Here is a 142,989-nt window from a genome sequence, read left to right on the forward strand (position 1 = left end):
CTGTGAATGCTTCTAAGAACAGAGCATCAAGATACATGAGGTAAAAACTGATAGAACTGCAAGGAGAAATAGACAAATCCACTATTATAGTTGAGACTTTAATACCATTTTACCAGTAATTGATCCAGCAGGCAGAAAATCAGTAAGGACATAGTTGAACATCATTAATCAACTGGATCTAATTGACATCTTAGACTACTTCATCAAGCTACAGGAGAATATACATTCTTCTCAAGCTCACATAGAACATTCACCAAGATAGACCACGTTCTGAGCCACAAAACACACCTGACCAAATTTAAAAGAACAGAAATCATATAAAGTATACTCTCAGGCTACAGCAGATTAAAATAGAAGCCAATAACAGAGATAGCTAGAAAATGACAAAATATTTGCAAATTAAAAAACACACTTCTACATAACACATGGGTCAAAAAAAAAGAATTCTCAAGAGAAATTTTAAAATATTTTGAATTAAATGAAAATGAAAAAAAAACACCTTATCAAAATGCATGGGATGCTGTAAAATCAGTGCTTAAAGGGAAATTTATAACATTAAATGCATATATTAGAGAAGAATAAAGATCTAAAATCAATAATCTAAGCTTCCATCTTAAAAAACTAGAGAAAGAAAAGCAATATAAACCTAAAGCAAGTAAAAGAAAAGGAGTAATAAAAATTAGAGCAGAATTCAATGAGACTGGAAACAGTAAAGCAATAGAGAAAAATGACAAAACCAAAACCTTGTTCTTTAAAAAGATCAATAAAATTGATACATCTCTAGCCAGCCTAACTAAGAAAAAAAGAATAAAAGAAACAAATTACTAATATTCTGAATGAAAGAGGGACCATCACTACCAACCCCATGGACATTAAAAGGGTAATAAAGGAATGTTATGAATCACTCTATGCTCACAAATTTGGTAACTTAGATGAAATGGACAAATGCCTTAAAAAACACAATCTACCAAAACTCACACTAAGTGAGATAATCTGAATAGGCTCTTTCTATTAAAGAAATTGAGTCAATAATTAATAACCCTCCAAAACAGAAAGCACCAGGCCCAAATGGTTTCCCTGGCAAATTCCACCAAATATTTAAAGAAGAAATGACATCAATTCTCTATCATCTCTTTGGGAAAATAGAAGCAGAGGGAATACTTCCTAATTCATTCAGCGAGGTCATCATTACCCTAATACCCAAACCAAATAAAAACATTACAATAAAAGAAAACTATAGACCAATGTCTCTCATAAACATACATGCTAATATCCTCAACAAAATATTAGCAAATTGAATCCAGGAAAGAATTATACACCATGACCAAGTAGGATTTATGTCAGGTATGTAAGGCTGGTTCAGTATTTGAAAATCAATTAATGTAATTCATCACATCAACAGCCTAAGAGGAAAAATCATATAACCATATTGCTAGATGCAGAAAAAGCATTTGACAAAACCCAACACTCTTTCATGATAAAAGCTCCCAGCAGGATAGGAACAGAGGGGTATTTCTTCAACTTGATAAAGAACATCTACAAAAACCTACAGATAACATCATACTTAAGAGTGAGAAACTAGAACTTTCCCATTAAGATCAAGAACAAGGCAAGGATGTCCCCTCTCACTACTCCTTTTCAACTTTGTACAGGAAGTCCTAGCTAATGCAGTAAGGAAAGGAAGTAAAAGTTATACTGATTGGGAAAAATGAAATAAACTCTTTGTTCACAGATGACATGATTGTCTATATAGAAAATCCCAAAGAATCAACAAAAAAACCCTGGAACTCATAAGCAGTTAAACAAGGTCACAGAATATAAAATTAATGTATAAAAGTCAATTGCTTTTCTATGTACCAGAAATGAACAATTGGTATTTGAAATTAGAAACACAATACCATTTACATTAACATAAAAAAATACTTAGGCATAAACCTAACAATATACAGACAGAATGTACATGAGGAAAAGTACAAAACTCTGATGAAAAAATCGAAGAAAATATAAATAGATGAAGAGATATTCTGTGTTCATAGATTGGAAGAATCAATGTTGTTAAGATGTCAATTCTCTGCAACTTGATTTATAGATTCAACACAATCTTAATCAAAATCCCTGCAAGTTATTTTGTGGAAATTGACAAACTGATTCTAAAGTTTATATGGAGAGGCAAAAGACTCAGAATAGCCAACACAGTACTGAAGAAGAACAAAGTCAAAGACTGACTCCCAAACTTTAAGACTTAATATAAAGCTACATTAATTAAGATAGTGTGGTATCAGTGAAAGCATAGGCAAATTGGTCAATGGAACAGAATGGATAGAGATCCCAGAAGTAAACCCATACAAATATAGTCAATTGATCTTTGGAAAAGGAATAAAGGCAATTCAACAGAGAAAGGATAGTCTTTGCAACAAATGGTGCTGGAACAATTGGACATCAAAAAGAAAAAAAAATCTAGATACAGTCCTTATGCCTTTCACAAAAATTAACTCAAAATGGATCTTAGACCTAAGGGTAAAACGCAAAACTATAAAACCTCTAGAAGATAACATGGGAGAAAAATCTAAGTGACCTTGGGCCTAGCAGTGAGTTTTAAAATATAATACCGAAAGCACAATCCATGAGAGAAAAAATGGGGGACTTCCCTGGTAGTCCAGTGGGTAAGACTCCGCACTCCCAATGCAGGATGCCCGGGTTTGATCCCTGGTCAGGGAACTAGATCCCACATGCATGCCACAACTAAGAAGCCCACATGCCACAACTAAAGATACCATGTGCCACAACGAAGACCGGGCACAGCCAAAAATAAATAAATAAATAAATAATAAAATATTTTAAAAAAGAAAGAAAAAATCGTTGTTGGGCTTCATTAAAATTTAAAACTTCTGCTCTGCAAAAGACACTGTTAAGAGAATGAAGAGACAAGCCACAGACTCAGAGAAAATATTTACAAAACACATATCTGATAAAAGACTTGTATCTAAAATATACTAACAACTCTTAAACCTCAACAATAAGAAAACAAACACCTCAGTTAAAAATGGGCAAAATATCTGAGCAGAATAAAGAACAAAGAAAATACATAGTTGACAAATAAGCATATGAGAAGATACTCAACATCATATGTTATCAGGGAACTGCAAATTAAAACAATAGTGAGACACCACTACATACTTATTAGAATGGCTAAAATCCAGAAACTGACACCATCAAATACTGGTGAGAATGCAGAACAACAGGAATGCTCATTCATTGCTAGTGGGAATGCAAAATGGTGCCACTTTGGAAGATAAACATAGATTTACCATACTACCCAATTGAGTTGAAAACTTATGTCCACGCACAAAAAAACCTGCACGTGGATGTTTTTAGCATCTGTATTCATAACTGCCAAAAACTAAAAGGAATCAAACTGTCTTTCTATAGGTGAATAGGCAAACAAACTGTAGTACATTCATATAATAGAATATGATTCAGTGATAAGAAGAACTGAGCTATTAAGCCATGAAAAGACATAGATGAATTTTAAACACACATTGCCAAGTGAAAGAAGCCAGTCTGAAAGGCTACATACTGTATGATTCCCAGTATGTGATATTTTGGAAAAGGCAAAACTACTATAGAGACAATAAAAGATCAGTGGTTGCCTAGGGTTCGGGGTAAGGGAGGAAAGGGATAAATAGGTGACACATGGGGATTTTTAGGGTGGTGAAATTATCAAGTATGATGCTATAATGCTAGATACATATCAGTATGCGTTTGTCAAAACCCATAAAGTTATATAATACAAAGAGTGAACCTTAATGTAAGCTATAACTTTTAGTTATACTTATGTGTCAATGTTGATTTATTACTTGTAACAAATGTACCACATTAATGCAAGATGTTAGTAATAGGGGAAACTTGTACCAGTGCCAGGAGGGATGTGGAGGCCATGGGTATATGAAACTCCATGCTCAACCATTCTGTAAATTTAAAACTAATTTTTTAAAAGTAAAAAACCTGTAGTTGGTCATTATGAAGTTTATTTGACAAGATTGGAAGAGACATGTTTATTTAAATTTTTAGTTTGATTTATAACTTTTAAATATATATATATTCATATATATGTATATATATGAATATATATATGTGTGTGTGTATGTATGTGTGTGTGTGTGTGTGTGTGTGTGTGTGTGTGTGTGTATATATATATATATATATATATATATATATATATATATACATTCTTGCTTTAGGACCTGCTGGAGGTGGGCTTAGATTGTGTAGATGATCTTTTTGAAGAAAAGCAAGTTTGGAAGACTTGTTCCACCAGATGTCAGAATGTATATAAATTAGGGCGCTGTGGTAATAGTGCAGGGATAGGCAAGCAAATAAATGAAGTTGAATGGAAAGTATAGCAGTATGTCCAATACAGACCCTTGACCTATGATCAAGGTGTTATTACAGAGCAATGCGGAAGGTAGGCCTTTTCAATAAGTGGCTCTGGGCCAATTGTGTATCTACGTGGAAAAAGGCTGAAATTGTTTCCCTATTTCACACTATCCACTAAGCATTAACTAGCAGGGCATTATAGTTAAATAAGAAAGGCAGAACTATAAATCCTTTAATAGATAAGATACGGGGATAGCTTCATGACTTGGTGGTAAGGAATTTCTTTTTAAACAAAAACTTCAAATCACAAAACTTAAATGAAAAGTGTGATTTATTTTACTCTATTAAATTAATAAATTTGTTCATCAAATTATACTATAATTAAAATAAAGAGACAAGCCACAGAATGGGAGAAAGTATTTGTAACATAGCTATGAAAGTTCTCTTATCCAGAAGGTGAAAAGGGTTTTTGCAAATCAATGTAAAAATGGGCAACCCAACAGAAAAGGGTCTATACAAGCAACTCATAATTGAGGAAATTCAGATGGTATATAAACATATGAAAAAGGGTTCTATTTTACTAGTAGTAGGGAAATTGCCAATTAAAACCACAATAAGATGTTACTAAACACCCAACAGATTGTCAAGCATTTTAAAGTGTGATGGAACTGTAAAAGGCGCACATTTATAGGAAACAGCTTGGCATTATCTAATGACATTAAGGATATGTACTCTCTATGACACAGAGGTGCAAATACATGTCTGTCTGAACCATCCCTCAGGATAGGCTGGCTGCAGTTTAATCCATGCCAGTGCAGAGATTTCCCTAAATGGTTCAGTTGGTGTATATATCCTGAACCTCAGTAATCTGACCATTGAAAGCACATTTTTAACATTCACAAGCTAATAACAAGCACTAATTTTGCAATTGAAAAGACATTTAAAATGTTCATTACACAAATTAGTGAAGCTTCAAGTGTTGATCAGAGATAATATAGATGAACAACCAGAGTGAGCCCTTTCCGAACAAATGCTAGCTCACTGTCCTTGCTGTGGGAATTCTCAGTTAGAACAACTTGTTGTCTTAGGTGTCAATTAAAATCAACCCACCTATGTTGGTCAAAAGGTACATACTTATAGTTATGAATAAACTCTGAGAATCTAATGAACAGCATGGTGACTATGTTAATAATACTGTATTATATACTTGAAATTTCCTAAGAGAGTAAATCTTAAATATTCTCACTATTTTAAAAAAAAATGCCAACTCTGTGAGGTGATACATGTGTTAAATAGCTTAGTTGTGGTAATCATTTTGTAATGTATAGGTATATCGAATCATCAGGTTGTACATCTTAAATACATATAATTTTTATTTTGTCCATTAAGTTAGGGGAGAAAAAACCAACCCACCAATGGTAGACACTCTGATGTGGTACCTAGATCCCCCTTCAAGCAAGGACTTGTGGACCCAGCTGCTGGGAGCACTGGGAGCGCAGTCCTCAGCCATCAGTCCCTTCAGAGAGCCTCCTTGCACAAGGCCATGCTCTCCCAGGGTGGTCCCCACCCAGTCATTGACCAATGTGGGATGGGGATGGGGTTGGGGGCATAAAGGCCTGGCTACCTTCAGCCCAGCTTGGGAAATCTCTGATGGGCCAACCTATCTCCAGAGCTTTCCTGTGTGATCAGCCAAGGCTATCCTAGGGACTGCATGTAACAACTCCACGTGTCCCTCTGTCCAGTCTGGCCTCTCCACCTCCCCTCCACATGCACCGATACCAAGAACATTCCAGAACAAACAGTCTGAACACTAAACTCCATCGTGGGGTCTGCTTGTTAGAGAGCCCCACCTGCAATACCACCTTCCTATCTTGCTGCCTATGCTGTCAGGTTTTAAAGGAAATGACAAACATTGCAACTACCAGATCACATGGATGTCTTTGGCTTCAAGGTATATGGTTTCAACAAACTTCTGTATATAACATAGTTAATATTATATAGCTAGAATACACCTCAAGTTGCAAAGCTTTGGCCTACTGTGAAACGTGTGCATTTTGAAGATATAAATGGAAAAAAATCCTTTAACTCAGCTTAGATTTCAACTAGTTTGTACGAATACTAAGGCACTCAGATTCTTGGATTAAACCTGAAAACCTGCCCATTAATTGGAAAAAAAAATAGAAGAAGAAGAAGAAAGAAAGAAAAAGAAAAGAAAAAAACTGGTGATCTAGAAATGTAAGAACTTTATCTGAATTAAAACTTCATATTGAGGATGAAATGTTTTTTACCATCTTAGCCTTTTTTGTTTCTTATACTTTAGTGTGACATAAATTTTAAGATTAATCTGAACAGAAATATTTGAACTCAGAGCAAAATATTTGCATCTTTTTACAATCTTGTGTTAGTTTCAGATGTATAGCAAAGTGATTCAGTTATATATATATACATATATATGTATATATATACACACATATATTCATATATATATTCTTTTTCAGATTCTTTTCCATTATAGGTTATTACAAGATACAGAATATAGTTCCCTGTGCTATACAGTAGGTCCTTGTTTATTTTATATATAGTAGTGTGTATCTGTTGATCCCAAACCCTTAATTTATACCTCCCCGCCCTGCATCTTTTTGATATAGAAATTTTTAGTGCAGTATAAATGACTAAGTCCCTGTTGAAATCTTTCAACAGTGCCACTAGAGGGCCTGCACCTTAGGAAACACTTGGTATAGTAGAGGTTGCTAGGTTTAGCAATTGCTCGTTTTAAGAGCCTTAAAAACTTTAAGATAGAAAATAACTTGCGTGAAGAAAATGAGAAAGAGGGAGACAGAGAGAGAGAGGTAGACAGTGACAACAAAGCATTAGGTGTTGATGGGTTACAGGAAGAATCTTAGATGTCCTAGGGCTTAACAGTGCCAATACTGCTCTTCAGAATTAAGAAGTACCATTTCTCATGGGAGCCTGAACTTTTAAAGAAAAAAGGTTAAAAGAAACTCACCCTTCTGTGGCATTCTTAAAAGCTTTGGCACCGTTTTTAGCATCAATTAAATTTCTTCTGGTATTACAATGCAAATTACATTGTTTTAGGAGCAAGATTGGGAATAAAGGAGTGGACAGAGGTTTAGAGAGCTAGGCTAGGCCCTGCTGGGAAGGGTGGGTCTAGGCCCTCTCATTCTGTCCCTGGTAATTTTAGCCCCCTCATCCTTAGGACCAGGGAGGGAAGAAAGGGAGTCTGATTCTACTTACTTATTCCAACTTCATGTTTACCAGCCTCTGCCTAAATTGTCTCAACCTTTGGGCACCTCACTCTACATTAATGCCTTAAGACATCTCTTTTTCCTTTTGCATTGGAAGAGGTTTCGCATGAGACAGAATGACCTTTAGACTGGAAAGTTAGGCATTATCTATAAAATTGTAAAGATTTTCAAGTGAGTGTGCATTTCTGAATGCCAAGAATTGTTATTTTTCAGTGATTTCTCAAGGGAACGCTGATAAGAAGATGTTTTGAATATTTTCCTTCCATGCCCTTTGCTAACATCATCTTTGCTCACATAGTTGTTGAGAATGTGAAACTGAGACAAAAATGTTGTGTAATCTAGAGGAAAGAAATGTTCCCAGATCCTTATCCTTGAACGAGAAATACAGTGTATTTAGCTTCTGGAGTTGCCATAACAAAATACCACAGACTGGGTGGCTTAAACAACAGAAATTTAATTCTCACAGTTCTGGAGGCTGGAAGTCCAAGATCAAGCTGCTCCCAAAGTAAATTTAATTCTGAGACCTCTTCTCCTGATTTGTAGGTGGCTGCCATCTCACTGTGTGCTCACATGACCTCTTCTTTGTGAAGGGGAGGGGAGGGAGAAGAAGAGAGGGAGGAAGGAAGGGAAAGAGGGAGAGATAAGAGAGAGAGGGGGATAGAGAGAAAGAGAGAGAGGGAGATGGAGAGAGGGAGAGAGAAAGCACTTTTTGATGTCTCTTCTTTAAAGGACACTAATCCATCACATCAGGGCTCCACCCTTATGACCTCACTTAACTGTAATTACTTCCTTAGAGCCACATCTCTAAATATAGCCACACATGTGAATTTTGAGGGGACACAACATTCACTCCATAACATATGGTGAAGATGCCTTCATTCTCTTCCATAAATAACAAGCTGAATATACTGGATGTACTTGTTCCCTATAAATATATTGGTAAAATCTCTTTAAATATTAAAGCTAAAGATGGAATTCCACAGCATAGTAAAATTTTTTCAGAAGGCTCAGAGAATATTCTCTCTATGCCTGAAGGTATTTATGTTTCCTATAAAATATCTGATTGACAGAAATATTGTGCTGAAGCATATTGTATACCTAGACTATTTCTATATTAAGCATTTAACTGCTAACCTAGAATTAAACCCAGGAATAACAGACAGGCCTTTACAAGAGGAAGGATGCTGTGTGTAGCAAAACTTCTCCTGCCACTGTGAAAAAAACCCCCAAACCCAAAAGTTTCAGGGAAACAGCAGCTTTTAAAGAGACTTTAGCCAGAGTTATATCATTATTTTGGAAAAAGCACCCAAGGTCTTGGTTTGGGGGATTGCATGGAGTCATTAAGAAAAGGAGCAGGCACTTCTGCTTCCAGCCAAGATGAAGTAACAGGTAACAGATATAACCTCCCATCTGAAAGAACCAAAATAAATGAATCAATATAAATGACAGTGGACAATATAAATGAAACAATGTTTTTTTAAGACACTGGATATCAGGCAATGAAGGACAATGATCCCTGGGATATGGAACATAAACAAGATGAGACCTGTGATTGCCCCAGCTTACTGCCTTGAGAGAGTTTCCGTGCCCAGCAAAGCGTCAGAGAATGAGATGAAGCCCAGTAGACTCCTTGAGTTGAGAAGATCTCCTGGTTGTGATAGTGTACTACAGTTTTGCAAGATGTTACCATTGGGGGAAATTTGGAAAAGGGTACATGGACTTCTCTGTATTATTTCCTACAGCTGCATGTGAATCTACAATTATGTCAAGATGAAGTTTTAAAAAATCTTAACTTTAAAAATAAGAGAGGGCTTCCCTGGTGGCACAGTGGTTGGGAGTCCGCCTGCCGATGCAGGGGACGCGGGTTCGTGCCCCTGTCCGGGAAGATCCCACGTGCCGCGGAGAGGCTGGGCCCGTGAGCCATGGCCGCTGAGCCTGTGCGTCCGGAGCCTGTGCTCTGCAACAGGAGAGGCCACAACAGTGAGAGGCCTGCGTACCACAGGAAAAAAAAAGGGTAAAAATAAGAGAAATAAAGGTGCTTTCAGATATAGAAAATCTGAAAGAATTAATCACTAGTAGACCTGCAGCATGAGAAATATTAAAGCATGTCCTTCAGGCAGAAAGCAAATGATAACAGATGGAAATCAGGACCTACACAAAGGAATGATGAGGGACTTCCCTGGTGGTCCAGTGGTTAAGAGTCTGCCTTCCAATGCAGGGGATGCCGGTTCGATCCCTGGTTGGGGAATTAAGATGCCACATGCCATGGGGCAACTAGGCCCTCATGCCACAACTACTGAGCCCACATGCCATAACTAGAGAGAAGCCTGCACACAGCAATGAAAGATTCCACGTGCTGCAACTAAGACCCGACACAGCCAATAAATAAATAAATAAATAGATAGATAAATAAATGAATAAATAAAATATTTAAAAAACCCCAGAGGAATGATGAACACTGGCCTTGGAAACTACATATGTAAATATATAAGATTTTGTATATTCAAATCTCTTTAAAGAAAATTGCCTGTTTAAACAAAAATAATAATAATGCATTATGGGATTTATAACATGTAAAAATATAATGCATGACAACAATAGTATAAATTTCAGGAGGGTAGAAATGGAAGTATGCTATTGTAGGGTTCTTATACTATATATGAAGTGGTATATTGTAACTTGAATGTAGACTATGATAAGTTAAATATGCTTACTATGAAACCTAAAGCAACCACTAAAATAACAGTTATAGCTCATAAGTCCACAAAGGAGATAACATGGAATCATCATAAAAATATCAATCCAAAAGATGGTAGAGAAAGAGATAAAAGGGCACAAAGAACAGACGGGACAAACAGAAAATGAATAGCAGGATGATAGGCTCAAACCTAACCATATCAATAATCACACTGAACATATGGTCAAACATCCAAATTAAAAGGCACAGATTGTCAGATTGGATAAAAAGGCAAGACACTACTATATGCTTCCTACAAGAAACGCTTTAAATATAAAACCAGAAATAGGTTAAAAGTAAAAGAGTGGGAACAGATACACCGTGCTAATACTAGTGAACACTAGTGGAGTGACTATATAAATATCACACAATGTTGATTCCAGAGCAAAGACCATATCACAGAAAAGGTCATTTCATAATGATAAAGTAGCCCATTAATCAAGGAGACATAACAACCCTAAACATTTATGCACCTAATAACAGTGGATCAAGATACATGAAGCAAAAACTGATTGGACTGCAAGAAGAAATAGAGATTTCAATACCCTTCTTTCAAAAGCTGATGGAACAAGTAGGCAGAAAATTAACAGGGATATAATAGATGTGAACAACACTGTATTATTCTGTTCAGGCTGCCATAACAAAAAAGACTGGGTGGCTTAAACAACAGAAATTTATTTTCTTACAGTCCTGGGAGCTGGAAGTCTAAGATCAAGGTGTTGGCAGATTTGGTTTCTCCTGAGGCCTCTCTCCTTGGCTGCAGATGGCCACCTACTCACTGTGTCCTGACATGGTTTTTTCTCTGTGTGTGTGTGTGCTCCTGGTGACTCTCCCTCTTCTTAAAAGGACATCAGTCATACTGGATTAAGACCAACCCTTATGACCTCATTGAACTTTAATTACCTCTTTAAAGGCCCTGTCACCAGATATAGTCACGTTGGGGGTTAGGGCTTCAACATATGATTGTGGGGGAATACAATTCAGTTTATAACAACACTACTAACCAGCTTGACCAGACTGACACTTATAGAACAATCCACCCAATAATAGCAGAATATATTCTTCTCAAGTGCACATGGAACATTTACCAATATAGACCATATTTGGGGCCATAAAACAAGTTTCAGTAAATTTATAAAGATTAAAGTCATACAAAGTATGTACTCTGACCAAAATGAAATTGAATTAGAAATCAATAACAGATGAATCCACTATCATAGTTGGAGTCTTCAACACCTTTCTCTTATAAATGGACAGATGCAGCAGGCAGAAACCAATAACAAAAAGATCCTTGGAAAATCCCCAAGTATTTGGAAACTAAATAACCCATGGATCAAAGAGAAATCAAGAGAAAAAATTTAAAAATCTTAGAATTTGTGGGATGCTGCTAAAGCAGTATTTAGGAGGAAATACCTATATTAGGAAAGAAGATCTCAAATCGATGAGCTTAGCTTCCACATTAAGGAACTAGAAAAAGAGGGGAAAATTAAATCCGAAGTAAGCAGATGGAAGGAACTAATAAAAATCAAAGCAAAACTCAATGAAACAGAAAACTGAAAAACAATAGAGAAAATCAATGAAATCAAAAGCTGTCTTTTTGAGATCAATAAAATTGGTAAACCTCTAGATAGACTGATGAGAAAAAAAAAAGGCACCACTTACCAAAATCACGAATGAAAGAGGTGACATGACTACAGATTCTACAGACATTAAGAAAGATAATTAGGAGAGCTTCCCTGGTGGCGCAGTGGTTGAGAGTCCGCCTGCCAATGCAGGGGACACAGGTTCGTGCCCCGGTCCGGGAAGATCCCACATGCCGCGGAGCGGCTGGGCCCGTGAGCCATGGCCGCTGAGCCTGCGTGTCCGGAGCCTGTGCTCCGCAACGGGAGAGGCCACAACAGTGAAAGCCCCACGTACCGCAAAAAAAAAAAAAAAAAAAAAAAAAAAAAGATAATTAGGGAATATTACAAACCACTTTATGGTAATAAATTTGACAACATGGATGAACTGGGCAAATTCCTTGAAAGACACAAATTACCAAGGCTCACTCCAGAAGATAATCTGATTAGCCTTAAAGAAATTGAAATTGTAGTTTAAAATGTTTCTACAGAAAAACAAAAAACAAAAAACTCCAGGCTGTGGCTTTACTGGTGAATCTACCAAATATTAAGGAGGAAATAATAACAATTCTACACAAACTCTTCCCCAAAATTGGAGAGGTGGCAATACCTCCCAACTCATCCTATGAGGCCAGCATTATCCTCATACCAAAATCAGACAATAACATTACCAGAAAAGAAAACTACAGACCAACATCCCTCAGTAATATAGGTAAAAAATTTCTAAACAAAATTTTGGCAAATCGAATTCCATAATATATTAAAATGATAATACATTGTGACCAAGTGGGATTTATCCCAGGAATGCAGAATTGGTTTAACATTTGAAAAGCAATTAATATGATTCACCACAATTACCACAATGACAAAGTAAAAAAGAAAACCATATGATCATCTAAATAGATGCAGAAAAGCATTTCACAAAATCTGATACTCACTTTGACAAAAACCCCCAGAAAATTAGGATAGCAGGGAACTTCATAGGGTATCTGGGAAAAGGAAAGGAAGGGGAAAAAAAAAGAGGAGAGCTCCTCAAGGCCATAGCCCTGGCTGGCGAAGCTGGGTACCTGCAGGCCACCAGGATTGCTAAAACATCTGTCAATGCTGGGAATGAGCCTTCTGAAATGAAACTAGCCTTCGTATTGGATTCTTTGAGATGTTTAATCTCTCGTAATCCTGTCAGTGTCCTTGAACTTGGATCATACATCAAGTTCTGCCAAGGGACATAGATCTTTGCTTTGATACTTTATTAATATCAGTGGTGATGATAGTGATAATAGGAATAGCTAACAGTTACTGCACAGCTACTATGCATCAGGCACTGTGTAAAGTTTGATATAGATTAGTTCACAGAATCTTACAACCACCCTATGATGGAAGTATTTAAAAATATATATATTAAAGATAAGGAAACCGAGACACGGAGAAAGGAAACAATTCGTCCAAGGTCACACAGTTACATAGCAGGACATGGGGATACTCACCCACTCTAACTAGACAAAAGGTCAACTCTTAAGACATTCTGGGTAACTTCAGAATTTCTCATACTACATGATGGTACACAACATGTATATGGGCGACCCAAAAACTATGAGGAATTCTTATATATACAAAGCACTAAATATAATACATATATAATATCAAGAATGATATAGCAAAGACCACATGTGGGTCATTTATCCAGAAATAATGAAAATTTATTTGGGGCATATTTGTCTGAAATCTCATTTACAATGGTTTTACAAATTGAATAAAAATTTATTGAATATGTGTGAAGTAAACCAACAGATATTAAACTTTTTTTTTCACCTTTGATGGACCTGTGGGTCAGTGTACATGTGCTTGGAATAGATATGCTAACCTTGAGAAATTTTTTACCAAATGCGTTTCTGATCAAAACCAAAAGCAAACATTTCAGAATCACTTCCTTTGGGGAAATTGCTTTTTGTTTGTTTAATTAAAACTTTAAAAATAATTGCTGAACATATTGAATTGCAATCCCTACCAAAGGAGCTACCAGGGAGGGCCAGAGGTGTGTGTCACTGTTCATGGCATTTCAAAGATGGTTCCACTGATCAGTTTGTAGGTTTATATTGATCCCTTTGTTTGACTATTAAATATTTTCATATTCGAGTTTTGCTTTATTTCTAAGAAATAAACATAGCCACCGAAGGATTTCCTCATCAGAGTAAACTTTAATAACAGAATTACAGGACCTGTTATTTGGTTTAATTATTTTTTTCTTTTTTCCCCCAGCTTTATTGAGAAATAGTTGACTTTTTCTTTTTTTTTAACTCATCTGGTCTTTGAGTTTGGAAACTGAAAATATACAAAACCGCACGTTTTATGAAAACATGGAAGTATCATATTTAACATATAAGGAACTTTTTAAAAAATTAATTTAAAACAAAAGAACCCTGTCTGTTGGTTTAATGGTATGTTTCTCATCCATTTAGATCACAGGGATAGCAAATTCAAATTACCACCCAATGCATCTTGTAGGACAGACTTTTTAATAAGGAATATTAATGTTACAGGTAGTGTTTCGGTTCACTTGCAAATTTCCCACACTTCTGACCCCTGGGTTGTATATTAAAAATGTCTTCAAGAAATATTCAGAAATGGAAACTTCCACACTCTGCTTTAGATGGAACAATTACAGTTGCACTGGCACTCATCTAAGAGCAACATTAAAGCTGGTTTGCAGCAAGTCTCAGGCCCGCACCACCTCTCATTGGCTGGGACGGCCCAAAGACCACCTGGGCTCAGAGTGACTCCCTGCAGACCACTGCAGTGGCCTAGAGGAGCCGATAATTGAGGGCGCTGAGCCAGGACTGTGGGACTCCCGGCTAAGTCTTGGTTTGTCACTCAGCAAAACGTGTATACGCAGTCCCCTCCCACAGTCATCTCTCCTGTAATGGGTTGCTGAGCGGGAGGCAGGGTGATGGGGTTTCAGAGGTGGCGTTAACCTGGCTGCCACAGGGGCGAGCAGTGGCCTTGGGAAATGGGAGTGGCAGGTTTCAGAGGGGAGCCTCAGGCACGCAGGGCTACTGGGGTAGATCCAAGATTCCTTAAGGAGGTGCCCCTGGCTTGCACCCTTGTTCAACATATTTTTGTTAACCAAACGTTTATTCCTGGGGCTCCCTCACCTCTGTCCAGTAAGGGCAGCCTGAACCTCAATTTGCTCAGCTGTAAAATGGGTAGCCTTACAACAGCAGTCGGTGAATACTTCAGGTTTTGAATGTTTCTCAGAATTTAAAATCAACACTAACAAAAATCAACAACGAGTTTAAAATCTTTTAAAAGTTTTAGGTGAATAATTTCGAGGGCGATGTCAGAAAACCATAATCAGCTAGTTTGGGTTTTAATTTTTGTTTTAATACATGGTGCTTCTGATGATTTTAATGTGATGATGATTAAAAACCCAAATCCCTTTAATGGCCTTCATGGCTTGTCAGGTACCTGTGAGGTACATGGCTGAAGTCGTGTTAGTTGGGATGGGTTTTGAGTGAGTCTATGAGTCTTTGGAGAGAACGGATTGCCTTTGAGTGAGCCTCGCCCCGCCCAATCCCCCATCCCCCACCCCATCCTTCCTCTTCCCCACACAGCACTGTGCAGTGAGCTTACCCTGGGATTTTGCTCATCTTTTTATAAACGTTGTGCAAAGGAGTCAGAAATCTGTCTTCAAATACTGCCTAGAAATTAAAGTTTTTAATCAAATTAAATAACATTTAAATGAATTGAAATTTAAAATGCACTCTCCCCATCCATGAAATTATTGTTTCTCCTGGTGAGCATTTTGGAGCCCCTCACTGAGCTCCAGCTGGAGTTGTTCCTTACCCCACGTGGCGCTAAGGTGGCCGTCAGGGCTCCTGCACTGGGAGACAGGCATGCCTGGTCCAGGGACCCAACTTCAGAACAGAGAATTTGTTTTTAAATCCTCTAATCAATAAGAATTCATAAGAAATCAAATGTTTAGAATTACGTTTGAAGCCATTTTTTGCCATGCATTTTAAAAATCAAGGTATATTTTACATACAATAAAATATGCCCATTTTCAGTATAGAGTTCAATGAATCTTGACAAATGCATAGAGAACGGCCCAATCAACCTCCAAAATTCCTTCATGCTCATCCCAGTCATTCTCCCCCAAGACAACAACTAGTTTGATTTCCTTCACTACAGATTATTTTTCCTGGCTTAGAATTTCATACAAATGGAATAATTACAGTATTTCTATTTTGTGTCTGGCTTCTTTCACTAAACCTTGTGCTTATGAACTTCACAGACATATGAAGTAGTTTGTCCCTTTCATTTGCTAAGTAGTATTCCATGATCCCATTGTTGTGTTTCTTTGTCAATTCTTATGTTGTTGGACTCCTGGGATGTTTCCAGTTTTTTTGCTATCATGAAGAACGCTAATGTGAACATTTGAGCACAAGTTTTTTGTGTGGACATATTGCGGTAACATGCTGTGGCGGGCTCACCAGAGCCAATTTTGCAAATCTCTTCTCAACTCTGGTTCTGTGACGTCATATTAGTACACAGTTTGAAATAAGCCATGATGGGAGTATTTACACCATAGTTGACAATCGCTACAAATTAGAGCTTTTTCCCCCCGGAGAGCTGGTTGGTAAACATTTACCAGCACACCATTGGACATACGTTTTCTTTTTTTTTTTTTGGAGTAAATACCTAGGAGTGAGATTGCTGGATTGCATGGTATGTCTGTTTTACTTTATATGAAGCCGCCAAACTGTTTTCAAAGTGGTGTAACATTTTACACTCCCAATAGCAACATATGAAAGTTCCAGTTGCTCCACATTCTCATGAATACGTGGTATTGTCAGTCTTTTTAATTTTAGCCATTGAAAGAAGATCTGAATAGAAGAGGGGTGATGGGAAATGGGGGTTATATGGCAGCCCAGTAAGCTGTACATTTGTCTCTCTCCTTATAGACAGAGAAAGTCCTCAGTAAATCCAAGTTGAAGCATGTTGAGATCCCCTCACATAATGCCCTTTCCCTGATCCTTCCCATTTTATCGCAGAGGAATGCTGAGGCTCCTAATGGGAGAAGGTAGTCACTTCAAACACAACAGGCTGCGTTCATACTGTTGGGGAATAATTAAAAATAAAATCTTGTGCCAACCCAGTGAATTCGCTCCACAAAGGTAAAAAAGAATGAAATAGTTTTATTGTCGAATAAGCATTAAACCAGCTCGTGATGTGCATCACAAGCAATTCACTGAAGAGATTTCAGAGAAGGAAAGAAACCTCATCCTTTTATATAGCCAGGCAGAAACAACCCATTGCATACATGTTCTTAAGACAGATGATAACTTGCCCTCAAGAGAACTTGACAGCACCTTTTACTACACACAGGTCATCTCAAATTCCCTGGTAATCGGTGTAGCCATCTGCCTTTAGGCAAAGGAAGAATAAAACACATATCTCTTTGACAAGCAGGTGACGACTTGGAGCCAGCCGCCTAGGTCAAATTCCTAGGGTCATGGAGATAGGGCACTATCTCCGCTGACGTTTACATTTCAAAGAGATGGCTCCCAGGCCCTCAAGAACAACATTCCTGAGTTGTAAAACTGGCAGGAGGCCTATTTAGATTTTTTAAAGAGTTACATATATCTTGAAGGTATGGAGAAAAAAATTAGACGTTTTCTGAAGGAAATACTCCAAGAAAAGGGAGGATGGAAAGTCTCTTTCACTTGTGACATCAGGAAAAATTCAACTTTTAAAAACTTTGTGTCTACCCTACGATACTTCCACACTCTTCCCTGCGTTATGGCCTACTCCAGGTCCACAATTTCCCCTGACCTTCTACTATTAGTCTTTCAAAATCCTTATCAACTCCATTCCTAAAGGAAGCCTCCCCAAACAGCAGGCCGCCACTCCTAGAGCCACAGCCACGGCCACACTAGAGACTCGCTGTTATCAAAGGCTATGACTACAGTCTCTTAGAATTGGAAAACTTTGCAGATATTTGGTCTGATTCTAACCCATTTCAAAGACGGTAAAACTGAGACATAGGAAAATCCCAAATGGGTACTTAGGGCGCTGGGTCACACTGGAGCAAAAAGGACGCTTAAGGATCCCCCGCCCAAATTCGGGGATCCCTAAAGTCAGCCCCAGGTGACCAAAAAAAAAAAAAAAAAAAACACCCTGCTTGATTCCACTACGGCACGATTGGGGTTAAAGCCCATGGAACGCAGGTCTCCCGACTGCGCCTGCGTGAGTCAGGACGTGCGAATTTGCCCTGGACCCTGACGTTTCAGGTAGCCCCTCCTAATGCGGAACACGACCCACATTCCGCCGGTCCTGCCTTGACAGGCGTGACCCTAATCCAGTAAGAATGGAGGGCTGAGTCCTCTGGAGCCAATAGCCAAAGCCCAAGGGGCGGTGGAGGCGGACTCTGTAAGGAAACAAGAAGACAGGCCCAAGATGGAGGCGGCGGCGGCTGTAGCGGCGTGACAGGTGAGGGCGGGCCCGGCAGGGTTAGGTTTCTGGAGCGACCGCTGGGCTCGGGTAGGGAGCCGGGACCGAAAGCTCAGCTCCAGGATGGCTGCGCCTGGGCCCCAATGCCCCCCGCCCGGAACCGGAGGAGTGGTTTGACCCGGGGTGAGACCATCGTCGACAACGCGGGGGGGGTGTAGCCTGGAATAGGGGTGCAAGGCTGCGGGGGATGGTTTCGCCCGTCGCGTGTGGCAGCGCGCCTGCGCAGAGCTGGAAGGCCCTCGGTGGGCGGGGCCGGGCCGAATGGGGCTTGCGTTGTGGTGTCTTGTCATGTGCAGTCCCTCTTAACCTCCTTAAGGTATCTGATGACCCTTGCTTACCGACAACGGGGAATGCGTGAAGACGTAGCTCACTTCTCTCTTTCCTTATTCTGGATCAGTGTCTAGCCCACTAGGAGAATGTTTGAGGATTCCCCCATTCCTCCTCTTTAACCCTCCCCAGCCTCCTTCCATTATCACCAGTAATATGACTGCAACCCTTTCATTAGTTGTCAGGGAGAATTTTGGAGCGCCCTCCGCCCCACCCGCGCTTTACCCCCATTTATCTCACCTCAACCATGTCTGGTGATGCTCCATTACCCTCCTTTCTCCCATGACAGTGTCTGGTGACACCCGTTATCCACTCTTCTTCCCATTACAGTCCCTAGTGACCCCTATTACATCTCCCCTCAGCGTAGTGTCTGCTGAGCCTCTATGAACTCCCCATCACAGTCTGGTGACTCCCATTAGCCACCTAACACGGTATCCATGAACCTACCATCATTACAGTTCAGGGCTTTGGGATGCCCACAGTGCCCTTATGAACACTGTTTGGTGCAATTCCCATTTCCCTCAAACTAAGGGCAGTATCTGATGATCCTCTGTTAGTTCCCCATCACCCTGTCTGTGACTCACCCCACACCACAGCATACGAACCGCCTTCTCCATTAGAAAGCCAGGGCAGCCTGTTCATGTCTATTATGTACCTGACAGGCCCCAGTGCAGTGCGTGCTGACTTCCCCGTTAGTCCCTAGCACGGAGACTTATGTGCTCCTGTGCCCTCCGGGACAGTGTGTGTACCTCTCACTATGTCCTACCCCCCACCCCACCCCGCCCTACGCAGTGAATCCGAGACCTTGGCACTTAAGTGTGAGACAGACAACAGGAGTGGCTGAGCAGAGGAGGAACTGGATCCCTTGGGCTGTGTGGAAATTAGGCTACAAGGAGTGACGTGGAGCTGGGAGACTGAATTTTTGACCCCTGCCACTTTGCTTCCAGACCATCATTATGGGACCTCTGAATTTTCCCTCTGTCTTCTAGGAGCCCCATGGCACCTGCTCAGCCCCACCTTAGCCCGTCTTGACAAAGTCCTAGGCTCCATGGAGCCACCACGGGGCCCCCCTGCCAACGGGGCCGAGCCGTCCCGGGCAGTGGGCACCGTCAAAGTGTACCTGCCCAACAAGCAACGCACGGTGGTGAGTCTGACGGGAGCAAAACTGGCAAGGGGTGGGCGTGGACCCGGTTTTAAATCTTGGATCAGAAAGGTGACAAGGGCTGGGAGAGTCAGCTGGGGACCCCACTGAGTGCTGACTCCTCACATCTACACACACACAGGTGACTGTCCGGGATGGCATGAGTGTCTATGACTCTCTAGACAAGGCCCTCAAGGTGCGGGGACTCAATCAGGATTGCTGTGTGGTCTACCGGCTCATCAAGGGGTAAGTGTGGCACCGCCACCTCCAACTGGGTGCGCAGCCTTCCAGCCCCTCCTCAGAGTCATGCGACTCTCCACTCTGCTGTGCAGTCTCCGTTAGTCTTCCCTTCATTCAGTGAATCCGTGAGTGCATCCAGCTTTTGTCTTATTACTTCATTAGTTTATTGGCCTGTAAGGGCAGCAACTCATTTCCTTCTTGCACCCCAAATCCTCACCGTGCTCCGTCATGTCCTCCCGGAATTCATCTATTTCATCTTTCACTGTTTTATCAATTTGTCAGCCCTCTCCTTCCTCCGTTTCCTTGTTCTCTGTCTGCTGTGTGGGCCTCGCTGACCTTCCATTTATTCCTCCGTTTTAGAGTTCCTTAACTTTTTTGTATTCAATTCACGCATTGCTTTTTATTTGTTATTTCAGTGCCTCACCAGCTGCTTTGTCGGGGGCTTGCTCAGGACTTCTAAGATTTAGTTGTTTCTTCAGTCTCATTTGCTCCTCGTCTTGTGGCTAAGAGCATGGACTCTTCGCACTGTCCTGCCACTCACAATCCCTTGTGGCTCTGGACAAGTCATTTCATCCCCCTGAGCCTCAGTTTCCCCATACATAAAGTGGGGGCAAGGATAGTACTAGTTCCTAGAGTTGCTGTACTGAGAATGAAGCATGTCATCTATTATTGCATGGATGGCAGGCTTGGAGGGACTTTTGGGGGGTTCCCTTCTTCCCCATGGCCCCGTCCACCCTCCCACTCACTCCCTTCCATGCCTTCTGCAGGCGAAAGACAGTCACCGCCTGGGACACAGCCATTGCCCCCCTGGATGGCGAGGAGCTCATTGTGGAGGTCCTCGAAGACGTCCCCCTGACCATGCACAATTTTGTGAGTGCAGGGTAGAAAGTGGGGGCAGACCGTGGGTGTGGCGGGAGGGTCCCTGACCAGGCCTCAATCTTCTCTACTCTGTGACAGCAGGTACGGAAGACGTTCTTCAGCCTGGCCTTTTGTGACTTCTGCCTTAAGTTTCTGTTCCATGGCTTCCGCTGCCAAACCTGTGGATACAAGTTCCACCAGCATTGTTCCTCCAAGGTCCCCACAGTCTGTGTCGACATGAGTACCAACCGCCAACAGTGAGCCTGGCCTGGGGTGGGCAGGGGGATGGGGAGGACAGAGGCCCAGCCACAAGGCTCTTACAGACAGCTGACCCATGTTCCCTTGCTTTACACCCTGAATGCCCTCAAGGTTCTACCACAGTGTCCAAGATTTGTCCGGAGGCTCCAGACAGCATGAGGCTCCCTCGAACCGCCCCCTGAATGAGCCACTCACCCCTCAGGGTCCCAGGTAGGGAACGCCTTAGCTGAAGCGCCGCTGTCAGAAGAAAAAGATCTGGAGGCCTCCGTAGAGTACAAGCCATACTTAATTCATTTGTTTACTCCATGAACATTTATTTAGCACCTACAAGTGTGAGTAAGGGCATGGAGCTCTGGGGCCTTGGGTGAGTCCCCTAATCTCTCTGGGCCTTAGTTTTCTCATCTGTAAAGAGCAGATAATGACCACATAGGGTTCTGGTGAGGATTAAATGAGTTAAGACGTGTCCAATGCTTAGAACAAGATCTGGTATAAGATAAGTTCTTATTAATTATAATATATATCTATATATATGCATCTAACTACTTAGTTAATTCTTCCAGTATAACCACGCTCAAGCCTTTCCACTTTGAAATACATATTATTTTATCATAAATTCCCTTTCACTTCTCCTTTATGTTAAGTATTATAATACTATAGTATTTCAATGTTGAAATATATTATTGCTCTAATATATCGTGTTCATATGATATGCATTTTATATATCTATATTTTATAATGTCAATATTTATATGATATATTTATGCTATTATGTGTTATGTTGATAATATTTTTATATAATGTAGAACATCAAACATTTTTATGTAATGTATGAAATAGTAAAGTTAGAGCATTATGTTATTTTTAATTATGGGTATATGTGAATAAATTATCTATGAATTGCATTTCAGGATAGTGAAGGGACCGTTAAGAAATATTTTTGTAACATTATAATATATTTAGTATATATCATGTATAACAGATGTGTATGTGTAACATATAACATTATTATACGATGTGTAAAGCATCGTAATGTTAATATAGATAACATACTGTATGTTATATAATACATAATATATTTGAATAGTACATATAATTATACAATATTATATATTGCTCTTCCCCCACTATCTGCATGGCTTGCTGTCCTTCCTTTAAGTCTTTGCTCAAATGTCACTTGCTCAGAGAAGCCTTTCCTGACATCACCAGGGACACTTCCTGTCTCCTTATGTTGCTTTAGTTTTTGCTTTATTGCACCTATCACCATTGGACATATTAAATATTCTTTGTTTTTTATTCCTCTTTTTTCCTGCTGCAGTCAGCCCCATGAGGGCAAGAACCTTTATTTGTTTTTTGTTTCTTTGTGTTTTTTTTATTTTAAAATTTTAGTACAGTTCAAATCAGCATGCGTGTAGAACCTTTATTTGTTTCATTCACAGTTTTATTTCCACTACCTAGAATGGTATCTGGCACATGGCAGGCACTCAGTCAACGCTTCTTGAACAAATGCATAATAGTAATGACAGTGGACGTTTACTCTGTGTGAGCTAAACACACACTTAGGACGGGACGGGGCGGGGCGTGGGCGGTGGTGGCAGCTCTACTGGTTTTCTCATTCACTCGACAGTGATTTCACAGCCTTTCCCCTGCCAGCTCCTGCACCCAGCACCGCGACCCCAAGCACTTCCCCTTCCCTGCCCCGGCCAACGCCCCCCTGCAGCGCATCCGCTCCACATCCACCCCCAACGTCCACATGGTCAGCACCACGGCCCCCATGGACTCCGGCCTCATCCAGGTTGGTGTCGAGGTGGGAGGTCACGGGGGAGCACCGGGCAGAGGGGAGGGCCATTCCTGTTGTCTTCCATGTCCTCTCTCTGACGCCCAGCCCTCTTCTTCCAGCTCCCTGCCCAGAGTTTCAACACTGACGGTGAGCCCCCCGCTACCTGCACCCTGAGTCCCCCACCCCACCCCACCCCACCCGGCTCCACTCACATCCTCTCCGCAACTGCAGCTGCCGGGAATAGAGGTGGTGGCGATGGAACCCCCCGGGGGAGCCCCAGCCCAGCCAGCGTGTCCTCGGGGAGGAAGTCCCCACATTCCAAGTCCCCGTCAGAGCAGCGGGAGCGGAAGTCCTTGGCCGATGACAAGAAGAAAGTGGTGAGCTCCAAGGGGCACCTTTGGTGGGGGCACCGCAGGCCGAGTGATGAGGGGTGTGGGCAGGCCCCTGAGATGCCGCCCTTGTGGCCCGCAGAAGAATCTGGGGTACCGGGACTCGGGCTATTACTGGGAGGTGCCACCCAGTGAGGTGCAGCTGCTGAAGAGGATCGGGACGGGCTCGTTTGGGACCGTGTTTCGTGGGCGGTGGCACGGCGATGTGGCCGTGAAGGTGCTCAAGGTGGCCCAACCCACAGCTGAGCAGGCCCAGGCCTTCAAGAACGAGATGCAGGTGCTCAGGTGAGATGGCTCGCGCGCAGGGATGGGGGCAGGGGCGGTGGGCACCGCCTTGGTGCCTCTCTGGGGAAAGGCCATACTGAAGGCACTTCCTGCACATCCCCTGTGTTTGTGTGGTGTTACAACCATAATGGTAAGTTTCTTCTCTATCAGAGAAGCCCCTTTCCCCTCTGGGAAAGGGGTATGTTTAGAGGACCTCTGGTCACATTGGTGTTTGCGTTTGTGTAAATACTGATATTAATTAATGGCTCTGCCTCCAAAATGTGGGTCTTTTCATTTGTCTGCTGTGAAATGGGTATCACTAATGTTACTGTGGTACTTATATCAATAGCATAATGTGAGTTCACTGCATCGCCAGGCAGCCTGGCGTCCTTCCCTCTCCTCTGCTTGTTCTGCATCATTAGTATATGTTTATTGTGTTGCCTTGTTATTAATTATAACAATACCATACTTTAAAGAACAGTATTAGAACTATAAACAGAACCATAACTTAATCATTGTTTGATTAATGATTGTGGTTGCTCTACCTAATATATCATTCATACTATATTAACTCATTTGTGCTAAGAAACCCTGGCGCTCCGTTTTTGCCACCCTAGTTCCTACCACTCCTGGGGTTGCCAGTGTGGGCTTTCCCCTCTGACAAGTGGGCACAACTGTGTTGCAGAGTTGACATTATCGTAATTCCTTGTGCTATTTTAATACTCATCCTCATAATGGATGCCACAGTAAGGAAATTTTCAGTCTCTGCTCCTCTCTATGAAATGGCAATGATTTGAGCAGGCTGTGAATTTACGTTGTGTTCGTATTGAAACTATAACCTAACTGCTGTGAAGAATACTAATGCGCTGTGAGCAAAATTGCAGAAGCGTTGTTGATGTTATTTGCGTGTAAGTTACCATTGTAACTGCAGTTAATACTTCTATAAGGAATGAAAGTTTTCTTCTAAATGAGGGTGGCTCCATTCATACAGGACAGAGTTTCTGTCAGGTAACCTAGGTACCCAGTAGCGATAACAGCAAGGACAGTGATGTTTTCAGAGTGCTTGCTTGTGTTCAGCTGTTCTCATAAGCACCTTATAGGTTATTTACTCACACATTCCTCCCAACACCCCTGTCAGGTAGCTCACAGAATTATCACAGTTTTTCAGTTGAGGAAAATGAGGCACAGAGAAGTTAAGTGTCTTCCCTGAGATTGTACAGTGAGTACCCAGGGAAGCCTGGATTGGAACTTAGGATCTAATTTGAGTCCAAATCCCAAGCTCTTTACCTCTAAGCCTCTCATGGTTAACAGGATATAGTCACACATCACTGATATTTTTACCCAGCATTTATCAATATTATGTTGATATATCACTGATGAAGGTTGGCATTCCACTTTCTCATCTCAAATGGTCACAGGCTCAGGTCATGGTCAGGGTCAGAGGTATGGCAGGTATTGATGATTAAGACACTCCTGGTCAGTAGGGGGTGAGGGGTGATCCCTCCCTCCTGCTTTTGTTGGGAGACTTGGATGAGGAAGCCCAGGACGTAAGCGCCCAGCGTGGAATCATAGCCCAGCAAACATATCTCACAACTTCATTGAATCTGGCCATAGTCTGGCCCTGAGCCTCCTGAAAGCCAGGGTGGGGATGATGGCAGAAGGCAGCAGTGAACAGCGCCATTCCCAATGCTCAGAAAGTTGCTGTTTACCCTCCCTGCCCTGATACCTTCTGCCCTGCCTGCAGGAAGACACGTCACGTCAACATCTTGCTATTCATGGGCTTCATGACCCGGCCGGGATTTGCTATCATCACACAGTGGTGCGAGGGCTCTAGTCTCTACCGCCACCTGCACGTGGCCGACACACGCTTCGACATGGTCCAGCTCATTGATGTGGCCCGGCAGACTGCCCAGGGCATGGAGTGAGCGTCCTGGCCCGGGGACTAGGGAGGGGCCTGGGGGATCCGGGGGTGGGGAGATGAGGTAGCCCCCAGACAATCTGACACCTGCTTGTACTCCCAACAGCTACCTCCATGCCAAGAACATCATCCACCGAGATCTCAAGTCTAACAGTATCTACATGTTCCTCTAAGGGCTGGGCTGGGGTGGGGGGCATCAAACAGGCTTAGAGGGATGGCTCTTGTGGGAGGCTTTCTGGGGGCAAACAGGGAGGGGCACATGTGGCATTTCCCTTTGCCAGGTGCCAGAGCTGTGGCTGGTGAGGGGCCTTTAATGGGAGTCTCTTGGTCAGGAGTCAGGATTTTGGCTGGTTCAGGTGCTCTTCTTCGGGACTCTGGTCAGGGTCTGAGGAACGGCAGCTGTGGAGGGCGTTAGGGGGAGCTCCTGACCAGTGTCACAGGCATGGTGAGTGTGGGTGCCATTAGAGGAGCTTCCTAGTCAGGAGTCACAGGAGGGCCAAGTGTAGGGGGCATTAATTGGAGCTCCCCACCCAAGTCAAGGTTGTGGCTAGTTTGTGTGACATTGCGGGGCTTCTGGTCAGGGTTAGAGGCATGACTGGTGTGGAGGTGTCAACGAGAGCCTCCCAGTCAGGGCGAGAAGCCTGGCTACTGGGAGTCCCTGTAGTGGCCCTTGACCCTGGCGGACATCTTCCTACACGAGGGGCTCACGGTGAAGATCGGGGACTTCGGCCTGGCCACAGTGAAGACGCGGTGGAGTGGGGCCCAGCCTTTGGAGCAGCCCTCGGGCTCTGTGCTATGGATGGTGAGTTGGGCCAGGCTGGACTGGGGGCATATAGGGACATGGGCTGCTGGGCTAGGATGTGGGAGGCCAAGTGGGGCCGGGGATGCCTGTACCCCGAGGTGTGGGTGTCTGGACTGCTCATGCTTCACCCCGTGTGGGTGGCTCTGAGTTACACCCAGTGTGGCTGGTGGGCCCTGGGCCTATGGGCCAGTCATTTGCTGACCTCCACATTCCTCCTGCCCGGTCTGGCCTATTGAAGGCAGCTGAGGTGATCCGTATGCAGGACCCGAACCCCTACAGCTTCCAGTCGGATGTCTACGCCTATGGGGTTGTGCTCTACGAGCTCATGACCGGCTCGCTGCCTTACAGCCACATTGGCAGCCGTGACCAGGTGAGCCCCATGCCTTACCTGCTATCTCCCAGGCCAAGGGATCCCCTCAGCCTCCAAACCTCTGATCTCCACCTTTGCACAGACCAAGAACACCACACTTCCCCCAGAAACCCCAAGTTTTCTGAGCTGAGGATTCCCAGATTCCTCTGGGTCTTCCGTACCCAGAATTCCCTCCTTCACCCACATCTACTCCTCTGGGTCCTCAAAGTCCAGAATCTCCTGAATACCTTATACCCAGAATCCCCCTAGGCCCCCAAAAGCCCAGAAGCCCTCTGGACCCCTGGACACACACAGTCCTCTGGCCTGGGTACTCAAACTCTCCAAAGTCCCCAAAGCCCGGAATCCCATTTCTCCCAGAAACAATCCCTTTGTACTTCTGGAATCCTCACAGATACCTACAACCATTCAGGCCTTAGGTATCTGTCAGACTTCAGGGCCCTTGAATCCACAGTACTCTAGGCCCCAGACATTTCTCCAGGTTCAAGGCCTGGAATCTCCCAGACCCTCAGAAACCCAGGATCCTGTAGGCTTCACGTACCAATAGTCTTTGGGTCTTGAGCACTCACAGTCGTACAGACCACGTGGACCCATAGTCCTGTAGGCCCCAGACCTCTACAGAAATACAAACTACTGAGGGCTAGAATCCTTTAGCTTCCTCCAGACCCAGAACTTCATGTTTCCCCCAGACTCAGTACTTTCTAGGCCTCTAAGCCCCCTAGAAACCTGTGGACCCATAATCATCTGGGCCCCGGATACCTACAGTCCTTGACTTCCCCCAAGCTTAAATCCTTCTGTTCTGTAAGCAGAGAATCCTAAGTCCTCAGAGACCCAGACTCTTTAGATCCACAAGATACCCACAATCCTCTGGGCCCCAATACCCAGAATACCCCAGTTCTCCTAAAAGGAGCCCTCCAGGTCCCTCAAGACTCAGAATTCCCTGGGCTTCCCAGCCCAGACCCCCAGATCACCCTATTCCTGTCCCCCTCCCAGATTATCTTTATGGTGGGCCGTGGCTATCTGTCCCCGGACCTCAGCAAAATCTCCAGCAACTGCCCCAAGGCCATGAGGCGCCTGCTGTCTGACTGCCTCAAGTTCCAGCGGGAGGAGCGGCCCCTCTTCCCCCAGGTGGGCCGAGGAGGAGGGCTGGACACCCTGGGGTGGGAGCCTCTGAGGAGAAGGACTCTGAGGTGTGAATGTGAACTGTGTTGTGTTCAAGGCTCCGAGGTGTACAATGTGTGTGAGTGTGTGCTTCCCATTAGGCTGGGGTCTGGGGGTGTCGGGGTGCCCACGCGGCTCTGGACACCCCTCCTCACCCGCCCCTGCCCCCAGATCCTGGCCACGATTGAGCTGCTGCAGCGGTCACTCCCCAAGATTGAGCGGAGTGCCTCCGAACCCTCCTTGCACCGTACCCAGGCTGATGAGTTGCCTGCCTGCCTACTCAGCGCAGCCCGCCTTGTGCCTTAAGCCCTACCCCCAGCCACCAGGGAGCCAATGTCAACCTGCCACGCCAAGGAGCCCTGTCCACCAACCAATCAATGTTCTGTCTCTGCCCCGTTACTGCCTCAGGATCCCCCATCCCTGCCCTGGGAGATGAGGGGGTGCCCATGTACTTTTCAAGTTCTTCTGGAATTGGGGGACCCTCGAAGACCGAGACCCCTGCCGCCTCCATAATTCGGTTTCCTCTTGGCTTTGGCGATACTTCTAAATTCAGGAGCTCCTCCATCTCCAACGGCTGGGATTTGTGGCAGGGATTCCACTCAGAACCTCTCTGGAATTTGTGCCTGATGTGCCTTCCACTGGATTTTGGGGTCCCCAGCACCCCATGTGTATTTTGGGGGTCCCCTCTGTCTCCCACCATTCAAGGACTCCCCTCTTTCTTCACCAAGAAGCACAGAATTCTGCTGGGCCTTTGCTTGTTTATTTTTCTTCCCGACTCTTCTCATGGGGTTCAGAGCCGCTGAGGGGTGAGGGTGAGTCCAGGCAAGGGTTGGAGGTGGGGGGTAGGTGCGGACCACACAGACAGCACCACTGCACGCATCACCACAGGCGGCACGATGAACGAGGACCACATATGCCAAGCACGGCACGGGAGGAGGCCACGTCAGTCACAGACACAGACATCGCTGCAAAGGTGGGGAAGTGGGGGACCACTGGCCTTCTGTGTGCAAAGGATTCTGGGAGGATGGGTGGAGTTTGCATATTTAAAGACAGCTGTCAGAGGCAAGAGAGTGGGGCAGGGGTCCCTGGGGAACTGAGGGGTCCTAGCAGTGGGAGGAGCTCCCAGTGTGTTGAGTGGGGTTGGTTGGTGGGGGGGGTGTGTGTGTGAAGGGAAATCCTTGGGGAGCTGGGTGGGGGCAGTTGAAAGGTGGATCTCCAGAGATGGGAGATCCATAGAAAGGGTCTCAAAGGTAGGGGTTTCTTACGGATTTGGGAAATTTTGATGGGGAACAAGGTGAGCTTGAGAGATCTGGTACCAGGAGTGGGGTTTTCCAGGAATTTCAGGGCTCCGGGAGTTGCCTGGTGTTTGGGAGAGCTTCCAGAAAGGAAAATGCACTCTGAGGGCACCAGGAGTGGAGGTCTTCGGGGATTTGGAGGTTCTAAAACTGAGAAGTAGGTCTCAGTTTTTGAAAGGCCTTGGGAATTCTAAACATGAGAACTGGGTTTAGGACCAGGAGTGAGGTTTCCCCAGGGACTTGGGCATTCTGAGGAGTGAGAAGAGGGATCTTGGCGATCCAGGAGAGGGCTTCTCAAGGGATGAGATTCCAAAAGTGAGAAATAGATTCAGGGCCCAGACAGGGGTCGCCCAGGGATTTGGGGGCTCTCGGGGTGGGGTGTCAGTCGGAGAAGAGGCTGGCGAAAGACTTCCTCAGGCTGCGGATGGTCTCAGCTTTCACCTCGTCCTGGCTAAGGCTGGGCCTGGGCGGGGCTGGCTCTGGAAGGTTGAAGGCATTGGTCAGAGACTGGGATTTGCTAGAGAGAAACAAGGTGGAGGCGTGGGAGGAAGGGGGGGAGAGGAAGGGAGGAGGGGGAGAGAAACACAACGTTACCCCAGGCCCGGCCCCAGCCCTGCCCCTCTGGTTCTGGGGCTGTGCCTGTGACCCTCCCACCCCCCAGCACGGGCCTGGACCCTGAGGGATTCTCAGGACGGATGGAGGAGCCCTGGGCCAGGCTGGGAGGACTTGGATCCAAGGTGAAGAAGCCTGGGGTTGATGGGAAGAGTTCTGGGCTGAATCTTCTCTTATAATTCTAGGCTAGATTGGGAGGAGTGTGATATAAAGGTGATGATGGGCAGGGAGGTTTCCAGCCTAAGGGTGAGGAGTCCAGAAAAGGGGTGGTGGTTCTTGGACTAAGGACAGGCTGGAAGGGGCAAATCTAAGGGGGAGCAGTTGGGTGGGGCAGGGAGGACTTCTGAGCTAAGAGAGGAGGTCTGGAATGGACCAGAAGAGGCAGAGAGGATGGTGTGATTTGGGAGGAGACTGAGATGGGCTAGAAGGGAGCCTAGACTGTAGGAAAAGCATGAGGACGACTGGGAAGAGTGAAGTAACATAGGAGGACTGTGGATTGGGCCAGGAGGAGTTTGCGGGTTCGGCTGGGGGGAGTCAGGTGGGGCACGAAGAGGATGGGTTTGGCAGGGAAGTACTGAAGGAGGGTCAGCAAGGCGCCTGGGGTGGGCCGAGAGGAGCTGGGCTGGGGGGCTTTCCCAGGGCCTATTGGGAGGATTCTGCACTTCAAAGGGGGTTTCTCTAGGATGGAGGGCAGGAGCCTCTGTGAAATGGGAGGGGTCTGGCCCAGACTGGAACTGGAGAGAGAGCTCTTAGGAGCCCTGTACAGGACCTGGGTCTGAGGAACCTGGGAGCTGGGGCTGCCCTCCAGGTGCAGGAGCGCATTCTGTGAGCAGCAAGGCGAGGGCTGCTGTGGGGTCCCCTTACTTGAGCTGGGGGTGTGGGGGTCCCCCGGCAGCGGCGGTGGCAGGTGGTGGCACGTCCTGGCTGGGTTTCTGGGCCAGCTGTGGCTTGGTGGGACGTCCAGCGGGGCCCGAGCCACTGGGTCGCGGCTGCTGCGTGGTGGGTGGCCCAGTGCGGGGCATGGGACCCGCCTGGCTGGCCTGGCGTGTGGGGCCGGCAGGGCCTGGGGGTTTCTGGGGTGGGCCCTGGCGCTGCTGACCACCCGGTGGAGCCCCTGAGGCCTTTGGCGGAGCCTGACCAGCGGCCGATGTCTGACGAGTAGCCTGTGGGGGGCCTGCCTGGCGCTGGGGAGAGGGGGAGGCGGGCGGGCGGGCTGCTGGAGGTGCCCCGGGGCCTCCCGCCACTGGCCGGGATTGGCGGCCTTGACCCTGGGGCAGCGGTGTGGCCTGGGACGCAGGCTGCTGGGGCGCTGATGTGGGACTCGGTAGGCGCTGGGGCAGGGGGCTGCCAGCTGGGGGTCCAAGGCCCGAAAGGTGCTGCTGACCCTGCGGGGTCGGGCGCTGCTGCAACGGGGGTCCCTGGCGTTGGGGGCCTGGGCCCGGCTGTGGAGGGCCGCCTGAGGGACAGAGAGAAAGTGCACACGTGAGAGCGAGCAAGTGAGAGGTGGGGGGCTGCCGGCAGGGTCCGGGCCCAGGAAGCTGGCCCCTCACTTACCCTGTGGCGGGGGTCGTTGCTGAGCTGGGGGCCCCGCAGGCTGCTGGGAGGTCTGGCGGCCCAAGGGCAGGGCCCCTGGGGATGGAGTCTGCGGCAGAGGAGTGGAGCAGGAGAGGTTAAAAATAGTTACCAGCCGGTGGAGCATCAGCCAATCAGAATGACATGGGTTCCCTGTGTGCTGGGTGTTGCCGCATTTGTGGCTGAGCTGAGAGGATGGCAGGTTGTGGGGTGCGGGACTCATTCCCAGGGGAGGGGTCAGGAGGCACTCAGGGAAGTCAGGGTAGCAGCTATTTATCATTTTTTAAAATAGTTGGTAACTGCTGCAACACGGGTGTGTCATGGCGATGCCCTTAGCCTGCTGATTATCAGCTCTGTGACACAGTATGACCAAGGGCTGGCCTGCCCACCACTAGCCTCCAAGGGCCAGAGCCAGGGGCCTGACCTGGCTGTGGGAGCCCCTGCCGGGAGATGCATCCCGCTGCCGCTGCCGGGGCAAGGCCTGGGCCATCTTGTTGACCACAAGCTCTACGATGAGTTGCTTGTCTTCATCCTGGTGGTCACCGATGAGCGGCATGGAGGAGCCCACCACCTGGGGGAGGAGAAGGGATCCAGTGAGGAGAGAAGCAGGAAGTGCATGGGAGGGTGACGATGACGAAGTGCTGTAACTTGGGAAAAGGCATGACTGGCGGCTGCCCAGGAAACCAACTTCAGTATGGGAAGCACCAATTACGCAGTGTGGGGAAGGCTTGTCTTTTACAAGATACCTTACAGCTTAGGACATACTAGCAAGGGTGAGCTAACGAGGGCCTACCGGCCAAATCCGGCCCAGCACCTGTTTCTGTGCAGCCCCAGGCCCCGGAGCTAAGGATGGGTTGTACATATTTTAATGATTGAAAAAAAACCCCAAAAGATTTCATGACGTGAAAATTATATGAAATTTAAATTTCATTGTCCACAAAGCAAGTTTCATGGGAACACAGCCACCCTTACTTTCTTGCCATATTGTCTGTGGCTGCTCTTGCAGATTGAGGAGCTGTGGTAGAGACTGTATGGCCCACAAAGCCTAAAATACGCACCATCTGGCCTCGACAGAAAACGTTTGCCAATCCCTGCTTTATAGTTTACTAGGTGCTCTGTGTTTTACAAAGAACTCTGTGGTTTACATGGTACTTCACAGTTTACAAAGCTCCTTGCCCTTTACAAAGGACTGTTACACGTATGGTGTGTTTAGACTTTGGAAAGTGCTTTGCAAAGGGCACCACTGTTTACAAGATGCTTTACCATGTATAAAGCGCTACCGTTTACCATGCACTCAGAAGTTTCAAGGTATTTTACAGTTTGCAAATTGCTTTACTGTTTACCGGGGACACTGCTGCTTATAAAGAGCTTTAGGATTTTGAAAGTGCTTTGCTTCAATAACGAGGATTTTCCGGTTTACAGAGCTCCTCTTTAAAATAATTTTATAAAGCACTTTGCTGTTCACCAAGCAGTACCTTCCTAAGGTACTTTACAGTTTACAGAATGCTTTAGTATCAGCCACCACTCTCTATAAAGTTCCTTATAGCTTACAAAGTACTTTGCTGTTGGTCCAGTACAAATTCACAGAACACTAAAGGTTACTAAGTGCTTGGTCATTCACCAGAATGTCTCAGTTCACAGAGGAGGTTATAGCTTCACAAGTGTTTTGCTCTTCACTAAACATGTCCAAGTTCACAGAGCCGTTTAGAATTTAGTATTTTGCCATTTGCCAGGGATGTCCCGGTTCACAAGGCACTTTACAGTTTTACATCTTGCCATTCGCTGAGGGCTCTCTAGGCCCTGGCGTGCTTCACAGTGTTGCTGCCCTGCACCTGCTCCCCCGTCTGTGCCCCCACCAAATTCTGGGGTGCTCCTACCTCAATGATGTGATCCCTTCCGTCCTTGCCATGCAGCGCTTCCACCGCGCAGATGTCCAGTCCCCCGAAGATCTCTGAGCACGTGTCCACCCACAGCTTGTACCTGCCAAGACACAAGGCAAGGCAGCCCGTCAGTGCCTGGTCTGGGCGGCCACACTTCTACCTCCCACCCCCGAGTTCAGGCCGCCCACCTGTCAGACATGGCGATCTGCTCGAGCATCGCAGAGCCGGTGTTGGTCTTCCAGTTTCCTGACACTGACGTCCTCCTGGAGAGTAAGAAGAGACAGGAGAGAGGCTTGGGGGGCCTGGGCTGCACGAGGCAGGGCAGGGTACCCCTACCCAGGCCTTGGTCTCCTTCCTCACATGTAGGCCTTGTAGTTCTGCCCGATCTTCTGGACGCGCACGTCGTATTTGGCATCAATGAAGGGCTCGGCAGTGGCATATGTCTTGGTCAGTGCCACGACACTTGCGATGTCCTGGAAGTCGTGCTGGTTGTCCACCTTGACCTGTGGGAGTGGGGTGGGGAGCAGGGCCCGGTCAGGAGGGGGCGGCAGTCGGGGTGCCTTAGGGCAAATGACACAGGTGAGGTGAGTGCACAGAAATTCGGTGGACACCCCAAGGCACTCAAGCATGCATTAATTCTGGGTCTCCTGGTTTTTACATGTACACACAGACACTAAATTGGGTGTCTACAACTCTGTGAACACACAAAACCCGATCTTTAGACTTGTTTACTTTAAATGGTTAAGTTGTATGGTATGTGAATTATATCTCAATAAAGCTGTGGGAAAATTGTGTGTATATACAGTACATGCATGTGGGCACCCAGACAAAATCAATTGTACACACAATATATAAACATACAGAAGCATGGACACACTCAAACATACAAATTACAAGTCTGCTTTTTATGGACACACAGACAAAATCGGATGGACAGCATACAGGACCCCAAGACCCTCGAATGTAAAAGATGATGTAGTGTGTGTTCAACACAGAGGCCTGCCTATATACAGACACAGTGCTGGATACACTAACAACAGGACACACAAAACTGGCTGAACGCATGATAGAAAATTGGGCCACCAAAATGTAAGAATATGAGGAAAAATACAAATAGATAAAGGACACACAATTATACAGAATTATTGTGTGCACTGAATACACAATATACTTCTAACAGGCATACCTTCTCGGAGATACTGTGGGTTCAGTTCCGGACCACCGCAATAAAGCGAAGGTCACAATAAAGCAAGTCACACAATTTTTGCACACAATTTTTTTGGTTTCCCAGTGCATATAAAAGTTATGCTTATACTGTAATCTGTTAAGTGTGCAATACATCTAAGTGTCTAAGAAAAACAATGTACATACCTTAATTAAAAAATACTTTATCGCTAAAAGATGCTAACCATCATCTGACAACGCAGGGTTGTCACGAACCTTCAATTTGTAAAAAAAATGTAGTATCTGTGAAGCGCAATAAAGCGAAGTGCAATATAACGAGGTATGCCTGTACTTATATCCGCATGATGCCAGGAACATGCATCTTTTACAAGCACGCACGTACAAAGCCCACCCGGGGACTTACCTTACCCATCCCAGAGTGTGCATGCCCCATCTTCACAACCACAGGGTACGTTGTGCTGCTGAGCTGGTAGGGTGGAAAGGGAGAGCATGGTCAGGGCAGGAGGGCTGACAGCCATGGCTGGGGGCGGTGCTGAGGGGAGCCCATCCAGCGGGAGCCACACTGAGAGCGATTTTCCCAGAAGAGGTAGGTCAGAGACAGCCAGCCACCAGCTTGGGGTCACACAGTACCTCGGAGCCCAGAATTGAACCCAGAGCCCTGCCTTCCTGTCCCTCCCTCCACCACCCCCAAGTCCCAGACTTCCCGCCTCTGCTTTCCTGGGCAGAGGCATGGGATAAGGGTGGGGGATTTTCCGGAAAAGGGAAAGTTTGTTTTTACAGTGAATGGATGATAGAGAAGTGAGTGTGTGCATGTGCATGCGTGGGGGTGTAGTGGCGAGCATGTAGCAACTGGACCCCTCAGCCAGGCCTTGTGTGTGTCTCCTCCACACACATACACAACCCAGAGACACACAAACCCTCAGAACTCAGATCGACACAGCCAAACCCAGAGCTTCCCACACATGCTGAGACCCACGCAGTGGAAAGATCCACCACCAACACTGGTTCCGGAGCATGCCTTACTGTGTGGCTGCACGGAGACCCTCACAGCCAGCCAGCCAGCCCAGCAGCACACACTCAACACTCGTAGACACGCAGTCAACACTTTGGGGCAGAGACATACACACAGCCCTCCTCCTCTCACCCAAATCCATGTAACAGAGGGACACGCAACACGAAGGTTATCCATGCAACACAGAGATGAACAACCCTCAGAGGCACAGCCACAGAATGCAGAGGCACACACAACTCTGACAGGCACACAAAACAGAACTGGGCACATATTCAACACTGACAGATACACATGCAATGCTCCTAGGCATATGCACAACAAACAGAAGGACCCACACCACATGGACAGGTATACACACTTCCAGGTATTCACACTTCTAGGTATTCACAGAACCACCGAGACCCACAACACAGAGACTCATACTCCTGGGCACATGCAAAGTGTATGCAGGGACGCACACACAAAAAACGTGCCTTGCTATATATACAGATGGAGAGGCATGCACACGACCAGAGACACCCACAGCCTCCTAAGTACATGGACAACACCCTGGGGTGTGTACATGCACAAACACATTCAGGCGTGCGGATACCTCAAGTCTCCCCCAACCCTGGGTGGGGTAGAGGGGATGAACATGCAGGGCTTCACCCTCCCTCCTCTGTGCGGACAGGGGTGACAGGGTAGAGGATGGCATTCCCGGAGGGGCTGCTGGGGGCGGTGGTGGTTCCCAGTTCCCGACAGGCACAGGAAGCCCGCAGGGTCAGGGTGACCAACTGGCCTTCAGGCCTCACCCTCCCTCTGCACGCCCCCCCCCACCTTCCTCATTTCCCAAATGACTGGCGTCAGTATGGGGCGCTGAGAGGCACTGAGTTGTTACTGGGATACTCTGATTAGCATTCCAAGGAAACCAGGCTGAAATGGCAGGTGACGTAACACAGGCACACACGCAGCTCACAGAGGTGACAGCACGTCCTCAATTCCATTCGCAACCCAGACCTGTTTTACAGGGGCAGGCACAACTCCAGAAGCAGCACAAAACATACTGGGCTCGGGACTTCCCTGGTGCCGCAGTGGTTAGTCATCCGCCTGCCAATGCAGAGGACACGGGTTCGAGCCCTGTTCCAGGAAGATCCCACAGGCCATGGAGCAACTAAGCCCCGTGCGCCACAACTAGTGAGCCCACGTGCCACAACTACTGAGCCTGCGTGCCACAACTACTGAAGCCCGTGCGCCTAGAGCCCATGCTCCGCAACGAGACGCTACCACAATGAGAAGCCCCATGCACTGCAACGAAGAGTAGCCCCCGCTCACCGCAACTAGAGAAAGCCCGCACACAGCAGCGAAGACCCAATGCAGCCAAAAATAATAAATAAATAATACAATTAAAAAAAAAACACTAACAAAAAACCATACCGGGCTCAGGTACACTCAAGTACACACACACACACACACACACACACAACACAGAGGGGCACACATCACCTAAAGGCACGCCCGCAACCCTCAGAGGCAGAGACACAGCAGGAAACTGTGTGCAAGCACACACGCACACCGCCCCCTGCCCCGAGGTTTTTAGGCTCTTTTCATAAACCTTCCTTGTTTTCTCTGGACCTAAGCCTGAACACAACACTGTGTATATGTGTATGCATGTGCCCACACATGTGTGCATGCAGGGAGCTCTGAACACTGGGATTCCCTGGCCAACCCAAGGTTTGAATCTTGGCCTCTCCTCTTCCTAAGGCCATGTTCAACCCCAGGCAGGTCACTTAACCCTCTCTGGGCCTCAGTTTCCTGATCTGTATAAAGGGTACAATCAGGCCCAAGCACTTGGTGTGTGTGGGGACTGCCAGGTGTCTGCTGTGCACACCCAGCTGGACCCCACGCCCCCCACACCCATCCAGCTCACCAGGAGGCCATACAGCCGGGCACCCATCCATGAAACGCCACCAGTTTCAAAACCTGCACAATAACCCGGGTCCACACAACCCCTCACCTGTAGACAGTGGGCAAAACTCTGTGCTGACTCAGGTTTCAAAGTCATGATGCTGCAGCAGGACTTCCCCTGCCCTAACTTCTCCCTTTGCACCCACCACTGACTTAGCCCCCGTCTCATTCACTCTCATTCACCACTTTCACCATCAGCTTCTCCAGATTCCTGGTTTACTTCTCTTCCCCCTTACCTGGTCCTGCCCGCCCCGCCCCCCCCCCCCCCCCCCCGCAACAGAGTCACTTCTTCACTCTCCTTCCTGGGCAGATCACTTGACCCCTTTGTGTATCTCATTTTCCTCATTGGTATAATGAGCACATGAACAGTCTCTAACTCACAGATGTTGTGAGGAACACATTAGTTATTTCGGGCACAGTATCTGGCACACAGGAAGCCTCCATCCTCAAAAGGTGTTGGGCACTATTATTATTATTGGTTTAATATCCCTAGGTTAGCCAATATTAATTAACAAGGAGGTAATCGGGATTGACTGATAGATAAAGTCCTTCCAAAGATTTTAGAGCCGTGTTTGATACATAGTAATAGTAAGCACTTCGTAGTGCTGGCGGTAGTTTCTGTTGTGGTGGCAGTATTGGTGGTGATGGTTGTGCTAACCACTCTGAGTTAATCAAGCTTAATTAGCAAGGGGGTAATGGGGATTGGATGAGAGAACTACACAAAGGCTTCAGGGCACAGTACACAGTAAGCGCTCCGTAAGTGGCTCCTATCATCACTACCATCATCATTATTATTATTGGCTGGTCCTCCTTGACCTAACCAAGGATGTTAATCGGCTCTCAGAGCCCTTTCCCAGGACCCCAGGGAAGATTCAGGCAGCATCTGGAAGTTGGTGGACAGAGATTGCCTCACGCTGACCCCCACCAGGGGCGTGGGAGGGTTGGTGGGGAAGGGGCAGGGCAGGATGGGAGGGGATCAGTTTCCTACTGACTCACTGGCCTCTTTCACCACCATTCAATTCCCCCCACCCCAATGCTCATTCATTCACCAGCGACCTCCCCGCTTGCCAGGACTGTGCCCAGCCTGGGTTAAGATCCTGGTGCCAGTTAGCCTAGGTTCAAATCCCAGCCATGCCCTGTGGTCCTGGGAAAGTTCTTCAATTCCTCTATGCCTTGTCTGGGAAATGGGAATAATACTGATAACCATCTCAGAGGCTTATCGTAAGCTTTAAGTGAGATAAATTATGCCGAGTGCTGCCCCGTACACAGTTGGTGCTATATAAATGCTGACTATTTGCCTGTGTTTTTTTTTTTTTTGAGAAGGGGTAAGACCCAGGCTCTGGCTCCATCCAGGTCTCCTGAGTTCCAATCCCAGTTCTGCCACTTATTAACTGTGACCTTGGATAAATCACTTAACCTCTCCGTGCCTCAGTTTCCCCACTTTGTATCCTTCCTCCATTCACCTGCCCTATCTCCCTCCACTGCTTCTACTTGTTTGCTCTCTGCCGCTCACCGCCCCCCCCACAACAGTAGGTGCACAAGAAATGCTTATTGAAGGAATGAACTAATTTGGACTTTAGCCATGGGGATTTTCGGGAATGTGGGTGATCGGATAGATTTTGGAGACTTTAGGGAATTGCACTGGGTGGAATCCGGCCTGTAAGCCCTCCATGAGACCGCCTGGAGGGACTGGTGCCTGACGTGGAGATGGGGGAGGGGGATGGTCAGGGAGAGGCTCAGGGGGAGGGAGAGGAGGAGGGTGCATCTCCTTTTCGGCAGCCCAGGGCCCGCCCCTTGGCCTCCACGGATGGTGGGCGGATGAGTAATGCATCCAGGAAGCCTGGAGGCCTGTGGTTTCCTACCAGCTGCCACCCCGCCCCTCGCTTGGATATTTATCCTCCGCTGCTCCGGCCCTGCCGCCATCGCCGAAGACCCAGCGCCCAGAGAGGCTACACCAGAGGTAGGCAGGGGCTTGGGCGGCCCGCAGGGCCTGGAACTGGGCTGGAGCTTTCCTGCCTGATGATACTCGGCTGCTCAGCCTGGCCAGCGGGTACCGGGAGCCTAGGCTGGTCCAGGGGAAGAGGGTGGGGGGCTGGAACTGCTTCCCTCAATCCCGACACTCCAAATTCCTTTGAACCCCTGACATCCATCCTCAGCTCCCCGAAAGCCATGAGCCCCTAATGTCAGATGCCTCCCAAGCTGCCAACTCCTCTAAATTCCCTCCCTGTCCCCCAGCAACCCAAACCCCTGATGCTCCCTAAACTCCCCCAGCCTCCCAATCCCCAGCCTCCCAAATCTCTAAACTCAAAGCTTCCTCTGAAGCCAAATCCCTCAGGCACTCCCACCCCCTTAAGCCCCCAAACTCCATCAACTCCTTAAATCCCCAACCTCCTCCAAATTCCTCAACTTCCCTCAACTCCCCCACCTCTTCCACCTCTCAATATGCGCAACCCCCAAACTCCCAGCCTCCCCGAAAACTCCTCCAGCTCCTCAAAGCCCAAATTCCTCAGCCCCCCACTTTCCGACTTCTTCAACACTCTTAAATTCTCAAACTCCCCAGCCCCCTTATTCCCCAAATGCTACAGCCCCATAACTCCCCCACTCACCTAGTCCCCGAAATCCCTCAAACTCCACAACTCCTAAACTCTCCTGACTCCCTACCCCCCTAGACTCCCCTGGGCTCTCAAATCCCCAAGCCCCTTAAAATCCCCAAACTCCCCAACCCGGTGTGTGTGCAGGGTAGAATGGGGTGGGAGGCCTGCCCAGGTACATGGATTGGCTGAGCTGGGGGCTCTCTGAACCCTCCTCCCCACCCCCACAGAACGCACCATGGCCCCCTTTGCACCCCTGGCCTCTGGCATCCTGTTGCTGCTGTGGCTGACAGCCCCCAGCCGAGCCTGTACCTGCGTCCCACCCCATCCACAGACGGCCTTCTGCAGCTCCGACCTCGGTGAGTGTATCCGCCCTGCCCACACACTCTGGGCTTTGGTTTCCCTCTCAGTCCAGTGGGGTTCACGATGATGCCTACCTCTAGAACAATTCCACTCAGCCCCACACTGACTCTGCTTTAGCCGCTCTGCCATCCTCACACTTTCTTGATTACTCAAGGCCCAATCCCACCTCAGGGCCTTTGTACTGTCTACTTCCTCTGCCTGGTATACCCGTCTCCCCAGGTATCCACACGGGGGGACGGGTATACCAAATGTCACCTTCTCAGGGTGGCCTTCCCTGACCACCCTGTTCAAAACTTGAGCCCCTGTCCCCTACTATTCCTGATCCCGCTCACCCAGCTCTGAAGTTCCCCATCACACTTAATACTGTCTAACTTCCTATACACTTAATTATTTTGCTTGTGTTTAGTCTCTCTTCTCCTGGCTAGAATGTGAGCTTCACAAGGAACGGATTTCTGTGTTTTGTTCACTGTTATGTCCCTGACGCCAAGAACAGTGCCTGGCACAGAGAAGGCGCTCCAAAATATTTGTTGAGTGAACGAACACATGATGAATATGTGAAAAAGGCTTGAAGCAGTGCTTGGCTAAGAGTAGGCACCAACATACAGATGAAGCAATTAACAAATGCATAAATAGCTAGGGTGCTGTATGGCATTCAGCAATCCCTATTTAAGTATGTGCTTTGCTAGTATTATTATTGTGATTATTTTTATTGGCTCATGCAGTCCCTTTTACTCGTTTTTTCCCCCTGTTCTCCTGCAGTCATCAGGGCCAAGTTTGTGGGGACTGCAGAAGTCAACCAGACCACCTTTTACCAGCGTTACGAGATCAAGATGACCAAGGTATCCCTCCTGCCCCTTCCCCCAGCAGTTCCTAAAATCTTCCTCCCTGTCGAAACAAAAGCCTTTGGCCACTGGTTTGGCGAGGAAATTAGCTGTGATATCAGAGTGCTATACGACTTCAGGGAAGAATGTGGAGTGGGAGGAATATGTCAGTAAAAGATTCTTCCCCTCATCCGTTGACAGATGTTCAAAGGGTTCAGTGCTTTGGGGGATGCCTCTGACATCCGGTTCATCTACACCGCCGCCATGGAGAGCGTCTGCGGATACTTCCACAGGTCCCAGAACCGCAGTGAGGAGTTTCTCATAGCTGGTGAGGCCCCACCCCATCGCCCTGTGCCACGCCACCCCTCCGCTGCTGCCTGGCAACTGCAAGGGAGGGAGGGGAGGCTCTGTGGGAATGGTCCCAGTTGAAATGGGGACCGCCCCAATTTCAGCCTATCAGAAGGCTGGGGCTTTGCCCAGCGGGGTCTGTGGTCCTGGGATACCAATCTGGCCCCACTCTGTCCCTGGCCCAGCCAATCAGAATCCGCCTGTTGACCCCCCCCCGCCCCCTCCCGCAGGACAACTGTCGAACGGGAACCTGTACATCACCACCTGCAGTTTCGTGGCTCCTTGGAACAGTCTGAGCTCCGCTCAGCGCCGGGGCTTCACCAAGACCTATGCTGCTGGCTGTGAGGAATGCACAGTGAGTGCCTGGACATTGCCCGCCACCTGGGGAGCAGTCCTTGGGCTCTTCCCCAAACCATGGCTTGTTTCTGGTTCCCTCTGACTATTCCTTGTCCCTATGGCTGCTTCCCAAACCCTAGGGATGTCCCTGATCTCTCTTGCTGTTCCCTCAAATCTGAGACTGTTCCCCTGGACATTCTGCTTGTTCCTTTGCCCTGTGTCTGATACCTGGGAATTCACTGTTTCCTGGACTTTCTGGCTGCTTCCTGGCCCTCTGACTCCCCCTTGTGACTGCTCGGCCACTCTGACTGTTCCAAGACTGCTCCCTGATGGCCCTGAATGTCCTCTGACCCCAGTGACTATCTCTGAGCCCCACATCTCCTTATGCTTAAGTTTCCTGCCCACCGGTTGTTCCCTGCTACCGCCAGCTGTTCCCTATCCAATGGGACAGGTCCCCAGGAGACCTGCCTGACTGTTCCCCCATCACCATTCCGGGAAGCTGATCCTTTCCCTGGATAGCTGTCACCTCCTCAAGCCCAATGACTGTTCCCCACAATGGGAGGGAGTGTTCTTGAGTCTGTACCCAGGTGGGGTGACGCCAGGTCTCCCCAGCAGCTCCAAGTTAAAAGCTGAGGAGCAGAAAGTTCTCCTCTGGAGGGGAGGTAGGGGCAGGAGGAGAAGCCCTCAGAGATGTGTTTCCCTCCCCTCCTCCAGGTGTTTCCCTGTTCATCCATCCCCTGCAAACTGCAGAGTGACACTCATTGCTTGTGGACGGACCAGCTCCTCACAGGCTCTGACAAGGGCTTCCAGAGCCGCCACCTTGCCTGCCTGCCCCGGGAGCCAGGGATGTGCACCTGGCAGTCCTTGCGGCCCCAGATGGCCTGAATCCTGCCCCCAGCAGAAGCTGAAGCCTGCACAGTGTTCACCCCCATTCCCACTCCCGCCTTTCTTTCTCCAAGACAATGAAATAAAGAACTACCACTCAGCAGGCAGTGTCCCTGTGTAGTGTCTGGGAACAAACCTATGTCAGATGACTTGGTGGGAGCAACCTGGGACCAACGCTGAGGGGGTGTGGCATGGGGTCCAGCTCCATGGGTAGCCTGGGGGCTGGCCCTACCCTCACCCAACCTTCAGTACTTCTCCCTGAAAAATGGGTCTCACAGTCCCTACCCAGAATCCTTCCGAGGTCTGTGCTAGGGTTGGAGGATGATTAATGAATGGGTGCATTCATTCATTGGGTATTTTTTTGGGGGGGTCAAAACACATGAAACTCTCATAACAATAACTTCCTGTGTAAGATTACTAACAGTGATTTTAATTTCTAGACTGGCAGTGTAGTGAGGTGGTTAAGAGCCTAAACACTAGAGCCAGGTCATTTGCAGTCAAATCCTGCCCCTTCCATGTACTAGCTCTGAGACCTTGGGGAGATCACATTACCTCTTTATGCCTCAGTTTCCACATCTGTAAAATTCGTATAAAACGAATGCCTAACTCCTAGGGACAATGTAACTTTATGTGTAAAGTGCCTGGAACTGTGTTAGGCACATAGCACTTACAAGTATTAGTTAGTAGTAGTAAGATAAATGTAATTTAATGTATAACTTTAGTAGTGATCATTCTTCTCACTAATGATTATTTACAATATTGAAAATCACATTTAATGTCAGGAATGATAATTTACAATATTGGAAATAATGTATAATATCAGTAGTAATAATTGAATGCACCCTGGAAACTTAGTTTAACTCGTGATCCTGATAATCTCCCCCACAGATGTTACAAATATTTAATATGCTCATTTGTTTTTTCTTATTACTATGATACTTCTACACTGCTTCCCAGTGTGCAAATCACCCCACTTAAAAGTACCAACATTAAAAAGACTTCTGAGGACAACCCCTCTCCCCACTGATAACGTTCCCCACTATGAAGTCCTCACTGTGGACAAATCACCACATTTATAAATCTCTATTGTTGCCAAAACTACAGGTGACAAATCTCTAAGCCCTTGGTAAATGTTTCCTTTGAAAAGTCCCCTCTCTTCACCGTACAAATACCTCTTTCACAAATACCGCACTAACAAATATCTCTGTTGAGCTACCCTCTTTATTCATAAATATCCCATTGACATATCTCCATTGAAGACCCCCCCCATTGACAAATATCCCCATTCACAAATACCCAGCAGTAATCTATCACCCACTCATGGACCCCAGTGACAAATATCTCTCTTCATAATTACCTAATCCGTTGGCATATCTCCTATGACCACTCAGTTGACAAATCTCTCTATTCATAAATACCTTTCTATGACATAATTCTCATTGACAACCTCTACTGACAAATCTTCCCATGTATTCTACTGGCATATCTCCCCATTCAGACATACCCATCAAGATGCTCTCATTGTCAATCTTCCTATTCAGAAATACCCACCATTGATATCTACCTCATTGATAAGCCCACTTTAAAATCTTTCCATTCATAAAACCCCATCCATCCATCCATATAGCCCCTCTTGATTGACTCCCCCCATTGACACATTTCCCCATCCTTAGATATCTCTAGTTGGAAAATCTCCCTGCTGGAACAGCTCCCAATATATTACCCTATATGTTGAAACATCTCTCCACACCCCCCAATGACAGATGAAGAGGCAGATTTCTATATGAACAACCCTTCCTTTTTATCAATACTGACACCTATATCTCACTCTCCAGCCTTGGACACTTCCTATGCCAGTAGTGGTGAAATCTGATGACCAACCCCAGTTATACTGTAGAGCGCCCACCAAAGGAAGTGATTAGGGCACAAGTTCTCTCTGGATGTAGGGCTGAAGGTGGAGTTTAAAAAAGAGATTAGTTGAAAGTCTGCATGAGAAGCTGTGAGAACCCCAGACAAGCCCCAAATACCAATCCCCACTCCAATAGAAGGCTGTAGACATGATCTCTTCTAAGAGTAAAACAGAGGGTTCAAATGCACAGGAGTGCCCAGGCCGCACCTCCCTGTTGTTGACTATTTATCCACCACTGAGCTTGGGCCTCCTGCTGAACCTCTGTGGAGAGCTACAGCTCTGATGAATGGAGGTGGGGCCGTTGGTACCAGAGGCCCAGTCTCAGTGTCCTTTCCCCCCACCACACCATGGGGTCCTCCCCTGACCCCAGGCCCCTGGAAAGTAGTAGTGTTAATTAAATGTTCCCTGAATCTTCTCTTGATTGGGGGTGAGCTGGGCCAGGGAAAAGTCATGCTTCAACTCCCCCCACCCCCACTGTGTCTACAGGTCCTTGCCATGAGTACCGACTTCCTGCTGGTCCCTGCTTTGCTCCTGGCTCTGCCCCTGACCACCCTTGGGCTGGCTCTCATACTGTTTATTGTAACTCAGACATGGGTAAGTCTGGGTAGACCTCAGAGAAGCCTCCGATGCAGGGACTCACAGTGAGGTTCCAGAAGGGTGGATAAAGCCCCTTGAGGTGGTTGAACCTGGATGGTAGCTGCTCTGCAAACCCTTTTTTCCCAAGAGTCTTGGGGACGGGGAAAATCTTGAATGTTTGAACCCCAAGGGGTCCCCTGACACATTTCTCCCACCCTTAGTCCTTGTGGCTTAATTCCTGGGTCTTCTCACTGAGATCATGAGTTCAAGTAACCAGGGCACCCTGCTCACCTCTTCCCTGTACCCACCTCCCCACCAAAATACAAGCCCCTACCTTGCTCTGACTGAAGGAATAGGGTGGGTCTTTGAGATCCAAAAGCTAATGATGCGATACTAAGACCCAGCCACTCACCCCATAAATGCTCCTCAGTCCCAGTGTCCCTCTCTCTTCCCCCCCCCCACAGACAATCAACGTTCTGAAAGGGGTCCTGAAACTCTGGGTCATGAAAGTACCCAAATATAAAGAGCAATGCGGTTGTATCTATCTACACACCCACCAAGAACAGTGGTGGTGACATCCATGGGGAGAAGTTTTCTTCTATCTCAGGTCAGCCAGCCTGTCCCCACCCTGCATGGACTCCTCATCCTCAGACTTCCGGCTCCGTCCCAGCCCTGGAACAAAGTGCCCCTCCCTGGGGCATTCTTCCACCAAATACTCCCAACCTCAGGATACTGTGCTCCTCATTTCAGCCAACCACAGCAAATTCTGTCCCTGACCCATAATGCCCTGGATCTTTGGGACTGACCACCTGGGGATCACAATCTGTCCCAGCCAAATGACACTTTACTGACCATCAGGACATGGCATCCATCCCCTCTAGGCTCTTTGAGGGTTGGGAACCTGCACTGAGTTGTGTAGCCTTGGAAGGGGCTCGGGGAGGAGTATATCAGGAAGGTATCTTGAATGTCTACGTGTAAGGATGCTAGGCCTTGAGTGTGCCCCTCAGGTATGCCTGCAGCCACAGCTCCAGCTCCTCTCTGTTCTTTCTGCTCCCTGTTCCTGTTTGCTCGTCCCTACTTCCTCTCCTGATCCCCTGCCCCAGCTCCTTCTCTGTGTTCTATCCCTCCCCCCGCTGCTGCGCCCTCTCCTCGCTCTCTTCTTTCCTCTCTGCTCCCCACTCCTCTTTGTTTCCTCACTGTTTGCTCTTCCCTTTCATGGGTCCCTGGCTCCCCTGCCTATCCTTAGCGTCTGTGGCCCTTCTCTTCCAGGAGCAGAAGCTATGAGGAGAAGCGAGTGGAGGAGTGCCCTGCCCAACCACCCCCAGGTGCCTCCCTGCCACCCCTGCAAAGCCACATACCTGAGTCCCAACCTTGCACAGTGTCCATGGAGGGACCTCTGTTTATCTGAGCACTGGCAAGAAGAACATGGAGCCATGAACTTGGCTGTCTTCCCCGGTGACCTGATATCTTTTATTGAATCTTCCTGTACAACAGCCTCTGGCCTTGGACCCAGACTTCTCTTCAGCCACAGTGGGCTGGGGACACTTCACCTCCTTCAACATCACAAACTAATCTAAGCCCATCAACCTCCCCCCACCACCCCCTCAAGCCTCCCAAAGACCACCAGCTTCTAACTGTGCTAGGGATCTATCTGGTTTGTGTTGTGTTTCTTGATCTGGGTGCAGAAGACAGGGTTTCTTGATCTGGGTGCAGAAGACAGGAGTGTGTTCACTTTGTGAAAATTCAATGAGCTGTACACTTATGATATGCCCCCTTTTCCAAACTTGTTATACCTCAATGAAATTGGCCCCTCAAAACGAAACCCCATAAGCTACAAGAATATACTGTACAGCACAGAGAATATAGCCAATATTTTATAATAACTGTAAATGGAGTATAATCAATAAAAATCGTGAATCACTATGTTGCACACCTAAAACTAATATAATACTTTAAGTCAACTATACTTCAATAAAAAAATAATAAGTTAAAAAAAAGAAAGGGAAGAAAAAGAAACCCCCACCCTCTTGAAATATCTCCCTCTCTCTTTACTTCAATTGCTCCCTCACTCCTGCTCTCTCTCTTTTCACACAATCCCCACATCCCTGACCCTGTTGATTCTCACCGCAAAGCACCCTCTCTTTCCTCATAGCACAGGGACCATGAATCCTGGGCTCAGAGAGGGGACTGGATCCAGAGAGACCTTGGTGTTGGACTCCACCCGTCACACCATGAACCCTCTGCAAATATTTGCTGAGCCACAAATCACCTGGAGTGCAGGTAGCAAGGGAAGGGAAGTCCTTATTCCCATAGCACCCCACCCTCTATGTCTGCATGACCAAGTTGATGTAAGTAGATCACCAGGCTAGGGAAGTCGGGGTGAAAAGAAGTCAAACTGTGCTTCACAAGATCTTCCCTGTGCCCCACCCCTGACCGGTGACTATTTAGACACATTGAGTTGAGTATCCCTGAAGATTCCTGGTGGTCTCCAAACTGGATGGGAGTAGATGGGGTAGGGGGGCCAGAGTCCTGATATGTGTCTTCCAGCTTCAAAGTACGGGGTCGCGCAAGACTGCTCCCACAAACCCAGGCCTAGCTTTTGCCCCTCCATTCTGCACAGTAGGGTTGGGGACAACAGAGGAAATAGGGGAGGCAAGCTGGCCTGTGGGAAGTCTAAAGCTTCTGCCACCACTCGCCACCATTACCCACCATTAACTTTGTCTTCTTCCTGGCCTCTGAAGTCCTGTTCTTTCTGTCCCTTGACAAAAATAGCCTCTGCACAGCTACAGACAGCCAGGAGGTGCGTCTGCCCTACTAGATATCAGGAATTAATGAGAAAATATAGTTATTAAGACAGTACTGCACTGGAACAGGTATAGAGAAAGTGACCGACGGAGTAGAACAGAGAGTCCTGAGCTTGCCCCACACATATATAGGATTTTAGGATATGACGGAGGTGGCATACCAGATCAGTGGGGAAAAAAGTGTCGCCTATAAGGAAGAAGATGAAACTGGATCCCTACCTATCTCACACTGTATATGAAAATCAATTTCAAGGAACACACGTAAGAAAGATGTTTGGAAAAGTGCTACTTGATTGCTACACTGAGAACAGCATAATGTAAGTGAATGGATGTGACGACCCCTCTGTAATGCATGTAGAAAAGCATTAAAGAAAACATGTAATAAAGATGTTTGTAAGAATGCTAAAAAAAAACAGAAAAAGAAAATCAACTTCAGATGGATGAAGAACTTAAATGTCAAAAACAAAGCTTGCCACTTTTATCATCTACTAAATTTCCATATGTACATGGATCTAAATCTAGGTTTTTAATTTTTCTTCTTTTAGTCTGTTAATCTATCTATTCATGTGTCAGCATCATATTGTTTAAATTAGAAAAGCTTCATAAAATGTTTGCTGGCAAACGCATTAAACTCCTTGTAGGCTGGTAGGGCTAGTCCCCTCTCATAGCTCTTCTTTTTCAGGGTTTTCCTAGCTGTTCCTGCATGTTTGCTTTTCCATATGAACTCTACTATCAACTTGTCCAGCTCCAGATAACAGCTTATAGGTATATTTTGGGGGTCACATTATATTTATAAATTAAAAATAGAGACCTAAGAAGGGGAACTGACATCTTTATGATGTTAATTAATCCTATCCACAAATAAGGAATGCCTTTCCAGTTGTGTAAGTCTACCTTTGAGTCTTTCAGGAGTGTTTTAAACTTTTCCTCATATAAGTTTGCACACCTCTTGGCTAAATTTATCCTGACATACTTTATCTTCTTTGTTGTTACCTTAAATGGGGTTTTCTCTTCTATCTGGTTGTTTGTGTATATGAAAACTACTGATTTCTGTATGTTGATTTTATATTCTGCTATGTTATTAAATTATTTTATTGTTTGAATTTGTTATTGGTTCTCTGGAGGATTTCCAGATATACTCTCATATCATCTATTAATAGAGATATTTTTACATCCTCTTTACCCATTCTTGCATCTATAATTGCTTTGCCTAGTCTAACTGCATTGGTCTAATACCTCTAAGTATTGTACAATGTTGAAAAGGAATGGAGACAGTGGGCACCTTGCTTTGTTCCTGACCTTAGTGGAAATGCTTTCAATGTTGTCCTATTAAGTTGACAATAACTTTCAGATTGAGGTATACAAATCTGATTATGTTAAGAAGGCATGAGTTGATTTCTGTTTTTGAATGATTTTATCATAATGGGTGCTGAACTTTGTTAAAGGCTTTTAAAATATCTATGGAAATGATCATATGACTTTATCCTCAGATCTATTAATATGTTATATTATATCAATACGTTACCTATAACAAACCATCCTCACATTCCAAGAAGGAAATTTACTTACACAGTTATGCTATCTTATTTTCTTAATTTAGTTCTGGGTTTGTTTGCTAATATTTTATTTAGGATTTTTGCATTGATATTTATGATTGAAAATGGTCTATGCTTTTCTTTTTGTGTTATCAATGTTATAATTGCTTTAGAAAAATAATGTGGAAGTTTCTCTTCATTTTCTGTTCTTTGTAACAATTTATGTGGCATTGGGATTAACTGGTCTCTAACAGTTTGGCAGAATTCCCCTGTGAAACCATCTGGGCCTGATGCTTTTTTAGGGGGTAGTTCCTTAATAACTTTGTTTCTTTTATGGAAATTGGTCTGTTAAGCTCAAATGGGGTCGATTTTGGTAAACTGTGTTTCCCTAGAAAATTATCCATTTCCTGTAGGTTTAAAATTTTATCTGTGTATGCCTTTTTATATTTTAACTTTTGGAATCATGCTTACATATTACATTTAAATGCATAAAATTAAGTCAGTATAGATGGGAAAAAACCTAACATTTAATATAAAGGGAAACAAACTATATTTGAAATAACATGAATAATATAACCATGTTGAATGACAAAATGAACTAGACCATGTAACATTTGAATACAGTACTTTGTATATCCTCATCTAAAGACATAAAAAGGGCAAACAAATCTCAAGCTATACCTTACTACAGTTGTTTTTCACAGTGGTACGGATGTTGAAATTCTAAAAATACTTTCTGTGTATTGTAGGATTGAGCAAATGAGTAAATATATTGATGATGTTGGAAGCTAGGGTTCTCAATGTTAGAGAAGAGAAATATAAATATAGAAAGGGGGAGGGGAAGGCTAGAAGGAACCCTATGTTGTGTTGGGATTAGAATTGAAAGTATCGGGGATCCCAGCTCAAAGAGAAGAAACTTCTCCCAATTCCCTGGTCCAACTGATTGCTGATCACCAGGATCCTGTGAGCTTCTGCCCAGAATGAAAAAAACCGTTTTCATCAGATACACCACACTAATACTGGTAGGAATGTTTCCCTCCTGCTGTTCCAGTGACTTGCTGATCTGTACCCTTTCTCCTTCAGTGGAGCCAGCCTGCACAGTGAGACAATGTGGTGAGGCACCTCCTGTGGGTAAAAGGCGTGTAAATCCAGACCCTTCTCCCTCCATTTTCCTGCGTGTGATCTTGAACCAGTCAAGGGCGACCCTCTCTCCATGGCCTCTGTTCCTCTCAGGCTCACATCCCCCCTTCTCCCAGAGATGCAGGAAGGAGGAAAGTGTGTGAAGTAAACTCTGAAGAAGCCCCAGATGAAGTGACACAGCCAGGAAATTTCAGACTAACAAAACTCTGGGGGAATTTCATGACATTGAAAACACAAAGGATCCAATGTGGAAGGCTGATCCAAACTTGGCAAGGAGGATGACAATTTACAAAGCATAGAAATAATGTTGGCTCCCTGTAATCAGGTATGCCATGAAAAGAAGGCAGTCACTGCTCACGCTACTGTTGATAAGTTTATTATAAAGAAATAAAACAATTTAATTCTAAAAAAAAAATAGAAAGTATCAGGGGAATTCCCTGGCAGTTCAGTGGTTAGGACTTGGCGCTTTCACTGCTGGGGGCCCAGGTTTGATCCCTGGTTGGGGAGCTAAGATCCCACAAGCCGTATGGTATAGCCAAAAAAAAAACCCCAAAAAGTATCAGTATGAACACATTTCATATAATTTCATATATATGTATATATAAAATTTCATAGGTATATATTTCATATATATATAATGAAATTTCCTAAGCTCTGCACAATGAGAAGTTCTAGAAGCAAGGACATTCCAGTAGCAAGGAGTACATCTAGCTCCCAGATCCTGGCTTTGAAATACCATTATCCTAGGGTTGTGAAAGAACAAGATATGCCTGGAGGTGATGTTGACAGAAATGCCAAGTAAGGGCCTATAAAAATCCTCTCCTCCATAAAAGCAATGAGAATATTGGTAAAAATTGTCACAATCAATTTTATCAGAACTCTGGAAACTGACCAGAGGTTTACAATAATTCAGGAAGCATTTATTGAAGAAAAAGGCTGAATCTCACTAAGAACAGTAAGTTTCGTGGCATTTGAACTTTTCCTGTTCCCATTCTCTTCTTCCCACTTCCACAAGAGATTTTAAAATCAACACCCTTGCAATTCTGATGAAAACACAGCAGGCTGGCTAGCAGCCAATGGAGGAAACAGAACAGGGTAGGAGTTCCTCCAAAGCCCCATTCCCAGAAACTATCTTTATTTGACCTGTATGGCACTTCCCCAGAAAATTCCATTCACAGGACGTGTCTATTTGACCTGACTCAGAATTCACCTGGTGTGAACAGTTTTTCTTGGGGGTGCTTTTCAAAAATAATCAGCGGGCCTCCCTGGTGGCGCAGTGGTTGAGAGTCCGCCTGCCGATGCAGGGGATACGGGTTCATGCCCCGGTCTGGGAGGATCCCATGTGCCGCGGAGCGGCTGGGCCCGTGAGCCATGGCCGCTGGGCCTGCGCATCCGGAGCCTGTGCTCCGCAACGGGAGAGGCCACAACAGTGAGAGGCCCGCATACCGCAAAAAGAAAAAAAAAAAAAAAAAAAAAATCAGCAGCAATTGTTAAACACAGCAGCTGTTTGAGGCAACGATTACAGTTAAGACAATCAACAAGCTGACCAAAACCTAACAGAAAAATCTGAGTAATAAAACATTCATAGGAGGCTTTGAAAGTTCTGACATATTCCTAGGAATCTAGAAAGCCATAAATATGCATAATGCTGTGTGGATGCCTAGGATCTCTGGCTGACCTTGAGGTTCTGCACAGGCAGGAAGTAAAGGCTAAGGCAAAGTTGTAAATAGCCTGCCTGAACATTGAAGGCATGCCCCCAACATGCCCTCAGAGCTCATCAGCAAAGGCTAGGAGACTTACTATATCCAAGTGTTTAAAGAAATATCTGTCCAATCATTAGTTGACCACTAAGCTAATAAAGCAGAGACTTCAATGACCATATATGACAAAGAATACAGACTTTACAGAGTTAGTTCAGGAAAGTCCCTAAAAAACCCCCCAAAGAACAACAAAAGCAAACCCTGGGGAGGAGGGGGAATCTGATTTCCAGAGTTGTCACATTATATAATTTAAGATATTCAGTTTTCAACTAAAATTTATAAGACATGCGAAGAAACAATAAAGTATGACCCAAACACAGAAAAATAAAGCAGTCAGTAGACACTGTCCCTGGGGAAGTCCAGATGTTGGAATTAATAGACTATAAATCAACTACTTGGAATATTTTCAAAGAACTAAAGGAAACCATGTCTAAAGAACTAAATGAAAGTATAAGAATGGTGTTTTAACAAATAGAAACTATCAATAAAGAGATAGTAATAGAAATTCTGGAATTGAAAAACACAATAACTGAAATGAAAAATTCATTACAGGGGCTCAACAGTAGATTTGAGCTGTCAGAGGAAAGAATCAGCGAATTTGAAGATAGGTCGACTGGGATTATCCAATCTGAGAAGCAGAAAGAAAACAATAAACAAAATGACTGGAGCCCCAGAGGCCTGTGAAACACCACAAGCATGTCAACACACACATATTGGGAGTCCTAAAAGGAGAGAGAAAAAAGTGAAATAAAGAATATTTGAAGGAATAATGGCTGAAAACCTCCCAAATCTGATGAAAAAGATTAATCTGTACATCCAAGAAGCTCACTGAACTTCAAATAGGATAAATCATAGAGATCTACATCTAGGCGCATCATAAACAAACCTATAAAAGTGAGAGACAAAGAGAGAATCTTGAAAGTAGTAAGAGAGAAGTGACTTTTCACGTACAAAGGATCTTCAGTAGGACTGACGGCTGATTTCTCATCAGAAACCTTGGAGGCCAGAAGGCAGTGGTAGAACATATTCAAAGCACTGAAAGAAAAAGACTGTCAACTAAGAATTCTATATCCTTCAAAACTATATTTCAAAAATGAAGGAAAAGCTAAGACATTCACAGATAAGCAAAAACTTAGATAATTTGTCACTAGCACACTTCTCCTACAAGAAATACTAAGAGAATCCTTCAGGCTGAAGTGAAATGACACTAAACAGCAACTCACATTCACATGAAGAAATAAAGAGCACCTGTAAAGGTAACTACATAGATAAATATAAAAGACAGTGTGAATGCATTTTTTATTTGTAATGCTTTTTTCCTCCTGTCTGATTTAAAAGATAACTGCATCAAGCAATAATTATAAGTCTATACTCATGGGCATATGATGTGTAAAGATGTAATTTGTATGACAATAATAGCACAAAGGCAGAGTGAGGGAATAAAGCTATAAAAAGGCAAAGTTTTTTTTAATACTATTGAAATTAAATTGGTTTTAATTAAAATGAGAGTGGTATAAATTAAAATGTTAATTGTAATCCCCAGGGAAACTACAAAGAAAATAATTTTTTAAAAAACATGGAAAAAGAAACAAGAGAATTAAAATGGCACACAGGAAAAGATTTAACACAAAAGTATGCATTAATGGAGGAATACAGGAACACAAAAGGCATAAGAAATATAGAAAACAAATAGCAAAATTACGAGCATAAATTCTACCTTATCAGTAATTACATTAAATGTAAATTAATTAAACACTCCAATTAAAAGGCAAAATAGGTGAAAAACATGACATAATTATATGCTGTCTATAGGAGACACACTTTAGATTCAAAGATACAATTAACTTGAAGGTAAATGAATGGAAAAAATTTTACCATGCAAATTGTAACACAAAGAGAGCTGGAATGGCTATACTAGCCTCAGATAAAATAGACTTTAAAACAAAAATTGTTACTAGAGATAAAAAAGGACATTTTATACTGATAAAAGGGTCATTCCATCAAGAAGATATAACAATTATCAACATATATGCTAACAACAGAGCCCCAAATACATGAAACAAAAAAACAGGCAGAACTGAAGGGAAGAAACAGACAATTCAATAATAATTGTTGGGACTTCCCTGGTGGCACAGTGGTTAAGAATCTGCCTGCCAATACAGGGAACACAGGTTCAATCCCTGGTCCAGGAAGGTCCCACGTGCCGTGGAACAACTAAGCTCGTGCACCACAACTACTGAGCCTGTGCTCTAGAGCCCGTGAGCCACAACTACTAAGCACACGCACTGCAACCACTGAAGCCCGTGTGCCTAGAGCCCGTGTTCTGCAACAAGAGAAGCCACTGCAATGAGAAGCCCACGCACCACAATGAAGAGTAACCCCCGCTCGCTGCAACTAGAGAAAGCTCATGCACAGCAACAAAGACCCAATGCAGCCAAAAAATTAAAAAAAGCAAAAAAACAATAATTGTTGGAGATTTCAATACTTCACTTTAAATAATGGATAAAACAACTAGACAGAGGATAAACAAGGAAAGAGAAGACCCAAACAACACTATAAACCAACTAGACCTAACAGACATCTATAGAACATTCCATCCTACAACAGCAGCATACATATTCTTCTCAAGTGTACATAGAACATTCTCTAGGACAGACTATATGTTAAGCCACAAAACAAATCTCAATGATGTAAAAGAGCTGAAACATACAAAGTATGTTCTCTGACCACAACTGAATGAAATTAGAAACCAATAACAGAAGGAAATTTGGGAAATTCACAAGTATGTGGAAAGTAAACAACACACTCCTAAATAACCAATGGGTCAAAGAACTCACCATGAAAATTAGAAGATACTTTGAGATGAATGAAAATGAAGACAACATACAAAAATTGCTTATATGGAAATTTTAGCTGTAAACTTCTACATTTAAAAAGAAGAAAGATATCAAATCAGTAACCTAATCTTCTTAAGAAACTATACAGAAAACAAAAACAAACACCAGAGCAAGCAGAAGGAAAGAAGTAATAAAGATTAGAGTGGAAATAAATGAAGTTGAGGATAGAAAAACAATAGAGAAAATCAATGAAACCAAAAGTTGGTTCTTTGAGAAGATCAACAAAATAAGCAAACTTTTAGACTAAGATTTTATTTATTTATTTATTTATTTAAACTAAGATTTTAAAAAAGAGAAAACTAATTACTAAAATCAGGAATGAAAGAGACATAACTACTGACCTTAAAGAAATAAAAAGGATTGTAAGAGAACACTATGAACAATTCTATGCTAACAAATTAGAAAACCTAGTTGAAATGGACAAATTTCTAGGAAGACACAAACTCCCAAAACTAATTCAAGAAGAAATGGAAAATCTGAATAGACCTACAATAAGTGAAGAGATTGAATTAGTATTTAAAAGAACAAAAAAACTTCCTACAAAGAAATACCCAGGACCAGATGTCTTCACCAGTGAAGTATGCCGAACATTTAAAATAAAATTAACACTAGGGACTTTCCTGGAGGTCCAGTGGTTAAGACTCCATGCTTCCACTGCAGGGGGCGCAGGTTTGATCCCTGGTGGGGGAATTAAGATCCCACATGCCACATGGCACAGCAAAAAAATTAAAAAATTTCAAAAATTTAAAAATTAAAAATAGGGGGCTTCCCTGGTGGCGCAGTGGTTGAGAGTCCGCCTGCCGATGCAGGGGACACGGGTTCGTGCCCCGGTCCGGGAAGATCCCACATGCCGCGGAGCGGCTGGGCCCGTGAGCCATGGCCGCTGAGCCTGCGCATCCAGAGCCTGTGCTCCGCAACGGGAGAGGCCACAACAGTGAGAGGCCCGCATATTGCAAAAAAAAAAAAAAAAAAATTAAAATTAAAAATAAAATAAACACTAATCTTTCATTAACTCTTCCTACAAATAGAAGAGGAGGGAACACTGTCCATTTCATTCTATGAGGCTACTATTACCCTGATACCAAAACCAGACAAAGACATCATAAGAAAACTACAGATCAATATCCCTTATGATTACTGATACCATAATTTTCAATAAAATACTAACTGAATCCCATAGCATATAAAAAGGAGTATATGTCAGACCAAGTGGGATCTGGCCCAAGAATGCAAGTGTGGCTCAATTTGCATGAAAATCAATTAATGTAATACACCATATTCATAGAATAAAGGACAAAAAGCCGTATCATATCAATAAACATAGAAAAAACATTTGACAGAGTCCAGCATCCTTCCATGATAAAAACACTTCAACAAATAAAGCATAGAAGGGAACTTCATCAGCACTTAGGTAGCAGTTAATAAATGTCAGATGCACTGTTGTAACCACTTTATGTTCATTAAATAATTTAATTCTCACATTAACTCTGTAAGGCAGGAACTATTATTACCCATATTTTACAGATGGGAAAACTGAGGCACAGAGCATTTAACTAACATTTCTTATGTTTGGAAGCTAATAAGTTGTGGAGCTAGGATTACAATACAGAAATTCTGACTACAGGGTCCATGTTCTTAACCATAGCCAGCTATACTGTCTCTCAGTGAATGTAAAATAATAATAATAATAATGATAAACAAACTTGGTTTCCTAAGAACTAATGATTTGATCTCCATCTGTTAGTAAACTTAATTCATAGCACTGTCGACTTATATCAGTGACCATAATTTGTAATACTTGTAAGAATTTTTAATATTAGTACCAATGTTTATTTAAGTTGGTAAAGCTGGGTCAATATTGATATTTAATTGTAATTTAATTCATAAAACTGGTGATCATTTATATAAGTAAACATAATTTGTAACATTGTAAAAAACTTGTCAAATTAGTTATAAAACTTGATGGCATTGGTAATGGTGATTCAATTTCTTTTTTCTTTCCAATTTCTATTTGTAACTAAAACCTGATTCATAACTGTGGTACTCATAATTTATACTAGTAAACATAACTTTAATATTAGTAAGTGTTTATGATATCAATTGGATGTTAACCATATTAATAATGATTTCTGTTAGTAACTGTAGGATAGCTCAAAACATAGGTACTCATAATTTATATTAGTAATCTTAATTTGTAACATTGGCAGTAATTTGTAACAGTACTTTACGATGTTTGTACTAATAGTTTAATTTCTTTTAGTAATTATAACTTAATTCACAACATAGGTACTAATCACTTATATTGATGATCTTAATTTGTAACACTGTAATAAATTGTAATCTTAGTTGTAATATTTGATGACATTAGTAATGATAATACAGTTTTTATTATAATATAATTCAAAACAGGGACTTATAATTTAGATTAGAGCATAATTTATAATATTGATAATAATTTGTAATAATAGTTATAATCTTCAATGATACTAGTAATAATTACTCAGCTTCTATTAGGAACTATAATATAATTTAATTCGTAACATTGGTACTCACAATTTTTTATCAATAACAGTAATTTGTAATACTGGTTATAATTTATAATATTAGTGATTATATTTGTGGTAAAAGTAGCCAACAATCCAATTTTCTATTTGTATGTAATCTAATTTTTAACATTGCTACTGATAATTTTTATTGGCAATCCTAATTTGAAACACTATTAACATTTCTATCAGGAGGAATATTTGGTAATGTTAGTAACAGTGACTTGATTTGTATATGTAACATAATCTGATGTGCATCATTTTTTTTAAGTCTTTATTGAATTTGTTACAATATTGCTTCCGTTTTATGTTTTGGTATTTTGGCCGTGAGGCATGTGGGATCTTAGAATTATGGAACGCTTCATGAATTTGCATGTCATCCTTGAGCAGGGGCCATGCTAATCTTCTCTGTATCGTTCCAATTTTAGTATATGTGCTGCCGAAGTGAGCACTATAATCTGAATCATTACATTAATTCTGTTAATTTACATTAGAAATCAGTTTTTTAATACTGGTGAGAATAGATACTATAACAGGATCAATGATTTAATCACACTTGTAACTACATAGTAAATTCCTGGTAGTAATAAACCCTATCACGAAGCAACGTCACCCTCCATGTGCATGTGCCGGCTGCACTTTCTGATAGCATACCACTGGTAATACATCCATTGGCAATACTATTGCAATAGGCATGATGCTTTTCCCTCCAGCTCACTCCCTTTCCCCAGACTCACCATCTCTTTGTGATTGGGGTAGAAGGTCTGATCGATTAGAGGGAATTCCTCTGTCCCCAGTTTCTTGTGCAGTCGAACCATCTGAGCGAACTATGAGAGGCAGGAGAGACGGGTCAGCAAGTCCCTTTACCTGGAGGGAGTCTCCAAGCTGGGACTCCAAGCTTCCAAACTTCCTCCGTTCCCCCAGATCACAGTGGTTTCAAGCTCCCACATGCATGTATGAGCTGTTCCCTCTGCCAGTAGCACCCTTCCTGTCACTTACCACCCAGGGCTTGTCACAGAAGTTGTAGACAGAATGCAAAGAGTTAACGCTGGGGATTCCGGCATACTGCAGCCCAATGACCAAACTGCGGTAGTCTCCATTCCGTGCCATGCTGAAGGCATGCTGGCGGATCAGCACGAAGTCTGGTTTCAGAGACCTGGGGTGGCAAGGGTAGAGTGTAGATGGTCCTCCCAGAAGCTCCCCACCACCTTTAGAATAAAGGTCAAGTCTTGAAATCTCCACAGCTCCTAGTAACTACACAGTGGTTTCTCACCTCAGCCACATACACAAGCTGTTCCCTCCACCACATGTGCCCTTCCTACCCTTTCCTCACCTGGTGGCCCTCTTAAGCCTTTCCTGCCTGCTCCTCTCCTCACCAAGGTGAGCTCGCAACTTGCCCGCTCAGCTCTCACAGCTCCCAGTCACATAGGATGCTGCCCAGAATAAATTCCAGCCTCAGGGCCTCTACATGGGCTATTCCCTCTGCCTGAAACGCTTCCTCCCTAGATTTCTACATGCCCCACTCCTCCACCTCCTTCAGGTCTTTCCTCAAATGTCTCTCACACTACTGGTCTACCCCCAACCAAACTGCAGACCCTTCCCCAATCACTTCACCAATCCCTACATCCCTTTGCTGATATTTTTTTCTTAGCGCTTTGACATTTTCTTCTTTATTTGTTTATTGTGTGTATCCCACAGTAGAATGTAAGCTTCATGAGAGCAGAGGGTTTTTGTCTTTTTGGGGGTCTGTTTTGTTCACTGCCAGGACCTCAGCATGTACAACAGCTCCTGGCACACAATAGATACTCAATAAATATTTGTTGAATGTAAAATGCTGAGAGCAGCACCTGGCATGCAGTAGATGCTCAAGAAATGTTTGTTGAATTAATATTTGGTTGGCCAAAAAGTTCGTTTGGATTTTTCTGTAAGATGTTATGGAAGAACACGAATGAACTTTTTGGCCAATCCAATAACTGAAAAGTTTGGCTTGTGGTCTTCCGGGATCCTTGGCTCTTCTCCAGAAGAGAAGCTATCTCCTTACATTCTGTGCCTAAGTTCTTTTTCTAAAAATTGGAATATAATGGGCACGTTATATGTCAATTATTGTATAAGTTTAAGGTGTATAACATGTTGATTTGATACATTTATATATTATAATATGATTGCCATTGTAGCATTAGTTAGTACCTCTACCATGTCACATAATTATTTCTTTTTTCATGGTGGGAATAATTAAGATCTGGTCTTTTAGCAGGTTTGCTGATTATGATACAATATTGTTGTCTGTATCCACCGTACTGTGGATTAGATCTCTAGGATTTATTTATCTACCAGTTGCAAGTTTGTACTCTTAAACAACATCTCTCCTATTCTTCCACCCCACCCCCCAGCCTCTGGCAATCACCTTTCTACTCTCTGTCTCTATTAGTTTGGCTCTTTCAGATTCCACATATAAGTGATAGCATACAGTATTTCTCTTTATCTGTCTGATTTATCTCACTTAGCATAACGTCCTCAAGATCCATCCACGTTGTCACAAATGGCAGGATTTCCTTCTTTCTCATGGCTGAATAACATCCCATTGTGTGTGTGTGTGTATGTGTGTGTGTGTATCACTTCTTTATCCATTCATCTGTTGATGGATACTTAGGTTGGCTATTGCAATGTGCCTAAGTTCTTGCTCACAGAAGGATGGGAGGGGAGGTGGGGACTCTCCCTCAGCTCTAAGGGAGCCCTATGCCTCCCCCATAACACCAAGGTAACCTTTTTACACTCACCGCACAACCTTCACCCCATTCCGAAGAACTTCCATGTCCACAGAGAATCCACCATTGGCATGAGCCACGAGGTTGAGATCAGAGAATTCAGCCTGGGAAGAAAAAAAAATCAGGGATTCACTCACATCACACAAAAAAGACCACTCAGTTTGCAGTCTGGACAGTTGACCCCCATGTCCACCTGCCCCAACTAACCTGTTCTACTTTAATGTCAATTTCTCCATGGATCTTTTTCCCTTTGAAGTATTTCGCCCTGAAGAGGAAAAGCAGAGCACGTCCGTCAATACTCCAATCTCAGGAAGACAAAACCCAGGCTGGTCCTTTGACCCCGTTGCCCCTCCAGTGCCACTAGAGAAACTATAATGTGATTTATAATTGTTGAAATACCTTGAAAAACCTAACAGTTCTTTGTGAACAGTGAAGTCTGTTGTAATCCTTGTGGAGGCATGTAAATGTCAAAGGACATTGCAAACTATAAAACAAGTTCTTAAAACACAGAGAGCAGGCATTTCCCAAAGTACGGTCTGCTTGTCACACTGCTATCTGAAAGGCTTTGCAAAACAAGGAGTGCTTTGTAAAGTGTAACATACTTTGAAATTGCATGGAGGTTTGTAAATGGCAAAGAACCTTAGGGGGTATATATATATGGAGTGTGCCCAGGTATGTGTCAGCACCTATGTCTGCTTGTGTGGCCTGAAGCATCTCTCTGCTCTCTAGCCCTTTCCCAAGGAAGAACACATTCACCATGTGTGGTTGTGCACTGAGAGGGACACAGCAGCCATGAGTGGGCAGCTGCATTAGAAAAGGAGGAGCAGATTGAGGGGTGCAGGCTGGTGGGGGTTCTACAGAAGCCAGAGTCAGCCATGATGAGGGTGAGGAGGAATGCAGCTGAGGATGAGGGGAAGCCACAGGAGCAGAGAGGCGTAGGAACAGCAGTAGACACATCACGAACTGCTAAGTCACTGTCCCTGGGCCCATTCCCATGTGGGCTTCTCCCCCAGGCCCAGGATTCCTTTCTGACAGGCTTCTCCACAGACAGAAGCTCATCCCCAATCAGGTTTCCCGTAGAAGAAGGCTGAGGGGATGAGCCACTCCTGGGATTGCCTACATGCACACAATCAGGGTCTCTGATATACACAGCACAACCAGCCCTAGTGATTTCACTGACATACCCCTAAGACCCCAAGCACAGCTATTTTCTCCTCTCTCTCCCTCTTCCCTCCTACCCCCTACTCCATCACTGACACTGTCCCCTCACAGATGTTGGAAGAGAATCTCTTAGACCTGTGCATTTTTCATTTAGAAAATGATGATGATCGTATGATATCGCTTATATGTGGAATCTAAAAAAATGGTACAAATGAACTTATTTACAAAACAGAAATAGACTCACAGATGTAGAAAACAAACTTATGGTTACCAGGGGGAAAGGGGGGGAGGGATAAATTGGGAATTTGGGATTGACATATACATGCTACTGTATATAAAATAGATAACTAGTAAGGACCTACTGTATAGCACAAGGAGCTCTACTCAGTACTCTGTAATGACCTATATGGGAAAAGAATCTAAAAAAGAGTGGATATGTGTATATGTATAACTGATTCACTTTGCTGTACACCTGAAACGAACACAACATTGTAAATCAACCATACTCCAATAAAAATTTTTTTTAAAAATTAGATGAATGGAAAAATAAATAAATAAAAGTATATATATATATATATATATATATATATATATATATATATATATACACACACACTACTTTTTGACCATATATGTAGTGGATACTGTGGTGTATATATATGATATATATCACTTTTTAAAACTTTTTTAAACTTTTTTGACCATAAATGTAGTGGATACTGTGGTGTTCTGCTCAGATCTCTTCAGGGCCAATGCACCCTGAATATCAGCTGAAAGATCAGAGTATCAGTTGAAAGATCACAGCTGTGTCCCCTTGGGAATTGTCTTCTGTCACAGAGCACTTCCTTGGCCAAGGTTATATTTACTTACTGGCAGCCCATGGCTGATATCTGGTCTATGAGTGAGTACAAAGGCCAGCCTCTTTGCCTCAATATAGGCTGACTCTGAAGGACCATCCTAGCTCTAGAACTCCCCCTTAGGATCAGCTGAGGCCTTGGATGCAACCGCACTGGGGACCCACTTCTCCCTCTGCTCAACCTTGCCCTCCTTACAGGCGCTGTTTCCAAAGGGACTCCCCTATAAGCCTGTGCATGCAATTCTCTGCCTCAAAATCTGTTTTCAGAGACCCCAACCTAAAACAGTGGGCCAGAGAATTCAAACTACAAAGAAGACTCTACTGCCTTCCTGGAGCTGGGCCACCCAGCAGCCAGCAGGCAATAATGAGGCATCATTTGTGGGGGTGGAGCACAACAGTCCCTGACGTGCTGTAGCTACACAAAGCGCCCTGTGACATGTCTGCGCTGCGGTGCAAGCAGGATGCCACTTGAACCATATGATCTGACAAACCCTATGATACTGGAGATGTCTGTAGTGAGAAAAGATGCAGTGTGGAGTTGATTCTCCTGAGTGGGAGACTTATAGTGCAGGCCTATGGGGTTTTGAAGCAGCAGTAACTTTAACTGATGGTGGACTGTAATGAGATACGAGTGGAAGGGAATGCACTAGCTGGTGAAATATTCCTGGTACTAGAGAGGTGTGAGGGAAATGGTAACCAGACTTGGGTGACTATTCGCTAAACACCCTTGATTAGCTGAAGAAAGATATGGCATGCTCAGGGTGAATAATCACCAATTCAAAGCAAAATTTAAAAGGCAGAAGACCTCCTTGGCTGTACTTAAGGAAACCCCAATCTTCTGCAACCAGAGGGCAGACAGAGGAGAAGATCAGACTTAGGACTTAACTGTAAGTGTAGTACAACTTCAGAGAAGGTTGAATTCTCAGGCCCAGTACATCTCTTATTCCATGCTCAGGGCCCTAAATAAGGACAGGAGTGGAGCTCTGAGATTGTGATGGGGATATCTGGGAAGATGCATGTAACACCTTGAACTTACAGATTCACCTGAACCCACTGGATCTGCTGGAGTAGCCCATTCCTTGTTAGAATACAGAAACTTCCCTCTGCTTGAAAATAATGCAGAGGCCTAGAATGAAGCATATGTCTTATAAAACAATTCTTACCCCTTTCAGAATCAACTTCCCTTCCCCTCTCGGCAACCAGATCAATAACCAGGGTCAAATCCTAGCACAACCTGACTGGAGAGGTTCTAAGCTTGCAAAGGAAGGAAAGGAATGATACACAGAAGCTGAAGAATCTGGCTAACAGGTATCAGCAGGAGCTGGGAAAGCATGCCTGAGACTGGATGCTGAGGACAATGGACCAAGGGAGTGAAGCATGAACCTGGAGCACTCTCCCAGGACACAGAACTTAAAACCATGGCAAGGGCTCCAGGAAATGTTGCTGATACAATTTTGGATGACTTGTGGAAGCTTGGAAAACACAGTGGCCCACACCAAGTGAAGTAGAAATGCCAGACTTCCATGGCAGATTGTGGAGGAAAGGATCAAAGGGCTCAGAGAAGCAGATGTGTTAGAGTAGATACACTACTTAAGTCTGGAAAACCAACCAGCTGACTCTATTCTATGGGAGTGCCCAGAGGATATACCCGACTTACAAAGTGAGGAATATGTTGGTGAGAGTGGCACCAGCCATGTTGAGAAGCACAGTGGACATAAGGTCATAAATGAAGTCCTGGCCCAGGTCCTGTTCACAGTGGGTACATTGGGTCCACAGGTCCACCTAGTGGTCACTTCCCCAGCTCACAAATACATAATTGGAATGGACATATCTGTAGTTTTCAGAACCCCTACACGAGTTCCTTGGCCTGCCAGGGCAGAGCTATGGTAGTGGGGAAGTTCAAACGGATGCCTCGGAAATTATACCCCCCTCCCCTGATCAAAACTGTAAATCAAAGACAATATTGTATCTATCCTAGGGGTGATGGTGGAAATTAGTGCTCCTCTGAAAGAGCTAAAGGACGCAGGGGTGTTAGTCCCATCATATCTCCACTGAATTAACCAGTTTGGGCTCTGAGGAGGCTGGATGGATCCTAAAGAATGTAGACTACTGCGAGCTCAAGCAAGTAGTAGCCTTGATTGAAGCTGCTGTACTGGTCATGCTGTCATTGCTGGAGCAAATTAAAGGATCTCAGGTACAGCAGGTGGGCACTGACTTAGGGAATGACTGCTTTTCTATTCTGATCAGAAGAGAGGATCAGAGACATTTCACACTCATGTGGGACTGACCACAATATATATTGATGGTCTTGCCATAGGGCTATGTTATCTTTCTCACCCTATGTCATCATATAGTCCAAGAGGACATGGACCATCTGTATATCCCAGAGAATATCACATTGGACTACTATATCGATTACATCATATTGATTGGCCAAGATGAGCAAGAGATGGTTAGCACATTGCCTTGATAAGACGCATCCACTCCAGAGGGTGGGAGATAAACCCTGAAAAGACTCAGGGTCCTGCCACATTAGTGCGATTTTTAGGGATTCAGTGGGCCAAGGTATGCCAGGACAGCCCTTCCAGATAATCGCGCAAAGCATTGCATCTTGCACCTTCCACCATGAGGAAGGCCTCTTCAGGTCCAGAGGAGAGGTCTCTTTAGGTTCTGGAGACAGCGTGTTCCACACCTGGAAATACTGTTCCGATCCATATTTCAGGTGACACGTAAGGCTGCCAGCCCTGAGCAGGTCCAGGCTGTGGTGTGAGCAGTCTTGCCAGTCAGGGCATATGATCTGGCAGATCCTACGATACTGGATAGTGGGGAAAATGCAGTGTGGAGCTTATGGGATGCCTGGAGTTCTGGAGCAAGGCCATGCCATCTGCAGCACAGAATTACACAGCTTTTGAGAAACAAATCCTGGTGCAGTACTGAGCCCTGAGACAGACAGAATGCTTGACCGTGGGGTACCAAGGAACCACGTATCCTGGTGCCTATCATGAGCTGGGTCCTGCCAGGCCCACCAAGTAATGAAGTCAGATGGGCCCAGGAGCCAGGATCGACCCCAGGCAGGACCATGCAAGCTGCCTGAGCAACTAACCCAGATGCCCGTGTCATCCACACTGTTGTGTTACTGTCTCCCTCATCTCACTAAGGGAACACCTTACAACCAGCAGATGAAGGAAGAAAAAGCCTAAGCTTGGTTCACAAATGGGTTGGCTTGGTACGTGGGTGGAAGCCAAAAATGGACAGTGACGATGCTATAGCCCCACTCGGAGGTCTTGAAAAACAGTGGCAAAGCTCCCAATGGGCAGAGCTTTGGGCTGTGCACCTGGTCATCTATTTTGTGGGGAAAGAGAAGTGACCCAAGATTCGAATACATATTCACTGATGGGCAGTGGTAAATGGCTTGGCTGATTAGACAGAGGCCTTGAATGAACAATATTGGAAGATCAGGAAGAGGAGGTCTGGGACACCAAAATGTGGGTGGACATACGGGAGTGGAGATGAAACAGAGTGAGTGTGTTAACACCCACCAGATAGTATCCACCCTGGAAGTGGCACTAAGCAACCAGGTAGACAGAATGACTCAGCTAGATGATGTCAGCCAGCTTCTAGAATCAGCCAGTGCTGGCAGATGGGCACACGTATGAAGTGGCAAGGGTAACAGAGATAGAGGCAGCATGTGAGGCCTACGGCATTATTGCTGAATGTCCAACCTGCCAGCACCAGAGACCAATATTGAGTCCCTGACACAGCACCATCCCTCAAGAAGACCAACCGGCCACTCCATGGCAAACTGACTACACTGGGCTCCTTCCACTCTGGAAAGAGTAATGACTGATTTCGACTGGAATATTCTATATATGGGTTTGCCTTTCCTGACTACAGGACCTTAGCCAGCAGCCCTGTCCAAGGGCTTACATAATATTTGATCCACCAGTGTGGGATCCCGCATAACATTGCATCAAACTGAAGGACACACTTTACAGCAAAGGAAGTGCAAAAGCAAGCCCACGACCATGGAATCAACTGGTGACATTATATACCGTGCCACCCAGAAGCTGCTGACCTGATAGAGTGAAAGAACAACCTGGTGTAGCCACAGCTAAGACCTAAGCTTGGAGGTGATACTGTGCAGGAATGGGATACCATCCTCCAAAACACGGTGTACAGGCTAAATCTGTTGTTTGTGCTGTGCGCTTTAGAGGTAGAGTACACCGGTCTGGGGACTCGGAGGTGAAAGTAGGAGTGGCCCAGCTTACCATCAATTCCAGTGATCCACTTTTGGAATGTGTGCTTCCTGTTCCCTCAGGGTTCTGCAAGGTTAGAGGTCCTGGTTTTCCAAGGGGGAACACTGCTACCAGGGGACACAGCAAGAATCCCATTACCTTCTAAGCTTTGACTGCTACCTGGACACTTCAGGCTTCTCATGCCAACGGAACGGAAGACGAGTCACTGTCTTGGCAGGGGCACGTGACCCTAATCATCACGAGGAGATAGGGCTGTTGTTACACAGTGGGGGCAGGGAGGAATATGTTTGGCCCCCAGGCGATCTGCTTGGGCATCTGTCGGTACTCCTTGCTTAACACTGATGGCAAATGGACGAGTACAGCAGCCACAGCCTGAGGGGATGGGGACCAGGAGCTCAGGGATCCCTCAAGGATGAGGGAATGGATCACTCACCAGATAAGCCACTGAGACCAAGGAGGGGGGTGCTAGCCGAGGGTGAGGGGAATCTAGAACGTGAGGTAGAGGAAGGAAACAATGCATCATTTACTTATGCCACATTTATCAACTATGGCAGTGGAGGCTGTAGTTTGTCCAACTAACTGTGTTCTTTCAAGTGTCTCCCAGAAAGCAAGATCAATTAGAATCCTGGAAACGCTGTTCCCAGATGGGTGAACTTACTTCTAAAAAGCAAGTGAATCTGAGCAGTCCAGGGGGTAGGCTGTGCGCTCCACCCCGATCTTCACACTCCTCCTTCTTGTCACATCTGTCCCCCAGCTTCTGGGAATACCTGCTGCTGAAGGCTCACAGTGCTGTCCGTCCCTGGGAACTGCCCTCTGCAGCAGGGACTCACCTTCTGCAAGATTATGCCTCCTCCCAGAGGGCAGCCTGCAGCCAATGACTTACTGATGCAGGACTACAAAAGCCTGGCCACCCCATCTCAACTGGGACAACTCTGAAGGGTCATCCCAGCTCCAGAGCTCCCCAGATGATCGGACAACTGTTGTGAAGCATCACAGCTCAGCCTTTCCTTCTGCCAAATCCTGCTTCCCCCACTCCTCCCCTGCAACAGGTGTTATTCCCAAGAGCTCTCTCCGATCAATCTGCACACAAATCTCAGAGTCTCAGGGTCTGCTTCCAGGAAAGTCTAAGAAAAGAAGCCACAAGAAGAAATATATAACCCACTATATACACATTTACGTAATAACCCATCCTATATATGTAATATATATTATATAAGACATATAATGTTGTACAGAAAATTTAATATAGGATGTCTTATATAACATATTGCATATTATATATTATGTGTTACAGTACCTAGAATGTGTATAAATATGCATATATTAGAATGAAAGTTTCAGTAAATAATTACCTTTAGTATTTGCAATGGAGTCTGATATTTCCTATTCTATTCCATTTCATGAAGAAAAACATACACATATATATGTATTATATACTATAAACTCATCATATAACAAATGTATTAGAGAATATACATAATATATATGGTATACATTATTGATTACATTTCTTGTTGGAGTAACAGTTTCACTAAATAATAATTCCACTTACTATGTGCAATATACTCTGTTACTATTTTCATGTAACGATATTATTTATCATAGTTCTACTTTCATTTCGTGAAGAAAAAGAAATGCTGGTCACAAGCCAAGAGGTGACCCACAGCCAAAAAAACACTGGACTAAATCATCTGTAAAAAGAGGTGACGAGTCTCAACTCTGAGTCTGCAACTTTAAACCACACAGGACTCAAAGACCGAGGAAGGAATGAGAGTGGTGAGGTTTGGTGGGAAAGGCATCAGACTGTACTTAGGTGTACAATCCATTACAGAGTTTGCACAATTCCTCCTTTATTCCAGGCTGAAATCCCTAAGCTTGCGTGGTTCTGAATGTCTGCAAGTTGGTGACTCAGAGGTCTCTGTTCCTCACACTGAACCTGGTGTACACAGGCTCTCCCCCTTTGCCCATCCCACCCCACCTATAGCAGACACTAAATAAATGGTTGCTAGGTTGACTGGAAGAAAAGACTGGGGTGGCTGCTGGGATAAAGGAGGGCTTTCGGGATACAGAAGTGGAAGGGAAGAATTGTTCACAGAATTCAGCAGATGCTCAATAAATGCTCGCTAGACAAGTTAGAAGAAAAAAGTGGAAAACACTGGAGTTGTGATTATGGAAAGGGGAGGGGTCTTGTCAGTAGTCGGTAGATAATTAATAAATGCTTGATGGAACGAAGGAAAAGTCAGCAAAGGACCTGCCTGGAGGGTCGAAGTGAAGAAGGGAAGTCTAAAGGAGGGTAGTTACCAATACACAGCAGGGGCTTCATTAAGGTTTGTTGACTTCGATAGATCAAATTTAGCCAGGAAGATGGCATCTGTGTGAGTGGGTGCTAGTGAAGGAATTACAACATGTGTTCAATAAATGCTTTATGGATTGAGGGAGAAGAGAGTGGAGGAGTCTGCTGCAGCGAGGGGAATGTCGTTGTTTGAACAGGACACAGTAAAAGAATGATAAATGCTTTTTGGATTAATTGGGGGAAAAGGGCAGTTGGGAAGATGGCTACTATGTGGGGGAGGGAACCTAGCCAGAAAACAGTAGGTACACATCATGAGCTTTCGATTGTGTCATGTGAAAGGCAGGATGGAGATTGTTGAAGGGGGAGTTAGGGCTATAGGAGGGGGAGAAGAGGCACTGAATATGGGGCTCTCAGTAGCATACAGCAAGTGTTCATTAAAAGATTGGTGGGGCTGAGTGGAGGAGAAAGTATGGAGAATACAGCTGGTGGTTGGGATTAGAAGGAAAGGGAACTGAGGAGGGTTCATCCTAGTATATAGTAGTGCTTAGTAGATGCCTCCCATACTCTTACACATGGAAAGTGTGCAATAAATATCTGTAGAATGAATAAATAGAGAGAGCTCTGAATAGAGACAAAGGCTTCTGGGTAAGGGCTCCTGGGGAGAGGGGTGACTAACCAGTAAAGAGCTGGTACTCAATAAATTCAGGCTGAAAGAGACCCCTGGAGAGAGAGCTCTTGAGACAAGGGAAGGGACTTCCAAGCTTGGCAAGAGGAAGTTGCGAATGGCTCTTATATAGTAGGTGCTCAGTAAGTGTTTACTGGCTTAAATAGAAAAAAAGGCCCTTTGGGGTATAGACTTAAGATTGGGAGAGGGGATCCTGGTGATACTGAAGGGAGTGGGAAAAGGGTAACCCTTCTAAATTTGGTTCTAGATTCATTGAAGGAAAGGACCCTGGGGAGAGGCTTTATGATTGGCACAGGTTATCCTAGGAGTAAAGAAGGGGAATCTACTTCCTACACACGACAGGTACTGCATACGTGCTCACTGGACCCACTGGAAGAAAGGCACTTTGGGGAGGAGGTGTGACTATAGAACACACAGAAGGCACTCCATCAATGCTCACAGGAGCTATTAGAGGAAAAGGCCTTCGGGGAAGGTGATTTAGAATCGAGCACCTGGCAGACAATGACTAAATGCTCACTGGATCCATTAAAAGAAAAGGTCTTTGGGGAAGGGGGTTGGCTAGAGATGGGCATATCATCACTGGATCCATTGGAGGAAAAGTCTTTGGGGGAAGGGGAATGGGGATACAGTAACTTGATTTATGTAAGCTTGATTCTCCATTCTTGGGAGGAAAGGCTTTTACGGAGAAGGCACAGAATCAGGCACACAGTGGGTGTGCCACAAATGCTCCAGGAGTGATTTTTTAAAAAGGTCTTTGGAAAGAAAGAGTGAAACGGTGCACATAGTAAGTGCAGATATATGATCACTATTAATTGAAGGCAAAGGCCTTTATGGAGAAGGTCTAAGGTTGGGTCATGCAGATGGTGCTCAATATATACAGACTGAAGCCACTGGAGGAAAAGGCATTGGGGAAAGGGTCTGGGGCGAGGTAAACAGCAGGCACTCAATAAATGCTTGCTGAATACACTGAAGGAAAGAGCCTTTAGAGAAGGCTCACACCTTTAGATCAGGCAGTTGATAAATGCTAAGTGGGTCCACCAAAGGAAAGGTCTTTGAAGAAGCAGCTTGAGAATAGGGGATAAGGGAATTACTCAAATGAATGCTTTCTAGATCCGTTGTAGGAAAAGGATTTGGAGCAGAGAGTCTGAAGATGAGCCCCACACAGAAGGTTCAAAAATGCTCATACAACTCATTTGAGGAAAATATGTTTGAGGAAGGGGCTTGGGGGTGGGGCATACACCAGGCACTTAATAAATGCTTCCTAGATCCTTTGGAGAAATAGGTTCTTAGAGAGGGGGACTGAGTTGGGGCACACAGAAGGCATTCAATAAAGGCTCACAGGATCCATTAAAGGCAACGCTTTGGGCGAGAATCTGGGATGGGATACACAGCAGGCACTCAATCAATGTTTAGTGAGTAGTTTAAAAGGTTTTTGAGGTGAGGGCTGGGGTGCGGGCACATAGCGCACTCTGGATACATGCTCACAAGATCAGAGAAGGCCTTAGGGCAAGGACCGAGGGGGACAAGACACATATCAAGCTCTCAACGAATGTTCACAAAATTCACGTAAGCCAAAGGCCTTGAGGAAGGGCCCCCAATGAGGCACACTCCAGGTACTTGATAAATGCTCACAAGATCCATTAGAGGACAAGACCTTTGGGCACGGGTTGGGGGTGCAGGGCACATCAGGCTCCTGATTGCTCACAGGATATACTGAAGTCAAGGCTTTTGGGAAGAAGGCACACAGCAGGCGCCCGATAACTGCTCCCTGTATGGATCTAGAGGGTCTGGGTGGGGGGAGGGGGGAGGCAAGGGCGGGGCACACATGAAGCGCTTCGCATAATAATTTAAAGGAAAAGGGTTTGGGCGAGGGGGCCAGGCACAGGGCACACAAGCGGCGCTCGATAATTGCTCATGATGGAACGATCTGGGGACCCAGAACCGCGGGGGGACGTCCGCAGCAGTGGCTTACCAGTCGGTGTGGGGCTCGTCGATTACCAGCAGCACCCTGGCGGCGGCGCCCCCACGGCCTGCGCCCCCAGAGCCGCCGCCCACTTGCTCGCTGAAGGTGGCGGCCGCGGCCGCCGTGGTCTGCTTGACCGCATTAGACAGCGACGAGAAGAAGCCACCGCCCCCCGAGGACCCGGGGCTAGGGGCAGCCGGAGAGGCCACGGGGGCTGCCGATGAGGCCCTCTCAGCAGTGGCGGTCGCAGGACCGGGCGTGGCTCCCGGGCTGGGGGCAGCGGGCGGCGGCGGGGGCGGCTGCGGGCGCTGCAGGTCTGTCATGTACCCATTTGGCAGATTGGCCATGAAGTTGCTGTCCGACAGGCGGCGCCGCAGGTAGTTCATGGCTGCGACGCGGGGCAGGGGGTCCTAGGAGCAGTCTGGTCAGGACCGCGGGGGCGGACCGCGCGGGGCCCAGGAGCACAGCTGTGCTCTCAGGCACGACGCGACTCTTCCGCTGCCCGCTGCAGACTGAGGCAGCGCTGAGTCGCCGCCGCCGCCGCAGCGCGGATGGTCGCGCCCGTGACCCCCTCTTTCGCGCCCCGCGTGGTGCAGTCCGGCTGGGCCGGTGGCGGCGCGGACGCGACCAAGGCGACTGGGAAGGGGAGTTTGCGGAGCAGCGGTGAGTGACGTCAGCGCTCCTTCAGGGCTGGGGTGGCGGTGGCGCGCGCCGGCAGGCGGGGGCGAAGGCACTGTCCGCGGTGCTGAAGGCGTCATTGCGCAAGCGCCACGCCGCATCCTGTCTCCCCTCCCCCGCCTCCGATTGGGGATGCGCAATTTGGGGAGTGGGGGTGGGGTGGGTGTTTGTCCGGAGGGTCCGGGTGGGTGCGTCAGGCAAGCCCCCCACCCCGCCTCATCCTGGTCTTCCCACGCACTCGCACTCACACGCAGGACCCTCCGCAGATACTCGGATTCCAGTGTTGATAATCACCACAGGAGGCATTTGCGGGGGGTGGGAACACCCGGAGACTCAAAAGTAGGGAAATAACCCCCTCACGGCGAGGGTTGGGGGTCACACGCACTACTCCACGAGATCAGTTTCCCACGTCCACATAGGCTCAGCTAGGCAGAGAGATGCATGCGTGGGTGGTGTAGACAGCATCAGACAGGGGGACGTGGACACTTGTGGGGAGTACATACCCTTGCGCTGGGGGGGGGGGCTGGAGGCACACAGGGAATGCCACATATGTGGAGAAACATAGACACACACGAAGTAAGGAAACATACGGAGGCATGTGCAGAGAGAGAACACGCCGATCCAGGTATCTATACAGACACACATAAGCCCAGGGTAACAGTCATGGACATGCATGCATACATAAACGCAAATACGCCTACACACGCACACAGGCACCACTCGGACACACGGAGACCCAGGGAAACTCACATGAGCATGCGCACCCAGACAAAACACACCCACAGACAATCATGGACAAACCTAGATCTCCACACAGACACATTTCCTGAAGCTCTAGCCTTGATGTGTGTTCACTTCCCCACCTCACCTCACCCCCCTACACACACAGTTGGCCTATAGATCCCCATCCGTTTGCCCTGGACACAGTCAAAAACCACGATAACCATCTGGCATTGTCAGTGCCCAAGGCCATCTTTCCCTGCACCAGAGAACTTTCCACAGACAGAGGCAGACCCATCCTAGGGTATGCAAACTGTAGGTGCCAAATAGTGTTTGCCACATGAGCAAATGATCCTTGTAGGTTAGGCAGAGGTGGGCTGTGGAAGCTCCTGTAAGATCCTGACTACAATGAGAACACAAATCCATTTAAAAATAATCATTTGTTGACCGATTGTACCCAACCCTCACTACAATACTACGGGGCGGGTAATGTGATTTCCATTTTACAGATGGAATCCACGAACTCCAATTCATTCCCAAAGGGTCATGTTCACTTTGTGATCCATACATTTGTTTTTTTCTTTTACGAATGTGCCAGAAAGAGGTGTCAGTGTGGCTGGAACAAAGTGAGTGAGGGAGATTGTGGCAGGAGATGGGGTCAGAGAGGTTAGCAGGGACCAGATGGAGCAGGGCCTTGTGGGCCATGGTGAGCGATAATGGTGGACCAAGTGAGGTGGAAGGAGATACGGCAAGAAGTAGGCAGATGTGGAGTCCCTTGTGCCATCAGGATTTTCAAGTGAATCATCCACTTATTCATTTGTACATTCTTCATTCATTAAATCTTTGGCCTGTTTAAACAAGGTCATGGTGTGAGGTCTGGAGTCAGAGAGCCTGGGTTCAAACTGGGCCTCCACTATACTCTTGAGAAAGTAACTTACCGGCCTCTGAAACTTGGCTTCCTCATCTGTAAAAATGATCACCCAACCCGACTCTAAGAGGGTGGGGGTGGGGGAGTGCTGTGACTTCTGCCAGGAATGTCCTTTCCTTCTCTCTCTCTCAAGGATCATCTTTGGCCTAGTTCTCCAGGAAGTCCCCTCTTCCCTTAGGCTCTTGCAGTCCACTATCTCTGTTCCCTCCTCCATCGCAGCCAGCTTCAGTCCACCTGCAGGCCTCTGCTTTGGCCATTCCTTCCCCCTCTCATGGATGCCCTCTCTGGCATCCCATATCCCAGTGTTCCCCAAATGGGGAACTCTCCAGAAATTGGGTATCTCCCAACATTTTTTTTTTTTTTTTTTTTTTTTTTTTGCGGTACGTGGGCCTCTCACTGCTGTGGCCTCTCCTGTTGCGGAGCACAGGCTCCGGATGCACAGGCTCAGCGGCCATGGCTCACGGGCCCAGCCGCTCCGCGGCATGTGGGATCCTCCCAGACCGGGGCACGAACCCGTGTCCCCTGCATCGGCAGGCGGACTCTCAACCACTGCGCCACCAGGGAAGCCCTCTCCCAACACTTTGAAGTATGTGCTCCCCAGTTTTTGCTCAGTAACACAAGCAAACAAGCTCTGCTGGGCCCGTGGTGCCCTCTCTGGGGGATGGGAGCAGCTGCAGGTCTACAGATCTTTCTGGCTCCTCTGAGAGTGAGAAGTTGGGCTCCTTAGGAATCTGTCTCCAGTCTACCTCTTCCCAGTAGCCCCATTGCCAGGTTCCTAGTACTCATGTCCCCCAATGTCATTCCCTTTCTCCAGGTGGCTCATTTTCCAGAAATTAATTTTTTTGTAGACTGTTTTGCAGAAGAACGAAGATTCCCCCGACCCTCACCCCAGGAGTGTCTCAACTCCCTGAGGCAGAGGTAAGGCTCCTCTGTACTGGCTTCATCTTCTCCAACAGGAAGGCACATACAGAAGGGGCTCCAAGAATGTGCTTCTTTGTTGTGCATTGGTGAGCAGTGACTCTGAAACACACACACTTGACGTATGTTCGTAATCAGTATTGTACCCATGTTTATAACTCACACATACATATTCACGCCACTTTCATGAGCATGCATACACACCCACACTCCTATAACTTACACATTGTTATGTGCACACGGTTGTAACTTCACACACACTCCACATACACTCAATACATCCTTAATTCCTGCACAGACCCATAGGTCTGCATATCACACATTCACAGAGATATGTGCCTCATAACGCACACATATTTTTCTCATACCCTGGCAGTAGCACTGGAACCTCTCACTTAGGCTCATTCCTTCCAAGATAACCGAATATCCATCGATTTCATCTTCACCCCAATCCATCAATTGACCCATTTTACACAAGGGAAAATTGACCCAGAGAAGTGAGCACCCTGACCGTCTCCGGGTGCCACAGATTTCCCATCCGAAGCCTCCCACACAGAGGTGCCCCTCCACTCACAGGACAAAGTCCTAAACTCTGCTCCTGACATGGTGTTTCAAAAATGTCCAGCCCACTACCTATCTGTGCCTGTTTCCTCCTTGGTAAAATGAGGATAATAATATTAACCTCATATGTTCATTGTGGATTAAATGAATTCATGCTATGGCAAGTCTTAAAACACTACCAGGCACACAGCCTGGGTTTGTTCCCTTCACTGTGGAGACACATACGGCTCTGACTCTTCTTCCCCATCCCCCATGATGCCCAGCGCTATTGTTAGTATACAGTAGGCGTTGGTAAGTGTTGAATAAAATGTTCGAATGAAAGGATCACCCATTCTAGTCTGTTCCCTTGCTTAGATGTCCTCCCCTTCTACCAGCCCTCCTCCACCCGATGCCCAGACTTAGCTCTAGTATACAGTAGATGCTAATAAGTGTTGAATGAATGAACAAACGCTAAAGGAATGTGTCTGAGTGTCTTGGGGGGCTCCTCCTGGCAGATGCTGACTCTAGCTTCTCTTTGCCCCTGTCCCGGCTCAAAGCACCTCGTAGGCACTTCCTCGGTCCGCCCCCCGCCTCGCGGGAGCTATTTGTCGCCGCTGATTGCAGCGTTGGAGCTGGGCTGTTGGGAGTGGGTGGGTGCAGGTGTTCGCTCCGTGCGGCGCCAACCCCTGCCAGGCCTCATTGCCGGATGACGCGGAATCCGCCAGCGGAGGGAGCTTTAGGAGCGGGGAGATGGAAAACAAGCACTCCGACCAATCAGAAAGTGCCTGCCAGGGAGGGTAGCCAATCAGGAAGCCCGTAATTCGTAAATCGGGACTCTGCAGAGGGACGTGCTGGGGGACCCGGGGCACTGCGGGGAAGGGGGGCAGACATCAGGGCTACAGCAGGAACGGACACTCGCCTTCACTCCTGTCACACCGTGGCCACGGTGGAAAATACTGTTTTCCACCACAGGCCACTGCGACTTTGCCTGTGCTGCGCTCTTTGGCCTAAAAGATGCCATGGCCCCACTCCTGGGGAAGAGGCTGGTTTATTGAAGTCTGAGAGGTCAGGGGGTCAGAGTGGAAGAGAGAGATGTTAGAGCTTCTCATCCTCAGGGTTCTTCGCAGGGAGGCGCGTGTAGACATGGCCGTTTCTCCTCCACCACCACCTTCTGCCCTTGCAGCACATCGCACAATGCCGACGGTTTCCCCCAAAAGGTCACATTCTTCTCACCCTGACCTTCGACCATGGTAACGGTGGGCCTGGTGCGTTAGGGGCGGGGGATGAAGGCGAGAAGCTCAGGGAAGGCAAGAATGCATTCAACAAACTCTTATTGAGTGCCTACTGTGTGCCCAACACTATTTATTTTTAACCTGTGAGATATTGGGCAATTTCTTTATCTCCCGTGTACCCCAGTTTTCTTCATCTGAAAAATGGGAATACCAGGAATACCCACCTCACTGGGCTGAGTAAGGATAAATGAGTTGATTCAGGTAAAGTGCTCAGAGTCATGTCGGGTACACAATAAGTGCTCAATAAGTTCTGTGTGTCTGCAACTGTTGTTGCCAAAAAGGCCTTAGAGTGCTTTGGGGCACGGGTGACTGAGGGAATGAGAAGGTGAATGGAGGCATGCGTGACTGAATGAGCAAGTCAAAGCTTGGGTAACTCAGGGGCTAGAGCACATGGACACAGGAAGGACGGAGTGAATGGGAGAATGGCTGAGTGACTGAATGAGTCACTGAAGGGCACGGAGGCTACTGATTCTCCCCTCAACATCCTCTTTCTCAGCTTCTTCTTTAGTTTCTCCCCTCTTCCTACAGCTGGGGGATGGCACTCGGCCAGACAGGCACCTATGGACCCAGTGGTGGAAGCCCTGGTTGGGAGTGGCCAACTCTCCCACCCTGACTGCTGACATATCAATATCAAGACCCCTTCCAAGGCACACTGCCCCCTCACTCACGAGAATTTGGGGAGCGTGGCCTTGCAGAGGCGCTGGCGGGTGCGGATGGGGTTGGGTCCACACGGAGGCATGCACAGCCCCCAGGTACTCCACTCCGACCAGGAGCCTTTCCCTGCCAGGAGGGGAGGGGTTCCCGAGTCAGAATTAGAGGTCTTGGTGGGGTGATGAGAGGCAGGCTGCAGGGACACGCGGTGTGCGGCAGAGAGTCAGAAAGCCCCTGTCCCTGCACGGGCTGCCGCACCCTCACAGCATGGTCTCTGGGGCCACTTACAGGGGCAGCGCTGGATGTTGTAGCAGTGCCGGATATCCTGTTGTTCCCCGCGACATCGCTGTCCGTCAAACTTGCGGCCCTTGCAGAGCCTGGAGCGGGTCTGCTGGCCTGGGATCTCCTGGCAGCTGATGTGTTTTATGCTCCGGCGGATGCAGATGCTCCACTCCCCCCAGAGCTCCCACTGTCCGTTCACTGCAGAGACAGGGGCAGCTGGGCTTGCACCAAAGAAAGGAGCCAGTAAGGGGCTTCAGAGGGAGGAATGGGGGCTGGGAGACGGGGTGGGAATGATCAGATGTGGGAAAGGGGGATCAGAGTTGGAACCAAGGCATCGGAGCCAGGAATGGAGGAATTAGAGACAGGAACAAGGCATTAACAGAGGAAACTGGGCAGCAGAGATGGGTGGGGGGGCTTATGCATGGAAATGGTGCATCTTGGGGTACTGACCAGGGCAGTGCACAGCCGTGTTGCAGATGTGGGTCCGGGTGGCATCACCGACACAGAAGGGGCCCCCGTGCTGGGGCACGGGGTGATCACATGTCCGTTGTTCCCGGGTCTGACCCAGGCCGCAGGTCACAGGGCAGGGGCTCACAGAACCCCATGGCCCCCAGCCACCAGCCACTGTTGGGGGAGACAGGAGTGAGGAGAAAGGCCACCTCAATCGCCCCCCTCAGCCCCTAGACCCTTGAGACGGACTGCCCCCAAACGAAGAGCTCCATGGTCACATGGTCTCAGATCGCTGTCCCTTGAAATGGCAGAGCATCTGTGCCTAAATAAAGAGCAGAGTGTTAGAGGTCTCATCCCCGAGTACCTGGGCAGGGTGGCAGGCCGGTGCAGGCCCGCTGCTCAGAGGATGACCCTGGGCAGGGATTCCCGGGAGGCTGCGTGGAGGGCTCAGGTGCAGAGCATGTGCGGCTTCGTCTCTCCTCAGATGCCTTGGGTCCACTGTGGCAGGTGCCTGAGCAGGGGCCCCAGGGGCCCCAAGCAGCCCAGGCCCCGTGTGCTGTGATGGGGTGGGGGTGGGGAGATGCCGAGTGTGGTCATGCATGCTGAAGGCCTCCCGCCCTGGAAGTTCCCTGCTGTAACCCCCAGACCCACCCTGGGTGCCCACATCATTGCCCTGTGGTTGCCCTCACTCACTGGGGCAGACCTGTTTGGTGTCACAGGCCTCTGACTCCTGTGCCTCTCCTGGGCAGTGGCCCCCACACTTGGGGGTGGGGCGATCACATGCTCGACGACGAATCCGGGTCCCTTTAGAGCAGGTGACAGAGCAAGATGCCCAGGGCCCCCAGTTGGACCAACCGCCCATCTCTGTGGGAGAGAAAAGAGGGGGACAAGATGGAGGTGGTGGTGTCATTCAGGGGTCCAGGCTTCCTCATGTATCCCACATCAGCTAATCCTGTGCCCATTGTTTCTGACACACCTGGCCCACCATCATTGCTCATCTGGACTAGTGCAGTAGCCTTCACAGTGGTCCCTTTGCTTCACTACTCACCACATACAGTCTGTCGTCCTGACAGCGAGAGGGATCTGTCACAACCCAAGTCAGATCATGTTTTTCCGCCATCACTACATCACTCAGAGTAAAAGCCAACATCCTCACTGTGGCCCACAGGGATCAGTCCCCCTCTGACCTCCCCTGCCACCACTCTCCTCCAGCCACGCCGGCCTCCTCCTCGACCTCACAAACATGAAGCACACTCCCCGCCTCAGGGCTTCTGCCCTGATAGTTCCCAGTGCCGGGTAACTGACAGTGCTCGCCCGCCTTGCTGCTCCTCCTCACCAGGACAGCACGGCTTGTCCTCACACGCCTGCAGCTGCCACTGGGGGGTCCCAGGCTCCACCTTCTCGGGGCATTGCCCACCCCAGCCTATGCAGCGCCGGTGCCGCAGCTGGGAGCCCTCTGTGCAGGTCACTGAGCAGGGGGCCCACTTGGACCACGCTGACCACTGTGGGAGCCTGAAGAGAGAAGCACATGTCCCATCCTGGCACGCTCTGACAAGGATGGTGTATGGGACCACAGAGTGTGGGTAGGCACAGACAGGGGTGCGGGATAAACGTATGAGGAATGGAGTGATGAGAGTATCTACCTCTTAGTGATGTTGGGGAGGAGGTGGGCACACAGCAAATACCTAAATATCATTTACCTTCACGATCAGGAACCTGGAGTTACCCTTTGAAGTCCCCCAAGGACAGTGCCAGGCACGCGGTAACCAAGTGCAAGGACTAGGGACCAGAACTGCTGTCAGAAGCCTATCAGGCCACAGCCATGCACGGTAGCAGGCAAACAGGAAGTGCATAATAAATAGGAGCCATCATCCCAATGAGCTCAGAGACCCCATCAGAAATACCCCAGATCCAAGCCCCTGCACAGCATAACGCTAAACAGATGGGACCTGTTGAGACTAGGGGCCCAGAGCTGCCTTCAAAAATCCCCAAGCTCCCCATCCCCATGGTGTATTTGGGATATACATAGTAAAGAGTTAGAAAATATGTCTGACATACAGAGAGGGCTCAGTACACGTAAGCTGGCATCACGATTAGGAGACTAGAGATACCCTCAGAAATCCTCTGGCTACCCCCAACCTCTGCAATGCATCTGGTATGCTGGAAGTGCTCAATGAATATGAAGTGTCGTTATAATTAGGGACCTGCAGCTGCCCTCAGAATTGCCCAAACTCTCCCCTTCCAGAAATGTGTCTGTATACAGTAAGTGCTCCGTATGAGCTGTCATCACCATCTGGGGACTTGAGCTACCTTCAGAAATACCTGAGCTGCACCCCACCCACAATGCTTCTGGTATGCAGGAAGCGCTCAATACATGTAAGCCATGGCAGTTCTCAACTCGGGATGATTTTTACCTGTCTGGAGACATTTTAGTTGTTGCAAGTTGCTACTGGCATCTAGTGGGAGGCCAGGGATGCTACAAAACATCCTGCAATGCACAGGTCAGCCCTCACAACAAAGAATTTTCTGGCCCCAAATGTCCACAGAGCCGAGGCTGAGAGACCCGGAGCCATGGTCACGATCAGGGCCTTGGAGCCACGCTTGAGAATCTCAGAGAAGGCCAGAGCCCAAGTTCTGGGTTGCCCCGCAGACAGTCCTTTCTGCCCCCCTCAAACCCCAGGCTCCCCCTAACCTGCACGCCATACAGAGCTTGCTGCCGGGCTCCTGGAAGGCGTAGTCAGCATTAAGACAGCAGTCTTCCGTGCTGACACCTCCCCCAAGGAGGCCCTTGCACTTGCCCGTGGATTCTTCATACTGGGTGAAGCAGAGTACAGGGTCTGAGCCTGTAACGGGGCGGGGGAGCACGGTCAGGGGTGTGGGGGGGCCCAGGCACCCCTGGGGGCCAGCCGGGCCCCCACCCACTCACCTGTGGCTGGGGGGATGAGCAACAGCGGCGGCAGCAGTAGCAGCAGTAACAGATGGGCCTGCCCTCGGGTGGGCATGTTGGGCACTGTACTGCAGTCCCGCCAGAAAGGAGGCCCGGCTTTATGTGGGCTGATCTGTTCCTAGAGTCAGTGGGAAAGAGGAACCAGGGGCAGGAGGAACTAGGAGGGTGAAGGTTAGCGGGGGTGATAGGGGATGGCGGGGAGGGGAGGGTATCGTGCAGGTCTCTTCAGCTCCGACCTCTCCCTTGCCACCTCTGTCCCTGAGCTTCCTCTTCTCCTCTCCCCTCCCTACTTCCTGCCTCACGCTGGGTCCTGTTTTGTTTGCCACTGTGTCCCCAGCACCCCAGGCCCCGCCCAGCAGCCCAGTGGCACTCAATCAATGCTCTTTGGACAAATTCTCACTGAGGGGGAAGTGGAGCCTGGAAGTTGGAAGCAAGATTGAACTCCCTCGCTGTGACCTTGAGCAAGTCACTTGAACCTCTGAGCCTCAGTTTCTCCACCTGTGAAATGCACGCCCTCTACCACAATGACAGGGCCAACCTCATGGGGGGGGTGTTGAACAAGGGTGAAGTGAGCGTGGCATGCTCAGCGTGTCCCTCATGGGGTGGAGCGGGCATCGAGGTAACTACTTCGTCCTCCATCCTGACTTCACCACCACCCTCCGCTTTCCTAAAAGTGAGGTTCTTTGTGGTCAGCAATGTGGAGGGGAGGTCAGCACAAGGGAAGTGAGAAGGGGAAGTGGCAAGGGTATGGGGAGGAGAATTCAGAAGCACTGAACTGGGTATATCCACTGCCCCAGGGGCCAGCTGGGGACACCCTCAGGGCCCGAAGAAGGGGATAGTTGGCTTGGCCATGTTCCATCAAGTATCTTGGGTAGGTAATACCTGCCACCCCGCCCCACCCCATACACAGCCTACATCGTAGGGCATGTTGCGAAGATTGGGAGTTAAGATTTTTAAAAGTCCTTAGCCCAGTGCCTGGTATACAGCAGGTGCTGTTTGTTAAATACACTGATGCAACATCTACTGAGCAACTATTGGGTGCCAGTTGTTTCTGGGCATTTGCCTGGAACAGACAAGACAGCCCTAAATCCTGGCCCTCAAGGGATTTATGCTCTAAAAGAGGCAGACAATAAATGTCACCTCCCTCACAGAAGCCTTCCTCAGCTTTTTGTAGGGCACCTCTCATTCTCTAGCCCAGTGGCTCTCAAACCTGTATGTGTATCAGAATCATCTGGAAGGTTTGTTGAATCCAGATTGCCAGCCCCACCCCAGATTCTGATTCTGTAGGTCCGGGGTGGGGCTCAAGAATGTGAATTTCTGGGCTTCCCTTGTGGCACAGTGGTTGAGAGTCCGCCTGCCGATGCAGGGGACACGGGTTCGTGCCCTGGTCTGGGAAGATCCCACATGCCGTGGAGCGGCTAGGCCCGTGAGCCATGGCCGCTGAGCCTGCGCGTCCGGAGCCTGTGCTCCGCAACGGGAGAGGCCACAACAGTGAGAGGCCCGTGTACCGCCAAAAAAAAAAAAAAAAAAAGAATGTGAATTTCTAACAACGTCCCAGGTGACACTGATCCTGCTGGTCAGGGACCACACTTTAAGATCCATCATTCTAGTTCCTGACCCTTTACTTTTCTTTGTGGATCTCATGTAGAAAAATTTTTCTTCATAATCCTTCTCTTAATAATTAGTTCCAATGCAGCCCATTTTCCATGCTTCACAGAGCCTTTTTTTTAAAAGTAAGTCCTAATGAGTGAAACTCCAGAGCCTGCTTTAAAAACAGGAATCTTTTTAATCAACAAAAAGGAGTCTAAGAATTAGGAAGGCAATGTCTCATTTCCCCTGCATCCAAGGAGGAACACCATTCTGCAAATTAAAACAAGGTTGAAGGATTTGATTTGGTCAGGCATTAAAACAGAACTTCCTCAAGAACACTGGTCTTGCTTTACGAGTGATAAGGTGTGTTGACATTCGTATCCGTTACAGATGTACTGTTTCCTGATAACATAAGCCTGTCTTTGAAAGTGTGCTTTGAACAGAGGGGTCTTGTTATGCTTCTAGGACTTCAGACATCAGTGCTGTTATCCTATGAAAACAAACTCCCCAAGAAACCTGTAATTCTGGTTGGCTGCTTTATCTAATCACCTGTTGCCCTGGTAATAATGTTATAATCGATACTTCCTTTGTTCCTAAACTGTATACCTACTCACTGGATTCCCTTGGGAAGAGGACTGTCACCACTTTCATCTTCTCCTACACGTTTGGGCAATAAAATGACTGCAGATTTCTTATTTAAACAAAGACTGAGTCTTATCTCATGTAATCACTGCAACACCACCTAATATGATGTATTTGTCTGTTGTCCTCACTAAAATGCCAGCTCCACAAAGGCAGGGATTTGTGTCTGGTTTGTTAACTGCTGTGTCTGGAGGTCCTGGATGGGCACCAGCAAACAGTAGGTGCTCAATAAACCTCTGCTGAATGAGTAAATAAATGCAATAAACAGAGCTTTAAAGATTCTGATAAGCGTGAAGATGAATAATCTGGATTGGAGGTAAAAATGCGAGCATCACGGCAGGGAGAAGTAGTGCCTCAAGTGCCGGGACTGGACCAGACCACCTGGAGAGGGCTTGGCTCATGAGAAGAGGGAAGGGAAGCCCAGGCAAAGCCCCGGCGAACTCCAGCATTTCACGTTTTGGAGAACTGGGCGAAGCCAGCCCAGGGGCCTGAGGAGGAAGAGGACAGATGGAAGAGGGCTTTCCCCTAGGCCTGGCACATTCCATCCATGGGCTCTCACACACGAATTCAGCCTCAGTCATTTTTTCTTTTTTTTACATATTTACACACACACTTCTGAATTTACAGTCTCTACTATAGTCTCTTACAAACAAGCTTACATACATACTCAAATGCACAGCCTCTCCCAGCCACTCAGGGAGTCGTTTACTGTCATTGGCCCCCAGTCTTACTATGGTCTCCTTCGGCCAAGACCACAGTTACCCTCACGGGTCAGTTTTGCACACCCACACAGTCACGCCTTTTGATAGGATGTTTCCACCGCTCACCCAGGCCGTCATTTTCTCACATACACAAATGGTTAGTGATTTATAGCCACCACTGCTCTCTCTGGAAGTTTCTCGTGCACACACCCACACCCACAATCACTCTTTCTCTCCCCTCTTCACACTCACACCCATTCTGCACACCCAGAGTCACTATGCTAAGAGTTTCACATGCATACACAATCCCACAGCGTCTCAGACACCGTCTTAGTCGCCTAGTCTCATATTTCTTCGCAAGCAGCTTCCAACGTGTCCAGTCCTTGCTCTACAGCCTTTAAATTAAAGTCTCTTGCAGTTTTACACAGACACACAGTTTCTCAGACACTCTGTCACTTGTTTTCTCACTCTCAGTCACCCAATCAGTGTCACGGTCACTTGCCCTCACTCAGCCTCTGACATCCTGTTGTCACTAATTCACCAATGTTACTAGGCTCTCAGTAAGTCTCACACACAGAGCCTCTCATGGCCCATCTTAGTCGTTTACACCATCATCTGCTGCATCCAGCCAGCATATTGTGTACCCTCAGACACAGTTACAGCCTCATCGGTTTCTCACCCACACTGATCGCACGGTCTCTGTGTCTCATTTACTCTGTTCCATTTTCTGTTTTTCACCAGCATGTAGTCTCTGGTTTAGTCTCTCATGAAACGTTTCACACTCTCACATGCTGCTCAGTCATCAGTTTTCTCTCCGGCGGCACTGACTTCCTTCTTTTTTACTTATCGCCTCTCACTGACAGTGAGGTGGTCTCTAGCTCACTTTCACTCACTCAGTCTCACCATCATTTTCTTACACTTTCAGAGTCCCTGAACCTGTGGGCTAGACTGTAGTAGTAACTGCAAATCAATCTGCCACTAGGCTCAGGTATACACCCACACACGTACACACACACACACACACACACACACAATTACAGCCTCTCACACTCTTCCAGTTGCGGCCACATTTCCTCAGTCTCTCACACAGTCTTCACTAGTTTAGTCTCGCAGGAACGGTTTTCATACACACAATCGCGTATTCTGGTATCTTTCGTCTCAGGCACCCATCTGGCCTCACAGCCATTTTCTCTCATACCATCAACCTCTCACACATGCACTCCCATTACTTTAGTTGCTCCAACAGCCTTGCGTGAACAGTTTCACGCACAAGCCATCTCCCAAACGCTGAGTCACCTGCTTACTTACAGTGAAGTTCCTTACCTACGCACGGTCCCTGACAATCTCTATGGCACTTTCGTGCTCATACAGGCTCTCACGTGTTGTTTTGGTTACTCAGTCTGTTTTGCTCACCATCAGCCTGTTCAACAGTGACTGATGTGCAGTCCCCACTTCCTTCTCATAAACGTTATTTTTACACACACCACCAGTTTCTCGTATAGTACCTTAATCACTCATTCAGTCTTACAGTGGTTTTCTGCCACCCAGCCACGATTTCTCACATAGTCACAATGTCAAGTATGCGGTTACAACTTCCACTCTCTCAACACATGGCTCCACAAACGAACGTGCGCAATCACAGCTTTCCAGTTTTCTCTTTTTCACACACCTGGTTACCAATCCACAGTCTCTACCACTGTTTCGGACACACACCACTATGCTCTCTCGCTCTCGCGATCAATCTCACACCCTCACCACCTTTCACACAGAGCCACGCCTTTGCACACAGTTACTCCCAATGGCTTTAGGGGGAAAAAAAATGCTAGCGGCCTCCGGCATCACCTTTAAAAATATATATTTACAGGAACAATTCCCCATTCTCTGGGACTCTTAGAAAAAAAGATCCATTTTTGGGGAAGTAAAACAAACAGTGGAGACAGGTGTAGCACCGTCCCCCAAATCACCAACCCCCAGGTCCCCAGGCCCAGGCTGGGCCAGTGCTGATGGGAGGTGAACCCAGGAGTCCTTTGAACCCGCCCTTCTCCAGCCTGGAATTCACACAGGACAGGCTTTATATCCCTCATTCCTCCCTCCCAACTCCAGGGACACTTAAAGGGTCCTTTGTACCCGCCCGCAGGAAATTGGGGGGCTGGGAGGGAGAGAGCTGAAAATACACGTTTGGTATCAAAAATAAACACTTGGGGGCGGCAGGAAGACCTCCCCCCAAAATCCCTTCCTTCCCACCCACCCTATCTGATATAGGAAGAGATGCCTCCCTCTCCCCTATTGAAAAGCCCTGTTTAAAAATAGATTATACTATCAAAATGGCAGGGGGTGGGGGACAGGGAGACCTGGAGTACTGGTGGGAGGGGCCCCCCAGACGGGGACCACTCCCCAAAAAAACCCTCCATTGGGAGGTAACAGGCAGGACCCCAGGAATTTGGCAGACACAGGAATGGCTTCGCAGGGGAAGAAGAAAAGGGGCAATTCCTCCCCGGCCAAAAAAGGTGGTTGAAAGAGGACAAGCTGTCTGAGAGAAAGGCCGGGGAGGTGGAAATTCCCATTCCCAAGGGTGTGAGTCTTCCTTGGCCGAAACTCCCAAACCTTTAAAACGGCAAAACTTCTTCCTGGACCCTTGGGGAGGGCCAGGAATAATAAACTACAGCAATCTAGCTTTTCTACCCACACCCCAAAATGGAGACAGGGCTCCCTCAGCTCCCCAAGGGCAGCCTGAGAAATAAATAAAGAAAGTTCCTTCTCAAGTCAGACCCCAACTGTCTCATCTTGGGGAAAAAATGTGGAGATGGGGGAGATGCCCTCGCCAATCCCCCCCCAAAGAGTTGGGCCAGGCTCCTCCCAGTGGCCTTCAAAAAATAAATAAATAAACCGTCCCCACCACTGCAGTAGGGACGTGTAAGAGCGGCCACTGGGGGACTGACCAAGAAGAGAGAAGTTGTATGTTTTCTGTGGAAGGGTTACTGAGAGATCCTTTTTCCTAAGAATCCCCACCCAACCACGACCACAGCACGAGTCTGTCAGCTGAACTATGTTTCTCCTTGAGACGGCTGGCTGAAGAGAAGTGCAGGGCATGGATGGAGTGACCCCAGAAAGGGGTGGTGGCGGTGGTGGTGACAGTCATGGCTTCTGGGGCCCTGGGGAGAGCACCACGGGGGTTGAGAGGCCATCCACGCTGATGGAAGGGATGTGCACCTGGGCGCTGCCACTGGACGGAAACTGGGGACAGAAATAGGGAGAGGTCATGGATCGGGGCCGTGCTAGGGTCTCTCACCCTTTCCGAGATGGGGGGAGCTGATCCTACCTGGAAGGAGAGCTTGGCCGGGCTACGGGGTGCAATGGGACTCAGGGTGCTCCAGAAGTGAATGCTGGGGGGCAGCGAGCTGGGCGTCAGCAGCACCGGGGTCTGTGGGGAAGGGGTGGTCAGGGCGCAAGTGAGCAAGAGGGCAGGTGTGGGAAAACCAAAGGAACTTGGTTCCAGCCCTGCCAGATTTCCCACTCGTACTTCTGAGATCACTCCTCAAAAGTGCACAGGCCTAGACCATAACTACTAAGGCCATGCCTGTGACAGCTCTCCAGCTTTACACAGACAACCCCTCCTAACTCCTGCGGGCCCACCCCAGCCTCATTGGGCAAGACCACCTACAAGACCCCACCCACATGCCGCTTTCAAACCTCACCATCCCAGTAGCTCAGGGTCAACTTCCAACTCTTAACCCCCACCTGCATACCTCACAGGAAACCCGCTAAGCAAATCCCAGGCCCAAAAGCCCCGCTTAGGTTCCTCAAGCTATGCTCCAACCCAGAAACGGTTCCTGCAGAAAGCCTCTCGGGCCCCTCAGTCCCTGCCCACAGAACTCCCCAGACCTGCCCTTCTTTTGGGGACCCGACCCCTCGGCATTGCAGGCTCGTTCGCCTTGCAGCAATCAAGCCCAGTCTCTCTGCGTAGCCAACCCCACTCGAAGGCTCCACCCTCCCACTCACTCAGAGGTAACCGCATTGGCCCTCGCAGTCAGTCTAACTCCTCCCACCCCCACCCCGCCCCAATCCCATTCATCCAGGTGCCAGCCCCGCCCCTTCGAAGGCTCTCACCAATGTGTGCGTAGGTAGCAGGGAAGGCGTCAGCGCTGGGCCGGGCGCCTGCAGACCGGAACCAGTTCCCGATCCTGGAGTCCGTTCGGGTCCCGGCCCACCCAGCAAGCTCGGGCTGAGTGGAAGCTCCAGGTCCCGGGGCTTCCGGCCCTTCTGAGGCTGGGCGATCTCCGTGCTGGAAGTTGTGGAAGCCGCAAGGCCGCCCACCGGCGCCGCAGTTTCCATAACGACCGCAGGCAGCCGGGCTGGCACGCCCCCCGCGGGAGGGGCTTCTGGCTCGGCCTTGGGCTCAAAGGGCTCGGCCTTGACGGCTTCCAGGACAAACCCCGCCTCCCCAGTGGCTGAGGCTTCTAACTCTTCCTTGGGCTCTTCCACTTTGACCTCTGGGGGCAGTGGCCGGCCCAACCCAGGCTCCATATTTGGCTCTTCGGATTTAAGGTTTGGGGCCTCGGGTGGGGTCAGGATGACCTGGGAGAGGAACAAGTGCAGAGGGGGTGCCTAAAGATTGCTGAGGTAGTGAAGCCAATTATTTCCCTTGCAAAGCGGGACCTGGTAATGGGAGCAGGTCCTCCAACAAGACGTGGGACTTTGCCAAGGAAGTGGGGCTCCTTCTGGAGTAGGTCCTCCTATCTGGGGGCGGGGGGGGGTGAGACACCTGATAGCGGCACAGCTGCCTTTAGGGGCGGGACACCAGGAGATACCGCCCCCATACACGGAAGCAGTGGTTCTCAGAAATTTGCTTTATGGACCAGCAGCATACGCCTCATCTGGAAACTTGTTAAAAATGCAAACTCTCAGACCCATCCACAGACCCACATAAACAGACATTCTGGGGGGTGGCCCCCCGAAATCTGTGGCTTAAAAAGCCCTCCAGGCGCTTTCTGATGAGTGCTAGAGGTGTGAGAACCAGTGCATTAAGCAAACACGTTCAGGACAACTACTACATGTTGGGTGTGCTACTAATTGTCGTGTGCTTAATTTCCTTCTTCCTTCCCAGGCTTTGCATAGCTTTCCTCCCCATCCCTTTCTCCAAGGGGACTTCTGTGTCCCTCCTTCCACTATATCTCCTTTAATAGGACGTTTATGTCCCCCCTCCTCCCAGCCCCCCTCCTCGTTTGGGAATTGTACATCCCTCCTCTTGCTGACTTTCCATACTCTAGTCCTTACCTGCAGAGGCAGGCCGGCCTCCTCAGCCTCCAGGCAGGCCTCCAAGGGGCTTGGGCTGGTGCTCCTGCCCCCCGAGGGGGGCACTGCTGCTCCTGCAGGGGCGGTGTTGGGGAGCACTGTGGAAGGCCGAGGATGAGAGGGCGGCTGTGGCTGCGGCTGCAGGGACTGGATGGTGAAGGTGGAATAGAGGCCCGAGCGCATGTAATCGTTCCGGCTGCTGCGTGCCAAGCTGCCCGGGCCTGCCACTCCTGCACCCCTGGGTGTGCCTGCCTTCCCAGAGGCAGTGTCCCCGGGGACAGCGTGTACAGCTGTGGTGCCCACATTTGCCACAGTGGAGGTGACAGACACCTCAGGCTGGGGCGGGCAGTCCTCAGTGGAGCACCCCGCGACCTCGGGGTAGGACACAAACTTGTAGACGAACTTCTGGCCACTCACTTTGCGGATGATGTTCTGGGAAGGGGGAGACAGGATAGAGGGTCTTAGAAGAAAGCGCCAGGGAGGGTGTGGATGGTGAGGGGGTGAAGGGGTGTGTCTCCTATAGGGCCTTTCTTTGCTCGTGCCCCTCTCCTGTCCTTTTACATATACACCGTCCCACCTCAGTGTCTGCCTCCCCATAGGTTCCCCCTCCCAGCTTCTTTCACAGCTCGCCCATCTCTCAATTTGGGGTCTCCTCCCTTCTCCTCCCGTTTCTACCGCTCTCCCCCAACCTGATTCCCCTCTCTGTATTCTCCCCCAGCTTCTCCTCCTTTTCTGTCCCCCACCCCCGGCATAATCCTTCCTTTAGTCTAATGCCCTTCTCCCCTCCACATCTCCTTCCTGTCCATCCCCCTCCAAGTCTCCCTCTGTCACACTCTCTTCATCTCCATCTGTCCAATTCCCCCACCCCCACCTCAGATACACACAGCCACACCCACGGGCTCCTCTCCACACTGGGGCCCACGTGGGGGAGTAGATCCAGGAGCAGGCTTTCCTCCTGGCTCCAGGAACCAGGAGTGTCTGTGGGCTAACAGGGCCAGGCCCTGGGGCTGGCTGCCAGGGCAGTTTTGGAGTCTAGTTTATGCAGTAAGACAGGAAAATGAAGTCACTGCTAATAAATGTTGGAAGAGACTAAATGAATGTAGAAGAATGTGGTGATGAATTGTTAATAAACATGAATTATTACAGGATTATTTAAAGCTCTTGACACAGACGTGGAACAGGGCAAGGTCATCAGGGAGGACAGGATGAGGAGCCTCATTCTTAATACTGTTGGGGAGGTTTAAGCTGAGGCAATTGGAAAATGAAGTCACTGATAGCAACTAACAAGAATTTAAACTACTGGTATAAATATTGGGAGAATCTTAAGGCTGGCTTGGGTGGGTCACAGAGCACGTTTGGGGTATTTCAGGACAGGTCTGGAGGGTCTCAGGGATATTCTGGTGGTCTCAGAGCACACAGTGAGGCAGCCTCATTATTAATATTGTTTTGCAGGTTTGAGCTGAAGGATTAAAATATAAAAATGGAATAAATGCTATAAATGAGTTAAGGGTGTGCACCACAGGTCCAGGGCTGTTCTGGGGGACAAGATGCATCTGGAGGGCACTAGAGTACCCTGGGGACATCTTAAGTGTTGTCCATGTATCTCACAGGGTGGGTTTGTGTTTCTCAGAAAAGGAATGAAAAGGGAGATTCATTAGTATTGTTTTGGAAGTTTCAAAGGGGGTTGAAAGGAAGGGGAATTGGATGAAGGCAGTCAAAAGGTACACACTTTGAGTTATAAGAAAAATAAGTACTAGGGATGTAATGTACAACATGATAAATATGATCCACACTGCTGTATGTTATATATGAAAGTTGTTAAGAGGGTAAATCCTAAGAGTTCTCATCACAATATTTTTTCTTCCTTTTTCTTTTCTTTTGTGTCTATATGAGATGATGGACGTTCACTAAACTTATCGTGATGAACATTTCTTGCTGTATGTAAGTCAAATCACTATGCTGTCACCTTAAACTTATACAGTGCTGTGTGTCAATTATATCACAATAAAACTGGAAGAAGAAAAATATTGTTTTGGAAGTTTCAGGTAAAGAAATAAGAAACTGACGGGACTTCCCTGGTGGTCCAGTGGTTAAGACTCCACGCTCCCAATGCAGGGGGCCTGGGTTCGACCCCTGGTCAGGGAACTAGATCCCGCATGCCGCAACTAAGAGCCCGCATGCCACAACTAAAGATCCCACGTGCTGCAACTAAAGATCCCCCACACAGCAACGAAGATCCTGCATGCCGCAACTAAGACCCGGTGCAGGTTTATTAAAAATAAATAGATAAATATTAAAAAAAAAAGAAATAAGAAACTGAAATAACTGGTATAAATATGGGGGGGGTATCTAGCACTGGTTTGGGAGTCTGAAAGGATAAGATAAGGAAAATGTACAATTTTAGCTATAGGAATAAGATGATAAATTAAAATAACTGATATAAATATTGGAGTGGACCAGTGTTGCTCTGGGAATACAAGAGGATGGGGTGTGGGGCAGGCATTATACATGTTGTTTTGGAGGTCTTAGCTAACGGAGTAAGAGATCAAAAGAACTGATAAAAACGTTGAGGGTCCTGGAGAATGAGGTAAGGAAAGGTTAGTATAATGCTGTCATGGAGGCTTTGATTCTAAGAATAAGGATGTTCTAGAATTCTTATTCTGGGATAAGAGCAGATTATGAAATAACTGGGGGTGCCCAGGACTGGCCCAGGATGAGGAAGAGCCATTACTAATAGAGTTTTCCAAAGTTTTGGCCAGAGGAATAAGGCAAGAAGATGAAACGTCGTGCGGGGCATGGTGCGACAGCAGGACTCTGGGGATCTCAGAGAGTGGAGTGAGTAGGGGGTCAGTGTTAATGGTGCTATGAAGGTTTTAGTCGAAGCTAAAATAAAATACAAGAAAATAAAACAACTGAGATAAATGCTTAGGGGCCCCCACGTTTGTGTAAGAGTACCAGAGGATGGGGTAAGAAACAGTAAATTTTAATATCGTTTTCAAAGTTAGAGCTCTATCAATTTAGGCAAGAAAATGACATAACTGATTTAAATGTTTGGCACAGGCCGGGGGGGTGGGGTTCCTGGCCCCAGTCTCAGACACCTTACCTTATCATAGTAGTACCGCAAGGCCCGGCTGAGCTTGTCATAATTCATGTTGGTTTTATTCTTGCGCAGCCCCCAGAGCCGGGCCACCTCCTCAGCATCCACCAGCTTGAACTCACCGCCATCCCGGGAGGTCCAGGAGATGATGTGGCCATTGCCTTGCTCTCTCAACAGCTGCAGCAGAAACTGCCACAGCGTCACAGAAGGGTCCATTGCTGGGCGAGCGCTCACGCCATCCCAGGGGTACCTGGAGGGCAGAAAGCTCAGAGCTGAGAGGTTGCAGACACAGGAAGGGGAAGAGGTCAGCAGGAGGTGGATTCCTTTCTTGCCATCTTGCCCCCACCTCTGTCCCCAACTGCCACCACCATTCCCTGAACGCCCTCAGCCTGGCTTTGGACGACTCCTGTAATGAGATGAGACTTCTGGGGATGCTAGGATAGCGTGAATGTCTTCTGCGTGTGGGACAAACGTGAACCTCTGGGGGCCAGAGGGCAGACTGTGATACGCAGAATAATGCCCCTCACCCAAAGATGTCCACATCCTAATTTCTGGAACCTGTGAGTATATTATGTTACCTGGCAAAAAGAACTTTGCAGGTGAATTTAAGGTTATGGGCCTTAAGCTAGAGACTACTTGGGTGAGCTCAATCTCATCACATGAACTTTTTTTGTGGTTACAATATACCCTTGTTGCTTATTTATTTTATACAAATCCTACAACCTCAAGGAATTGAATTCTGCCAACAACCTAAACGAACAGGAAATGGATCATCCCCTGGAGCTTCTGGAAAGGAATACAGCCCTGCCAACACCTGGATTTTAGGCTGGTGAGACCTGTGCTGGCCTTCTGACCTCCAGAACTCTAAGAGAATAATTTGTTTTAAGCAGTTAAAAGTTTGTTATAATTTGTTACAGCACGAATAGAAAACTAGAATAAGGCCCCTCACCTGAACATTTTCATTTGCATCTTCTACCACATCAAATATTAAGTTTTCCAGGAGGTTCCTTCTGCCAGCTCCTCGCAAAGGCTGTCCACTTCATGCTGGGTTCCCTTCCTCTGCCTAGAAGTCTTCTCCATCGTTCAGTTCCCAGCCCCAAGGGCCTTGCCTTTATGAAAATTCCTGACACTGAATGTCTGCTCTCTTCTGTCTCTCTACCCCACGCTCCTCTGACCGTCTCTGTCCCTCTGTGCTCTCCTTCTTGACAACAGCAATAATGAACATTTATTGAGTGCTAAATACATGCCAGGCATTGTACCAATCAGAGGCAATATGGCCTACTGGACAATCAGCCCCTCCAGGGCCAGACCGCCAGGGCTGGAATCCTGGTTCTGCTCCTTATTAGCAGTGTGACACTGGGCACGTTCTTTAACCTCTTGTGCCTCAATTTTCCCATCTGTAAAATAGGGATAATAATAATACCACCTAGCTCATAGGGTTATCGTACAGATTAAATATACTATGCCTAGGGTATGATAAGCTCTTATGAAATATTAGTTTCTAATTTGTTCGTAATTCCTCAACTGCTATGCCAAAACCTGATCTGAAACAAAATAAGGCCTTTTGTGGTCTTCACTGATCCTCACTTGGTGTGACTGTTCATACACCTGTCTTGCTGCAGAAATCTGAATGTGGCTGATTACAGAGCCCACTAAGGGTGTTATGTAACATCTTGTATGTATACCTTGTCACCTTTCTAAAATCTGAAAAATTCAAAATTGTGAAACACATCTGGCCCCAAGGGTTTTAGATAAGGGCATGTAGACCTGGATTGCTATTTTTATAGCTATTGACTCATTTCTCTCTCATCACAACTTTGGGAAATAGGTACTCTTATTATCTCTAATTTACAGATGAGGAAGCAGAGGCACAAAATGTCTAAATGACATGTACAGGCCACACCGCCCTAAGCAGCAGAGCCAGGATTTGGACGCAGGCAGCCAAGTTCCAGGTGTCTGATCTTTTCAACCATTAGACTAAACTGCCCCTTGCACTGGCTGCTCCCTCAGCATGTCGAGCAGAGAACAGGACCCTCCTGGCGCCCCCACCCACCCCATAACTGCTCCCTTTGCTGAGTGTGAATTGGAAATAAACATGAGGTTCCTTTTCCTTAAGGAATGAGCTTTCATCAATCAACTGTTCACCCAGCTGTTGGGACTGTTGGGTTAAGAATAAGACCTTCCAAATCGGAAGGTTTCAAAGAACCTCCCTCTATTATTTATAGCTTGAGTCTTTAATCTGTAATGAAATACAGTCTGATCCTCTTATGTTTGAGCTGTTTCGAAGTTCATTCTGCAGACACAATTTTAGGCAATTATGTAAGTCACAAGGCCACGAAGTGGCCAGATCAGAGTCCCATCATCAGAGACCTTGCTGGGTTTATTTGGAAGGCCTGTTTCAGAGGCACAAAAAGACCAGTGTGACTCCTGGTGGCGACAACAGGCAATTTTACCAGTTCCTCTTTCGGTAGCCACAGAATCTTTTACTTAAGGTGAAACCTGACGGTTGGCCTCAAGCCTCAGCAGCGCATGGGGTTTTGTATTTTGTTTATTATCACGTCTCCCACGTGACCCCTAATAAGAGTTCTAGTCATATGCCTCACTCAGATGTGTTTACTTCTCTTTATTTCGTTCATTTAGCAAGCATTTTTGGAGGGCCTACTGTGGGCCAGGTGCTGGGGATACAGCAGTGAATACAACAGTCGAAAATCCCTGCTCTGGCGGAATTCACATTTTAGTGGGGAAGACAGACAAGAAACAAGATAAACAAGAATATGTCAGATGGTGATAAGAGCTCCGGGGCGGGGGGGGGGAACGAAGCAGGGAAGGAGTTGTTATTTTTGAAAGGGTAGTCGGGGAGGGTAGTCACGAGGAGGTGATATTTGAGGAAAGACCTAAGAGAGGTGAAGGCATCAGGTCTGTGACAACCTGGGGAGCAGCCACCCAGGCAGAGGAAATAGCCAGGGTGAAAAGCACTGAGGCTGGAGAGCCTGTCAGGTCAGAGGAAGGGAAAGGAGTCTGGCGTGGTCGGAGAGAAGGCAGTGACGGGAAAGTAGCAGGAGATGAGAACAGAGGGGCAGCAGGGGCCAGACTGAGTAAGGCTTTTTCGGGCCCTGGAAGGGCTTTGACATTGACTCTGAGTGAGACAGGAGGCATGAGAAGGCTGTGAATAGAGGGGTGACAGCCTGTGATTTGGATTTTAACAGGATCCCTCTGGCTGTTGTGAGGAGAACCAACTGTACGGGCTGAAGAGGCTACTGCAATAGTCCACGTTAAGAGATGGTGGTGGCAGCAGGGGAACTGGCGAGAAGTGGCTGAGTTCTGGATAAAATCTGAAGACAGAGCGAACAGGATTTGTTGCCAGATAGGATGGGGGTGGTGTGGGGTGAGAGAGGTGCCAAAGGTGATTCTAGGTTTGTGGTCTGATCACCTGAGATGGCAACACTGCGGGAGAGCAGGTTTTGAGGGGAGATCAGGAGGTCAGTTTTGGAGATGGTCAGTCTCGGAGGCCCTGTGAGATACCTACGTGTATGCCAGGAATAACAATACTAATCTAAACAATAGGAACCAGTCACAGAGCCCTTACTGTGTACTGCAGACCATTTTAGTCACTTAACTCATTCAATCCTCAAACCAACACTATGGGTGGGCATTATTATTACCCTCCCGTTTTCCAGATGAGGAAATGGAGGCACAGAGAAGTTAAGTAACTTGCCTAAGGTCACAAAGCTGGAAGCTAGCAGAGCCAGGGTTCAAACCCAGGCAGTTTGGCACTAGGCAGTGATCCTGGACACCTTGCTCCACCAGCTCTCTATAGAGCAGAACAGAAGGGTAAGATCCTACAGGGGGACAGGGATGCTATTTTACACAGGGTGAGCAGGGAGGGCTTCCCTGAGGAAGTGACATTTAAGCAGAGATGTGAAGGAGGGGAGACAACAGGCCATGCTGACACCTGTGGGAAGGGTACTTCAAGCACAGGGAACAGTGTGCATGAAGGCTCGGAGGTGGGCCCAAGCTTGGCACGGGCACCCTGAGTTAATCCAGTTCCCATCTCTGAAAATATGGATGTGCTGTTCTCCCTGCCAGGAGTGACCTTCTCCCTTCCCCAGACATGATGAACCCTTTATTACACACATCATCAAGTTCTGGTATCTCCCCGGCAGAATTAATTCTTCCTCTGTGTGATCCAATGTGCCGAATAAGCTGTCTGTCCTTGCAAATGGGTTCTTCTCTCTGGGTCTCCAGCCTCGTACTCCTGTCCTGTTCTAGCTGTGTGACCTTGAGCGAGTTACTCAACCTCTCTGGCTCTGTTTCTGTACCTGTAAAATGGGGGATGTGTCACCCTCAAAGTAAAGTATCTGCAAGATATACTTACTCTCAAAGGCCTTTGTGAGGATTAAAGGTCAGTATATGTAAAGGACCTAGAAAAGTTATCTCTGGGACACAGCGGACACTGAAATGTTACAATTAGCTGGCGTGATAGTCTTCTCCCTCCCCAGCCCCTCCCACACAATCTTATGTATCAGCATGGCCTCACCATCTGGCTCCCACCACCTTTCTGACCTTGCCTCCTACCTCTCCCTCCACTCTGCTCCAGCCACTCTGGCCTCCTTCATGGCCCTTGAACATGCCAGGCACAATCCCACCTCAGGGCCTTTGCACCGGCTGTTCCTTCTGCCTGGTACTCTTTCCCTAGGCATTATGGCTCCCTTCCTGAACTGCTTCAGGCCTTAATTCAAGAAGCACCTTCTAAGTGAGGCCTGCCCTGTGCCTAAGATTTCAACCACCCTGATACTCTATTCCTACCTTCCCTACTTCACTTTTCCTCCTTAGCACTTGTCTAACATGCTAACTAATTAGACTTATTTATTTATATAGTCGGCACTCTTAGCAAATGTCTGCTCCACAAAGGCAGGAATTTCTGCCTGTTTTGTTCCCTCCCATATCCCCAGCGCCTAGAATGCCTGGTGCTCTGTGTTTATTGAACGAACAGTCCCGACTAACCAGCCTCTTTTAACTAGCTCTTCATCTCCATCTGCCCCCCACCCTGATTTGTCTGATATTATATTTTCCCCATTCATTCGTGCAATAAATTCTTATCAAGTACTGGATAAGAGTTTTAGGTGCTAGAGACCCAGCAGTGAATAAGCAGACAAAGAGTCCCTCATGGGACTCCCATTCTAACGGGGAAAGACAATAAATATGACAAACTGGTAAAATATACAGTGTGCCTGACAGTGATAAAGGGCAAAGACACAAATAAAGTGGAGAAGGGGTCTAAGTCCTGCTGGCTGTGCAGGTTCAGATGGTCAGGGACGGGTTGACATTTGAACAGAGCCCTGAAAGGATCCACACAGAGAGGGGGGTAGAGTGTTCTGGGCAGAAAAAATAGCCAAGGCAAAGGCCCCAAGGCTGGGTTGTACCTGGTGTTTTTGAGGATGAGTTAGGAGGCCAATGTGGCTGGAACAGAGTTGGGGGGGGGGGGCGGCGCGTAGGAGGTAAGGCCAGAGAAGTTACTTGTTTTATTAACTCACAGGTATTCTTTATTTACATTGGAGGGTGTTCTAATTCTGATTCCCCCATTTAACCAGTGAGGAAAGAGGTGCAGAAAGAAAGTGGTTAAACCACTAAGGTCACATAGCTGCTGGGAATGGGGGTGGATGGGTGCTGAGACGAGGTGTGGAATGGAGACAGCTCTGCAGGCAGAGGGAACAGCAAAAACAAAAGCATGAAGATGGGAACTAATTTGGTTTTTAAGGAGTGGGGCCTCGTGTGAGGTGAGATGAAGTGAGAGAGGAAAGCCTCAAAAATTATCCTAGGGCTTCCCTGGTGGCGCAGTGGTTGAGAGTCCGCCTGCCGATGCAGGGGACAGGGGTTTGTGCCCCGGTTCGGGAAGATCCCACATGCCGCGCAGCGGCTAGGCCCGTGAGCCATGGCCGCTGAGCCTGCGCGTCTGGAGCCTGTGCTCCGCAACGGGAGAGGCCACAACAGTGAGAGGCCCGCGTACCGCAAAAAAAAAAAAAAAAAAAAAGTTATCCTATGTTCTGAGGGGAAACCTAACCTGGTACCTACTGATCACCTCTGTGTAAGGTATTTAACCTCCCTATGCCAAACTTCCCTCAGTACCTAGCTCATGGGGTGGATTAAATGAGCTCATTAACATACAGCGTTTTGCCTGGTACACAGTAGGTGCTCAATAAGTGTTAGCTCCTATTGGCATTATCACTATCACTAATGTATTCATTTACTGGAGGGAGGCAGGATGTCTTAGTGGTTAAGAGTGTGTATGAGAGGATGTGTTCTAGAGTAAAAAAGTCCTGGGTTCAACAAGCACACAGGCTGATTTACTATTAAGAAGGAGGGAGGGTGGCAGGGAAGGCCACAGACTGATCCACCACAAGGAAAGGAGGGGGGAAATAAAAGCACACAGGCTGACCCTCCTGGAGGGATTACAAAGCACTAGACTCACAGGAGGGTATACTGGAGGGGTGTGAATGCAGCAAGCACATGGGTGGCAGGAAGGCCAATGAACAGATCCACTGCAAAGGTGTGTGCGTGTGTGTGTGTGTGTAAAGGCTCACCTTATTCACTAGGGGCAAGGAGAGCAGAAAAGCACATTGACTCCTGCACAATAGTGGAGAGGAGAAAAGCCACCCCATAGACTGATTAAAAGGAGAGGGGGACAAGGCCATGGACTGGGCTACTGAAAATGGGGAGATACAAAGCACTAAACTGACCCACTATTAAAAGGAAGGGAGAAGCCCAAGGACTGGACTGACAGTCTACAAAAATGGGAGGACAGAGCAATGGGCTGATAAGCAGGAGGACGTGAAAACAAACATGTAGACTGATCCACTGTAAAATGGTGTGTGTGTGTGTGTGTGTGTGTGTGAGATAAAGCCATGGGCTGATGCATCGGGGGATTGGAGGCAGGAATACAAATTCACAGATTAACTCACTGTTGGGGGGGGTACAACGCTACGGATTGACTCACTACAGAAACAGTAGGGATGAAAAAACAAGGCCACAGACGGGGCCCCTGAAAGTTGAGGACAGGAGAATACAAACACTCAGATGCACCTACTGTCAAGGAGGTGGACATTGCCAGAGACTGGTTCCCTATAAGCGGGGATCTGGGGCAAGACCACGGCCGAGTCTACTGTAAGGTGGGGTGGGGAGACATACAAGCAGGCAGACCGACCCATTATAAAACAGGAAGGGGGGTTAAGCCACGGGGCAAAGGGCCAAAGGGAGGGGACAATGGCACAGGTAGGTCCACCAGCCGAGGTGGTGGTGGTGGGGAGTCGAACACCAGCAGGCCACGGGACAAGCCACATCCCCCCGCGCGGGGGCGGGAAGGATACGTAGGGTCACGGACCGGGCCCTCCACCCTCCAGGCCCCGGGCTCACCTGTGTGCAGCGCAGCGGTGGTGTTGGCAGCTCCGGGGGGCGGGGGCTCCATGCGCGGCCCCACCGCCCCCCAGGCCCGGGCTCCGAGGCGGTGGTGGCGGCGGCGGTGGCAGCGGCAGCACCTAGAAGCCGCCCCTGCGTTTCCCCACTGCTCACGTGGGCCCATGAAGGAGGAGCCGAACGTTCCGCTGCTCGCTGATTAGCCAAAGAACCGTGGATCGACGGCGCGACTTCCAGGGCTGGGGAGGCGGGCCTTGTTCCACAGAGCTATGTTGTGATTGGTCCGAGGGGAACTGATGGAACGCAGATGGCCGCCTGGGTTCCGAGGGGGCGTGCTCAGCCCCGCCGGTGCTCCACGCTGATTGGTTCAAGACATATGGATACGCCATGGGCGACAGATAAGGTTCGGGGGACGCCTGCCTCGCACTGATTGGCCTATACGGGGTTGATGGAACACAGCCAGCGTCCGAGGATAGGGGTGGTTAGGCCCTGCTTTCTGCTGATTGGCGGCCGAGGGACTCTTAGACAGCTGCCAGAACCCCTAAGGGGGCGGTGCCAAGCCCTACGCAGCTCAGCGGAAGCGGGACTTGTATAGAAGTACACAGGCGTAGCAGCCCGCAGGGAGGAGGTCTGGCCAGGGTTCTGCGTAGGCGGGCAGGGTAACTCTGTAGTGATTGGCTAGAAAAGACAAATTTAGAACCGAGCGGCTGCCAGACAAGCGAAGGAGTGTTGAGTGGCGGAAACTAAATGCCTACGAGGGCGGGTCGAGCTGCAGCCAGTAATAAAGCAGTGGAATCAGGCTCTGCATCGATTGGCGGAAGCTGGACTCAACCTAGAATAGGGGCTGGACCAGGGAGGGCGGGATCAGCCCTAGACCCATTGCTGGAAGCTGGAACTATCGATAATCAGAAGCTGGGGCAAGGCCAAGGTTGGGCCTAGACGGGCGTGGGTGTAATTTAAGGTACCTGAGAAATGATTGGGGTGTGGGAGAAGGGTAAACCCTAGGGCCAGGAGTGAAAGGCTGCCTTGGGGAACAAACCTCCACCCTGAATCGGCCCATTCTCTAAGGTAATTCAGAGTATTGTACAGGAAAAGAAATGGAAGGGTCAGGTGGGGGCCCAGGTTGTCAAGGCGATGGTATAGAGGGCAAAGCAGAAAGTCAAGTGGCACATTCTGCCAGGGGACAGGCTGAAGACGGGACTTCAGTGGTTTTTAAAGTTTCCACACAGACTGGATCTCTGGGCCTCCTAGTAACTTTGTGCTTTAGAAACAGGGCACTTTCGCAAACAGCAGGGGTTAAGGGGGGAAAGAAGGGCCAATATGACTCAAAGACATTCAGGCTCTTTAATGTCAGGGGAGGTAGGAAGAAGTCAATAGTGAGGCTCCGGGAAGTTCTGCAGGCCTTGTAGTTCTCTAAGCCCCTGAAAAAGAGAACAGAAAAGACTGAACGGAGCCTGGGTCCAGGCCCCACCCCAGGCTTGCTCAGAACTCCCTTCCCTCCGAGCCAGCTCGGCTCCAATTTGACTGCAGTTTAGAGGGAAAGAAGGTACTTCCCATCTCTGGCTCTCTCTTCCTCAGGTCACCGCCCTAAACATTTGGAGATAGAGTCTGGGAATGGGGTGAGTTGCTCTCACCTCTAGCAACATGTGGATATGGGCCTTGATATTCATGGAGTCCTTGGTGAGGCTGTCGCTGAGCCTGGAGAAAAGAAACAAGAAAGGGCAAAGTGGGCCCCACTTATGATCATGAGGATGATGCTTCCTCATCATTTCAGGAACCACCTACATCGTGGATGACTTCCACATGGCAGGTGGTAGGACATCCTATTACCTGGCCTGCTCCTATGCAGAGATGCCTGGCTGCCATCTGGACGGCACAGATTCAGAGACATTTATTGAACGACTACTCTATGCCGGGTCGTTTTAGTTACTGGGGAGATAGCAACAAACACAACAAACAAAAATCTTGGCATCGTGGAGCTCAAATTCTCATTAAGAGGGACAGTGATGGAATAAAACACGGAGTATGTCAGATGGTTATAAGTACAATGAAAAAATTAAATAAGAGAGGATAAGGAGTGCAGGCATGGGGGCTGTAATTCTAATTAGAGTGCTTAGGGATGGCTTCACTGAGAAGCATTTGAGTAAACACTTAAAATGAAGAGGCGAATCATGTGAATACACGGAGGATGAGTGTTCCAGACACAAGGGGCAGCAAATGCAGAGGCTCTGAGGTGGGAGTGTACCTGGCATGTCTGAGGCCAGCCTGGGTAAAGAAGAATAAGCGAAGAGGGGTTGTAGGAGGTGAGGTCACAGAGGGAAGTGGGGGAGACAGATCATGTAAAAGCTGCCAGGCTACGGTAAGGACTCTGGCTTTTACTCTAAGTGAGATGGGAGCCAGGGGATGATTGTGATCAGAGAAGGGATGTGAAACAACTAGGGTTTAAGAGGATCCATCTGGCTGCTGTGCGGAGACTGACTAGGGATAAGGACAGCTAGTGTGGAAGAGGAAGCCCAGTGAGGAGGCTATTGAAATAGTCCAGGTGAGAGATGCAGACTCACACCACAGCGGCAGCAGTTGAGGTGATGAGAAATGATTGGATTTGGGATATATTTTGAAGGTAGAGTCAACAGGATTTACCAAAGGAGGATGCTGGGTGCGAGTGAGAGGACTTAAGAAAGACACCAAGGCCTAAGCAACTGGGAAGCTGGACTTGCCTGAAACCACTCTGGCTCTGGACTGTTGAGTTATGTGAACTAGTCAATTCCTTATATCTATGGCAACTGGGACCAGCCTCACCCAAAAGAATCCTAATTGATACAAAGGATCAAGGAAGGCCTTTCTGAAGAATGAGTAGTAGGAGTTAAACAGTAGGACGGTCTTTTCCACAAAAAGTCCAAGAGGCAGGAAAGAGCTTTTTGAGGAGCTGTCAGGAGACCAGTGTTAGAAATTAAGCAAATGGTGGAAGGAAAGTGGCACAGCATAAGATCCAAGAGGTAGGAAGGGGCTAGATCATGCAGGGTCTTGATATCATGGTAGGAATGTGGATTTTATTGGCTGAGCTATCTGTCAGTGTAGGAGTGTTTTAAAGAAACAAAATACTGTTAATAAAAGTAGAAGGCAACAACATAGGATGTCAAATTGGGAAAAAATAGTATGAACCCATTTATATATCACTATCTCCCAAATTTATATTTTCAATCCAGCCCTCTCTCCCGAACTCCAGCCTTGGGAGTTTTAACTACATCTTCAGAAAATCTACTTCAGTGTTTAACGAACACCTCACACTTAACAGGTCCTAGACTGAACTCCTGATCTTCCCCTCCAAATCTGCTCCTCCCTTATCTTCTCCATCTCATAAAATGGCAATTCCATCCTCCTAGTTGCTCAGCCAAAAACCTGGACTCCTCTCTTTTTCTCACACCCCACATCCAATCAAGCATTCTATTTAAAATTGCAACTGCTCCCTTGGAGGCAATGTTTCTAATCTCCAATCCTTGTTGTTCTCTGCAACATTGTCAACCTGTGACATACTACATCCTTTACTTGTTTACTGTCTGTCTTCCCTGACTAGAATGTAAGCTGCGTAAGGGCAGAGATTTGGTCTGCCTTGTTTCCTGCTGTATCCTCAGGAACAAAAACAGTATGTGGCACATAGTAGGCACTCAAATGTACAAGCTTAGTCTATGAAAGGTTTCAACGCTTTAAAAAAAAGGAGAAAAGTATAAAGTTCACCAAATCCTAGTTGTAACACAAAAGGGATATGTTTAACTTATTGCTACTGATTAATATGTAAGGCAGTGTTAATAGTCATATGGTTATTGTTTCTTCTATAATCATGTCTGCTTATGGGTGTGGATGTGTACTCCTTTCTCTGTAATCAGAAAGAATGTACACAGAGACCTGATCCTCCCACTCCTCAAAGAAACAGACTAGGAACAGAAAGGACTGATAGGCCATTTTGGTTACATAAAATAACCTGAAAGAAAGTTACTTTAAAGTGTGTCCAGAATAACCAAGTATTTTAAAGAAGAGAGCGAGCTACACAGACTCAAATCTTCATCTCCTAGAAAGATTCAATTACTACGGAGTTCTACTAATTATCATAAAGTATTAAGAGATTCACATTTCTCATCACACTAATAGACCAGGTCAGTAAATCAAAAAGACCAGACAGGGGCAGGCAATGACAAATACCTCATTTTGGGGAAAGACATCAAGTCTCATAAAATTAAAACCTATTTGAAAGACTCAGGAATCCTGTGACATAACAAGGAAGGCTTTGTCATAAAAAATTGGACTTGGTCTAAATGGCCACCAAGTTCAGAATTGCATCGGCCTATGAAACCAGGTCCCTCGACCAAACTATTCACCAACTGGCCTGATCAGTAAGACTTAGAAATCCCAGTGGGTCTGAGGCTCATTTGGGTCTATGGACACTGAAATCCTGAAAAGGTTTGAAAAGAGAAGAATTACTGAAACCTAAGGGAGGCAACTCTGGAAGAAATGAATGTAGGAATAAAGAGAAATATAACCTAGAAGGAATCTTACATCAGTGGGGTTCACACTTGTGAGATGTTGTTAATCTAAATGTATTTGCTCAGCGTCCCCTCACTCACTCCTTCTGAGTGAGTGAATGCTCACCATTCTCGGCAGTTCCTCCTAACATGGCGGGCACACTGGTTGCCTTGCCAGGAATGCTCTTCCCCAGACAGCCCTATGGCTTGTTCACTCAACCAAGTGACTCAAATGTCACTTCCTCTGGGAGGCCTTCCCTAGCCACATTTTAGACCTCCCGTCCACACTCCCAATTCCTGTTCCCTGCACAGAACCTTAAACTCAACTGGAGCCCATCCTTTATCCCCACATTACCTCCCCATCACCACCAACAGAGATCTGCTTCAATCCCCACTTAAATCTATTTCCAGCATATGCTTTTAAATTCATTCAACAAGAGTGCCTACTATATGCTATGTGCTGTTCTAGTGACTTGGGATATAGAGAAAATCTCTCCCTTTGCAAAGCTTATATCCTAATGTGAGGAGGCAATGAACATTGTAAAGAAGTAAATTACACAGTCAACATTAGGAGGTCATAAGTGCTAGGGAAACAAAGAAAAAGTAGAACAAGGGAGGGGAATCAGGAGTGCCAGGGGGTGCAATTTTAAAGTTAGGTTATAGAAAGCCTCATTGAGGAAGTGACATTTAAGCAAGACTTAAATTGAATAAGGAGAAAGGAAGCAATGCAGGTACCTGGGCAAAGAGTGCTGTAGGCAGAGAGAAGAGCCCCTGCAATCACGCTGAGGTGGGATCATTCTGAGGGTGTTTAAAGAAGCCTGTGAAGGTTAGTGTGGTGAGAGCACAGTGAACGAGCAGGAAAATTAGCAGGAGGTGAAGTCAGAGGTAATTTGTTTTATTGTTTCTGATTTACAGGCTGAGACCTCCAGGATCTGGTCAAAACTGTGCTGATGTGTAATAGTTATAGTCCTTCTAGAAGGTAAGCCTTCAAGGAACCCTTCTGTCTTGTTCCCTGCCGCCTCCCCACCACCAAGCACAGAGCCTGGCACACAGCAGATGCCCAATAAATTATTGTGTGAGTGAACAATACAAAGACCATTTATCAGTGCTTATTATGTTCTACACCTGAGGCTAAGCTTTGCACCCCCACTTTGCTCAGCCCTAGCCCTGAGGGGGAGGGGAGATGGGTTCCTAAGTATCATCCCAGGCAGCCATGGGGAAAGGGGGAAGAAGGGGGTTGCAAATGGTGGTGTTTTTTAGGCACTATCCTCATGCAATGGACTTACTCTGTGAGGAGACTGCTCTTACGATCAATGAACCTGAGAGCTTCTGCCAGTGTCAACTCCAGGAAAAAACCATATCCAAGGGCCACAAAGATCCGTGAAGTGTCTGGGCTAAGGAAACAGTGGTTAGAGGAAGCGGGGAAGTCCTTATCACTGTTTAGCACACCACACAGTTTGAGATTTTTTTTTACTCCCCTCTCCCCCGTCTTCCCCAAATTGAAGCTCTGGGTGGGCAGGGATTTTGTCCTATCTTATTTACTGTCACATCTCCAGCACCTAGCAGTGTCGGGTACATAGCAAATACTCAAAAAAAAATTTCTGTTGAATGAAGGAAAGAGGAAGCTGAACCCTGTGGACTCAGAGGGGCGGGTAGACACTCACACCACTGTGTCAACGAAGAAGTTACAGCCCAAATCCACCTGCATATATAACTCCGAGTGATTAGCTTCCTGTGGGGCCGGGGAAAAAGAGGTAGGGATCAGTGGTCAATTTTTAGGTTAGGTGACAGGTTTTGGTGTGGGGTATCTCCTCTCTTCCCCCTCCTTTGCCCACAAAAAGATGGTACCTAACCCTGGCATCTTTACCTGGAGTCGCTCAATGACATTTCTCAGTTGAAGGTATTTGGCCAGCTGCTCATATACCTTGTCGCGATGGTCCAGCACCTTTCTGATGGGATAAGAGTAAAATGGTGACCAAGAGGAAGCCCTGTCTCTCTTGGAATACCTCATATCATGACCCTCTGAGACTCTCATGTCACCATGCCCTAAAGAGGTGTTTTAGTGCAGAAGTCAAGATTTGAACTCTGGGTCAGACTACTTCGGTTTGAATCCAGGCTTTCCATTTTACTAGCTGTGAGACTTTGGCAAGTGAGTAACCTTTTTGGAACTCAATTTCCCCATCTTTAAAATAGGAATAACGAGTATTACCTCACAGAGTCATTAGAAGGATTAAATGAGTTTACTATAAAGCATTTAGAATAGTGCCTGCCAAACAAGAAGCTCTATATATGTGTTAGCTATTATTTATTAGCATTATTACACTCTACTCCCAATGCCTCCCTCCAATCAGGATACCCCATTCTCATCCTAGAAAAAAATCCTCCATCCCTTTTTGGATGCTCATAATCCTAGACCTGAAAACTCTACTTCCTCCTCAGATTAATAATGATAGGAATAATAATTTTTCATACTCATTGAGCCTCTAGTATCCAAGTTAAATCCTTTACAAGGACTGAACACGTTGAAAACTCAAAACCACCACATGAGGAAGGGTGCAGTAACTTCCCCATTTCACAGATGAGAAAACTGAGGCACAGAAACTCGAGGCGAGGTACAACGTATTCACACGTAAAGCGAAACGGCGAAGCCAGGATTCGAACCTGAAAACTCGCTCGTAACCCTTAAGTGCCATCTGAACCTGCGCATGCGCGGACACACGCTCCATTAAGACCGCCATGTCTTCCCTCCCCCCACCCCGACACCGTCGCACCCCGGATACCGCCCCTCCTACCCCCTCGAATGGCGCGCGGGGCCGGCTTCTGAACGCCTCACTCACCAATCAGAAGGCTACGCCCTGACTTCGAACGCCCCGCTCACCACGTGCACCGCTCCAAGCGCCCCGCCCCCATTCGCTCACCTCAGGTCCCGCTGCAGCACATCAGAGATGAAAGCCTCATAGCGCAGCACTTTCTCCGCGGTGGCATCCACCGCCCGCCGTTTAGGGGGCGTCGCCATGATGGGCTCCTGAGGGAATGAGGAGGGGGAAGACCACGATAACCACTCAGTTTGCTCTCAAGCACAGTACATCTGCACCCTCTCAACGTTAGGAGTGGGGTCATCCGGCTCAAGCTGGGGGTTCAGCCTTCTGCCCCTCCCAACTCTGGGACCCAGTCACACAGGCACACCCAACCGCGGCCGTTACCTGAGAGCCGCCGGCAAAAAGAAGGGTTGGTAAGAACCTTAGCTTCCGGGTGGCGCGGGTAAATGACGTACAACGAGGGTGCTGGCCAACCAAATAACCAGGTGGTGTGGGGTGGTCCTGAACGGAAGAAAATGCCTGAGAGAAGAGAAGGGCGGGGCTTTACAAAATCCGATGAGATTAAGTAAGGCTGCAGAGGGTGGGAACCGGGACTGAGCGCGGAGCCTATGAGGACTGCGCGTGGTTGGTGGGGGTGGGGTTTAATGGGATTTGGCGGGTTCCAGAGGAGGCGGGATGCACAGGTAGAGAGAGTAAAGCGTTTAGTATTTAAAAGTAGGAGCTTTACAGGGAGATCAGCTCGGTACTTTGTGACCACCTACAGGGGTGGGATTGGGGTTGGAGGGAGACACAAGAGGGAGGAGATATGGGGATATATGTATACCTATAGCTGATTCACTTTGCAGAAACTAACACACCATTGTAAAACAATTATACTCCAATAAAGATGTTGAAAATAAAGAAATAAATAAACAAACAAATGAAGTCCGAGCTTCAGAAGCAGACGGGCTAAAATCGATCCTGGATCTGGTCTGTAAAAAGGAAAGTACATCCTCGTATCGCCCTGGATTTTGATTTTTCACACGGGAAGTTTGGGTTTGACTCCCGATAATGGAAATGACTGTGAGCATTAAAAAAACGTTTTTAAAAGGAGACAGTTTTTCTAAAATGCACCTTTGATGGCTCCAGCTCTGTGGCCCGCAATCTAACTGGGGTTCAAGCAGAGACTGACAATGCACTATGTCTAATCACGTCATTTAATAGGGGCATCAAATGGGGGGTCGCTGAAGTCCTCTGCCCAAGATAGGTTATCTTGTAGCTGAAATAGTTCCTATGTTTTTATTTAAGTGTGTAAGCTTTTTATTAGTTTATTTTTAAGCGCTCAAATTACCGAATGGATTTATTTCCCATGTTAAATTTTCAAATAATAGCATCTAACCCAGTAAGTCCAGGCCTGAGCCTGGAGGAGAACCTGGATGCTGGATCCCCCAAATGATATTCCCACCTGCAGGGCCTAGAGCACCCACCCCTATCAGGGAAGTCTCCCCAGATAATTTGCGGGTTTACGTGTCTTTTAAGCAAGCTTTGTTTCAAATACTCAAAACCTGAGCAAGTCAAGCTTTTCTTTGCCCTTAGAACAAGATGATTGCAAAGGAGATATTGTGAGTTAAAAAATTTTTTTGGTAAATCTTCTCGTGTTACATATGGTTACAATTACATTTAGTTTGATCAAAACAGACACTAGGTAGTTAGACAAATATTATCGAGTTAATCTATACCATTTTCTTGTGAAAAAAAAGGTATTTCATTTATTATCTTTACTTAACATGGAGAGCACAGAGTTCTGATGAGCTGGTGATGGATTTGTGCAAGTCTATTAGCTTACATTCCCCCAAAAACATTTTTTTTTCTTTTAAAAAATGTTTCCAACTTTATTTTTCACATTTCAAACCTACAGAAAAGTGGGCACTGAACACCAATATAGCCTTCACTTAGATTCACCAAATGTTAATATTTGATAGCATTTGTTTTCTCTCGTTTCAGACCATGCAATAATTGTTGACATGGATGCATAGCATTCTGTCTTTTGGATGGCCTCAGATTTTTGATCCAGTCTTCTGTTCCTCGATGTTTGGATGTGTCCAGTTTTTTTCATTGTTATAATCCAGGATAAGATAACAGTCTTTGCTTTCAAAATTTTGTGTGCAACCATGTTTATTTTCTTGTGACAGATTTCTAGGACTGTAATTTATTGATCTAAGGGAGGTCACTGTATTGTAAAGCAAGTGTTAAGTGACAATTGTACACCTACTCCCAATAACAAACTACCTCATCCAAGTTTTACATCGAGGTCAGCACACTGTGGCCCCCAGTTTGCTGAGCCTTGTTTTCCTACTGCCTGCAAGCTAAGAATACTATTTACAATTTTTAAAGGCTTGAAAAAAAGTAAAAAGAAGAATACTTTGTGACATGTGAAAATTATATGAAATTCAAATTTTAGTGTCCAGTAGTAAAGTTTTAAACATAGCCACACTCATTCATTTACTTTGATGAAAGAAATGTTCACACATTGAGGTATGGGGAAGTCATTCTGGCTTATACATGAGTTAACCTGAATTTTATGCTTACTAAAACAAAACAGCCTGTTTGTGGCTTATCAAAATTACACTGTGCATCTGCTTTAATTATTAAAGAAAAGGGCGCATTGACCAGAAGTAAAGAATATCCATGTTAAAGATTAAATGCCTCCCTTCCTGGGATGCCAATGCTGGTACTCCTTCAATGATAAGACTCCCTTCCCCAGTGCTAAGGCCATACTGACTTGCTCTGCACGTGCTGATCTGTTTTTTGTTTTTTGTAACTTCGAAGGAATGTATCCCTGACCTGTTTGATATTCTTTGTTCTGACAAGATACAAAACTCGGCTGAAAACCAAGCTTCTCCGGAGCAGTTCCTCAGAGTTATCTAAGAGTCTGTCTTCTGGGCTATAGTCCTCAGTTTGGCTCAGTTTTACTCTTCTCTATTCCTATTCCTATCATAGATTGTTTACTGATTATTTCTGTCGACAACTTATTGTCTGTGGCTGCTTTCATGCTGTGTTAACCAAGAATTCCAAGAACGGAGGCGTGGTTGAAATGAAGAGGCATTTATTTGGGGTTTGTTAAGACTAGTCCAGGAGACACAGACCCAGGAAGCATTTGAATTGTGTTCTGCAGGACTACGAAATGGGGGAGCTTTATAAAGGCAAAAAAACACCACAAGGTTACATAAATTGTCAAGAATTAGGATTGCAGCTGGTAAGAAGTGAGTGTGCTTGTTAAGCAAGCATTGGCTGGGGTTCAAAATGATTACATAGATGCCAAGGGGGGACTTTGAAACTACAAGGTTGCAACTAGCAACTGCTAGCAGATATTGTTTTGAAAAGGGCTGCTGGTGTCCTTGAGTTTGATACAGTTCAGAGAAAATTCAAGTTCTCAGTGGTGCAGGGATGTGTCTGAGACCAGATCCCCAACAGCTGCCTGACTCCATTTTTTGTATGTCTGAACTGTGATTACTCCATTATAATTTCAATTTGTCATCACTACAATGGCAGAGTTGAGTAGTTGCCAAAGAGACCATATGGCCTGAAAATTCTAAAGAATTTACTATCTGGCCCGTTACAGAAAAAGTTTGCCAATCCTAGCTCTACACAATCATGTCAGTCACCAATACATAGGTTGGGACTATAATAAGCACATGGGCCTCCCTGGCTTCAACTTGTGACCTCTTACTGGCTTATGGGTGGGCGTTTTCAGGCTTCTGGGAGATATGAGGCTCTTATATCTCTATTTATATTTTCTCTTCCTCCAGTCCAACCTCCTATCCCCTAACCTCCCCCAGCTCTGACTTAGAGATCTCTGCCTTTGCCATTACCCAAGAAGAGTAAGAAATAACTGAGGCCCAGATGAGTTATAGCTCATTTGTTCATCCACTACCTACTTTATTTTCCACTGGATATTTGGAACCTGATAAAAATACATCCCATTAGGGCTTCTCTGTTGGCGCAGTGGTTGAGAGTTCACCTGCCGATGCAGGGGACACGGGTTCGTGCCCCGGTCCGGGAAGACCCCACATGCCGCGGAGCGGCTAGGCTTGTGAGCCATGGCCACTGAGCCTGCGCGTCCAGAGCCTGTGCTCCGCAACGGGAGAGGCCACAACAGTGAGAGGCCCGCGTAAAAAAAAAAAAAAAAAAAAAAAAGATTAACACCAAAGAAGATTGGGAAGTAGGTATGAAATTCACATCTGTGCATAGCTGTGAATTTGTCTCTGATCTTCCCACAGCATAGCAAAAAGGAAATTGGGTTAGTTATGTCGATGAAAATAATCATTAAACAATCTAAATATAATAGGAATAGAAAAGAGTTTTATTTGAGCCAAATTGAGGACTCTAGCCTGGAAGGCAGTCTCTCTCAGATAACTCTGAGGAAGTGCTCTGGAGAAGCTTGGTTTTACATCTTGTCAGAAGAAAGAACATCGAACAAGTTAGGGATACTTCCTTCAAAGTTAAAAAAAAAGAAACAGATCAGCACATACAGAGCGAGTCAGTACGGCCTTGGCACCTGGGAAGGGCGTCTTAAACATTGGAATACAACCATTGGCAACCCAGGAAGGGAGGCATTTAATCTTTATCTTTAACATGGACATTTTTTACTGCTGGTCAATGCACCCTTTTCCTTAATAATTAAAGCAGATGCACAATGTAAGTTTGATAGGCCACAGGCAGTTTTAGTTAGCATAAAATTCAAGTTAACTTATGTATATGCCAGAATGACTTCCTTATACCTCAACATGTGAAAATTTCTTCTTCTTTTTTAACATCTTTATTGGAGTATAATTGCTTTACAATGTTGTGTTAGTTTCTGCTGTATAACAGTGCATCAGCTATATGTATACATATATCCCCACATCCCCTCCGTCTTGTGTCTCCCTCCCACGCTCCCTATCCCACCCCTCTAGGTGGTCACAAAGCACCGAGCTGATCTCCCTGTGCTATACAGCTGCTTCCCATTAGCTATCTATTTTACATTTGGTAGTGTATATATGTCAATGCTACTCTTTCACTTTGTCCCAGCTTACTCTTCCCCCTCCCCGTGTCCTCAAGTCCATTCTCTCCCTCTGCGTCTTTATTCCTGTCCTGCCCCTAGGTTCAACAGAACCATTTTATTTTTTTAGATTCCATATATATGTGTTAGCATACGGTATTTGTTTTTCTCTTTCTGACTTATAACCATAATTCAAAAAGAGACATGTACCATAATGTTCATTGCAGCATTATTTACAATAGCCAGGACATGGAAGCAAACTAAGTGTCCATCAACAGATGAATGGATAAAGAAGATGTGACACATATATACAATGCAATATTACTCGGCCATAAAAAGAAACAAAATTGAGTTATTTGTAGTGAGGTGGATAGACCTAGAGTCTGTCATACAGAGTGAAGTAAGTCAGAATGTGAAAATTTCTTTCATCAGTTATGTGATTTGTATTGTTTATGGGGGAAAAGCATACCAGTTCATCAGCAGAAGGAAATATTTCATGGCACTCAGCAGGAAACTATAAAATTAGAACTCTCCTTCACTTCCTGCACTAAAATGAATTCCAGATGGATTAAAGATTTACATGTAAAAATAAAACTATGAGCGTGCTAGAAGGAAACAAATGGAAGAATCTTTTATTATTCTCTCAGAGTGAAGTCCTTTCTAATCATGACATAAAATTCTCAAGTCATGAGAGAATATACTGATACATTGTGTACATAAAATTAATGTATGCATGGTTAACTTAAAAAGCCTTAAAGCCAAATGACAAATGTGAAGAAAAATTTGCAAGAGATACAATCAATGGCTAGTTTACTTAATATATAAAGAGCTCTTACAAATCAATATAAAAGGCCAATAATTTAAAAGGAACTAGACAGAGACAATTCATAGATATACAAATCACTTTTATTTACTTATTTATAATATTATTTATTTATTTATTTGGCTGTGCCGGGTCTTAGTTGCGGCACATGAGATCTTCAATCTTTGTTGCAGCATGTGGGACCTTTAGTTGCAGCATGCAGGATCTTTAGTTGTGGCATGCAAACTCTTAGTTGTGGCATGCATTTGGGATCTAGTTCCCTGACTAGGGATTGAACCTGGGCCCCCTGCAATTGGGAGCACGGAGCCTTAGCCACTAGACCACCAGGGAAGTCCCACAAATCACTTTTAAATACATGAAAATGTGTTCATCCTAAATCATAATAGAGAAATGCAAGATAAAGTTATGAAATGCTGTTTTTCATCTATCAGGTTGGAAAAGACCAGAAAGATATGTAATACAGTTGACCCTTGAACAACAGGATTAGGGTTTGATCTGCATGGGTCCAATAAATATACTGGAAAATTTTGGGGAGATTTGCGACAATTTGAAAAAACTTGCAGACGAAACATGTAGCCTAGAAATATTGAAAAAATTAAGAAAAAGGTATATCATGAATGTGTAAAATATATGTAGATACTAGTCTATCCCTACAGAGGCATAAGATGAGTGGTATAAATATAAAATAAATGGTGTTAGTTTTCTTACTGTTTTATAACTTTGCTTTCAAAGAATAACATTACCATACAGTATTCCTCTCTCCTCTCTCTCTCTCTCTCTCTCTCTCAGTTGGAGAAACTGAGTATCAGCTTATAATCACAGGTAACTGATGGTTGTTTAACAGTAACCTTGTTTCTAAATTGGGAGATTGGGATTGACATATACACACTACTATATATAAAATAGATAAATAATAAGAACCTACTGTATAGCACAGGGAACTCTACTCAATACTCTGTAATGGCCTATATGGGAATAGAATCTAAAAAAGAGTGGATATATGTATATGTATAACTGATTCACTTTGCTGTACAGCAGAAACTAACACAACATTGTAAATCAACTATACTCCAATAAAAATTAATTTAAAATTTTTTCAAAAAGTAAAAATAAAAAAGTAACAGTGTTTCTAATATTGTATTATGAATATGACAAATACTGTATGCCATAAAAATTTTATAATTATTCATTTATTAGTGTATAGGCTAGGCTACTATGAAACAATTGTATCAATTATACTAGCCTATCATAAAGCAATCATACTGTGCTTCTTCACTATCAAGCATGAAACATTATAACTATAAATAAATATGAATATCTTTTTCACATTATCTTTTCATTTTTGATGTCTAGAGTTAGTAATACAGATAACATCTACAGTGTTCTGTTTTTAATGTTTCTTTATTTATTTGGCTGCACCGGGTCTTAGTTGTGGAGTGCAGGATCTTTAGTTGCAGCACGTGGGATCTAGTTCCCTGACTAGGGATCGAACCCAGGCCCCCTGCATTGGGAGCGTGCAGTCTTAGTCACTGGACCACCAGGGAAGTCCCTACAGTGCTTTGTATCATATAAGGCAATATTGATGTAGGTACTGACAGACGATTCATCTTGTAAACAGATGACTTAAACTTATCAATCAATACAGTACAGTACTATAAATGTATTTTCTCTTTCTTATGATTTTATTAATATCATTTTCTTTTCTCTAGCTTACTTTATTGTAACGATACAGTATATAATACATATAACATACAAAATATGTGTTTATCAACTGTTTACCTTATCAGTAAGGCTTCTGGTCAACAGTAGGCTATTAGTAGGTAAGTTTTAGGGAAGTCAAAAGTTATACGTGGATTCTTATGGGGAGCACCCCAACCCCTATGTTCTTCAAGAGTCAGCTATATACTGTTGGTGTCACAGCTTAAGTTCTCTGGGAAGCAGATACTGAGATAGAATAAGTAGTGCAGGTTTATTGGGCAGTAACACCTGTGAAAGAAAAAGGTGGGAAGGAGGATTGGGCAGGATTGGAAGCTGTCAGACCATGATGCCAGCCTGACAAAGTTGCAGCTAGCTGAACGAGGAGCTCCAGAGCAAAGATGACCTGTTAGAGGAGTCCTGCCTCACACTTTGAACCACCTCATTGCTCAGTAATTGGCTGGGGACAGTGGGACCTTGGCGCTAAAGCTGAGGTGAACCGCAGCAGAGCTAACAACTGGAGACTCTCAAGTAACCATACCTCTCGAAGCTGGGCAATGAGTCCTTTCTTGAAGAGGAGTCTGACAGGCTCATCTCCACGTTGGCTGCAGTTGACAGCTATGTGGGAAAGCAAATATTGTTACATGCTGTTTGGGGAGTAAACAGAGGAATATATATATATATTTGAATTTTTAAAATTTTGTTTATTGTAAAATATACCTAAGATAAAATTTACCATTTTAACTATTTTTAAGTGTACTTCAGTAGCATTAAGTACATTCACACTGTTCTGCAACCATCTCCACCATCCATTTCCAGAACTTTTTCATCTAGAATATCTTTAACTAGTTTAAAATACACCCAACTCTTTGATCCAGAAATTCCACTTCTAGGAATTTATCCCACAGGTATATTAGCACCATTATGTATTGAAGTACAACCAGAACATGCATGGCAGCATCGTGTGTATTAGCAAAATATTAGAAACAACCTGAATGTCCATCAATGGTGGACGGGTCTAATTAAGGTACATCTGTACAAGAGAACATGAACTATTCACCAGAAAGTTATAATCCAGGACCTGTATGTACCCAACAACATGGCCTCAAAATAATAAAGTTTACAAATAAAATTCTAAAACTTCTTTTACGATTTCTTGTAAGCCAGACAGACCACCCAGCAAAGAATTCTCTTAGTCTTTGTTTCTCTAGAAATGTATTTTGTCTTCATTAAATTTTTGAAATTTTAAAATAATTGTAGTTTCACTAGAATTTGCAGAAATAGCACAGAGAGGTCCTGTGCATGTTCATCCAGTTTCCTGCAATGGTTAAATCTTACATAACTATAGTACAATATTGAACAAAGGAAACTGACATCAGTATGATGTGTGTATATAGATAGTTCTATGCTGTTTTATTACATGTGCAGATTCAATAACCTCTACAACAATCAGGATACAAAAATATTCTCACGCTGAAATTATCTGCCTCATGCTACACTTTCATAGTCACACACACCCCTCCCTAATATCTCTTAACTCCTGGCAACCACTAATCTGTTTTCCATTTCTATAATTTTGTCATTTCAAGAATGTTTTATAAATGGAATTATACAGTATGTGTCCTTTTGAGATTTAATTTTTTTCTCTCAGCATAATGCCCTGGAGATCCATCCAAGTTGTTGCAGGTATCAATAGCTCCTTCTTTTTGTTGCCGAGTAGTATTCCATGGTATGGATGTATTACAGGGTGTTTAACCATTCACCTATTGAGGGACATTTAGGTTGTTTCCAATTTTTGTTTTTGTTCTTTTAAATTAATTTTTATTGGAGTATAGTTGCTTTACAATGTTGTGTTAGCTTCTACTGCACAGCCATACATATACATATACATATATCCCCTCCCTTTTGGACTTCCCTCCTATTTAGGACACCACAGTGCATTAAGTAGAGTTCCCTGTGCTATACAGTATGTTCCCCTCAGTTGTCTATTTTATACATATTATCAATAGTGTATATGTGTCAATCCCAGTCTCCCAATTCCTCCCATCCCATCCCTTTCCCCCTTGGTATCCATATATTTGTTCTTTACATCTGTGTCCAATTTTTGGCTATTACCAATAAGGTTGCTATGAACAATTGTGTACAGATTTTTGTGTGGATTTAAGTTTTTATGTCTCTAGGTTAAATGTCCAGGAATGCTATTGTTGGGTTGCATGGTAGTGATGTTCAATTTCTTTAAGAAACTGCCAAACTATTTTCCAGAGTGGCTGTAACATTTTATAGTCCCACCAGCAATGTATGAGTGACCCAGTTTATCTGCATCCTCTCTAGCATTTGGTGTTGTCACTATTTAAAAAATTTTAGCCATTCTAATAGGCGTGTAGTGATATCTCATTGTGGCCTTAGTTTGCATTTCCCTGATAGCTGAAGATGTGGAACATCTTTTCCTGTGCTTGTTTGTCATTCGTATATCCTCTCTGGTGAAATGTCTTTTCACATCCTTTGCTCATTTTCTAATTGGCTTGCTTTTTTTTTTAACACTTTTGAGTTTTCAGAGTTCTTTACATACTCTAGATACAAATCCTTTGTCATACATATGGTTTGCAAATATTTTCTCCATCTGTCTTTTTGTCCTCTTAATGGGGTCTTCTGCGGAGCAAAAGGTTTTAATTTTTGGAGTCCAAGTTATTGATTATTTTTCTTTTTGGATAATGCTTTCGGTGTTATACCTTCACAAGCTTAGCTCCCAAAGATTTTCTCCTATATTTTATTCTAAAAGTTTTGTAGTGTTATGTTTTACACTTAAGTTTACGATGCTTTAAAAAACAGCTTTACTGAGATATAATTCATATGCAATAAAATCCACACATTTGAAGTGTACAATTCAGTGGTTTTTAGTATATTCACAGAGTTGTGCAACATCACCACAATTTAATTTTCAAACATTTTCATCACCCCAAATCGAACTCCTGTGCCCATTCTTCAGTCCACTCCAGCCCTAAGCAACAACAAATTTATTTCCTGTTTCTGTAGAGATGCATATTCTAGACATTTCATATAAATGGAAACATACAATATGTGAGCTTTTTTTTTTTTTTCTTTTCTGCGATATGTGGGCCTCTCACTGTTGTGGCCTCTCCTGTTGCGGAGCACAGGCTCCGGACCCTCAGGCTCAGCGGCCATGGCTCATGGGCCCAGCCGCTCTGCTGCATGTGGGATCTTCCCGGACCGGGGCATGAACCCGTGTCCCCTGCATCGGCAGGCGGACTCGCAACCACTGCGCCACCAGGGAAGCCCCATGGATATTCTTTATTTGATGAGTCATTGCCATCATACTTACCTTTAATTCTCTAAACATAGTTTCTTTTATTTATATTTATAATAGCTGTTTTGAAGTCTTTGTCTACTAAGTGCAGCATATGGGCCCCTTCGTGCACAGCTTCTACTGAATGCTTTTTTCCTGTGTATAGGTCATACTTTTTTGTTTTCTTGCATATTTCATAATTTTTTGTTGTTTTTGGGGGGAGGTGTGAAAACAGGATATTTTAGATAATATATTGTAACAGCTCTGGATTCTGATCCCCTCAACCTCTAAGGCAGCAGTCCCCAACCTTTTTGCTACCAGGGACCGGGTTTCATGGAAGACAATTTTTCCACCAAAGGCGGGGTATGGTTCAGGAGGTAATGCGAGTAATGGGGAGCAATGGGGAGCAGCAGATGAAGCTTCTCTCACTCGCCTGCCACTCACCTCCTGCTATGTGGCCTGGTGCATAACAGGCTGCGGACCTGGGGGTTGGGGACCCCTGCTCTAAGGGATGTTTTTGTTTGTTTTGTGACTTGCTTGGACTATTTCTAAAGAGTGTTTTTCCTCAGTGTCTGGCTGCTTTTATTTCTGCTCAGTGTTTAAAAACATTGTTTTTGTATATTTAAGCCTGGCCTTGTTAGGGTAGTCCCTGGGTCAGCACAGCTTAGCTGTCAGTCAATGATTGGTCAGAGATTATACTAGACACCTTGAGGCAGTAAGGCGACTACCCTTTGCTGATGGATCTGTGTGTAGCTTGGGGGAATGCATTAAAAGTTCAGCTATTTTCCAAGTATCTCCTGGCTTTTACTGTCTACATTTACAGTGTTTTATGTTCAACCAGGGTTGAGTAGCTTGCTAGGGCTGGCTCCAGTTTTTCCTGAAGATACATGAAGATTTGCTCATGTGCGCAGTTCTTCTAGATCACTTGGTAATTAGGATCTTATCAAGGCCTGTCTTCTCTGTGTCATTCCCTGAATCTCCCTGTTAAATTTATGACCGACTTGTTGGTTTATTGCTTGCCCCAATCAGTATTGAGGCCTCAGGCTAGCTGTGATGTTGACCTTTCCTGATTGTTAGCCACTGAGATCACTGATGTTTTTGATAATGCCCCTGGGCATGGAATTTTCCTCACTCTGCTCTAAAAAAGTCAGCCCCCTCCTGCAGCAGAGCTGCTTGTCCTTGGGGACTGTTCTTTCCTAGTGAAACTTGCTGTGTCTCAGAGCTGGAGCGGGCAGGAACAGCTCCAGGTTAAAACATTACAGACTCCCATCATTCTTACTGAGATTCAAGTAGATTTTCTCGAATAAGCACTTTTCAATTTGTTGTATAATTTTGGTCAATTTCCAGAGTCTTTAACTGGTTGTTTTTTGACAATTTTGTCCACTTTTGTAGCTGCTTTTTGGGGAAAGGATTTGCCAAGCTCCTCACTTAGCCATTCTAGAAGTCTCTCCATTCCTGAAACTAGATTTTTTGATTGCATCATTTAATAAGTGTTAGTATGCTTAATGAAAATTTGTGCCAGTATAAATTAACAGTTTTGATACAAAAGACTTATGCATTCTGTGACTTAGACTCTTAATCAGTTCCAAAAATGCTTAGCCACCATGCAGAGTCTGCATTTTTATACGTTTATTCATATATACGCGATGCTTGTGACACATGAGAATGAAGAGATATTGCATTATTGCCCAAAATGGGTGACAAAAGTTTGAAGTATCAATAAATGAGTAATATTATTACTCTCCTTATTAATGGTGCCTTTATTTCAGGAACTAGTTTTTTGTCTTTTTTTCACATGTTAGGTCTGTTTAACATTCTTTTCTCACTTCTAGGGGAAAAATGTGTTTCTCCTTTACTATCCCTCATAGCAGATGAAATATTGCCTCCTTGCCATGGACATTTCAGTTCATACATTGACATGCTCAATCAGATGGTGTTTAAAGTATGTATTAATACTTACATAAAGAAACTAGATATCACTTTAAGCTTCCTCTGCTACTTCTTTCTTTTTTAAAACTTTTATTGGAGTATAGTTGATTTACAATGTTGTGTTAGTTTCAGGTGCACAGCAAAGTGAATCAGTTATACATATACATATATCCACACTTTTTTAGATTCCTTTCCCATATAGGCCATTACTGAGTACTGAGTAGAGTTCCCTGTGCTATACAGTAGGTCCTTATTAGTTATCTATTTTATATATTGTACTACTTATTTCTTAAGCTGTTACCTTAGATTAGGTAATAGGAATAATTTTGTGGTTTTATTTTTCTGTAACCAACTGGAAGAATGATTAATGTCACATTCTAATATGTTCTGAAAATTTAAAGACTTTAATTTAAAATTGTGGTTTCTAAGATGATTTCATCTAAAATGATTCTCCTGGTATCATAGAGTGAAAACAAGTTCTAAAGAAGGTTAATGTTATTTATTTATTTATTTATTTTCTGCACTGCACAGCTTGTGGGATCTTAGTTCCCAACCAGGGATGAACGCGGGCCCTCAGTAGTGACAGCGAGGAGTCCTAACCACTGGACTGCCAGGGAATTCCCAGTGAATATCATTCTTGTTATTACAAGTATCTGGTTCAGATTTTTCTTATCCCTCTTAAGAATATTTTTAATTCAGAGAAGGCTAATTTTAGAATCTTAAGTCTGTTTCCCTTTAAATATTCTATAATATTTATCCAACAAGTTTAAGTTCTGAAAATGCCTTGATAGACATAAATTGTAGATAATATCTCAATTTATGGTCTTACAAATGAATTGTAATTTGTGTATTTTTTTGTTATTTTGTCATCTGTAATGGTTATACACAAATACTTCTTTGAGTTATTTTTGTTTTTGTTAGTTATGTTTGAAACTAAGCACTGTGAAAAATTATCAATCCACTAAAAATTGCTTTAAAAAAAGTCTGCCAGGACTTCCCTGGTGGCGCAATGATTAAGAATCTGCCTGCCAATGCAGGGGACACGGGTTCGATCACTGGTCTGGGAAGATCTCACATGCTGCTGAGCAACTAAGCCTGTGTGCCACAACTACTGAGCCTGAGCTCTAGAGCCTGTGAGCCACAACTACTGAAGCCGCATGCTGCAACTACTGAAGCCAGATTTGGCTTATAGGCCATAATTTGCTAACCCCTGATTTATGGAATTGTTTTCCTTTGTCTTGAAGAACATAAACTTTCATCTGATCCAAATTGGTAAGATTTTATTCATGATAAGAAATCTCTCATTACAATGAAATATTCTGCTGTAGCATGGGAAAACGTAAATCTTTCTTACAACATCTATCAATGTGAAATAAAATTTAATTCTGAAAAGAAAATAAGCTATACTAAAATATCATTATCTACTCCAAATCCAAGTTTGGTTCCACACTCAGTTGGTGAGTCTGTGGGGAAATGGGCATTTGCTTATAGCTCAGGTACAGCCTCTATGGACAGGAAATTTCACATATATTTACCCTTCTATCCAGCAGTCTCACTCCTTGCAATCCATTTCAAAGTTACACTGGCAAAAATATGAAAAGGTGATTCATTGCAACACCATTTTTAACAGCAAAGACTAGAAACAATTTATTTTAAAATTTTAAAAATATTTATTTATTTAATTATTTTTTTTTTTGCTGTGTCTGGTCTTCGTTGCAGCACGTGGGCTTCTCTCTAGTTGTGGCGTGCGGGTTTTCTCTCTCTAGTTGTGGTACGCGGGCTCCAGAGCACATGGGCTCTGTAGTTTGTGGCTTGCGGCCTCTCTTGCTGAGGTATGTGAGCTCAGTAGCTGTGGTGTGTGGGCTTAGTTGCCCCGTGGCATGTGGGATCTTAGTTCCCCCACCAGGGATCAAACCCACGTCACCTGCATTGTAAGGTGGATTCTTTACCACTGACCACCAGGGAAGTCCCAAGACTAGAAACAATTTAGATATTCATCAATAGGGGACAGTTCAATAAGCTATGGTACAGTCATACAATGGAATACTATTCAGCTGTGTAAAGGAATGAGGAAGATCAACCACCATGAGAGATCTCTGATATACATTGTTAATTGCAAAAGTAAGGTGGAGAAAAGCATATAGTATGCTACCATTTTTTTAAAAATGGAGGAAAAGGCTTCCCTGGTGGCTCAGTGGTTAACAATCCACCTGTCAATGTAGGGGACACGGGTTCAAGCCCTGGTCCAGGAAGATCCCACATGCCACAGAGCAACTAAGACCGTGCACCACAACTACTGAGCCTGTGCTCTATACCCCAAGAGCCACAACTACTGAGCCTGTGTGCCCTAGAGCTCATGCTCCGCAACAAGAGAAGCCACTGCAATGAGAGGCCCATGCACCACAACGAAGAGTAGCCCCTGCTCGCTGCAACTAGAGAAAACCCGTGTGCAGCAATGAAGACCCAATGCAGCCAAAAATAAATAAAATACGATAAATTTTTTAAAAATGGAGGAAGATGTGTGTGTATATACATAGTCATGGTAGTAGTGTTGGCATTGTTATTTTGAGACTGCTGCATCTGTTGTGGGCTAATGTAAGTCTTGTACTATTGTTAGTGGAAGAATGAAGAGATATATTGTATTAGCTAATAAATTACCACAAACTTAGTGGCTTAAAACAACAGAAAGGGGCTTCCCTGGTGGCGCAGTGGTTGAGAGTCCGCCTGCTGATGCAGGGGACACGGGTTCGTGCCCCGGTCCGGGAAGATCCCACATGCCGTGGAGCGGCTGGGCCTGTGAGCCATGGCCGCTGAGCCTGCGCGTCCGGAGCCTGTGCTCCGCAATGGGAGAGACCACAACAGTGAGAGGCCTGCGTACCGCAAAAAAAAAAAAAAAAAAAAAAAAAAAAAAAATTACACTAGATTGTATAGCAGGCAGGGAGCTTTGGAAAGCACATTGTAAATCAACTGTACTTCAATAAAATTTTTAAAAAATAAAAAAATTGTCTCAAGACAGACAAGACAGAAGTTGATAGTACTACTAGGGAAAAAGAAAAGAAATCTACTGTATATCATACATTACTGCTCTCAACTATCACTTGTACTTGGCTAGGATGTCGGGGGACAACTCAGACGAGATGTCTCTACTGAGCACCTTCAGATATCACTCCAGCGCTGAGAGATATTTGACTCTACCATAGAATTTATGTGAATTCAGATATGTTAATCTAATCTCTCTAAGCTATAGTTTTCTTTTCTTTTTTTAAACTTTTAATTTAATTTATTTATTTGTTTATTTCAGTTTCCTCATCTTTTATTATTTATTTAAACATCTTTATTGCAGTATAATTGCTTTATAATGGTGTGTAATTTTCTGCTTTATAACAAAGTGAATCAGCTATACATATACATATATCCCCATATCTCCTTCCTCTTGCTGCTCCCTCCCACCCTCCCTATCCCACCTCTCTATGTGGTCACAAAGCACTGAGCTGATCTCCCTGTGCTATGCGGCTGCTTCCCACTCGCTATCTATTTTACATTTGGTTGTATATATTAGTCCATGCCACTCTCTCACTTCGTCCCAGCTTACCCTTCCCCCTCCCTGTGTCCTCAAGTCCATTCTCTACATCTGCATCATTACATTATTCCTTTCCTGCCCCTAGGTTCTTCATAACCATTTATTTTTTTTTAGGTTCCATATATATGTGTTAGCATACGATACTTGTTTTCCTCTTTCTGACTTACTTCACTCTGTATGACAGACTCTAGGTCCATCCACCTCACTACAAATAACTCAATTTTGTTTCTTTTTATGGCTGAGTAATATTCCATTGTATATATGTACCACATCCTCTTTATCCATTCATCTGTCGATGGACACTTAGGTTGCTTCCATGTCCTGGCTATTGTAACTAGTGCTGCAATGAACACTGTGGTACGAGACTCTTTTTGAATTATGGTTTTCTCAGGGTATGTGCCCAGTAGTGGGATTGCTGGGTCATATGGTAGTTCTATTTTTATAAACTTTTAATTTTATATTGGAGTAGAGTTGATTAACAATATTATGTTAGTTTCAGGTGTACAGAAAAGTGATTCAGTTATAAGCTATAGTTTTCTCATCAGTAAAATGGCAATAAAAATCTTTATCCCTTGGAGATATAGTTGGGAATAAACTATATAGTGCATGTGTTGGAAAGTTTCTTCTGCCCATCACTTCCATAGCTGGTTCTGCCTAGATGAAATGCCAAGGTTCAGTGGGATCTCCCTTCCAAAATCCCATTACCTTTCTAGGCTCTCAGCAGGTCACTGTTATTCTGTGAGGGGCTTATGAGTGCCCTGGGCCATGGAAAACAGAGTTGTCACATGAAGTTTTCATAATATGTGCAGCAGGGATGACATTTATCATAGCAGAATGTGGACACTATGTTCACTTGTGACCAATTATGTAGGATGAGGTACTCTAAGTGTTTTCTCTCTTCCTCATTGCCACCCCAAGAGTTATGTCCCATAAGCTGTGGGAAAGACTGAACATAATTATGCCCTAAATGGGATCTGGAATGCTCGTGCCTAGGTCCTCTGCCTCTTTGTCATTTCCTAACATTTTCTATTCTCATCAGCTGAACATGTAACTGGACCTAGGATCTCTCCCTGTCCAACCTACCCATAATATATCACAGAAAAGCCCTGCTTTGTGGGGTGCAGAAATCCCTTCACTTTGACACCTTGTTGGGGGGACTTGTTCTGGAAAGCTCTCACTCTCCTTTCCTGAAGTTGGTAAAAATTTTTTTAAAAACCCTGTCGAAATGTGTTTATTAGTTTGTTTATCTTTCTAGCTCCCCTGTATTAGCCATGAGGACCATGGCCAGCTTCACAACCACATTCCTTTCCAAGTTGCATTTTCTTTCTCTTTCAGTGACTTTGGGCTTCCTGTTTTTCCTCCCGACCATCTATAATGCAAGAAAGAAGTCAAGGATGGAGTTATAATTCATCTGGTAAATCTTAGAATTCATTCGTAATAGGGCAAAACAGGAAAAAGTCCAAATATCCATCAGCTGGTGAATGGATAAACAAATTGTGATACATCCATACAATGGCTAATTACTCAGCAATAAAAAGAAGCAAAAGTGCTGACATACAATACAGATGAGTTTCAAAAGCGTTATGCTGAGTGAAAGAAGCCAGACACAAAAGACCATACAGTGTGACCCCATATATCTAAATTCCATATCACTCTATAACTCCATATGCATGCCTCTGTACTGTATGTTTACCTGAAACTCTAGAACAGGCAAATCTAGTCCATGGTGACATAAAGAAGGTCAGTGGTTACCTCAGGTTGGAGGCAGTGTATAGACCAGAAGTATCATGAGGGAGACTTCTGGGGACTATTCTATATTCTGATTTGAATGAGTTGTCAAAACTCATCAAATTGTACACTTAATATGTGAGCACATTATATACCTTACTGTGTATATTATCCCTCAATAAAAGAAAAGTTTTTTAAAAAAACAACAAAACTTAGAACACAGGATTTACCTCAGAATAATACCAACCCACACCTTTTCCAAGAGGCATAGGTTTGTTTTTACCAAGCATATTGATGCTTTCACAGATTCTGATTTTCTAACATTTGCACCCATGGGATCTTCCTCTGTGGTCCTCTCCCTGCCTGAAGTCTCACCTGAAGGTGTTGGGGACTGAGTGATAGCTGCCTGAGTAGATGGGATGGATCCATTTTGTCTGATGCTGTCTTCCTCACACCTCAACAATGCCTGGACCAGGGTTAGTGCCAGAAATATGTGCTGAATGAATGACACTGGAAAGCCTCCTACAGTAACTGAGAAGACATTTCATCTCATGAACTTTTTAAGGTGCATGGTTCTCCACAACGTACTTGGTTTGTGTGCAAGAAGAATCCTCACTCAAGGAGGGAGGGCTGCAACAGGGTGGAACAGTGGGAGCTGTTTGTCAGTCTCTTCCCATGATCTCCATTTCCATCGGTTCCCAGCAGATCTTTTCCCAAGAGTCAGTATCCAGCGGATTTTACATAGACGTGCATACAAGTAACTATCTTGCTGGTACAAACAGATCCAAAATAAACATTCCCACAGTATTTCTGATTATTTTCTTTATTGGGGTATAATTTACATACAGTAAAAAGCTACCATCTTAGGGTTTACAGGGTGTTGAGTTTTCACAAATATATAGACCCATGTAACCTCAACCCCTACCAAGATATTTCTATCACTCCAGAAAGTTTCATCATGATCTCTTCCCAGTCAATCCTCCCCACCCAGTAGTAACCATTATTCTGACTTCTATCACAATAGATTAGTTTTGCTTTTCTAAAACTTCAAGTAAATGGAATCATACAGAATGTACTCTTTTCTTTGTGGCTTCTTTTACACAGCATATTGCTTTTGAGATTCCTCCATGCTGTTGCATGTATCAGTTTTTTGTTCCTTTTTATTGCTGATTAGTATTTCATTGTATGGATGCACCAGAGGTTGTTAACCTAGTCACCTGTTGTTGGATAGTTTGGAGCTATTATGAATAATGTTGCTATGCATATCCATGAAGGGCAATGAGTTGGTTTCTGAAATGAAAGTCATAACATCCTTCAGGAAAGGTCTGTGTTTGGCTGCTCCATAGTTTCGGTTTTAGAAACTATGTGGGTCAGTAACTGGCAGTCTGGGAAGATGGATGATTGGGAACCTGCCGGGGGTGTGGCACTGGTGTGCCTGTGTTGGGCATTATTCAAGGTTCCTGTGGTTATCACTGTGGATTAGTGATACGAAGAGCCTGGCCATTCCAGTGACTGGGGGACTTTGAAGTGTCCACTGGCAGTCCCTGTAGTTCAGCCATGGGTGGCTTCTGCTGGTCAGTAAATGATTGGCAGCAAGAGGAATCAGGGGCATGGTCCCAGGGATTTGGGACCTCACGTGACCAGAGATCAACTTTCCTGAGTTCATCAATCACTGGAGTACCTGGTGCACACCTGGTTTTCAGTGTCTAAGAAGTGGGTGGGGAGGGTGAGTTTGAGTTTTCATCTGTTAGAAGAGGGAGGGCCAGGTAGGTTGCCCTGGATGTGCACTGAAACATGCAGAAGCTCAGTTTATGCACACAAGATGTTGCTCCCCCTCAGCCTGAACACTTTGAAGACAATGGAAAATAGGAATATTGTTTATTGGGAGCCAACCCTGCATGGGGTTCAGAATCGCAGAGTGACAGGGACTTCCCTGGTGGTCCAGTGGTTAAGACTCCATGCTCCCAATGCAGGGGGCATGGGTTTGATCCCTGGTCGGGAAAGATCCCACATGCTGCGTGGCATGGCAAAAAAAAAAAAAAAAAGAATCGCAGAGTGACTGAGTATGGGCACTTTGGAGTCAGCTGAACTTGACTTAACTATTTCCTGGTCCTTCTACTTGCTAGCAGTGTGACCTTGGGCAACCAACTTCACCTCACTGTGCTTCAGCTGCTTCTACTGTCAAATGGTCCTAATGATAATCACTGTCATGTAGCTGACAAGGTTGCAGTGAAAATTAAATGAGGTACCTGGTATTGATCACCAGGGCCTCAGGACAGGGGCAGGTGTGTCACAGGAGGAGCAAATTCCAGACTTGGTGTCCCTGAGACAGGTCACCATCCTCCTGCTGTGTGAGCACCATGGGGCTGGTGTCCCACATCCAGAGCCCTTCCTGTTTCAGTGGAAAATGTGATGCAGCCGATGGAGGAAAGGTGGGATGGGAGGGTCAGCCCCACTGCCTAGAGGAGGGGGAGGCAGCTCCCTGCAGGGTGTCTGCGAGCAAGGTCTGGGTGGGGGTGACCACTGGTCCCAGTCAGGGAGACGCTACCCCCTGATGCCCCGCACAGGCCCTTCAGTCCTCACTGGCTCTGTGCACATGCTCAGTTGATCCCCACCAGAGCTGCTTTCCCCCCAGCACAATACTGTTAATTAAGCTATAGACCTAATTCAAATTTCACCATTTTTCCCACTAGTGTTCTTTTTGTTTCAAGATCTTCTCCAACCTTTGTTCCTCTGTCTATCCTTGTCTTTAATGACCTTGACACTTTTGAAAAGTACAGTTCAGTCATTTTGTAGAATGTCTCTCAACTTAGGTTTGTCTGTTGTTTTCTCATGATTAGATTGAGGTTTTGCATTTTAGCAAGAATGCCACAGAAATGTCCTCGGTGCACTTCTTGAGGAGGTACGTGATGTCGATGTTAACCTTGATCATTTGGTTAAGGTAATATCTGCTGGTTTCTCCATTGTAAAGTTTCTATTTTTTGCATTGTACTTAATAAATACCTTGGGGAAGATACTTTGAGACTATGCAAATATTCTGTTTCTATTCAATCTTTTGCCCACTGATTTTAGCATTTATCAGTGGATCTTGCCTACAACAATTATTACCGTGGTGTTTGTCCAATAGTGGTTTTGTATTTCCTTCATTCCTTCTACATTTATTATTTGGGATTATTCTCTAAGAAAAGCTGTCCCTCCCTTCTCACTTATTTATTGGTTTTTTTATTCACTTTTTAATTTATATCAGTATGGACTCATGGATATTTATTTTATTCTCTGGGTTATCCTCCAATACAGTAACCCCTCCTTATCTGCAGTTTAGTTTTCCACAGTTTCAGTGACCCATGGTCAAATGTGTTCCAAAAATATTAAATGGAAAATTCCAGAAACCAACAATTTATAAGTTTTAAAATTGTGTGTCATTCTGAGTAGTGTGATTAAATCTCCCGCCATCCCGCTTCGTCCTGCCTGGGGCTGTGAATCATCCCTTCATCCAGTGTATCCCACCTGTTTGTTGCAATATAGCAGTGATTGTGTTCAAGTAACCATTATTTTACTTAATAATGGTCCCAAAGTGCAGGAGTAGTGATGCTGGCAGTTTGGCTATTCCCTACTGTGCCTAATTTATAAATTAAACTTTATCATAGGTATGTATGTGTATAGGGAAAAATAGTATGTATAAGGATCGGTACAATATGTGCTTTCAGGCATCCATTGGGGATCTTGGAACATATCCCCCATGGATAAGGGGGGAGCTACTGAACTAGCATTATTTATTGTGTTGCTCACATTGTCCCAGCTGTGGCCATTGGGAGCTCCTTCAGGTTGGCTCCTGTGTCCTTTTTTTATTGTTTAAATAAACTTCTAAAAATCTACAATAGCTTTCGATTTATAGAAAAATCTCAAAGATAGTTTTCCCTATTGTTAACATCCTACATTGCTATGGTATGTTTGTCACAACTAAGGAGCCAACATTGGTACATTACTGTTAACTAAACTCCACACTTTATTCGCATTTCTTTGGTTTTAAACTAATGGCTTTTTTCTGTTCCAGGATCTCATCCAGGACACCACATTACATTTATTCATCATATCTCTTTGGCTTCCTCTAGACTGTAACAGTTTCTCAAACTTTCCTTGTTTGTGATGACCTTGACAGTTTTTAGGAGTACTGGTCAAGTGATTGATAGAACATTCTTCAGTTGGTTTTATCTGACATTCTTCTCATTATCCGACTAAGGTTTGAGATATGGGAAGAATACCACAGAAGTGAAGTGCCATTCTCATCACTTCATATCAGGGGTACATGCTATCAACCTGACTTATCCCCAATAATGTTAACCTTGATCACTCCCTTGGCAGATGTTTGCCAGCTTTCTCCACTATAAAGTTACTCCCCACCCCCTTTCTATACTCTACTCTTAGGAAGCAAGTCACTAAGCACACCCAGGGATGGGGAGAGGATGTTAACCACTACTTCCGGGAAGGGGAAATACCTACACACATTATTTGAAATTCTCCAAATTATTTGTCTCATCTCCCCCATTTATTAATTTATTCAATCATGTATTTATATCAGTATGGACTTATGGATATTCATTTTTATTTCATGGGTTATAATCCAATACTATTGTTTATGTTTGTTGCTCAGATTTCTAGCTTTGGCCATTAGGAGCTCCTCTGGGTTGGCTTCTGTATCTTTTTGACATGCCCTGCCTTTTTTGAGTACGTTCTTACTTTTTGGCACCACAAGATGTTTCAGGTTCATCTTGTAGTTTCCCTGCTCCAGCCCTGGACTCAACCACTTCTCCAAGAAGCCCTAACTCCTTTTATTGGAGATTGAGAAACAGGATCTGGGCACTAGATGTGCTCACTGACTAGTCAGAACACTCCAGTGTTACCTAATATATTCTTAGAGCCCAATCAAGAGACAGAAATCACACAGGAGTTTGAAGAGAGCATGTTTAATATAAGTAATTAACTATAACAGGGAATTGGAGTAATGGGAGATTGGCTCCTAAGACGTAAAGAGCACTCCAAAGAATAGCAAATATAGGGAGTAGCCTTTATCCCTAGTGCTGAGATAAAGCACCTGAGAAAGAGGCCACTCCCCATCTCTCCACGCAGCTTAAAATTTGATCTAATTGGAAAGGGCACGACCATGACCCATTGGATGGCAGAGAAGTTTGCTGAGCTGGTTGGCAGGGCTTGATGGAAGTCTGCCCTCTGGGATGACGGGGGAAGATGCTTATGGGATGTGCCACATGCTTATGGCCGCTGGGTGCTGCTGTCCACCTAGGGATGCATTGCAGAAGCCATGGGTGCTGCAGGAGCTTGGTGAGAGCAGCACACCAGAACTAGGAAGAGAAGTCTCTTCCTCCTCCAGTGTCTTTCTATGCCCTCTACTGATAACTGGAATACTTAACCTAATTTCTTTCCTTTCCCGTCCTCTTCAGTGCCATTATACTATTCATTTTTAATATAGGTATGTTCATTTGTTAGCTTATATATCATTTAGGGTTCACCCCACACTGTAGTTAATTTTAGTTTTTATTTTTTTGGAGTATGTGAAACAATATGGTTCCATGAGTCAAAGCTACACAAAAAGGTATATTCAGAGAAGTGTCACTTACCCCCTTGTCCCTACTATCCTATCCCTTTCCCACCCATCCCCTATAGGTAAGTGAGCTCTTTAGTTTCAAGTGTATCCTCCTGTATTTCTTTTGCAAGTACATGTATGTCTTCTTATATCCCCTTCTTTCTAGATATTCTTTAAAGCTTCACTTTTTTCATTTAACAGTATGAAATCATTCCATATCCATTCATAATCTTCCTTTTGTTGGAGATCTTTAAGGTGGATTTCTAGATGTAGGATTGCTGACTCAAGAGGTAAGAACAAATGTAGTTTAGTTAGATATTACCCAATTCCTCGCCAGAAGGATCGAACCAGTTTGTGTTCCCAACAGAAATATACTAGAGTGCTTTTTTCCCCACAGCCTCACCAACATAATATATTGTCACACTTTTTTTACCAGTCTGATAGATGAGAAATGGTATCTCGGTGTTATTTTAATGTGCATTTTCCTAATTATAAGTAAGTTTGAACTTTAAAAATGTATTTGGTGGCCATCGTACATCTCTTTTTCTTTTTGTGAATTGCCTGTTCATGTCTCCTTTTTTTTTTTTTTTTTTTTGCGGTACGTGGGCCTCTCACTGTTGTGGCCTCTCCTGTTGCGGAGCACAGGCTCCAGACGCGCAGGCTCAGCGGCCATGGTTCACGGGCCCAGCCGCCCCGCAGCATGTGGGATCTTCCCGGACCAGGGCACGAACCCGTGTCCCCTGCATCGGCAGGCGGACTCTCAACCACTGTGCCACCAGGGAAGCCCCATGTCTTCCCATTTTTTATGATGTGTTTGGGGTTTTATTTTCAAACCCACGCATTTTTTTTTTTTTTTGCAGTATGCGGGCCTCTCACTGTTGTGGCCTCTCCCGTTGTGGAGCACACGCTCCAGACGCTCAGGCTCAGCGGCTATGGCTCACGGACCCAGCCGCTCCGTGGCATGTGGGATCTTCCCAGACTGGGGCACGAACCCGTATCCCCTGCATTGGCAGGCAGACTCTCAACCACTGCGCCACCAGGGAAGCCCTCTTCCAATTTTTAAAATTGATTTTTTATTAAAGTATAGTTGATTTACAATGTTGTGTTAATTTCTGCTGTACAGCAGTGATTCAGTTATACATATACATACATTCTTTTTTTAATATTTTTTTCCATTGTTTATCCATTCCATATATGATAGCTTGCATATGCTAACCCCAACATCCCACTCCATTCCTCCCCCACCCTCCATCCCCCTTGGAAACCACAAGTCTGTTTTCTATGTCTGTGAGTCTGTTTCTGTCTCGTAGATGCATTCGTGTCATGTTTTAGATTTCATATATAAATGATATCATATGGTGTTTGTCTTTCTCTTTCTGACTTACTGCACTTAGTATGATAATCTCTAGTTGCATCCATGTTGCTGAAAATGGCATTAGCTCATTCTTTTTGATGGCTGAGTAGTATTCCATTGTATATATGTACCACATCTTCTTTATCCATTCATCTGTCAATGGACATTTAGGTTGTTCCCACATTTTTAAAATGAGGTTTTTAGGCCTATGTTTCTCAATTTTTAAGAGTTCTTTATATCAGGGATCAGCAAACTAGAACCCATAGGCCAAATCTGGCCCACCACCAGTTTTTATAAATAAAGTTTTATTGAAACACAGCCACACTCATTTGTTTACTTATTGTCTATGCTGCTTTCACACTACACCTGCAAAGTTGGTAGTGTAGGCCGAGTCAATTCTTTTCATTCTTGTTTCTTTATTTTGCTCTGTGGTAGTTATTTCCACTATTTTATCTTCCAGGTCACTTATCCATTCTTCTGCCTCAGTTATTCTGCTATTGATTCCTTCTAGAGAATTTTTAATTTCATTTATTGTGTTGTTCATCATTGTTTCTTTGTGCTTTAATTCTTCTAGGTCCTTGTTAAACGTTTCTTGTATTTTCTCCATTCTATTTCCAAGATTTTGGATCATCTTTACTATCATTACTCTGAATTCTTTTTCAGGTAGACTGCCTATTTCCTCATCATTTGTTTGCTCTGGTGGGTTTTTACCTTGCTCCTTCATCTGCTGTGTATATCTCTGTCTTCTCATTTTGCTTAACTTACTATGTTTGGGGTCTCCTTTTCGCAGGCTGCAGATTTGTAGTTCCCGTTGTTTTTGGTGTCTGCCCCCCAGTGGCTAAGGTTATTTCAGTGGATTGTGCAGGCTTCCTGGTGGAGGGGACTGGTGCCTGTGTTCTGGTAGATGAGGCTGGATCTTGTCTTTCTGGTGGGCAGGACCGTGTCCGGTGGTGTTTTGGGGTGTCTGTGACCTTATTATGATTTTAGGCAGCCTCTCTGCTAATGGGTGGAGTTGTGTTCCTGCCTTGCTAGTTGTAGGGTGTCCAGCACTGTAGCTTGCTGGTTGTTGAATGGAGCTGGCTCTTAGCTTTGAGATGGAGATCTCTGGGAGAGCTTCTACCGTTTGATATTACGTGGAGCTGGGAGGTCTCTGGTGGTCCAATGTCCTGAACTCGGCTCTCCCACCTCAGAGGCACAGGCCTGACACTTGGCTGGAGCACCAAGACCCTGTCAGCCACGCGGCTCAGAATTAAAGGGAGAGAGAAAGAAAGAAAGAAAGAAAGAAAGAAAAACATAAAATAAAGTTATTAAAATAAAAAAATATTAAAAATTTTAAAAAAGAAAGAAAGAAAGAAGAGAGCAACCAAACCACAAAACAAATCCACCAATGATATCAAGCACTAAAAACTATACTAAAAAAAAAAAAAACCAAAAACGGACAGACAGAACCCTAGGACAAATGGTAAAAGCAAAGCTATACAAACAAAATCACACAAAGGATGCACATACACACTGACAAAAAGAGAAAAAGGAAAAAAAGTATGTATCTATATATATATAAAAAAGGAAGAGAGCAACCAAATCAATAAACATATCTACCAATGATAATAAACTCTAAACACTAAACTAAGATAAACATAAAACCAGAAACAAATTAGATGCAGAAAGCAAACTCCAAGTCTACAGTTGTTCCCAAAGTCCACCACCTCAATTTTGGGATGATTCGTTGTCTATTCAGGTATTCCAGAGATGCAAGTTGATTGTGAAGATTTAATCTGCTGCTCCTGAGGCTGCTGGGAGAAACTTCCCTTTCTCTTATTTTTTGCATGGCTCCTGGGGTTCGGCTTTGGATTTGGCCCCACGTCTGCGTGTAGGTCGCCTAAGGGTGTCTGTTCTTCGCTCAGACAGGATGGGGTTAAAGTAGCAGCTGATTAGGGTGCTCTGGCTCACTCAGGCCAGGGGGAGGGAGGGGTACAGAATGCGGGGCAAACCTGCGGTGGCAGAGGCTGGCGTGACATTGCAACAGCCTGAGGCGCGCTGTGTGTTTTCCTGGTGAAGTTGTCCCTGGATCCCAGGACCCTGGCAGTGGCGGGCTGCACAGGCTCCTGGGAGAGGAGGTGTGAATAGTGACCTGTGCTTGCACACAGGCTTCTTGGTGGCTACAGCAGCAGCCTTAGCGTCTCATGCTCGTCTCTCGTGTCTGCACTGATAGCCATGTCTCGCACTCGTCTCTGGAGCTCGTTTAGGCGGTGCTCTGAATCCCCTCTCCTTGCGCGCCCCCAAACAATGGTCCTCCAATACTCCTAGGTAGGTCTCTGAACCTGCTGTGGCACTGTGGGGCCAGCTCAGACTCTTATCTGGCCTTACCTCTGCGTGTACTTGTCTCCAAAGTCCGCAGTTGCCCCCAAAGTCCACAGCCTCGATTGTGGGAACACTCGTTTTCTCTTCAGATATTTCACAGATTCAGGTCTTACCAAGCCAGTTGCAGGGGTTTAGTCCGCTGCTCCTGTGGCTGCACGGAGAGATTTCCCTTTCTCTTCTTTCGTCGCACAGCCTCTGGAGTTCACCTTTGGTTTTGGCCCTTCCTCTGCCTGTCAGCCACCCTCAGGCATCTGTTCCTGCCCAGCCAAGAGGGGTGAAAGCAGTGGCTGATTAGGGCTCACTTGCTCACTCAGGCCGGGGAGAGGGAGGGATACAGCAGTCACAATTGGGGTGTGTGGGGAGTGCCTGCAGTGCCAGAGGCCAGCAGGAAGTTGCTACAGCCTGAGGCATGCCATGCGTTCTCCCAGGGAAGTTGGCCCCAGGTAATGGGACCCTCGGTAGTGGTGGGCAGCACAGGCTCCCGGGAAGGTGTGGGCAGTGACCTGCACTTGCTCCCAGGACCCTCAGCAGCAGCAGCAGCAGCCGTCGTGCCCGCCTCTGGGGTCCTAGGTAGCAGCTGCGGCTCTCATGGGTGATGCCCTGCTGTCTGTGAGTGCATGTAGGTAGAAGATCCTATGGCGGGATTGCCCCTCTCCTTGAGCACCCTGCAACAATGGTCTGTTGCCCCTCAGGAAGGCCTAGGCTTTTTCCCAGACTCCCTCAGCTGTGGTGCACTAGCCCCCTCAGGCTGTCTCCACACAGCCAACCCCAGTCGTCTCCCTGGGGTCTGACCTCTGAAGCCTGAGCCTCAGTGCCCAGCCCCCACCTGCCCTGAGCAGACAAGCATCTCAGGCTGGGGAGTGCTGGTCAGCACCAATCCTCTGTGCCGGATTCTCTCTCCTTTGCCCTCCACACCCCTGTTGCTGCGCTCCCTTCCATGGCTCTGAAGCTTCCGCCCCCCCCATCTCCACCAGTGAATGGGCTTCCTAATGTGTGGAAACTTTTCCTCCTTCATGGCTCCCTCCCAGAGGTGCAAGTCCTGTCCCTATTCTTTTGTCTCTGTTTTTTTCTTTTTTCTTTCGCCCTACCCAGCTACGTGGAGATTTTCTTGCCTTTATGGAAGTCTGAGGTCTTCTGCCAGTGTTCAGTAGGTGTTCTGTGGGAGTTGTTCCATGTGTAGATGTATTTTTGATGTATTTGTGGGGAGGAAGGTGATCTCCATGTCTTACTCCCCCACCATCTTGAAGGTCCTCCTGGAAGTTTTATTTTTTTAAATTACAGATTCAATTTCACTTCTAGTGATCAGTCTGTTCAAACTGTGTTTCTGCTTGACTCTGTCTTGGCAGGGTGTATGTTTCTAGAAATTTGTCCATTTCTTCTAGGTTGTCCAATTTGTTGGCATATAACTGTTCACAGTATTCTCTTATGATTTTTTTTTTTTTTTTTTTTTTTTTTTTTTGCGGTACGCGGGCCTCTCACTGTTGTGGCCTCTCCTGTTGCGGAGCACAGGCTCTGGATGCGTAGGCTCAGCGGCCATGGCTCACGGGCCCAGCTGCTCCGTGGCATGTGGGATCTTCCCGGACTGGGGCATCAGCAGATGGACTCTCAACCACTGTGCCACCAGGGAAGCCCTGTCTTATGATTTTTTAAACCTCTGTAATATCATTATTATCTCTCCTGTTTCATTTCTTATTTTGTTTATTTGGGTCCTCTCTCTTTTCTTCTTTGTGAGCCTGGCTAAAAGTTTATCAGTTTCCTTATCTTTTTTAAAACCCAGCTCTTGGTTTCATTTACCTTTTTGGTTTTTTAATCTCTATTTTATTTACTTCCTCTCTGATCTTTATTATTTCCTCCCTTCTTCTGACTTTCAGCTTTGTTTGTTCTTCTTTTTCTAATTCTTATATGTGGTAGGCTAGGTTGTTTATTTGAGATTTTTCTTATTTCTCGAGAATGGTCTGTAATGCTATGAACTGATTTTGCTGCATCCCACAGATTTTGGAAAGTTGTGTTTTCATTTTCATTTGTCTTGAGGTATCTTCTGATTTCCTCTTTGATTTCATTGTTGACTCTTTCTTTAATAGCATGTTGTTTAGTCTCCACGTGTTTGTTCTTTCCCCCTTTTTCTTTCTGTAGTTATTTTCTAGCTTTGTGCCCTTGTGGTCGGAAAAGATACTTGAAATAATTTCTATCCTCTTAAATTTGTTGAGGCTTGTTTTGTGACTTAGTATGTGATCTATCCTGGAGAGCGTTCCATTTGCACCTGAAAAGAATGTGTATTCTGCTTTCTTTTAACATAGTGCCCTGTAGATATCAATTAAGTCCAACTGGTCTATTGTGTCATTTAGGACCTCTATTGCTTTACTGATTTTCTGTCTCAGTGATCTGTCCATTGATGTCAGTGGGGCATTAAAGTCTCCTACTCTTATTGTACTATTGTCAATTTCTTCCTTTATGTCTGTCAGTATTTGCTTTACATATTTAGGTGCTCCTGTATTGGGCACATATATGTTAACGAGTGTAGTATCCTCTTCTTTTATTGATCCCTTTATCATTATATAATGCCCTTCTTTGTCTTTCATTATAGCCTTTGTTTTAAAGTGTATTTTGATACGAGTATTGCTACCCCTGCTTTCTTGTCATTTCCATTTGCATGAAATAACTTTTTCCATCCCCTCACTTTCATTCTGTGTGTGTCTTTTACCCTGAAGTCTCTTGTAGGCAGCATATTGAATGGTCTTGTTTATTTATCCAATCAGCCACCCTATTTTGTTTGGAGTATTTAGTCCATTGACATTTAAAGTAATTATTGATAGGCATGTATTTATTACCATTTAATTCCTTGTTTTCTCATTTTTTTGTAGTTCTTTGTTCATTTCTTTTTCTTTTTGTGGTTTGATGATTTTCTTTTGTAGTATGCCTGAGTTCCTTTCTTTTTGGTTTTTGTGTACCTATTGTTGATTTTTGATTTGTGGTTACCATGGGATTCATATATGTTGACCCATAATTGTATCTACTTGCTATAAACTGATAATCATTTAAGTACAAACACATTCTAAAAGATGTACATTTTTTACTTCCCTCCCCCACATTTTGTGATTTTGATATTCTGTTTTACATCTTCATGCTTATCCTTTTGCTGTTAATTGTAGTTATAATTGCTTTTACAAAAATTTTTTTGATTGTTTTTTAATCTATGTACTGGCTTATTTAAGTGATCATCAATCCTTTTATATATTTGCCTTTCCTATTGTGATTTTTCCTTTCCAATAGATTCTTGCTTCTTTTCTTTTTAGAGAAAACCCTTCAATATTTCTTTTAGGGAGGTTAATATTGCTGAATTATTTTAGTTTTTGCTTGTCTGAGAAATTCTTTATCTTTCTTTCTATTCTAAATGGTAATCTTGCTGGGTAGGGTATCCTAGGTTGCAGGTTTTTCCCTTTCAGGACTTTGAATATATCATGCCACTCTCTGTGGCCTGCAAAGTTTCTGAAGAGAAATCAGCTGAGAGCCTTATGGGGGTTCCCTTGTAACTGACTCTATTTTTCTTTGCTGCCTTTAGAATCCTCTCTTTATCTTTAACATTTTCCATTTTAATTATGATATATCTTGGTGTGAATCTGTATGGGTTCATCTTGTTTGGGACCCTCTGTGCTTCCTGTACCTGGATATCTGTTCTTTCTTTAGGTTTCAGAAGTTTTCAACCATAATTTCTTCAGATACATTTCAATTCCCTTTTCTCTCTTTTCGCCTTCTGAAACCCCTATAATGCGGATGGTGGCATGTTTTATATTATCCCATAGATCTCGTATGTTGCTTTCATTTTCTTTTTCATTTGTCTTTCCGTCTCCTGTTCTAATTGGGTGATTTCCATTTTTCTATCTTCCAGATCAGTTATGTGTTCTTCTGTATCACCTAGTCTGCTGTTAATTCCTCCTAGTGTATTTGTCATTTCAGTTATTTTATTCTTCAGTTCTGCCTGGCTCTTTTTAATATTTTCTTGTTCCTTGTTAAAATTCTCACTGTGTTCATATATTTGTTTCCCTAATTCGGTTAGCATTTTATTGCTAATGCTTTGAACTCTTTAATAATAATAAATAATTTCTGTTTCATTAGTTGTTTTTTCAGGGGTTTTCTCTTGTTCTTTCATCTGAAAAAAATTCCTCTGCCTTCTCATTTTGCTTAACTTCCTCTGTCTCTATGAAATTAGGTGAAATAGTTACCTATACCAATCTTGAAGGAGGGTCCTTGTGTGGGAGCATCACAATACTGTCTTCATGTGCCCAGTGGCTTTGATGGGAGAGCTGGATCTGAAGTGAGCATGAATCACATCTTCCCCCAGAGTGTGCTGGTAGCTATCACATTGGTAGGAGGTGGGGCTGGAAATGGAGGGGCTAGAACCAGAGCCAGATGTGGGCTAGGGCTTCTCCTCTGCTCAGTGGCCAACACCACCCTATTGGGGGTGGGGGTGGGTCCTAAGTTGCTGGAGCATAAGTCCTGAGAGTCTGGTCTGAGCTGGCTCCATTCCCTCTAAGTGTGTGCTCTCCTGTCTCCCAGCACTGGCACCCTTGTCCCAAAGGGGAGCAGTGCTGGAGCAAGAGGAGCTGGAGCAGGTGCTTGGTTTGGGTCAGGGCACAGGCTGTGGCAGTACCAGCACCAGTCAGTGTTCTGGACCATTCCTGCAAGTGCCAGCAATGGCTGCCTTCACCTTGTTTAGATGCCATGCTGGGTCTGAGCCAGCTCTATCCCTCACAGCTGCGCACTCCCCTCCGCCATGGTAGCCCTCACCCTAATGCAGAGCCGCACCATGGAGCAAGTGGGGCCAGAGCAGATGCTTAGCTCAGGCTGGGTCACATGCTGGGTTGGTCATGGGAAACCAGCCAGAGTCCTGGGTAGTTTCAATATTCTTCCCCACCCTTGTTCTGGGGAGTAAGCAAGTATGAGCATGCTCTTCATGAGTGGTGTGTAGGTTTCTTACAGCCCTCCTATTAGTCTCACTGGTTTTCAAACCAGCTCCAGTTTCTCGTCTTCCCCGTGTCAGACCCCAAGGCTGGGTGCTCAATATGTGGCTTGAACTTCTCACTCCCCAGGGAGGACCTCTGAGCCTGTGCAGTCCCCTTCATCTTCTGTGCCCCCTCCCAGGGCTGCAGGTCTTAACCTGATTGCTTCTCTTCCCTTCCTAGTTGATTCTGTGTGGATCATTTTTACAGCCTTTTTGCCAGTCTCCAGTTTGTTTTCAGTGAGAATTGCTCCACACGTTGATGTATTTTTCATGTGTTTGTGGGTATAGGTGAGCTCTGCATCCTCTTCCTCTGCCATCTTGATCTCCCCTTCTCTCCTCCCTCCCCCTTTTTTCTATCTCCTCTTCTCCTGAACTTTGAAAAACTTTAAGAATTACAAAAACAGCTTTCAAAAAAACTGTCCTGAAAGCTGCAGGCATGAGATTGCACCTATGATCCTGAGAAAAAGGCATGAAAAACTGGAACAGTCTCTCAACAGTTCCAACCACAAACTTTCAGCAGTTACAGATAAGAAAAATTGCAGCCTGGGACAGACCTCAGTCATATGTCCTTCTTGCCCTATATAAATTAATCCTGCTTCAGCTTGGGAAGTTTATTGTTCTTAAGTTTCTAACTGATGCACATCAGTTGAGTAAAATCTTTAAATACTCTTAGAGTCACAGTTTTTCTCTTGACAGGTTCATTCTGTAATAATAAAGGGGTTAATTCATCAAAAGGACATAACAATCCTGAATGTTTAGGGACCTAATAACAGAGCTTCAAAATATGTCAAGGAAAACCTGATAGAACTGTAAGGAGAAATAAATCAATCCACAATTACAGTCCAATATTTCAACACCCTTCTCTCAATAATCACTAGAATAAGTAAACAGAAGAGAAGAAGTAAGGATATAGAAGACTTGGATAACACTATCAACCAGCTTGCCCTCATTGACATTTATAGAGCATATCAGCAGACTACACTTCCTTTACAAGAGCACATGTAACCCATTTACCAAGATAGACCATATTCAGGGTCATGAAACCAATCAAATACATTTAAAAGTATTCATATCGTACAAAGTATGGCCTGGGACCAGAACTGAATTAAATTAGACATCAAAACCAGAAAGATCCCTGGAAAATCCCCAAATGTTTTGAAACTAAATTACATACTTCTAAATAATCTATAGATTAAAGAAGAAATAAAACTTGAAATTAGAAGGTATTTTGACCTAAATGAAAATGAAAGCACAGCATATAAAAATTTGGGGATTCAGCTAAAGAAATATTTCGAGGTAAATGTATAACACTAAACATTTATATTAGAAATTAAGAATGCTCTTAAAGCAATAATTTCAGCTTCCTTCTTAAGAAACAAAAGCCATAGGAGCAAATTAAATCTAAAGTAATTAGAAGAAGGGAAATAATAAAGATCAGAGCAGAAATCAATGAAATAGAAACCAGAAAATCAATAGAGGAAATCAATGAAACCAGAAGCTAGTTCTTTGAGAAGATCAATAAAATTGTGAAACTTCTAACCATAATGATCAGGAAAAAAAGAGAGAAGACACCAGTCACTAAGATTAAGAATGACAGAGGTGAAATCACTGCAGATCCTAAAGATGTAAAAAAGGATAAAGGGGAGCACTATAAGGAAAGATGGAGCACTATTAGCAAAAAAAGGATAAAAGGGAGCACTATTAGCAAAGATTAGCACTATTAGCAAAACACCCATTAGCAAAGATGGAGGAGTAAGGACCCCTGGACTTTCACCCTTCCATAAAAGCAATGAAAAAACTGGCAAATATTGTCAAAATCAACTTTTTCACAACTCTGGAAATTAACCAAAGTTTTTCAGTTACCTGGGAAGCATTTAGTCAAGAACATATACTGAATCTCAGTAAGAACAACAAGTTCCGTGGCATTTTAACTTATCCTACTCCCACCCCCAACTCCCCAGTTCAGTGGCAGACTTGAAAAGACCACATTCCCAGTACTGATAGGAGCAGAACAGAGTTACTGCTCTTTCTAAGAGCTGCTATAAACATGGGAGTACAGGGCTTCCCTGGTGGCACAGTGGTTGAGAGTCCGCCTGCCGATGCAGGGGACACCGGTTCGTGCCCCGGTCCAGGAAGATCTCACGTGCCGCAGAGCAGCTAGGCCTGTGAGCCATGACTGCTGAGCCTGCGCATCCGGAACTTCACCACAGGAGAGGCCACAACAGTGAGAGGCCCGCCTAACACACACACACACACACACACACACACAAAGGGAGTACAAATATCTCTTTAAGACCCTGTTTTCAATTCTTTTGAATATATATCCAGAAGTGGAATTGCTGGATCATATGGTAGTTCTATTGTTAATTTTTTGAGAAACTGTTATACTTTTTTCCATAGTGGCTGTACATTTTACATTCCCACTAACAGTGCACAAGGGTTCCAATTTTTCCACATCCTTGCCAACGCTAGTTATTTTCTGTTTTTTGATAGTAGCTCTGCTAATGAGTGTGAAGCGGTATTACATGTAGTTTTGATTTGCATTTCTCTAACGATTAGTGATGTTGAGTGTATTTTCATGTGCCTGTTGTCCATCTGTGTGTCTTCCTTGGAAAATGTCTATTCAGGTCCTCTGCCCACTTTTATTTTTTTGGCTGCACTGTGCAGCATACAGGATCTTAGTTCCCTGACCAGGGATTGAACCCGTGACCCCTGCAGTGGAAGCAAAAAGTCTTAACCACTGGACTGCCAGGGAAGTCCCATGCCCACTTTTTAATTGGGTTGTTTTGTTGTTGAGTTTTAGGAGTTCTCTATATATTCTGGATATTAATCCCTTATCAGATATACAATTTGCAAATATTTTCAACCATTTTTCACTCTATTGATAGTGTCTTTTTTTAAATTAATTAATTTATTTTTGGCTGCATTGGGTCTTTGTTGCTGTGAGTGGGCTTTCTCTAGTTGTGGTGAGCTGGGGATACTCTTTGTTGTGGTGCACAGGCTTCTCATTGTGGTGGCTTCTCTTGTTCTGGAGTCTGGGCTCTAGGCGCGGGCTTCAGTAATTGTGGCACATGGGCTCAGTAGTTGTGGCTTGCAGGCTGTAGAGCGCAGGCTCAGTAGTTGTGGCA

The 142,989-nt window shown here is 45.4% G+C and overlaps 6 protein-coding genes across 9 annotated transcripts; 2 read left to right on the forward strand and 4 right to left on the reverse strand.

Moving 5' to 3' along the window:
- The first annotated feature begins 18,492 nt into the window (after window positions 1-18,492).
- On the forward strand, window positions 18,493-28,750 carry ARAF (A-Raf proto-oncogene, serine/threonine kinase). The gene is made up of 16 exons (XM_082609065.1): window positions 18,493-18,629; window positions 19,823-19,977; window positions 20,117-20,220; window positions 20,982-21,084; window positions 21,175-21,329; window positions 21,442-21,540; window positions 22,981-23,122; window positions 23,227-23,254; window positions 23,339-23,484; window positions 23,579-23,781; window positions 25,505-25,681; window positions 25,785-25,831; window positions 26,362-26,480; window positions 26,719-26,850; window positions 27,841-27,975; window positions 28,180-28,750. Exons 1-16 carry the CDS (start codon window positions 18,590-18,592, stop codon window positions 28,312-28,314), a joined length of 1,920 nt encoding a protein of 639 aa, XP_082465191.1. The 5' UTR covers window positions 18,493-18,589; the 3' UTR covers window positions 28,315-28,750.
- A 97-nt stretch (window positions 28,751-28,847) lies between these two features.
- Window positions 28,848-72,487, reverse strand: SYN1 (synapsin I). 2 transcript variants are annotated; one of them, XM_082609063.1, is made up of 13 exons: window positions 72,005-72,487; window positions 60,989-61,046; window positions 60,794-60,885; window positions 59,016-59,172; window positions 58,754-58,843; window positions 34,956-35,018; window positions 33,728-33,870; window positions 33,556-33,630; window positions 33,365-33,467; window positions 31,912-32,058; window positions 31,470-31,557; window positions 30,780-31,371; window positions 28,848-29,782 (listed from the first exon to the last, which is right to left on the reverse strand). In XM_082609063.1, exons 1-13 carry the CDS (start codon window positions 72,379-72,381, stop codon window positions 29,755-29,757), a joined length of 2,013 nt encoding a protein of 670 aa, XP_082465189.1. In that variant the 5' UTR covers window positions 72,382-72,487; the 3' UTR covers window positions 28,848-29,754. The 2 variants fall into 2 exon arrangements, with proteins under 2 accessions (XP_082465189.1, XP_082465188.1); XM_082609062.1 differs by having other exon boundaries at window positions 28,848-29,820.
- TIMP1 (TIMP metallopeptidase inhibitor 1) lies at window positions 39,327-42,952 on the forward strand (the record flags this gene model as incomplete). Its single annotated transcript, XM_082610870.1, is given in 7 exon segments — window positions 39,327-39,366; window positions 39,369-39,468; window positions 40,322-40,458; window positions 41,222-41,301; window positions 41,485-41,611; window positions 41,862-41,986; window positions 42,682-42,952. Coding segments are annotated over 7 exon segments (780 nt in total). The 3' UTR covers window positions 42,853-42,952.
- Window positions 72,488-76,808: 4,321 nt separating the features above from the next.
- CFP (complement factor properdin) lies at window positions 76,809-81,474 on the reverse strand. The gene is made up of 9 exons (XM_082610537.1): window positions 81,381-81,474; window positions 81,147-81,297; window positions 79,791-79,966; window positions 79,148-79,318; window positions 78,819-79,010; window positions 78,455-78,628; window positions 78,011-78,202; window positions 77,740-77,851; window positions 76,809-77,041 (listed from the first exon to the last, which is right to left on the reverse strand). Exons 1-9 carry the CDS (start codon window positions 81,454-81,456, stop codon window positions 76,891-76,893), a joined length of 1,395 nt encoding a protein of 464 aa, XP_082466663.1. The 5' UTR covers window positions 81,457-81,474; the 3' UTR covers window positions 76,809-76,890.
- Window positions 81,475-86,172: 4,698 nt separating this feature from the next.
- ELK1 (ETS transcription factor ELK1) lies at window positions 86,173-100,320 on the reverse strand. 2 transcript variants are annotated; one of them, XM_082609631.1, is made up of 7 exons: window positions 100,134-100,320; window positions 96,858-97,042; window positions 92,730-92,973; window positions 89,609-90,058; window positions 88,442-88,909; window positions 87,654-87,755; window positions 86,173-87,568 (listed from the first exon to the last, which is right to left on the reverse strand). In XM_082609631.1, exons 2-7 carry the CDS (start codon window positions 96,860-96,862, stop codon window positions 87,470-87,472), a joined length of 1,368 nt encoding a protein of 455 aa, XP_082465757.1. In that variant the 5' UTR covers window positions 96,863-97,042; window positions 100,134-100,320; the 3' UTR covers window positions 86,173-87,469. The 2 variants fall into 2 exon arrangements, with proteins under 2 accessions (XP_082465757.1, XP_082465758.1); XM_082609632.1 differs by lacking the exon at window positions 96,858-97,042.
- Window positions 100,321-101,458: 1,138 nt separating this feature from the next.
- On the reverse strand, window positions 101,459-107,977 carry UXT (ubiquitously expressed prefoldin like chaperone). Of its 2 annotated transcripts, XM_082610156.1 has the most exons (7): window positions 107,854-107,976; window positions 107,569-107,675; window positions 106,518-106,599; window positions 106,315-106,382; window positions 105,937-106,044; window positions 101,768-101,831; window positions 101,459-101,554 (listed from the first exon to the last, which is right to left on the reverse strand). In XM_082610156.1, the coding sequence occupies exons 2-7, from the start codon at window positions 107,664-107,666 to the stop codon at window positions 101,504-101,506; spliced, it is 471 nt and encodes a 156-aa protein (XP_082466282.1). In that variant the 5' UTR covers window positions 107,667-107,675; window positions 107,854-107,976; the 3' UTR covers window positions 101,459-101,503. The 2 variants fall into 2 exon arrangements, with proteins under 2 accessions (XP_082466282.1, XP_082466281.1); XM_082610155.1 differs by having other exon boundaries at window positions 101,459-101,831; window positions 107,854-107,977.
- Between the last annotated feature and the right edge of the window lie 35,012 nt (window positions 107,978-142,989).

Source organism: Mesoplodon mirus (genome assembly GCF_964341445.2).
Source record: "Mesoplodon mirus genome assembly, chromosome: X".
Classification (NCBI taxonomy): Eukaryota; Metazoa; Chordata; class Mammalia; order Artiodactyla; family Ziphiidae; genus Mesoplodon; species Mesoplodon mirus.

Coding starts and splice junctions, on each gene's coding strand:
- ARAF (XM_082609065.1), top strand. CDS start 18,590: ATGCCCCCCGCCCGGAACCGGAGGAGTGGTTTGACCCGGG. Junction 20,221..20,981: donor GTCTACCGGCTCATCAAGGG/GTAAGTGTGGCA, acceptor TGCCTTCTGCAG/GCGAAAGACAGTCACCGCCT. Junction 27,976..28,179: donor AGCGGCCCCTCTTCCCCCAG/GTGGGCCGAGGA, acceptor CCCTGCCCCCAG/ATCCTGGCCACGATTGAGCT.
- SYN1 (XM_082609062.1), bottom strand. CDS start 72,381: ATGAACTACCTGCGGCGCCGCCTGTCGGACAGCAACTTCATGGCCAAT. Junction 33,468..33,555: donor CAGATCGCCATGTCTGACAG/GTGGGCGGCCTG, acceptor GTGTCTTGGCAG/GTACAAGCTGTGGGTGGACA. Junction 31,558..31,911: donor GCAGGGGCTCCCACAGCCAG/GTCAGGCCCCTG, acceptor CCTCTGCCGCAG/ACTCCATCCCCAGGGGCCCT.
- CFP (XM_082610537.1), bottom strand. CDS start 81,456: ATGCCCACCCGAGGGCAGGCCCATCTGTTACTGCTGCTACTGCTGCCG. Junction 79,011..79,147: donor CACCAAACAGGTCTGCCCCA/GTGAGTGAGGGC, acceptor ACCCCATCACAG/CACACGGGGCCTGGGCTGCT. Junction 78,629..78,818: donor CGGCCTGCCACCCTGCCCAG/GTACTCGGGGAT, acceptor CTCCCCCAACAG/TGGCTGGTGGCTGGGGGCCA.
- ELK1 (XM_082609631.1), bottom strand. Junction 87,756..88,441: donor TGCTACCTACGCACACATTG/GTGAGAGCCTTC, acceptor CCTTCCCCACAG/ACCCCGGTGCTGCTGACGCC. Junction 87,569..87,653: donor CGGCCAAGCTCTCCTTCCAG/GTAGGATCAGCT, acceptor TTCTGTCCCCAG/TTTCCGTCCAGTGGCAGCGC.
- UXT (XM_082610155.1), bottom strand. CDS start 107,666: ATGGCGACGCCCCCTAAACGGCGGGCGGTGGATGCCACCGCGGAGAAA. Junction 106,600..107,568: donor GTGCTGCAGCGGGACCTGAG/GTGAGCGAATGG, acceptor TTATCCCATCAG/AAAGGTGCTGGACCATCGCG. Junction 106,383..106,517: donor ATGTCATTGAGCGACTCCAG/GTAAAGATGCCA, acceptor CCGGCCCCACAG/GAAGCTAATCACTCGGAGTT.